The 144,179-nt window shown below is 37.9% G+C and overlaps 2 protein-coding genes across 4 annotated transcripts; both read left to right on the top strand.

Annotated features, from left to right (window-relative positions):
* The first annotated feature begins 31,111 nt into the window (after positions 1-31,111).
* cpeb4b (cytoplasmic polyadenylation element binding protein 4b) lies at positions 31,112-79,190 on the top strand. 3 transcript variants are annotated; one of them, XM_008426957.3, is made up of 11 exons: positions 31,112-31,633; positions 34,048-35,285; positions 52,420-52,510; positions 62,650-62,700; positions 67,083-67,106; positions 68,325-68,495; positions 68,598-68,687; positions 68,998-69,116; positions 69,207-69,321; positions 71,230-71,411; positions 73,805-79,190. In XM_008426957.3, the coding sequence occupies exons 2-11, from the start codon at positions 34,098-34,100 to the stop codon at positions 74,030-74,032; spliced, it is 2,259 nt and encodes a 752-aa protein (XP_008425179.1). In that variant the 5' UTR covers positions 31,112-31,633; positions 34,048-34,097; the 3' UTR covers positions 74,033-79,190. The 3 variants fall into 3 exon arrangements, with proteins under 3 accessions (XP_008425179.1, XP_081471403.1, XP_081471402.1); XM_081615276.1 differs by lacking the exon at positions 67,083-67,106 and having other exon boundaries at positions 31,113-31,633; XM_081615277.1 differs by lacking the exons at positions 62,650-62,700; positions 67,083-67,106.
* Positions 79,191-82,222: 3,032 nt separating this feature from the next.
* On the top strand, positions 82,223-113,205 carry nsg2 (neuronal vesicle trafficking associated 2). Its single transcript, XM_008426954.3, has 5 exons — positions 82,223-82,561; positions 82,794-82,965; positions 93,407-93,517; positions 110,349-110,459; positions 112,779-113,205. Exons 2-5 carry the CDS (start codon positions 82,837-82,839, stop codon positions 112,968-112,970), a joined length of 543 nt encoding a protein of 180 aa, XP_008425176.1. The 5' UTR covers positions 82,223-82,561; positions 82,794-82,836; the 3' UTR covers positions 112,971-113,205.
* The last annotated feature ends 30,974 nt before the right edge of the window (positions 113,206-144,179 follow it).

The following is a 144,179-nucleotide window of genomic DNA, read 5'->3' as shown; positions in this document are numbered from 1 at the left end:
TATATTATGAAGATCTGCCGGTTGGCTACAGGTGGCTATCTGGCAACTCTGACATGAATATGCTTTGAAGTAAATGGGTGGCCACCTTCAGTCCTCCAGAGTGTCCTGAATGTTTTAAATGTGTCCCTGCTCCAACAAAGATCATTTAAATAGCAAGGTTACCTCCGCAGCATGTCATCAGGCTCTGCAGTTGCCTATTGCATGAATCATTCATTTAATCCAGACCTGCTAGAGGAGGAAAAGTTTGATATCTCTAATATAAGCCCTTCTATTGTGTGTGTCTTAAGGGTCTGTAATGTCATATTTTAAATGTGTATTTGCTACGGCACACCTATGTCAAATGCTAGCATTACCTCCTCAGCATGTCTTTAAGTGCTGCAGAAGCCTATTAATCACTCAGTCCTTTAAGTCAGGTGTGTGGCGACAGGGAAACACCAAACATGCATTACAGGACCGGGACTGAGAACCACTGCTCAAACTCCAATAAACTCCCCGTCTAGTTTGCTCCATCCATCTTTCAATCAACTCTGACCAGCTTTCTGTGTTGTTTGTGTCTTCAAGGTCATGTGCAGAGTTGGCTTTCTGCTGCACATATTGTGTTTTGTATTTAATAGTTTCAGTCTGATGTGCTTACAACACCTTCTTCCACAAGTTCACTGTGTTCCCTTCATGGTCTGTGGCTTTTTCTTTTGACTAGCAATGGATTTCTTATTTCCAGTAACGACTAATAAACATCACACTTTTCAGAGTGTTATTTGTAAAAGAATCAGAAATTGTTAGTCCTTCTCTTTCAGCTTCACAGGTGTGTTGTTTGGTTACAAATAGAACTAAAAAATACATTTTAAGTCTGTGAATGTAACTTGAAAAATATCTTAAAAATACTACCTTTAATATTTTTGAATCAAAATGACTTGCTTTAATGATTAATGTTCTCTGCCTCATTTACCCTGGGGCCACCTGCAGCAAAGAGGGCAAAGCATACACACACGCACACACACATGTTTTGCTCGTTCACCCTGAATCACACTCTCTTCTTCCTTCCTCTCTCCCCCTCACTTTGTTTCACAACTTTATCTCATGCAGCTTTCACACACAGACAGATCACTGCTTTCGCAATAAATACCAGAGACATTTCATGCCCACGGATGAGGGGGAATTTTAGGACAGAGATCTAATCTACAGTCATGCAAAATGATGAAATCTCTGTGTAACATCTGACGTGAAACTGGGGAAACCTCGATTTGAGAAAAATCAGAGTTGCGTATGATGGAGTATTTATAATCCTATCTCGTTCCTTCTTTTCTCTTCTATGTCGCCTACATGATTCATAGCCACCCAAAGACTGAGGCGGTGCTGGAGTCAGCAGTAGCAGGTGCAATCTTTGGGTCATGCATTTGCATATGTCCCTCTGCGGCCTCTTTGCAGCTTCTCTCATCTGCTGCGGATACTGCTGCTTATGGCTCATATACACATACAGAAAACAAGAAGGGTGAGATTTGATTTCCCTACTGAAACAGCTCCAGTAAATGATCTGGTTGCACGAAGCCGTTGATCCTTGAACTGCTTGGAGTGAATTGATAAGAGCCAATGGTCAGGTGTGTTCTGATGGATCTGATTTGATCGGGATGAGGCCAGTTTTGGAAGCTAAACAGTGTCAGACAACATTCCTCTGCACCACCAGTTGGACTGTCTCCTGCCTAGCACGCCACATTATCTTCACAGCTCCAACCAGCCATGCATGTGCCTTCACCAGAGCTGGAATGGGAACAGCCCTATCAGCACTTTGCCTTTCCACTCCGCTGTAGTGTGTGTGTCTATGTGAGGGAAGTCAGCGATTGTGGGTCGGCGTGTTAACAAAACAGCGTGCTTCCCCCTCTCTGTGCTCCTCTGTCTTTGTCTCTGCTCCTCTGCTGCCCCGTGAGTGAGTGAGTTTGTTTGTGTCCAGCCAGCAGGGCTGAGAGGGAAAAGCTTCATCAGCTGAATTACTGGAAGTTAGCTGTCTCAGTCAATTAGATCCTGCTGGCTGGGACATAAACACACACACACACATAGAGCCAGAGCTGCAGTCGCCTTTCATGTCCTCTTCTGTCCTGCCATCATGTCGTTCTTCATTTCGTCTCCACTCTTCGTTTACTTAGCTTGTCCTACAGCGCGTCCCTTCTGTCGCGCTGCTAATCCACATACATATGCAGTAAACTGCGTTCCCCATACTGCGTGCATGTTTCGCCCGACGTGCACGCACAAAGACAAGCTCCAGGTAAAATTAGCTTTTGCTCGTCTCAGTGAGCTGCGGCTCGTGACAGAAAAGGCCAAGAAGAGGGAGGGAGATCCTGAGGTCCAGAGATAAGATGCAGCTGCTTTTCACTTTTCCTTCCACTGTAGAAATGCTTGGAGCATCTTCACAAGCCCGGTGTCATCCATGCTATCTCACACATGCACACAATCACCGCTGCAGGTTCCCCCATTAACTGCTGCTCTTCACTTCTTAAATGTGGCTTAAAAAGGCATCATTTAGACTGACACAATGACAAAGGTTACATATATCACCCCAAAGGCCGTCAGGATACAAGGATACTCTTCCAAGCCAGCACAGCCATAACTTTGTTTGCAGCAATATTTGTCATTTTACACGTTGAGAAAAATAACGAACGTCAAATTTACAAGGTTTAACAAACAAATAAACCTTGACCTCAGGAGAGCAGGGACTACAAGCTGGTGCAGTTCTGGCCCAGTTTTTTCGGATGTCTTAGTGGTTCGACACTTTGGGTTTAGAATTGAGTGCAAAACAATATTTAAAGAAAGTTACCCTACAGACACAAAGCACATGGCCAAGAAAAGAAAAAGAAAAGATAAAAAACAATCACCACAACTTGGGTTTCTGATTTGGTCCTCAGATGTCTCCCTTTTTCTTTCTCTCTCTCTTTCGGCCCCCTATTCTACTTACATGTAGCTTTAATAACTACAATGTCAACAAAAACTAATAAATAACGGAGGAAGTAACACCCCCCGATTTGGACATTTCTCTTTAGAACTGAGTTCACTTAGAACAATGTGCTCCCAGGGAAACTGATGTATATTGACAGTCAGAAATTATTTTTAAAAAAATCTACTTTTTAGATTATAACATCCGGGTCATAAAGCAGATAATTGTTGTGGAGATTTTGCAGTAGTTTGAGCATTAAAACCATTATATTATCTTCCCTTATCCTCCACATTTCTTTCAGCTGAAAAGGGAAATCAGCTGGCAGCTGACCGATTTAAAACATTTTTTATTTGAACAAATAAGGCTCAGAACAATTTCTCTTGATACAGAAACTCATTCAGCATTAGTTCAGATCATTTTAGTTAAATATATAGAGCCGTTTCTCAACAAATGTGATTCGAAGGCACTTTGTAAGACACACATAGATTTTTGTTTCATAGCTTTTTTGAAAGTCAGTTTAAATCAATCTGATTCATTTCAGTGCATTACAATCACAGAGCAAATTCATATTTATTTACAACCACCTCAGTTGAATCCAAATGACCTTTCCATACAATCAGTGTATGTTTTGTTTTTCTCAGTTGGTAAAACGTTCTGGAAAAAGGAAGCACATCTGGTTACACGAACTATTTTACCTTGCTGCAATTCTTCCTCCTAAGCAAGCATGTGGTGTCAGGGGAGGAACTGAGATAAAATCCTAAAACTCTGTCACTGTCTAACTCTTTAATTCAGAAAAGAGCCACAGTTAAAAGTTGAAGCATGGACAGGTTTGCTTTCCATAGAAAAGAAAAACATATACAAGCACATAGTTTATTTAGGAGAGTACGAAACATTTTCTATGGGAAGAAGAAGCAAAGAGCGTAAAACATAAGAGCAGCTGAAGGTATGTCGATTGTCCATGAAGAAAACAGAGACAGACAAACAAAAAACACTGAGCCAGGATTCCTCTTCTTATTGGAAAAAATAAATTGCAAACATAAGAGCATAACGCATAACAGCAGCTCTGATTGGAAAATCACACACATTTTTCTGACACATTTGAACGAGGTGTGTCCTTATCGCTAAATGAACTAGAGACAGGTCTAATTCTGGATGTGCTATTAGCTTTTAGGCAATAAAAATGGGAGGCGGTTAAAGATCCACTTAACCTGGTGATGGTTTCTTTTACAAATTGCTGATTTGTTTCCTTTGTTACACAGTTTTTATTCATGCTAGCACAATGTCCAAATGTTTCTGTCGGGATGCCCACACACACAGCTGTGAAGTTTCTAATCGCACCTGGCAGGTGGAGTGTAGCTAAAGCATAACAGCATTAGGCTTGTTCAGGTGGATAATAATTGGCTTGTCACATAGTGTTTGCAGGTGACCATCTGGCTAGTTTCCGATACGACGCCAAGCTTATTATCAGCTGTCAGTGTTGAGCTAACACGCTCAGTGTTGCATTTTTAGCGCAGCGGGAGATCACAGGGTGCGCTTTATTGTGACTAAAAAAAAGGTAAAGCTACGCTGTGAAGAACAAGATAATCATGTGATTTGTGTCTCGAGATTTCCGCCCAACAAAAAGTGCTTTTGTGTTTACACTGCAGGTCAAAGTTTAATCTGGGCGGCTCCTTTGGGGGTTTGTGCTTTAACTGTTAGCTTATGTGTTGAGTCTCAAGGTTTTTGTGATATCATTCTGTATGTGTGTATGTGTATGTCAGATTTGCTGCATCCTTCTCCTCCTTGTAGTAGTGCAGATGTGCCCAAGAGACAAAAACAGGCACAGAGGCTCACATGGAAGAGGTCACATGGGCTCAGCATGTGCTGCTGCTGGAGGCCCCATGAACTGGCTTCAAGCAGCAGTCCTCTCTCTCTGTCTGTGTTCATGCAAACAGCACCGCATGAAGCCTGTGTACAGCTTGTTTGGATGGCCAGGCTTATTGCAAAGAAAAAAAAGTCCACTTCATTCCAAAGATATAAAAGTTGGATTTTTTTTTTTCAAAGGTTCACATATTCTAATAAGCTTGATTTCAATAAAGGAAATATACATTTCATTAAGAATAATGCAGCTAAATAAATCTGGATAATGTTTAGAATATTTTATAATGTCACACTAAAAAAATACAGAAAAAATGAAACATCAATTGTTGGCACTCCTGGTGTAAATACATAATGTATTATGTTAAAAAAATATTAAAGGATTGTTCATGGTAACTGCAGTTTGTGTTAATGGCTGTTAACATCAAAAACGATTCTGAAGTTTGATAAAACCCTTAAAGGAGTAAGGAAGTCTGAAAATGTCAAGACTGATGCACAAGAAAGAGATTAAAACTATAATCTCAAACCGTCAGGTGACCATGGAGTAATTATCAGAATCTGAAGAACAGATGTTTCAATAATCATAATTCAGAAGGGAGCTGACCTGCTGACACGGAGAAAATACTGATGTATTTTTTTATTCAATCAATATTGTTGTTATTGTCTTTTTCTCTTTTTTGCTTTTCCTTACTGAATGCTGGAATTTAATAGAAATTGTTTTCCTTCCACCTTATGAATATTTATTATTAATAAAGTTTGTGGATGTAACGTCTCGAAATGTGTAAGCTAATAAATTAGTTATCAAGCGTGGCATCAGTTTGACTTTAATGATTTATTTTCTGAATTGTACTAAGACAAAAAAAAAAAAAATATTTAAAAAAACAGTCAAACTATTTTTTTATTTTCAGCTTCTCATTGATTAAAATCACCTGCTTTGTCTCTGTCTGCAGGACTTCGCTGCTGTTCACCTGTTTCTGTTGCCTCTGACTCCCTTTGCTCTTTTCAGACTCTATGTACAAAGTTCACAGATGACAGAGGCAGGAAGTTTCAGAGCATCGAGATGAGTGAGGAGAGGAGTTAGAGGCCAAGAGAGGAAGGGAAAAGAGGAGGCAAATGAAAGGACAGAAGGGAAGGTCACATGCTGCAAAAAGGATTCAGTGCACAACACATCTGAGTCAGAGTATACGACCAAGAGCAGAGCTGAGAGAGACAGAAAGAGGTCAGTCAATAAAAGAACACAGTGACTCCTACTTGTGAAGGAGTGTTGTAAGCTGTTATTATGTAGCGCAGCTAGGAAAAACTTTCATGGAAAAGGAGAATACTTGTACATTTGAAGGTTGTTTTTACACCAAAACCTTCATATTTTCAATGATTTAAAGGTGGTACCAAACTGCGGAACAATTCAACTGAGAATTTTCATTAGTTTCAACTGTACCTGCATGTGTTGTGTTGGCTTTTGTTAAATTTCCTTTAGCAGGCCCACTAATGCACCACAACAGGAGTCTTAATCCCAGTCTGAGGACTCGCCACACTATTCATCAGCTCCGCAGTCTAATGAAACCTGATCCAAAGTGACTGATTGGAGCGGAGAACATAGAGATAGAAAGTGATCAAATGCATTAAATGAAAGTGTCAGTAAACCAGTTTTTCTTAGATTAAGGTAATGGAAATACACAAGGCAGGTTTTACATAATGATTTAATTTATGAAGAGAAATGTTTGTTTGTTTGGATCTTTGCTGCCAGACCCAAAGAATCAAGAAATCTCTGAGAGCATTTTGAGTTTATATGGAATCATAAATTATTTTAATAAAAGAAAACCGGGAAATACTAAATAAGTAAAACTTATTTAGTATCTCAATAATGTTGAGATTATTATTGAGGAAATAATCTCAACATTAATGCATTTTTTCAGGAAAACGTTTAAGATAAAAGAGGAAACTAGGAAAGCAATGAAGTAACTTTTTTTTCTTATTCTTTCAATTGTATTGACCACCAATAACATCTGATTACAATGTTTAATTTCAATATTTTTTTTCTTAAAATAATAATTAATTTTACTTGTTAAACTATTTGTTTCTATTTTTATGCAGAAAAGTCAATATATTTTTAAAGTGTTAAGTAATATTTAGAGAAGCTTGACAGTAAAAGATGAAAGCACATGCAACACAACAAATGTGCACAAAACTAATTTTAACAACAGGATAGGAAAACAGTGTAAAACAGACGACCAACGCCAATGTAGATGCAGACCTGCAGCATTTGCGATGGTTGCTATGTAACCAGAGGTAGCGAGCTAGCGTTTCAGTCAGGTCAATCTATGCTCTCGGGAGTCAGATCACTTATCACATCCAACCCACAGTGGCATGTTTTTTCTGTCAAGCTGTGAATTCAAAACCAATTCACTGTGTCTTAGTTCTCTTATGATGCAGAAGTGCAAGGAAAAACATAAGCTTGACTGATTTCTTTTTCCTCATCATTGGATTGGGCCATGCGTTGGCTCACTCTTTTTCCACCATTCGTCTAGATTTCCATGTATGAGATCCAACACTGATGTTGGGGGATAAGGTTTGTCTCTAAATCTCCACTCAAATTTATTAAAAAGAGGTAGAAGTTGTGACTCTGAGATTATTTAAATGTCCAACTGAGAATTCATTTTGTGTAAATTTTAAAATCACAGCAATTCAACAAAAGTGGGGATTTATATTGGATCAGTTACAAAGAGAGACAAATAGTGCCGTAACAACAGCTTTGAACATTTTCACATTTTACCACATTACAGTCAGAAACATACATTTGTTGGGATTTTTTTTTAAAATACACTGAAAATACCCTGAAGTTATTGTGTATAACATGAACTAACATGGAAATGGGATCTCTTGGAGGACATATTAGCTCCTGGAGCTTAATAAGGCAAGCCAAACATGACTGAAAAATGTGTAGTTTCAGCTCGCAGAAAAAAGAAAAGTCGCTGTTACAATATCCTATTGGGTCAACAGGAAATGGATCCAATCGCTGGCGGCTAATGGTGACAAAGAAGCGTGCCATGCTGCACAGCGGTGCCCCAGATATCAGAGCAGGTTAACCACAGGTGTTGCTCCTCAAAGCAACATGTGTGTTATAGAAGCAGGTTAGAAACCTGTGAATCCAACACAGGGTTAAAACAAGACAACTGGAAAAATATTACCATGACAGTTCATGAAGGAGGTGTGACACCTCACTCACATCTAGATCTATTTAAGTACATAAAGACAATACTTTGGATGTACTTTTAGTTGCAAGGGATTATTTTTTGTTCATTCAAGCAAGGATTTACAAATGAGATGGTAATTCATCCTGCTCTGCTTCCCAGATATGCCCCAGAAATTCTTATGATTATGATCCTCATCAAACATTGTTGTTAGGGCCTATAAATGGAGCACCAAACAAAGTATGTCACACATCTGCAAGATGCAACCGCTGAAAATAAGTAAAGAGCAGAGCTATGAGTTTGCTCTATTCTACCCTGAGTAGATAAATTAGTGTTGCAGAACTGAGCTTGTATTTTACTTCCCAGTGGAGCTGTTTGCAGCAGTACAGTCCCTGTACGAGTTGATATATGCAGTATGTAAATAAAGTATTGTGCTGACAAGAATCTCACACTATTGTATAACAAGCTTGTACTGAAAAAGAAACTAAGCACAAGAAGAAACTAAAAAGAAACTAAGTACAAGAAAAAACTAAAAGAAACTAAATACAAGAAGAAACTAAAAAGAAACAAAATACAAGAAGAAACTAAAAAGAAACTAAATACAAGAAGAAACTAAAAAGAAACTAAGCACAAGAAGAACTGATATGTCAAATAATCAGCTGCTAAAATATTTCAGTGTATTTAAATTTTGTGAGAAATATAGCCACTTCAAATCACAGTACTTTTTTTTGTAAAGCCTGTTGGACTCACTGTTTTAGAAAAATAATAATAATTTAATTGAAAACTGGTATTTAAACAGATATCACTGCGTTTCAGCATGCATTCCTTATTTTGCATCTTCAGAAAACATTTTTACGTTTTCATTTTACAAGAAAAGACAACCAGGAACAAAAGTCAATTGGAGGAATGAGACTGAAATGTTACTTTATGGACTCAGCATTTATACTAAAAGTGCACAATCTCTTTTTGCAACAGAAACAAAAATGTGCTGTTCATAAATAACATAAAATACTTCATGATATCAAAGATGCTAAGGTTGACCATACATTATACCAAGAACTGTGTTGTAAAATCTTTTGTACAGGACATTTGGATTGATTTCAGTTATCATTACAGTTAAAAGCAGCAACTGTTTGATAAGAAATGTCTTCAACCCAACTAAAAAACAAGGGTTAAATAAAAGTTTTTGTATTATCTTTGTATTCCCTGAAAAAGATCTGAAATTCGTCCAGGTTATGTAAACCTATGAGCGCTGCAATATGACCTGACACATGCTCTGTCTGACTAATGGATGCCATGTGTTCAACACTTCTACTGTCTTAAAGTAATAGCTTTTTCTCCCACGTCTTCACCAACTACATACAGTATCAACATTCGATGCTGTTATCGCCCACTTATTGTCTTTTAGATCTGAGCTCTTTTCATCTGTCAGCTTTTCTAAGCTGTGTATAATAACATCTATTATTACACAAACACAAGCTAATCATAATCATTGCATTATAGAGGCGGTGAGCCCTTTTAAAAACAGCAACAGAGGTCATTGCAGTCAGCGGTGCATATATACAAGGCTTTATTCTTCTATGTGGTTTTGACAGTGAAGCAGACTTGATTATTTATTTACACACTAAACTCAACCCCAGATTAGGACTGACCTACTTATCTATTTCCCCACCCAGGCTCTGAGTTTCCCTTTACTATCTCCCATCGCGATTCTTTCCTCCGTCCCTCTGGCTTTTTCTTTCCTTTATTTCCCTCTCCTCTCCTCGATAAGCAGCCATTTGCACTTTTGCTGCCTTGACGGGTCGTTGTTCCCACAACACCAAACGTGATACACAAATGAAAATGGAGAAGAGCAGGAAAGGGGAAACTGAGGAGAAGGGTGGACCTCAGAGAGCACGAGTTGGGAAAGAAGAAGAAAGGTGGAAGAGAAGCAAATGCTGCAGGAGAAATGATTAAAATTGGATAATAAACATGTGAGAACAAAATGTTTATCTTAAAGAAGTGATGCTGAAGCGACAGACCCATTTGTTCTTTCTTTCAAGTGATTCATCCATGTCATTAGGGTTCATTTCAAGAATAACGCTGCATCACTTCCTCATGTTGTCATGGTAATGTCATCACCCTATTTTTACCACACAAGGAAATTTTGGCAGCACCAAGACATGCAGGCTCACGCACGAGGAAGAGGATTTAGGAGAAAATAGGAGCGATCGTGACAAATAATGTTACTGTCAAAGAGATGGCGTGGAAGTTTGGTCACTAAATTGTGGCAGAGCAGCAAGAACAAAAAAAAAACACTTTTCTGGTAGCAAGACAAAAGACGATTGATGTCCAGTTGTGATGTTAAGAATGACTGTGCAGTTTTTCTTGCACGTGGATGAATCTTTGTCTATATGCTCCACAGTGCCTTTATTTTTTATGTCTTTATGTATCCAAACTTGCAGACTGGGTCAAAAAAATCTGACAGGGGGCCTGGGAGAGACAAAAACCCTCCATCCTCAGTTCTCACAGTCACATTTATGCGTGCACACAGCATAACACCCAAATGGATCGGAACTGGAGTGGAAGAGCAAGGTCGGTTTCCATTTTTGCTTCAGGGTGCCACGACACCCGCTGCAGAAGATGGCAAAATGGAAAATGGAAGGATCTCTTTCCATAAATGATGAGTTCTACTTGACCCCAATTATAGCAGTATATCAGGTGATGATAAGTTTTTCTTTCGTAGGAAGAAAAATATGGATTTAGACATCTATTCCAGCAGAGGAGAGGACAATTAGCAGAATGAATTGTAATGATTGCACATGTTTCCACAGGGGGACCAGAACAGTGTCTTTGTGTCCTTGTGGATGACACATGTGCATATAAATGGCAGCGCCTCTCAAGTGAATGCACAATGGGATTTGCAAATGCAAAGTTTAAATTGGGATACAGTAACTAAAGTAGTCATGGCTTCTTGAGAAGCGCATGCATAAAATGTAATATTGCAAAGTGAATGATAAGGAAGTATAATGTGCCACGGATTCCAGGTTGCGCCTTGAAGCTTAACTATTAATGCTCTTCCTGAGCCTCTGGTAATCACTATGTACAGATATCTTATGAATGCATCCACAGCGGCGGTTCTTGCATAAGTTGTTCTCCAAGCAGGCCACTTCTTCTGCCTCCTCTCAATTAATAAAAGTGCTGAAAATTATTTGAGATTCTAGGGCAGTCCCACACAAAAACACATGACCTGGTCTCCTTATTTTCAGTAGCATCCAGGGGGAGCAAACTTCCCATTTACTGCATGCATGAAAGCAATAGAAAATATGTTCAGGACGTAACTAATACATAAGATAGATATTTGTTTTTGGTGCTCGCTGCTGCTCCTCGCTCCATTTTAATGCCACCCTGCAACTGCCCATTTCTCTCATGTTAAAAACACACACTGCCCTGTTCATCCTAATAGTTAAGAGCAGTCAGTCTGTATCTTAATACAATCATTGAATGCACTTTCTGACAGCAAATAAATGTGGTCCCATTTATTTGCTGAAAAAAGGTGTGGTGCAGATGACAGTTTATATTATGCAAGCTCATTTGAATATTCAAATGTAAAAAAGCAAGAACCTGGTAGATTGTGTTGATGCTGAAGCGTGCTAGAGGAAATACAGCATATATATAGAATGTTACGCTTATATTTAGGATGTAATCTTTTAATTTTATCAATATGCTACTTCTGAATGGAAGTAATATTAACATTTTGAAGTCAGAATCTGACAGAGAATCCGTGGATGGAAATAAAGATTAGGGAGATAACAGGGAGATCTTCCAAACTCAAATACTCAAAAAGGGGTTCATCACAAAGGATAAATGGTCAGAAATTCAGTGGAAACATGAAAAAAGCTGGTCAGCATTTATTTAAGGGGTTTGATTGCTGTAATGTCAACAAACAACTTTACATTGATTTTTATAATTAATAAAGATGCAGAGAACCTGTTTTAAAAATATGTATAAAGACCCCTTTTTTTAAATAGAAAGAATCAGATTGAAGCGTAAAAGCTGATTTCCCCCAGGGTTGATGACAGAGGAAAGTCTGTGTATTTACAAAAAGGGTTTTTTATTAGGACCATGGAAACCTACACATTATATTCTGAAATCTGTCTAATATGAGAGGCAATAATTCTCTGACAGTCGCAACAGAGAAAAGGCCATTAGGGTCGCTGGCTTCAAAGCAGCTTTACCATTGTGATCATGGATAATCTGCTGTACGTTTAATTGAATTCTGGCCTGTCATATTTAGGTGCCTCATGCGCCACCCAAGTGTTGCTCAGGGGGAAGGTATGATTGTTATCGCACTGCTTAAAAAAAGTCTGAAATACCAGAAATCATTTAAATGAATCCTCCATGGACCAAGAATGTCATCAAATTTTATGATAGGCAGTTCTTACACAGTGAGTTTTACGACACAGAGCTTTGGAGCAGGTGGTTAATCAACTCACTGAGCGACAATCTGGCAAATGAACACCAGAACTGAAATGAAGTTAAATTTTGCAGCGACCACAGGGCAGCAGCTGAAAATGAGCAACAAATGTTACTCAACAACAAGCCAAAAAGTTTACCTTGAATTTATTAGCATTAACTGATGAGATGTTACTGAATGTCAAATCTTCTCTGTCTTTCTATTCCGAATTAGTTAAATTGTGACTTTGTAAAATTGTGTAATATTTGATGGTCAAATCTGACTGCTATCCATTAGAGATGTGACACTAAATGATTACTACTCATATCCCCAGAACATAAAATACTAATTATCCCTTTACACAATGGGCCGGCGTGTAAACACAATCTATTTGAGCATATATTCAGTTTTACGCATTTAAAAACAATTCAACCACCACAATCACAGATTTTAGTTACATCTTTAAAAAACATAAATGCCTCCCATTTTTTTTTTAAAAATGGTGAGAAAATAATTGCTGACAATTATTGTGGAAGCTTTTATATCTGTCCTGCGGCAGCAAAGTGGCAGAAGAAAAAGCACAGGCCAAATAGAAATGTTTGCTTGTGACCTATTTCTTGTTCCAAAAGCAGATTATGCTTCTTAAGAAATTGCGTCTGGAAGTAGGACAAAGAACAAACAGTTGTTTGCTCTTTGGAAGAAAAAGGACACATTTTCCTCATCAGTGGTGGTCTGCACATCATTTCAGGAGTCTGGGGAAAAAAAAATCTAAATACATCCTGATGGTTTGCCATTCAATTATATGCTGGTTTGCAGTCGTCACTTATTGTCCAAAGGATGTGTACGGTGTATGGGTTGCATCCGTTGTGAAGGCGGAAGGAGGATTATTTATATTTCTGATAATAATTAGATAAGAAGAACTCCATGAGTAGCTCCTGGAAACACATTTCTCTTCTGTTGACATCTTCTATTTAATGGGTGAAGTCAAGTTGTATATATTTTTTATTGATTTGGGGCAATTCAATCATTTTCTTTCTCAGAGATAAAAAGGAAAAAGAAGAGATCAACCTCTGATAATTTACAAGAGTAACTGCAATCAAGTGATAAGAAACTAAAGACAGCCATTGTTAGGATTACATTTTAAGCCCTGAGCATTATAGAGAACTGAGTTTTTTGTAGTTGATGTGAATTTCTAATTTAAATTGCTTAATAATAATAAGATTTTTAGAGTTCACAGGTCCAACATTGGTTTTTAAACTACCCCCCCTCTCTGTGTGCCATAAGTCGCAGTGCATCTATATCCCACTCGTGTGTGCGTGTTGTGAGAATCAAGTCGCTTGCTCACAACTTGGCAGAGCTCAGCTTAGACCTTGCTATGCATCTCAATTACTGCAGGCACACTGCAGAATGAGTCAAGAACAGCCGACACTGTGAGGGCATTCAGAGTGATCGCTGGCACCAGGTTTACGTTTCTAAAGGCTAAAGTGTTTGTGGATTAGTGAGTGCAGCAGAGAGAGAGTGGTGGAGAGAAATGTCACTTAGCGTCTGTTCGCTAATCAGATGAACTTCCTGCAGTATGTTTTCTCAGGTTAGAGGACGTACAAATGTGCTGTGTTGTAAAAACAACATATGCACTGACTGACCTGCAGGCTAAGATGTCTTCTCACTGTGACCCCTATGCTGGCTTTGTTGTGGTGCCTTGCATGCATAATGACATTATGAGTAAATTACCTGTCCTAACAAAAAAAAAATAATGGTACAATGACTCAGACGGCTTATTAAAGGCCAAGGTGTGATAATAAGCAGCATGAGCAGCAGATTGTCTATGGGTGGTGAGTGAGTCAGTGGCGAGCAGGCAGCTTCCTGTGCTGTTTTAATGCATCACTTGGGGATGTTGCTGTCGTAACTCACTGCTTTGCTCCAACTCCATGGCCTGGTTGGACATTGTGAGCTGTGTGCTTCAGATTCATCACTCCACCTGTAAAATCCTTCATAGGTTTAATGGGGAACCTTTGATGGTTTCAGTGCCATAGTTTTTGTAAATCTAATCTTTCAGTTAAAAAAGGCAATGTTTTGCAGTAAACGTAATATTTAAGACTTCTGAATATAGTTATATGATGATAAAATAATCTAGCATAGTTACAATCTCAGAAATACAGAAATACTGATATTTAGATTAATATTCAGTATTTGTTTCTGACCTCTCATATAGAATTTTAAAAGCATTTAGCTGGTCTTTTCAAACATGTTGAAGGTTTAATGTTTCTTTATTTGTCTCCCGTGGGAGAAATTTGTGTTGGACAAAACGTACAACAACATAATGTAAAGATAACAAAACAATAACATCAATTGCTAAACTTAACCCTTACAGGCATTTACGTGAAGTAGGTAAAGCCTTCTTTAGGTCAGCATATAAGTCGGTGTCTTGCACAGGACTAATGATTTCCTCCTTGAACACATCGCCAATGACTGGGTCATTACACAACTCTTGCATAACTTGGTAACATGTTGAGGAGTTAACTCAGTAATTTGAATCAGCTGTTAGAGCAGGCACACTTCTAAAACCTCAGCCCTAGCAGACCTGAACTGTCCACCTCTGCTTTGGGAAATGCATCTTTAACTGAAAACCACCCATAAAGATCTGTCCTGATGACTGAATCACAACATCGTGGTTCCACTGGCTGCAGTGAGACATTAGATAGAATCAGTTATTCTTGGAAGAGTGAAGAATTGAATATCTTTTCCAGATTAACCAAAATATGTAATATTCCCTCCAATGGATGAAGAGGCCTAATAAACGTTTTAACCTTATGTTTAAGGGAAAACTTACCCTGCTGATCACCCGACATCTCATGGTGAAGCAGGATTGTGGCAGGATCATGCTATGATAATATTTTTGTTACGTAACGACAGGAAAGTTGGTCAAAGTTGATGTGAATGTGATGGAAATAAATACTGGTCAATTATGGAAGAAAATGTGTTGGAAGTTAAACAAGAGTAGATGGAGGTTCACTTTCCAGCAGGACAATGACCCTTAACTTCCAGCCAGGGCAACAAAGGTCATACAATAAACGACTTGAGCTGTAACTGCTGCAAAATGTGGTTTCAATATAAGTGCACCTCATTTCTGGAAATGATTTCAATACACTCCTTAAGTGCTGTGAATATTTTTCCAAGACACTGTAAGGCAAAACTTGATCACAAAACAGTTACACATATGTCACAAAGTAAGAATAAAACATCCTGATGAGACCAGCATGATTCAGTTAAATAAAACATAGACATGAAAAAAAGCTGACTATGTTGTCTTTGAGGTGGCCGTGGTTGACTTGGCAACCAGATCTATGTGGTGCCGTTGGGATAGAAACAGACTGAGGATTATTGAGATATTTAACTCTTCCAACTATATGTTTGCATAAATGTTCAAAATGTTCCCATTTCTATGTACTCTGCAGAGACTGTAGTCTCAGAAATGTCTGTAAATACATACCACAAAGTACAATTTCTTGTCAAGCTTAAAAAAGAAAAACTACACATTTAAATATAATTCAATCAATCTTTCAGATTTCTGAGTTTTTTCCACTTATTATTTAGTAGAGGCAAAACGGATGGTTTTACTAAAAATCTGAGGGACATTGTACAATGAAAGCCGTCCATCTGTCCATGCTGGTTTCTGTACCTCCTCCTCTGCCTCCTCCGTCTCTTCCTCCTCTTCTTCTCTGCCTGCTAATCATCTGCTTTTTTCTCTCTCTTCCCATCCTCCTCAACACTGTCATCCTCCTCCGCCTCACACTCTCTTTCTCCATGCACCTTGACTCATCACATCATCCTTGTCCTTCTCCATTTGGAGGAGAAGCAGGACCCTGGGCACTCAAGACTGCAGCAAAACGGGGACTGATGGATTTGGTATGTCCTGATAAACAGCCTAGACCAGCATTACTCACCATAAACCAAGAAACGGGTCGATACCTCAGGTTCTTATGGACTTTAGATGTTTAGGTCTGGGGAAGACACCAGACAATTCTCATATACAGAGAGAAATAAACTTAAAGACTGTATTTCACAGTGTGTAGGTGTACATGAGGTAGTATGGGTGAACCTTTACAATGCTGGTGTTCTCTGAGTGAGGAGGCTGTGTCAGTGGGGTCGTAAATCTTTGATGGGGTTTGATTTTACCATCTGTCCACAAGCACTGGCTCAGGAAGGAAAGACCCTCTGGTAGACTGGGTTAATACAAAGAATGACACAGAATGAATTCAGCTTGAACTGCAATATTATGAAATATTCCAATCATACCTTACATATTTAGAATATTATAATACAGGAAAAGTAAGTGCTCTTTCTTTGACTTTGCTCCCAAAAGCTTTATCATCTATGATGTTTGGTAGAAGACCTGGAGGGATTTTTGTGCGCAAAGTAAAAAGGCTTCAAGAATAAATATATTCACAAGGCTATGCAGAATATAGTCACAAAATACATCCACAGTCTCATGCAAAGCTTTCTGCATCCCTGGTCAAACATTTCTATTAAATATGAGCAGCTAACAAATTAAGAAAATCTGGGTTTTTTTAGGTTTTAAAATAACAATCAAATTAAAATATCTTTGTGCATATCACTGCAGTAAATCTGTGCTTCTTGCTTTGGGGATTTTTGCTCATGCGTCATTTAGCCTTCCCAGCTATATGAGTTTCTTGGGCCCTATTAAGATGTGGCATTAACATAAATCTTGTATGATTCAGTAACAAAGGAACAGCTTTACGCATGACTGTTCACACCTAGCATCAAAATCTGTCCTAAACGATCAGATGCATCATGAGTTTCATAGGAATGAACGTGTAGCTGCACAATGGGCTGTCAGACTGTAGTAAGTAAATATACAGTATGTACAGGCAGCAAACTTACAAGTTGCCATAATGGTCAGCGCAGAGCAGATCTATTCTGGGTTTACTTTAGCAGATGGTTACTAAGAGATCATCCTCAACGTTGAGTCGTGATCTGCACTGATTCTTAAAGCTGCAAATGTCTGCAGTATTGGAGGAACACCACAACTAAAATCCAGAACTTAGGCAGCACCATGGAATCAAATGTAAGGTTTCTTTACTTGACAGTGAAATGTATAAGTCAACCATAGAGTGAATTTCTCTGGTTGCATTGAATGTGAAGGTATACAGTCATTCAGTCTGGAAATGGAAAGTCTTTCAGAGAGCTTTTAACATGGATATTGATAAAAAAAACCTTCACTGTGATTTAATTTGCCTCCAGCTGGCACCACCATCCTTAGCCTAACACATTGTTATAGCTGCTAATTTGTAACACGGTTCTTCTGGTGTTTGTGGGTTTATTTATTGTGCAGAAAACCTTAAATGTTGTTTGTTTCAGCCAGGACTGTCATTTGGCCTTCTAACCAACTTTGGTTTCCAAGTGTTTTAGCACTTTTACAGGCTTCAGGCATCCCCCTGGTGAACGCAGCACATTCAGGGTGCAGTGCTTCATTTCCAGTGACATGTGTGGATCCATACTCAATGAATGGTAACCTCTACAATTTGGGCACCTGAAAAAAGGATGTTAATGCACTTTTTCCAACTCCTGGTGGTATTTTCCTCCTGCGGTGGAGGGCAATGGCCTTCTGATGGAAGAAGTTCCTTCTGCTGGTCTCTCTTCTCAGCACCCCGATTGGCTTTTAGTCAGTATTAACCAACATTTCTGCCAACAAACCTATTATTGGCCAAAATGCTAGGACACCAAAGGTTCTTTTGTCTTGTCATTATTTTATTGACTTCCACTTCATGATTCATATCTCATCACCATTTCTTAGAGGTTTGGCTCAACTCTGTCTTCACCACAAACTGTGTGGAACAGTAGTTCTTCTGACAAGACAAGATACTTGAACTACCCCACTTGGGGCAAATACCAAACCCCCTACTGACTGATCATACTGATTACTATGTTTAGACTGAGATTTTAAATATATATGGAGATTTTTTTTTTCCTAGAAATTATCTCAAGACCCTTCTCCATCCATATCAAAAACCTTAACACAGTCATTTTGATTAATTTCATTAACACTAACAAATAGAAGTAAGATCAGGTCAGAAATTGGTCCTTTTGTGTGTCTCAGGAAAGACTGTGTTCAAATTAACATAAAAGACGTTTTGACTGATGTCGTCCATAGTGCATTCTGAGCAGGGCTATCTAGGAGTGATTTCATTAACCTGGATGGGTCAGTGCTTTCTGCATTGACCTTTTCTGACTGTTCTTGTTTTTTTATGCTTAATTTAGGGAGGCTCAGGGTTGGTTCCTCTGATAGAGTTCAGATGTGAGAAGTAGCAGTAAGAAGGGTGAAACTACCTGAATTCAAACCTATACACCAAAATCTACATGCACAATTCATCCTTATGTGACTGCATCATACACCAACCAGATGCTGTTTTCATGAAACTCTGCACCGTTATATCCTCCAAACACAGCGTTTCTGTGTCAGCTCCATCAGTCCACACAAGGCTTGATCCAAACAGGCATCAGGTTTGCCTAGATAATCATCAGCAAACTGCTGGTGGTGCATGTTTAATGGTAATGTCAGGTGATTTATTTCTAGAAATTGTGTCACTTTAGAGGACAAAATATAGTTTTTCTTGTAATAATGAAAAAAATAAAGTTTTTCTGTAAGGTTTTTTCTTTATGTAATATAGAACATGAATTAAATGTATGTATTTATAGAGTATGAACATTGTAAAGTCAAATGTCAAAAACATCACAGTAATGTGCAACATATACATTTATAGAAGTTTAAGAGTTTGTTAAGTTTATCTTCAACTTTCAACTGTTGTTTGAAATATTTCTAAACTCAAAATGTGTTTATCTTTGGTGATGTTTAGCATATCTAAAGAATTTTGCACTGTTTTTCACTGTGTAAAGAAATAAAGTGTACTTTTTCCTCTTCATTTAGTTTAGCTTAATTTGCATCTTCAGAGGGAAGAATCACATATGATGAAAGAAAATGCTGAAGTACTATGGATCTTATGTAGTATTGACTTCTGGGATCAGCGATGTTAATGTGGAAACCATAGTATGATTATGCATGTTTACAAAGAGCACATGCAGCATGCTAATGGGCATTTTTAATGATTTTTACTATATAGCTATGCAAGAATGCACATAAAATTTTCCTTTGCATGGATGCATGTAGGGACGGCCTGTCACACCCTACCCCAACTGTCAGATTACTGTGAACCTCACATGACCGCAGTGGCTGGTGACTGGTTGAGCTCCCAGTGAGTGTGATTATAGCACATTGATCTTGAATGTGTTATACTCCAATCAATGGCTCTAACTACCAGTGGGGCAGATTGTGAATTCTAGAAACTGAGGTCAATAAATGAAACAGATCCTGAGGGTTGCCGAGAGGGTGTGTTCATGAGGGGGTGGTGACGGGTAATTCTCCTGAAGGCCTACGCTTTGTATACTATCACTTCACTGGAAAGGTCACATGGTCTAGCTGCTTGATAGTGATGTTAAACGCAGCTCATCCAGCAATCACCCCCCCACATCAAACAGGATTAGTGAAATCTTGTTAACTGTGGAGACACACAGGACCTTCATATGTAACCTTCTATTGAACCAACTGGGAAAAGATACATTCCTGAGATTTTGCCCGAGTTTATCAGAACAGGAAGCAAAGCAGTAAATCATGTTCTGTAACTTTTGTGGACACATTTAGGAACTCTGCTATCAGAAAACAAGGTACTATATGTGCTTTGTTTTAAATTGGCCTTGGAACTTCCATTTAAAACACAGTTAACCCCTTGAACATTTCACTTTTGGACATACCAAATGCATAAAAAAACTGTATATTATACACGGATTTTATGTGGCGACTAACAAAAAGGATACATAGGTTTATTTACATATTTTGCCAATAAAAAATGGCATGCATTTACATGCAGAAGGTATTTTTCTACCAGTTTTGCACAGGTTTAGGGAAAATTATCAGTTCTTAGCTATAGAAGTACTTTATATGCACCTTCATCATGTAGAGTAACTTTACCACCATCCTCATGGAAACTCTCAGCCCTTACTCTTTCTAGTTCCATTGGCAGAAAAATTTACTTATCAAGTAAATTGTTATAAGTAGACTTATAACAATTTATAAATTGTTATTTATTGTTTTTATAAATAATTTATTGTTTTTAGTGAAATAATCTGCCAATGGAAATAGCACTTTTTCATCAATACCAAGGAATTATTTACTTAAAACAAGCTCCTATAACTTGCTGATAAGCTCTTTTTAAGTTAGTTTTGTCTTAATTCAAGTTCAGTAAGATATATGCATTAGAAACTGGGCACAAAAATACTTGGTAAGATTTTGTATTTTTACTAACACTTGGCAAATCATGACTTTGCCATATGAGACTAAGGCAGAACGGAATGACTGATTCTTCACATGTGGATTCTGCCAAAAATTGCTCAACTCTTAAGATTCAGCCGAAGGGATGGACTCATCAGATTTGGTAGTCGGTGTGTATTTCAACTTGCTGGAGGGAGCACACTTTGACTTCAAGCTGGTAGTCAAAGTGTGCATCCTATTCAGACAGTGTCTGCTTCATCTGCCAGCTGACACACATCGCACTGTATCACAGTGTCCTTGGAGGTACAGCTGTGTCCACTGATAAGACACTCTGGAGCAATACGTCCAAGTTAAAGAGATCTGGATGAGCCGAAAGCACACAAACATACACAGGCACACACACACACACACACACACACACACACACACACACACACACACACACACACACACACACACACACACACACACACACACACACACACAAACACTTCCTTACACTACTTTGACTTGTATTTGAAGGTGATAGTGTAATATAAGCACAAGTAATTGTTCTAAATACCGTATTTTCCGCACTATAAGGCACACCGGATTATAAGGCGCACCTTCAATGAATGGCCTATTTTAAAACTTTTTTCATATATAAGGCGCATAGAATAGACGCTACAGTCGAGGCTGGAGTTACGTTATGCCTCCACTAGATGGAGCTGCACTAAAGCGAATGTCAACAAATCAGTACGACTCTTGTCGTACTGTGAATGAAGAGAGCCTTCCGCGACTAGGCCGGGCGAGGCCGGACGATGGTGACCCTTCTCCGTTCGCGCACAGCATGTTTGTGGAGAACGTGGTGCTAAATGACCTGCAGACGACCTGATTCTAGACGGTCGGTAGACAGATATGTCAAACTTTATTAATAGATTACAAACCAGCATTCTGACAACTATTCCAGCATGCACCGCACGCTTCTTCTTCTACGGGCGAAAATGAAGTCGTCGGCTGCTTACCGTAGTTGCTAAACCTGTTGTGGCTCAATATGGTCCATATATAAGGCGCACCGGATTATAAGGCGCACTGTCGGCTTTTGAGGAAATTGAAGGTTTTTAGGTGCGCCTTATAGTGCGGAATATACGGAAGTAATAATTTCTGTAAAAAAGGACTTTAACCTTTAACATACTCAATTCTAACACACAGAGAAGCGTGAAGACTTGGTCAATGCCTTGATAAACAAGCCACCTTAACCTACATACACATCAAGAACTTTCAGAGCTTAAGAAGGACAGTCAATAATTGATGAGGCCATATGCTGTTTACCTTTATTGGGGTGGGGGAAGAGCAAGTTCAGCTTGACTCAGCAGTTGTCTGTTCTATGCTTTTTCTTTTAGCTTCGGTCAGCAGGCTGAAAGTAAGTGTATGTGAAATTTTACAGACAAGCACAAAAGGATGAGGAGAACCCTGTGGGATGCCAGGCAGAGAGAGCTTACAGTTTTAATCAGGAGAGAAACAACCAGACTAGTTTATGAAATCTTAATTTATGGATCAACTGTATGATCGGTTAACCTGAAAACAGCTCCAGTAGAAGAGGTTTATGAGACAAAAACTGAGGAATATGTTTCCATTTATACTGTTTTTGCGCCATTGAAAACATTTAAAATACCCGTATTGTAATCTCTTCAGGGCTTTTGACTTGAACACCATCCAGTACAAAGACAAATTTTGGTTCCTTTCAAAGTGACATCCAGCCAGGCTCATTAGACGAGCTTGGAGAAGTGCCCAGAAGGTGAATGAAACCATTCTGCCTTTTGAGATACCGCCACCCAATTGATTTCACACAGACACACATGTGCGTATCATTTATTATTATGTTCATCCATAATAAGCACAAGGTTTCACAAAACATCAGTAATTCTTCTCATACTATGCTTGAAAAATGTGGATGAAAAAACGATGCAAACAAGCCTTTTTATATGTCACAAGTACAGTGAATGAGTGTACAAGTACTCCAAATTTGACATCACCATGGCAACTGCAAATTCCCACACCACTGACTGCCACATACGGTAAAATTTGAGAATCATTAAGCAAACGGGAATTAGCTTAAAGAGAGTTATATTTATTTTGTGCACATTCTTAAACCAGATTCATGAAATCAGATTAATAAAATTGGATTGGTCATGACAGGATTAATTAGCTAAATTATGTAGAGGAAAAATAACCTGTTTTGCTTCAGCAGGACTTAAAATATTTCAGAAAAAAATTAGACCATCTGGACAAAAAAATTACACCGGAGCAGAGCAGGATTCTGCATCCTGACGCAAAGAAGTAAATCCATGAAGGAATAGTTGGTGAATGAATTAAGAAGTAGAGTTCTGGGCCGAGTCAAAGCTCAGTTCTTGTTCTCACTGAGATCTTTTGGAGTGACAGGAAGTACATGCAAGAAACTCCTCAAATATCTTTCAGCTGAAAGTGAGGAGTGAGGAAACTTTCCTGAGATTGTGCTGATGGCTACAAAAAGCATTTTATTCCAACCAAATGGAGTAAGATAAGCTATTAGGAGACATGGTTTCCCAACATGTACAATAGATAAACATGAGTTATATTTTTGATGTACCTGTAATGAGATCATTATCTTTTTCAGAAATAAACAGTAATTTAAAAAAAGATTATGTTTTGCAATATCACAATTTCTTTTGAAATAACTGAATATTTAATAAGTTGTCCTGGTTTTTTAAAATGATTTCAGTATTTTCTGTTTTTTTAGAGGCAGGAACCAGCATGAGATTATAAAATAATGATTTTTTTTTTCAATAGGACTTGTAAGATTCATAGCTCCAACTAGAAAACTGTGCATTTTCTTTCAGTAAATGCACTTTCTTTTTTTACTTCATCAAGACAAAGACATTAATTGTGTTTATTTAATTTGTCATTTCCAAGCAAATCTATCCTCAATGCATTTTTGCAATACAAATAGGTCAAATTCACAGCCGGTTAGATAAATGACACTCCTACATTTAAAGAAAGTCAATCCAGTTTATTTAAGTGCAATCCAACAACTGAGTCAGACTTAGATTAAATTATAGAGTCAAATTCTACTCAATTCTGTCACACCCTCTAAAGGTTTTCTGTCGTAGGAAGTCCAGTCAGCAAATAGTTTGCAGCACTGACTCCACCTTTTTCATTAAACAGTTTTCATAAACCTGCGAAGAAGGGCTGCTTCTAAGCTTTTGTAGTAATTCATAAATTACAAGGATATACGATTATAGTTCATAACTGTGTATGCAAAAATATACATCTTGTTATTCGGTATGGGACAACAGGAGTCTCTTCTGATCTGAGAAATGTGCTGCTCAGCAGACTGCGATGCAGATGGTGCTCGTTGAGGATGGTACACTACACCTTGCTTGTAATTTAAAGTGTTAAATGGATTTAAAAAGCCTGTATGAGGATTGCTGGCCTTTTTGGGAATCCCCCCTTTGGAAATTCCCTGCAGATTTAATGCAGGTAAATGCTGTATGTTGTAAGCCATCCCCCTGTTGTTCCACATCCAAGCACCAATGATGTGAAAGGACCAAGTGATCTGTGATAAGGCGTTGGTGTTGCACAATGATGTGGAATGGGTCTATGCATGATGGGTTAGATTCCAGCTGGTATAGACTCATTAATACAGACATTTAGGTGTACATTTGTTGATGTCTTAGGATACTAACTAAATTTTGTAACCAAAAAATGACTTTCTAAATGGAGGGAAATTGTTTAGTTCTTTGCGTTGCTGGATATGCATCAACCCAACACAACATTTACTGGCAAAACCACAAAATGAATGCAGTCTCACACACAAGCAATTTTCCCTGATTTGAGCTGACATTACACTAACTTGCAGTTATTTCCTGGGGGTTTTCTCTAACATTAACTATAAAAACTATTTGCCCATAACCCTCACTTTAATCCTCCATAGTCTTAAGACTTATCTCTTCCTTAAATGATTTAAAGATTTATATCACTATGACTTGCTGTTCACCCCAAAAAGGAGGATGAGTCCTCTTAATTAGACTGTGTAAACAGGTTTATGTCCCCACAACCTAACCACCCACACACACATGCACACACACATCATGGACCCCCAGCTGCTGCTCTCTTGTAATTTATTATCCCTTCGGTACCCAGTGGAGTCATGAAATCAGCCTGGCCATTGCAACACACACACACAGACACACACACACACGCACACACACACACACCCACACACACACACACACACACCCACACACACACACACACCCGCACACCCCCACACACACACATATGGATGGTTGCACACATGCATCCATGTGCTTTTTTCAAACAGTCATCCCGGCCTGCAACCCAGAAAGACCTCTTAGGCTTAATTAGTACAGGGTCCCCAGGGAGAGCACAGCAGTGCAAAATACACTAGACGGATGAAGGATGTGAGATGGTTGAGCTGCTGGAAAGAGCTGAGCAAAACACTAACGAGACACTATGCTTTGTTGTATAGACAAGGGGTGAAGTTGCAGGTTTTTCCTTTCAATTTGAAATAATTGAAATGTTGATTTATGACTGTCACTTTACGGCAGATCAATATGATCCCTCCCCCATCTTTCAACCTCGTTGCCAGAGGTCATTTGCATCCCAGAGAAGCACCCTGAGAGTGTGTCTAAATTGTGTTGTTAGCTACATTTAATATCGCTGAATATTTTATGGAACACAAACGCAGTCTTCAGCAGTTCTTCAGCAGTTCTTCAGCAGTTCTTCAAAACACAGAATATTACACAGTTGAAACTGTGCATTAAATCTGTATATGTTTTTATATCATTTGTGGTGTAAAACATAAAGCCACACCAGGGAACAAGATTATTTTATACACTGCACAGAAAATAACAGTGTTGATATTACAGCTTTATAAGCCTCCAGTAGGTTAATTAGCAACATTTGTGTTAAACTGAAACACACCCATGGATTTATTAGGATATCCTGAACCTGTTTCCTTGTGTGAATACAACAGAAATCAGACACAATGTCAAGGAGAGAACTGAGAATCTAATTGTTCAAAATTAGCATATCAACTGCCAAAGAAGCCACTTTGTGAAGATCCTGGCTGAAGATACTCAGAGAGGATCCTCCTCAGTGAGGAAGAAGTCACTACTTTGAAACAGAAGTAATGACAAATTGCTAATCAACTCAGGTACAAGGACCCCTATATTTGGGGATATGCCTGGTATCTTATGAAACTGACATTTGATAAGTATTTGGACATAATGGATATTGTTGCATTTAAAAGAAGTTTGAAGAAGCTTAAAGGCCTGAGATCATCTTCCTCACCGTGAAGCCTGGGAAATGTCAGGACATGTTTTGGTGCAAGATGGACTGGTCCACCTCAAAAAGTAGATGGCATCAAGAGAAAAAAACAGATGCTGAAAAACTGAAGCAGAATCTCAAAACAACAGTCAGTCAGGACAAATGGGTCTTTCAGGTGGACAATGGACCAAAGCACACAGCTAAAACCTGAAAATCTACAAACCTGTGTCAGTTCTAACAGTTTTGTGGACAGGAATGGGCCAAAATCTCAGAACTATTGTGGGAAACTTCTGGAAGAATGCCCAAAATATGTGAACCAAGTTAAACAGTTTAAACTGCAATTCTAACAAATGCTAAGGATGTATGTGACATAAGAAATCCTTATTTCAAATAATGTATAAAATATCACTCATAAAATGATGTTGTTTATTCTAACTGACCAAAACCTAGAAATGTTTATTCTGGTTTGACGTCAGACAATGAGAAAAGAGGCTTTATACAGTGTATGTACCTCAAAAAGTTTGTTTCAATACAGCATGGAATACATTGAAAGATAACAAATATTTCCATTTAAAGTCACAAGCATCAATTCTTAAATGCTCTGGGCTTTTGTAATCCGTTCCAAAACAAAATATGGTTCAATGCAATCTAATTAGGAAGATAAAATAGTTTTTTGTGTGCAATTCTTCAATCTTTGCTTAATATTTTTATTAAGCAAAATTACAGTTACAAAGATTGGTTGAATCATGATTGGGAATGTTATCAGGACCAAGAAGGGACACATACCCCTGTGATCACAGTGCACTTCTACTTCTGCTCACCCAGTGAACCTGATCTGTTGCAGTCAAACAATTACATTTTTGACCGGAACTTTTCACCTAGAAATCAGTTTGAGCAATCCATGTGCACACTTGCAGTGATAAACACACTTGTGCACACTGGGAGGAATTGCACCATAATTATGCCTAAGGTAGGGGAGATTAATATTTTAATAGATCTAATGTTTTATTCATACTACTGTTCCACTATTGGCTAACGCAATGTGCCTAAAAAAACACAAAACAACCACATTGTGAACACATGGCAGAACTGGCTATTAGCAATTTCACACAGTCAACCAATCCCATATCTCAGAGGCTTTGAACAAAGTAGAATTTTGGGGCAAAGCTGTCGACATCGAGATAAACATCCTTACATACGTATGTATGTATTTAGACATGTAATTTCTCTCTGCTTTTTGGGACTTTTCTATGTCCCAAAAGGCAGAATTTGATTTAAAATAAGTCTGTGACAAACAGAAAGTGACCTTAGCAAGAATAGGGTGTTGTCCTCTAGGTGAGGCCAGTAGGACCGGTTAGTCTGTCCTAGAAATCCATTTGCAGAGCCTAGCACTATGCCTAATCATCCACCCGGCTGTGAGAGGAGTACATTAACCTGTGCAAACAGTGCTGCAAAGCTGGAGCACATTTAGGACTTTCAAACATTACTCCTTCCTCCCGCTGATTCTCATCCTCCAGTGTATGAATAAGATCTCGCTTGAGCAAGTCTGTTTGCGGAGCAGAGGGAAGATTACAAGATGAGGGGAAGGAAATGAAGGTTATAAAGTGACTTTGTTCTGTATAAAAAAATAGAACCAAACAGAAACAAAAGAAGCCAAAAGTCACCATAATATTTTTTAGCCAATAAAAAGAGCAATATATGTGTATATATATATTATACATTTGCACACTAATGCATGAAGATTGTGGGTTCAGGATTTAGGGATTTATTTGTGGAACGTGACTCCAAATTATTCTCGGAAAACATGCATATTTGTGGATTTTTGTCATACTTGACAGATTTGTGTTTAAAATGGGCTTTTATTTATCCTTAGCATGGATGTCATATTATTTGTCGGAATTTCAGTCTTGCTCTTGGACTGCTATTTTAAAACAAAGGCCATGACATGTACAACTTCAATGAAAGCAAAAATGTTTGACCCACACTGCACCCCCTAATAAGTAGATAAATGTTCATTAGCAAGCTGCATCTTGATCACTTGCTTTTTGTAGTCATCAACAAAATCGAAAAATAATTCTGGCTCCACATTTGCCTCCTCTGCTTGGCACAAGTGGGAGAAAATGTCTCAGCTGGTTGATTTTCTGCCACCAACACTGCTTTTAAGCATAGTCCATAAATTTCAAATTGGACTGAGGTTACGGCCATTCCAGACTCTTAATGTTAGCCTGCTTTATTAGCTCCAAACACAGCTTTGATGCGTTTCTGCTCCAAAAGCACAATCTTTATGCTTGACTAATATTTGAGCTTTATGATCAGGTGAGACAAAGATTAAGTTGTTGGGCACAATGGCAAAAATAATGTTTGAAGGAATCAAAGTTAGTTCAAACTAAAAGAAAACCATCTGTGACTCATTCAGTAGTATAAATTCAAAATTGTCTAATAGGCTGAAATGTCCTCCCTCAGTTGATGCTTTTCAAAATTCCCTGAAGTTGTTTATTGTTCAGTCATACAACGCTTAAAGTGAAATGATCCAGAGAAATCATTAGGGAAACTTTATTGGCCCATGATAAGTGTAAGTGAACGTCAAACCAGTCCCGCCTATTTTATATGAATTGATTCTGAAGGAAGTACTATTGTGATTTCAGAATATTCAGCTTTTTGTGTATTTGAATGTACAGGAATGCACAAGCCTGAATAATTTTTGGAAGCTGAGAACTATTATCATCAGACATGTAATCTATTTTTTTAATCGGATTGTTTTAATCGTCTCCCCTCGCCTGCTTCTGACATGCTTAATGATGCAGGACACCACAGATTTTTCTAATTTATCACTCCTTCCCAGCTGGACTTGAAGTGACAGATTTATTAGATAGCCATTTCAACTGCATGTAATACTGCCATTTGAGAGTCGGTCAGACTGACAGAGTCAAAACAGCTTGATGACCTCTGTGATAATGACCAAACAGGAGGGAAGGACATTGAAGAAAGAGGACAGGGAAGCTGATAAAGATATGTGGGGAGTAGTGTGGGTGGATGAAGAAATGTGGTCAGGATTTTCAAACATGAGGAGAGTGGAGTAAGAGAATTGTAGACATTTCTGTTGCAAGATAAATTGTGTTTGTTGATCATTTATTTCACACTGTAAAACAATAGAAATAATAGAATACTGCACATGTTGCAGATTGCAGCGTTCTTTTACATACATAATGAGGCCATTCTTTAACGTCTTACAACATCAGAAAATTGATGATACTCTCATGTCTGCTCTTTAAAGGGGAGATATTACGTAAGATTGACTTTTTGAATTTTATATCATGTTAAAATGTTATTCTCTTATCAATATGAAACATAAAATTTTGCTTTTATTACATGTTTGAGAAATCCTTGAACCTCCTGACAGCCTTCCCTGAATGCTCTCACGAAGCACTGCCTTTTTCCAAAAAGCTCCTCCTTGGAGCTCCAGCTAACCCTCCACTAGCTCGGTAGAGCCGAACAGAACTGAGATAAGCTGCACTAAGTAGTAGAACAGGACCAAGTGTCAGAAATGTGTTTGTAACCCTTAGCCAGACTGATTTATGTCATGTCATCTGTTTTAGATGTGTTTTTGATTAGCCATGATGTGTTGCTTTAAGGCTACTTTCTGTTGTTAGACAGGCTCCACTTGAGAGATTTCATGATTCTACAGGTCTGACAGTAAGCACGGCTGGTAGTGGGTGATGAAATTTAACTTTTTTAGAGCAATCATATGTTCAAATAGGTTGGGTTGGATAACTATTTTTCCTCACCAATTGTGATTATAAGAGCAGTTGTATTGAATTATATTATTTTTTGCCTGACATTAGGATAAATGTAATAATTTGAAACATTTAAGTTTTAAAAACAGCAAAAAACAAAAAAGGGAATTGTTAATGGGGATAATTATGTTTTCATAGCACTGTTTCTATTTGGTTGTCTTTAGTAATCCAACAATAACTGAAACAAGACCTGCAAGGTTACAATACAAAATGTAATTCTAGTGGAGCAAAGTTCCCGTGTGAAAATATAACATCGTGTTTAGTTGCATTGTGTTCATTAGTGATGGTGTTGATTTTATGTTAAATTTTGCACAGATAAGTCCGAAACTAACACATTATCACATGACTTTGCTGATCTGCTTGATCACACCAATTGCTACCATGCTTTCTGTTGCATATCTCATGATAGGTTCTAATGTGTTGCAGTTCTGTGCTCAATATGCAAATCATTTGTAATATTTATTATTTCTGTGAACTTACGCAGATCAACTTATGCTTTATCTAAGTAGTTGATGTGACTTTTTACCCCTAATGAACCCACCACAATTACTGCCTCTCATCTAAAGTGGTGCAAAAACAAAGATGCTAATGCTTATTCTATTCTACAAACTACTTTTGAATGGAAGCTGTTGGAAAACCAGGAAACAAAACAATACACCTTAATCCAGAGCTGTTAGAGGAAAGGGGCTGAATTTGTTTGGCAATACATTAAAAATTATGTATCATTTTCCTTTCTCTTCAAAATTTCACACTATTTTGTGTTGGTATTTATAAAGTTATTCAACTTATATGATCTTATCTTATAAAAAAGGCAGAGAAAAGCAATTTGTATGGCGCTGTGAGAACCATAATGTACAGATGATTATGTTTATAGCGTTGGGCTACAGAAAGAAGATATCTTGAAAGATAAATAAACAATCATGAATGCATTGCATATAAATCCGCGTTATTTAACTTCCATCTTTTACAACAAGGGAGTGTTAGATGAAAGATAAAGCCTGGTTAAAGAGATTCTCATTTTCTTTCCATCCTTCTGAAAGGGAAGTGGGCCGGGGGAACTCATTTTTCTCACGACCTGCTACCGGCCGCATCGTGAAAGGACAGGACCGTGGTGGGTGGGAGGAGTCTTTTTCTGTCTTCCTGACCTCCGTGGGCAGTACATATTGATATTATGGGTGTGTTACTGGTGCATGACTGCTAAAGGATGAAAAAAACTGGGCGAGATCACTGACTGGCCGGTCCAATCGCGTGTCGAGGTGTGCCTCCTTGGAGGCGGAGCCACAGTGGTTTGGGCGGTCCTTGAAGCGGAAGCGTGCCTCGGCTGATCTCTCGCTGTCATTCGGCCACGGTCGGTTCCAGGAGAGAGGGGCAGCCAAGAAACACACACAAGGATCGGCTGGCTCTGTAGAGAAGACAGCAAGCAAAAAATAACCCCAAATCAAACGGACAATGAAACCGATCGAATAAGGCTCAAAAGGGAACCCCGCTCAGCTGCCACATTAACAAAGCTATTCGATGATCGAGTCCAGATCAGAGGCAGCAGATAGAGAGCTGTGTCATTGAGAGGCAGGACACGTCAGGAGAAGGGAGAGAGAGAGAGAGAGAGAGAGAGAGAGAGAGAGAAAAAGCTGACCGACTGCACTGTACGAGTCAGCTATTAAATCGCCTCTGAAAAGCTTTGCCTGCCGCACTCATCGCTTCAAGGACATCTTCTCGCTGTCAGCCCGAAGCAAAGGAGCTCGACAAAAAGGCATCTCCGAGGTCGAAGGGGGTGATCAGAAGGTGAAAATGATTTTTACTCGCCCGCATACACAGCCTGTCCAGCGAGCTAGCATCTGTGCTAACAGCCGTTAATAGCTAGCTTGCTAATGTTAGCAACGGATAAAAAACTTCCCTGGTCACCTTTATAAATTATAACTGGCTGTATGTCAACGACTGTCGCAGGAGTATAAAGACAAAAAAAAAAAGGAAAAATACATATTGTCTGGTTAAATGTGAAACGTTGTTCCCAAACTGAAACTTATCTTCGATTTAATTTGATCATAGTGTCTCCTGCTGACAGCTGTCAAAGCAAGGTCGACTGTTTTATTCCCAAACGTTAAGGCGGTTAAGTTGTCATATTTTAAACATTGTCCGATTGGTTACGTTTGTGTGTTCGTGTCGTTGTCGTGCTGTTTGTAGTTCAAAGCCTGTCAGCTAATTTGCCTTTCTGAAAACCTCCTCCTCCTTCTGCTGAAGGAAGCCTGTTCTCGACACAGCAGTGTTTCTGGTTTTACGGGAGGCTGACTGGAGCTCAGCTGGGCTCTTACAAACTGGCAACGTCACGGGGTTATAATTAGCTAAAGATGGAACGTTGACTTGTTTTTTTCCTCGGTTGTATTAAGGGTCAGCTCATACGATCATGGTTTATTATTATGTGTCCATAATTAAATTTAAAAACCGCTACTATTGATGAGTAATTTATACGTACAGAATACATATAAAATGTATTTAGCACTTGTATAGTAAAATGCCACTTCTAAATCTGTGTGCGACTGCTACAGGGATCCATTAAATAGAACATTTTTGGTAGACTCCCAATTTTTGTAAAACCTTTGACCTGCTGATTTTTCTTTAAAAGTCTAAATATCAATATACCAATTCAGGATCTTGCATCTGGGAGTAGTGTTCCTAGTTTATTAGCCATGATGTCATTACTTAATACTAAATTTTGAAATTCTAGTTTTAACAACCATACCATCTGATGTTATTGAAGTAGTCTTGCAGGAGGAAATAAAATATCCCCTTTATCATTTGTACATGCTGTAAATTTGCACTACTTAACTATCCTTTGCAATATATGCCCTGTTTATTACAAAAACAAAAACAAAGAAAACAATTAGTTTCCACAGCTTAGATTTATATGAGCACTGCATCATCTTGCCATTGTTTGGAACTTTGGCAAAACATGAGATGATATGAGAATAGCATTCAAATAATTTTATAGCCTTTCTGACATTCCTGATCACTAATTATTTATGCTGGAACAAAGTTGACGTCACTTTGGGTGCATGAAAAGGCATTCTCAGGAAAACCAGTTTTTAATAATCTTTTATTACACGGACAAAATTATGACATAGTTGACAACTGACTTTAGCAGTTTAGACAATTATGTCTTCTTAGCTGCCTTTAAATTTACAATAAATACAACCAATATTTCTAAAATTAGTCCTTTTGTGTGTATTTTCTCTGGAGAAAGTAGATTCTTACCTTTACTATTAGCTTTGGAAAAGGGTACCAACATTTCTAAATCTAGTTCCAAAAGCTCAAATGAACAAAACAGAGCCTTCCTGTTATCTGAAGAAAGTTTTGATGCTATGCACAGTCTAATATTGGCTTGATATGTCTTGAAAATTGGAGTAGAGACTCCATCACAACCAGGCTTGGTTTTCCTAATTGGTACAGTTCTAATTACTGTTAGCACTATGAATTTTTCATGTGTTGAGGTACACAAATAACACGTTCACATGTTACTTAACTTTTTCTCAAAATAGCTAATTTTGACACCCTTAGCACAGTAAGACTTGTGCCTCCTGGTAGTACCTACTTCTTATGTATTCAATTATAAGAAAAAAAGACATTGGATATTTGAGTTTCAGACTGATTGACCAATGAACCTGAAAACTGATTGAATCCACTGAACAACACATTAATGTAAGTCGATTTTGGTAGAAAGCGAAGTTTTTATGAAACTGGAAAGATTTATTTATTTATTTTTTTCATTTTTACAGCTCCAAGTGACTTGGGACACTTCTTTTGTGTCGGAAAAGAGATCATATGTCATCATATTTTTGGACACAATAAAGTCAATTCAGAATTTCTGTTTGAGTAATGAGCCAGGAAGCTGAAAGATGTATATATAGACCCCTTTTGAAGCAGGGGAAGCTAACCTCACACCAACTCAGATTTTAATCGATAGCGCAAAATGTTTTAGGCAAGATATTCTTCTCACCATCTTATCTGAAGGAGAAACAATATCCAATATTATATTACTTAAGTTAGGTTGCCACTTCTGTAATTATGAACCCAAAAGCAAAGAAAGAAAACCTTTTATGTGATGATGTGGAACCACCTGGTGGATCCTAGATCCCTTGATCTATTGGGCAATGAAGGACTGAGTGCTAACCTGCATGCCTTTCTGTTTGCTTTATTCACAGTCTGACCAAAGAGATCGCAGAATAGCATTTGTTCTGGGGGGAGAGAACAAATGGGGGATTACGGGTTCGGAGTCCTAGTTCAAAACAACACTGGCAACAAGTCTGCTTTCCCGGTCCGAATCCACCCGCATTTGCAGCCCCAGCACCACCACCAGAATGTGTCTCAGAGCCCCGCTGCTTTCATAAACAGCACTACAGCCACAGGGAATGGCACTACGGGAGGTTCTCCCTGGCTTTTCCCTACCTCTGCCACCCACAACAGTGTGCAAGACGAAATCCTCGGGGGTGCAGAGAAGCCCAAAGCACAGCAGCAACAGGAAATGCAAGAAACTCAAGAAAAACAGCAGCAGTTATCTCCTGGGGGTCACCAGGAGACTGGGAGCGGTGGCGGGATAATTGCAGAACTGGAAAAATCCCGATCAGAGGAAGCCAAGACAGAGAACGGCACGTCAGAGGGCAGCAACGGAAAAGAGAAGCAGCTTCGTCTTGAGTCACCTGTCCTGACTGGATTTGATTATCAGGAGACATCTGGTCTAGGCGGAACAGGCCCGGTACAGTCGAGCACAACCTCGTCATCCCTTACTGGCTTTAACAACTGGTCAGCTGCCATCCCACCTGCACCGTCAACAATCATCAACGAGGACGTCAGCTTTTTTAACCCAGCCTCTGCTAACAACGGGCCTCTGCTGTTCCAGAACTTCTCACACCACGTCAGCCCGGGGTTTGGGGGAAACTTCTCACCCCAGATTGGACCGGCTCCGGCCTTGTCTCAGCACCACCCTGCCCCGCCGCCTCACCCCCATTTCCAGCATCCCCACAACCAACACCAGCAGCACCGACGCTCCCCAGCCTCCCCCCACCCACCGCCACCCTTCTCGCACAGGAATCCGGCTTTCAACCAGTTGCCGCATTTGTCCAACAGCTTGAACAAGCCCCCATCCCCCTGGGGTCCGGCCAGCTACCAGAGCCCCTCTCCATCCCCTGGCTCCTCCACCTCTTGGAGTCCTGGAGGAGGCTACGGAAGTGGAGGCGGTGGCTGGGGAGGATCTCAGGGCCGAGATTATCGTCGTGGGCTTAATGGAGGGATGACTCCCATCAATTCCATCTCTCCACTGAAGAAAACCTTCCCTAACAACCACGTGGCATCCCAGAAGTACCCCAGAAACAGTCCCGCCGGCTTCAACCCAAAGTCGTGGATGGATGATGGAGTAGGTCGTGATAACATTTTCCCTTTTCAGGTCAGTTTTTTTGTGATAATTTCACCAAACGATGTTCTTCTAAGCTACCATTATGTGGCACTGCTGCTATTTTTAGAAATGGGGGGTGGCATGGATTTGCACAATTTGCTTGTTACTGTGTAAAAGCTGTCACTGGACTCTGCACTTTCACAGTTGAATGTCCCTTGTGGTGACTCACATGGATATATCACTGCAGTGGCGTGTGCCACGTTGGTGGAAGGAGGAAGGGGAGGCAGTGCTGGGAGGAGGATGGGTGAGGGGTGCATTTGATTTAGTCAAAAGATGGGGAAGAGGAAATGGAAATGGAAAAGGCAGCTAGGAATGAAGAGACGGAGAACGGCTTCAGTGAAAACGGTCGGAAATTACCAAGATAATCTGAATGAAACCAAATTATCTTCATGAGCCTGCCTGGTTAGTTGCTTCTTTGACGTAAAGGGTTTCTTTCTGTTGTAGTTGTAAACATAATACTTATCCTCAGACAATAAAATGGCCCACATCATTTGGAGGAAGTTAGGATAAGCACGGAGATAGAAATCCACGAGAAATAATATTATTCATCATTACCACCATTAACAGTTGCCGCAGATTTATCGTCTGCACATCCTTCATGAAAAACTCATACCACTGAGTCTTGCAGACTCTGTGGTATTGAGGTCTTGTGACTCTGGAGGCCATGAGTGTAATGTAAATTCATTGTGTGGCTTAAACCAAAAACAGTTCAACAAGATAAGGTGAGCTTTGTGATGTGCTGCTGCATTGTCCTGCTGAAAGTGTCCATCAGAAGATGGATATGGTCAGCAACAATAAGAGTTAAAACAATGCTGTAGTGGTACTAAGTGGCCCAAAATATGATTAGAAATATCCCCTTCATGACGAACACTGACCTGAACTGTTGTTTCAAGGAACGATGCACCCATACTTTTATACTGTTTATGTGAAATTCTGAAACTACTACATGAACATAATATGTTGTGCACTCAGATTTTATTTAACATGTCTGGGTTGGAGCAAATATTTATTTGCGCTTACTGTCATTTTCAAAACCTTTTCTGGGACGTCTTTAGTCTGTTCCTTCATTTACTTGCTCATAGAATATCTGCTGGTCAAATGTTGCTCGGGTCATCATTGGTGAAATATTTTGAGGGTTATGGATCAACTGCTTTGCAAGGCTGTATCTGTATTCTGTCAGTTCCAACTTAAGTCAACTTAGTTTTTAACAACTAAGACGTTCCTAACTATTTTGTTAATTTTTCTCCATTTGCAATCAGTCAATCACAGGGTTCCACAGGTTAAAATGGAAGGACTTTGTTCTGACATGTCTTAACTTGCCTTGCCTGTTTGTGTAGTTACATTGCAAACCTAAATCAACAATCTAACAGTCAGACAGCTACTGTATACAGTAAGTAATCTTTGTTGGTGGGCTTCAGGTTTATGCAACAGTACTTGTTTGGAAACCAAGTTTGACTTTTATAGATAAAATCTTTCTTGTTGTTAAAGCATTTTAGACACATTTTTAGTAAAAAAAAAAAAGCAAAGTATTGGTCTTGTTTGGTTTCATGCAACAGAAGGAAGAAGTTGCTGCTGTATTGCATTACATAATGATTAATATGTTGTCACACTTTAAGTGTGTGCACTTCACTGCAGTAAGGGACATAAATATCAGAGAAAAAGAGAACATCACGACCATCTGTTTGAACTAATTAATACCACTATAAAGTGCAATAATGTTTGTATAGCTGAAATAACTTCTTTTCAACCTCATCACAAGTCTTCTTGTCTAAATCAATATCAAAATACAGAATTAGCATCCTGCTCTGTTTCATCCAAAATATAATTTTACTCAAAGTCATGATTCAGTTTCTTGAATCCTTTTATTGCTGGCATCATTTTCAAAGTACATGCAACACTTTAGCTCGGATAACTCCGGCTAAAGTGTTTATACTTCTTTATTTTTTTATTTATTCATTTATTTATTTTCACATGTTGTTAAGTTACAACCAAAAATGACAATTTATCTTGGACAGAAGTATGTGTTGTATGCACAAAGTAACATACTGGAAGGTGAAGGCAAACGGCACTCAAAACACAATGTGGGAGTATCCTTTAAAACAAGAAATCACCTGATAAGAAAATACACTTATGTCATGAAGTCCTCGGTTAGAGAACATTAGTGAACAAACATCAGGATAAAGACTAAGGAATGCAATCATTTCTGAAAAGATTTTCAGAAGGATTAGGTGATAAAACAGTATTCCCAATCTTTAAACAAGAGATGGAGCAATGTTTCACCCATTTCCTGAAACCAACTGCAACCAAGAAGATATTGCCATCAACCTACATTGGCAAGTTACAGAAATCCACTGACCAGGTGAAAGCAGTGGATTTCTGCTCAGGTGGGATTTTTGGAGTTAAAATACATTCCCTGTGTTTTAACTCCAAATATCTGATAGATAATAGAAAAAAAACCCTGTTGATTAGACTTGTTTTTGGTAGACTTTCAGATGTCTACACAGCAGACTTCTGACAGATGGCTGGTCTGGTCAGGTGAGAAGAAAGTGAACTTCATGGCCTGCATGCAGAAATCTTTTGTGACTAAACACACACTGCACATCCCTCCAAACACACCTAACCCGTCTGACATCAGCATCCTTCGGGTGGATGCTTTTCTTCAGCAGGGCCAGGGGAAGCTGGTCAGACTTGTCAGACTCCACCCATCTGCTTGGAAGATGGGTGGAGCAAAAGACAGATCAATCCTGGTAGAAAATCTGTTGTGAAAAAAAAAGATTTATCTTCTTCTTTTTTTTTTCTTTATTTAACCAGGTAAATCCCATTGAGATCCAGATCTCATTTTCAAGAGGGACCTGGCCTTCTAGCTTGATGACAACCTGCAACATACAGCCAAAGCTATAACAGAATGGTTTTCTCCACATGTTAATCTGCCTCCATCCACATCCATATCTAATTGAGAATCTAATTTAAGATAAAGCTATCCAACAATTTTAAATAGGCCTGACCAGTTTGGTGGTTTTACAAAGTATTCACTCAGGGGTGCTGAATACACAGGCATGCTGCAAAACATGAGAACATTTTTTTATAGCTTTCCTTTCAATTCACAATTAGACACTGCTTTGTGTTGGTCTAACACAAAATCCCAGTAAGGGACTGTGTGACTGTAGCTGCAGCTTGTTGTTATGTGTGGCTGAAAGTAGCATTGTCCTCCTGGCCTCTTGACTCTGTAAGGGCAGATTGGGCATGGGGCTGTGAATGGCTTTTCTGTGTGAAGGAGAGAGTTATGTAAATGCAACCTATTTGACAAAAACAACTAGACAATTTTACAATTAAAATTATCAACAAGTTGCAAGACTTAAAAAAATGGCTTAATCTAAGAAGGTGGCTTGTCGTCGCTGTCTGTTTTGGTCAGATGGTGCAGCAGGTGGTCTGTTGTCCGTATTTGTATTCAGGATTTGTAGACTTGGAACAAAGTGTCCAACAAACTGGTGTTCTCGGATCCCTTGTGGTTCCATACTTAGTTTCAGAATTTTTCTTCATTGTTAGCCGCCATCCTCCCCGGTATGACCCGGAGCAGAGATCTTTGCTGTCTTTTTGGGTGGTAAATTCCCTGAAGTTGATCTTGTCCATCTCTTCCTTCCCCTCTTCGTCTGTATTTTCAGATGACTACCCAATCTCTATTTCTTTTAATATGTTTTGTTGTATACTGAACCCTTTTCATTTTTTCCCAGGCACTGGCACGCTCATGCTTAACTGACCTTCATCTGATAACTTGTACTTTAGGGAAGCAGTAATTAAAAGGGAATCTGATGGCAGTGCTGCTCGGATAACTCTGGCAGTTTCCCAGGCAACGACACATAGGTCACATTTTACTCCTCGGAGGCTTCAAAACACAAATCGTTATTGATTTTCCCAAAAAAATAATATTTACTGTTATTCTTGCCATCAGAACTTTCCTTTGTGGCCCACTGGGAGTTATCTTTGGTTTATTTGTTTACCAGCCTTACACAAATCTAAAGGAAATACTAAGATGGCTGCTACTAGACTTGTTATAAATATTTCAAACTTATTTTGCCAGTATAACTTACCAGGCATTCAGATTTTATTATTAATATTTCCTTTGTTTTTTCTGCACATCAAAACCTCTGATCTCATTATGCAGATTGGCAACAGCTAGATGTAGCTGTGAATGCTTCCTCTGGAGTTTCTATTGTTTGCCAGTAGAAATTATGAAGAATGTTGTTCCAGCTAAATATTAGTACTGCCGGGGTTCATTTATTTTGAATCATTTAGAAAAACAAACTTAATCCCACTAAGCTTTAATCTTGATAGTGATTACCTTTGTGGAAGAATATTTGATGTTAGAATTTTGTTACATAACTCAGTTTCAGAGTGTTTTATTTGTGGGGGCAAATTTATTCTGTTGTAGTGTTAAAGCTGTTACTATAGAAACTATTGCTAAATGACAAACTCCTCATGGTTGTAGTAAGTCATAACTACTAAGTCATATGTTACATTTATACTCATGTCTTAAATAGATTAAATGACTTCAGTTTTTGCTTCTCCCTTTCTTTCTTCTAGATTTATACATTTTATTTCTGATAAACACACGTATAACATTTGCTGATGAATTCAGGCAGAGCTACAAACCATGTTGACAGAGAAGCTCCAGTCAGTCTGCCAGAGACTGGAATAGGACTGTTATCCTTGATTGATTTTAATTCTGGGGATCTTGAATATTTCATTAAAACTCAGGTCTCCCAATATTTATTGTTCTATATAAACACATACACTAACCTTACAGTCTATGTGTTTCTTTTTTTTAAGTTTAATTTAAAAAAATAAAATCAGCCAAAGGTTAGCATGAGTCAAAATGCTGTATTAAAAAATTGTGTATTATTTTTCTTCTTTGTGTTAAGGATCAAAACTGAAATTGGCAATCAGACTACAAGGAAAACTGCTGAACTGTACCTGTTGGAAAACATTTGATCGATGCATAACTACCATATGATATAGGGAAGCACTAAGTTCTGTGGAGAGACAAATATCCCAAAACTGTTGCTCTTTAAACCTGAGAAACTTGCTCCAAAACCGGCTTACTGACTTTAAGTTGAATCTTTTTTGCTTGATTAAAATCCGAGCAAAAAGAGTTAATTTTTTAAAGAATTCTACCTGAAAAACAGGCATTTTAATGGTTCCTAGAAACCCACTATTACTCTTATGGCGCATACGGCATGCTTTTGAGAGGTGTTGAAGTTGGGTAACCTTTAAAAACACGCAAATCACATGTCAGCTTAAAAATACTAATTTAAGTTTGCAATCATATTTAACTTGTTTATGTTAGATATAAGTTGTCAGGTTATTGTTTATAATTCATGTTGGTTTTGCATTTAAATCCAAGTTTAGTTTACTAAAACTCACATAAACCCTGTCATAGCTAATATTTAAAGCAATATCTTAAAAATGAGCATTATGTTATTTTAAAGGTGACAACGTATCTCATAAGTTTAATCAGAATCAGCTTTGGACAATTTATTTTATTCCCTTCAATTTAGTTTCATTTTCAATAAGATCTGAAAAATGAAGTTTTCTTGTTTTATTTTTAAAAACATCCTTTCTGTACATGTTTTTAGTCCAGATTGCAAAATGCAACACAAGCTCCCAGGTTTTAGTAAATTAAACAGGATAACAGTTTGTGAACTGAACGGTCCCCATGAGGAACCGATGTCACACTTTCCCACTGTAAGCTCTCCAACTGCTTCACATACTTCCCATTTTAGCACCGACGCGGCAGATGAGGGATCAACGGCTTTTGCTTTACACTCGTCATTGTTTGGCCTTTCTAAGCTTACTGAAACTACAGTCTCACTCTGCTGCTTGATTGCATGTTTTTAGATCGATAGGTTTTTACAGAGCTGTTTTGGATTGTTCATTTGGAATGTGTTTTCTTTAGAAAATGGAGCTTTATAATGGGTTAACTGCAAGGATCAAACCTCTTTGTTTACCTCATTCATGCCTTGGATTTTTGTACAGTAGTGATGAAAAAAATGAAATGAAAAAAAAAAAGAAAAAAAATGAAAAAAAACACTTTTAAAGTTGTTTGATGCACTGTAGCATGCGGAACGTTTCCCTGCACCACCGAAGCTTTCAAATATTAGCACGGTGTAATACTTAGAATGGGCCTGTATCCAGCTGAGCTGCTGCTAATGCCCTGTTCAACCAGTATGTGCTTTTAACCAAACATTTTAACTTCCATATAGTTTGGTTTAGCTTCTCTTTCATGTTGCTTCTCCCCTGAATCCTCACCTGTTCGACCCGCTGTTGTGTCAGGTGCGCACACTGGGCTGATTTGAACTGAAATTTGGCTTGTGACCAGGTCAAGACCTGCAGGGCTTGAAGGAAAGTGAGCCAGGCCAGGATATTGTCTCAGTAAGCCACCTGCGTTACTGTTGGTTACTGTTCCCCTCTCACTGTTTGTGCAGCCCAGAAACCTTCCAACATATAAAACCTTAATACTCTCTCCTCTGTTCAGTGCATACTCTTTATGTGAATAAAATATATATTTTTGAAAATGACATTGCTTGCCCCTGTGGTATTTAAAAATTTCCCAGGAAACACATCAATTCTTGTATAAATTTTATTGATTTTACACAGTGAGTAGAAAAGTGGGTAAATATAGTTGACTACAGTTCAAAGTTTATTTTTTTTGCTGGATCAAATGCAGAATCAAAAAAAACATTAATATTGTGTAGACGTGTGATGAAATCCGTCTGACCATCATGGCACAATGGGAACAACCATTCAGATGGAAGATGAGTCAGTCAAATAAACCAATAAGGACTGAGCGTGCATATTTCTAAAAAAAAATTGCCAAATCAGAATGGATAAGTTACTATGTAAAATACTCCATTTCAAAGAAATGTAAGGATCAGTGGTGATGATGAGGAACAGGACCTTGAAGACCTTCCTGCTTGTTTTAAATGAACAGTACACATTTGAGGGACAGATGGCAAAGATACTGTAAGCGCAAAGGTCATAAAACAGCACGCTTATAGCTAGCTGATAATTCATGTCCTTTCCATCAGTTACAATTTTTTCTGACTAGTTTGTAGTTGGCATCAGGAGATTTGCTGGACCTGATAATTTAGTAATTGCCAACAATAACACCTAATGGAATCAAAGTTCTTAACAAAAAGCACCAAGCCAACATTTTATAGCGTTTAGGCAAGCTGCATTTTATTTAGCATGAAATCCAGGCAAAATTAATTGAAACATCACCCTTTTTAGTTTAAAAAAAATATTTTTTAAATGGCACATATGAAGCAATGATCATATGTCGGCCATACGTGGCCTTGATAAGAGCATGGAAAGTAGAACACGATTCCTACTGTGAAACATGGTGGTGACAGAATCACGCCATGGGGATGTTTGTATTTAGCAGCGGCACTGAAGTCAGTCAGTGGTTGGAAATATGCAAGCGGTTAAATTCGAGACAATCCTGCCAGAAAGATGTTTTGGCCAAATTAATAAAGAAAAAAAAGTCACTCATTTTAAATTTTTTTTCTGTTTTGAACTTAAATAAACTCTTCAACATGTATCTTGTTGGACATTATTTAGCTAGATAGAAATTAATAGAAATTAGTTTGAATACTTTATACAAACTGAATTTAAATTTGTTACAGAAATGTCCAATGAGATACTAGGTCTGTAAGGTAACGTGTAGGAGGCCTGGATACGTCTTTTTTTTTTTTTTTTTACACATCCTGCATTGATGTACACAACCTGCTGCTTTAGAGCCTCCTAATATATCAGTAACTGAGCTAATTTAATCTGCACCTGCTTCTAGGGTTACTTTCTGTTTGAAAGGGTAAAAAAGGAACCTACTATTTGGCTTCATTTACATTGGTTTCTTTTTGCTGTTGTACTGCACCCAATTTTGGATCCAGTTTCTGTATATGTAACTGTCTCTACAGTTACACCCCAAGTATTACTACAAAGTGTACTTTCCATCTTTTCACTTCTCTATGGTTGTTTTTCCAGAGGGAATTGACTCTAAACAGAACAGAAACCGCAGACAGCTTCACACGCAAAACCTTTGCTATTTTCTTTTCTTTTTCTCTCTTCATCCAAGGTGATTTAGCTCTTCGCCTGCAAATGTTCTTATGCATATATGGTTATTATATGATAGTAACAAATTAAAATGGAAACTAATGGATGTTTGTGAAAAACAAAGTAATTGTGTGATATGTGCTTGCCAAACTACAGAATATTTTGAGCAGCACAATAGCAAGCTTGCAAACGTTATCTGTACCTTGTGTTTCCAACTAACGAGTGGTCTGAGCTGCAGAACTCTGCTCTTTAAAGCCTCATTGTAGCCTCTTCACACCCCTGACAGACGCTTGGAAACAGGAAGAAAGAGCATCTCTCTGCACATGCGTGTCTGTGCTAGACTCCTAATTAGTCCCAAGCCTATGGTTTTCTCCACGTGTTTTGATAAAGGAAGGACGCTAAGCAGAGCCTCGCTCCTATCCGGAGTCAATTAAGGTTGAACTAATCCTAGAGCTGAACAAATACTGCTGTAACTTAGCCACTCCTGTTAAAACTGCCCTAAATTCACTCATGCACACACTATTGAGCTGTTCAGCCAACACTGAGCAATTGGTTGGTTTTGACAGTTGGGGGTATTTTGTGTCATTATGGGTCTTTGAAATATTCGACAAGGAGAAATGGCATCAAAAGCGCAATCTGCTTCCCTTTCCTGCCCTCCTTTCTGTTCTTTTCACAATGCTTTGCTTGCCTTCCCTTTTCATTTTGGTTTCCTTTCTCTTGTTGTTGCCTTTTTATAAGTGACCGGAGGTTAAAATTTCCAACTTAATCTCTGAAGTGATTCAAGCTACTTCTTTACTGTAAAATCCTTGAATCTCATTTAGATCCAGAATTTTCATTCTTCATTACCTGTCAGGTAACAAGCATAAAATGCTTCCTCTTGCATTATATCTATTTGTGCTATGCCACACAATGTAAATCTGATGAAATATTTATACCTGATGTTGCAAAAATTCTTATTGGGGTTTTAATTCCAACCTCTTATTCTTTTTAATTAAACAGAAGCAGCTTTAATGCATTTTAATTCGGAGAACATTTTGCTAGATTTTAACAGGTGCCTGAGTTGTCAGCTGCAATTTTACATGAATAACATGTAAAATTAGCAAGTCTGGACTCTGTGGTGCAGAGGTTTAACTGCTTAGCTTTTCAATAGCTTGAACTGTACCTAAATTCTGAAGGTGTTATGGTAACAAGGTATGCTGGTCTCTTCACGAATATGTCATACTTTACAGTACATATGGGGTGCATTGCAAAAGACCTTATACTTTTTCACAATTCATGACGTCATGACAACAGACTTTGTATTTTATTGGGATTTGATATGATGGAGCACAAATGTTGTGATGCATGCCACAAATGCATACAAGTGTGGCATATATTTGTATTTAACTCTCTTAATTGTTTACTTTAATGAGATCCAATACATTCAGTAGACTTCTGAAGTGTTTTAACTAGTAAATTTAGTGGCTGCATTCACGCCAGTCCTGTTTGGTCTGTTTAGTTGTTTGCTCAGGAAGTCCATTTCTTTTTTGGGGGAGGTGTGATTACACAATCAAACTCTGATGCAGACCAAAAAAAGTGAAGTCTGATCCGCCTAAAAACCTTGATCTGGGTTTGGTTGGAATAAATGCCAAGTGGACTGGAGACCGCTCCAAAGTTTGGAAGCGGATTAAAGAGCAGGGCATTCTGGTTAAATACAACCAAAACCAACACAGAAATCTAATGCTAGTTGTAGAAATGGCTTGTAGTCTTTTGCCAAGAAAAGAGAAATCCTACCACTGCAAAAATCTGAAGCCACTCCACTTGTGTTTACATTTTGTGAAGAAAGAAGTCACACTTAATGTGTTGTTTAGAGGTTTTTGTGTTACAATCTTCAATGGTTCTTGGTACAATGTCACCATGGGCGAAGCGCTTAATGGTTTTTTTTTTTAATGGTTGATTCGATTGACTCACATTGCAGCAGCTGAAAATGCAACAAATGTTACAATCGCGGTCCCCAGTTGAACTGAGTCAACCAGAATATCAGATGTAGTATAAAAGCAGGTATAATAACTTCATAGAAGGTCTGGCTTAAAACCAAAAAAAAGAGAAAAATTTGCCTTTCTAAAATATTTGTATGTGTAGGAATGACTCAGTCAAAATCTGGGAAATAATCCATTTGAGAGTCCATAGCAAATCTTGAAAATTGATGTTTAGATGTTGTGTATTTAATCTGAGTTTAAGAAGTTTCCACCAGCTCTGTAACAAAGAAAATCCAAAAACGAGGTGTGCATTCACTATTATTCTTTTCACATTATATTTATGAGATGCTTTGTGTTGATCTTTCACAGAAACCAAAATACACTTAAATTGTGGTTGTGATGCAGCAAAATGTAAAAAAAAAAAAAAAAAAAAAGAAGCTTGGAATTTTTGGATGATTTTAGGAGATGCAGGTGAAGTCTTCATAAATCCACTATTAATTTACGATCAGCCTCCATCATCTCAGCCTGCATATTAAAATACCAAAATCATTTTGTCCTATCAACATGTTTTTTCTTATGTTATTTTCTTTCAGATCTGTTGGTTATTAATTTCATAATCAGCCATTGTTCTTAACTGATGAGTTATTTTCCAGTACTCTTACAAGTATCATAACATTTTTAAAAAGCAATTTGAGAACTTTCACAGTTGATAAGATTTAACTATCAAAAATAATACAATGTAAATCTACTTCCAGCAAAGCAGTAGGTCAATGTTTTGCCAAACAGCTTATCAATGTATAAACGTTTTTGCAGTGCTGGTAATTTTAAATGTTTTAGGAGCATTGCCCAGGCTTGTAAATTTGCAATAGGGAGTCCACAGGGTTGTAAAAGGAAGTTTAACTTAAGAATTTCTGTATTGTACCGTCAGTGCCTTTTTATTTCAGTCGAAGAAATGACCTAAAAGAACAAGGAGATCCTTTCTTCCCTCCATGTCTCTAAATGTATGAGTGTGTAGGTGGAAGTAGTATAGTGCTTTCACCTAAAAAGAAAAATGTTCCTACATTACAGTAAGGATGATTACAATTAATATTCATCAATGTGTTGATAAACACCAATATATGTGTCCAAAGGTCATTGTTATTTGGCCTGATAAGACACTTCCCACCAACCAGTCATCATAAAAGATAATCCCCTTTTAGTGTGCATTACTTCACCATCATTTTAGGTATTTATATTTTCAGATAGGATGAATTATTCAGTACATCTCAGAGGTACAGTTAGCTCAGCGTAGGATGTATGTTTTAGGTCATGGTGAAAGATTCATAAATTGTAGCATGCGCCTGTTGTCTTGCAGTGTGTAGAAATGAACCCTATCGCACCGTGTTTTTTGCTGATTCATCTTATTAAAAGGCGTGTCATGGCTTTTAGCCTCTGTTTAAATCCCATACCCGGCCACAGATGGTATAGAGTGAGATAGTTTATTGATCCTGCAACACATTTATTTATTTTTTTTTCTGCAGGAAGGGAACAATGCAGCAACAAATGACAAACTACGAGCTAAACTTATGACATTTACTAACTGGGCAATTTCTCATGGACTCACGACACAGACTGCCTTGTAAATTGAGTCTTTCTCATTTCAGATGTGCTCAAATGTATCTGTGCGTGCCCTTCAAGCTGTCATGTATAAACACTTTGCTGGTCAGCTGCCCAGTTGTTGAGATAGAAGACTGCACAGATCTGATGATAAATCACCCTCACCTCACTTCTCTGGGCTGAATTTTACCAGCTGCAGAGCACAGTCCATACTGATTGTACCAAAGCTACAGAATGAATTCAAAACACCCAGGACAAATATAACAACCGCATTATTTCAAATGACGGTGGCCTAGAAATGCTCGAGAATTGCTTCAGCTTCCTTGTATCTGTTTATTGTGGTTTGGGAATTTGGTTTGATTCCAGTTGTAGGGTACTGTTCTTTTGCAGATCTGTATTTAATGTTTGTTTTGTTTGACCTGAAGCAATGGCCCAAGCCTTGCATATGATACTGTGGAGGATATGAGAGAACAGAAGACCCAGTTTGGCTTGTATTCCCGTGCTGATGTTTGTTTTGAGGGAGCGAGTTGTGCGCTGGGTGTGTTCCACCATGTCAGTTCTGTTTTTGCAGGTTCTTTCAGTTAGTGTGAGAAATCTCCTCTTGTACAAATCTAAAAGTTTGGTCACAGCTTGGCAAATTGGGGTGTTTGTTTTTCAGACATTTGTATATTTAAATTTAGCAACACGTGTTGCTAAATTTTCATATCCTTCAAGCTTTTTATCATGTTGTCACATTACAGGGACAAATGTCAGTGAGTTAGAATTTTATGGGAACAGCACAAGGTTGTGCATAATCTTAAAATAGATGGTAAAAGTGTAATGTACTTTTGTATTCAGCCCTATGAATAAATCTCTTAGAACGACCATGTGCTGTAATTACATCTGCAAGAATTTCCAGTGTACGCCTTTGCAGACTTTATTTCCCTCCAGATTTTGAATTTTACACATTCCTTTATGTTGGCTCAGTCAGATTGAAAAAAAACCAGCATTTTTACATTTGCTTTTAATTCTTGCCACAGATTCTTTATTAGATTTGTTGTAGGACTGGAATTTGACTGGGCCATTTTAAAATAAAAATATACTTTAATCTTAACTGTTATATTGTAGCTCTGGCTGTACATTTAGGATATTTGTTCTGCAGGAGGATAAACTTTGTCCCACGTCTGAAGGCTATTGTTGGCTTTGAACTTCTTGTAATATTTCCCTGCATTTAACTACATCTGTCTTTGTATCAATTCTGACCAGGTTTCCTGTCCATCCTAAAGCAAAGCATTCTAACATCATAATGCTGCCACTTCCATGTTTACCTGTGGGGATGGCATACAGTGTGATGTCAAGTATAACAAAGACTGTCCCCTGAATGAGGAAATTCTGACCAGGACAGTTGGACTTGGAGCTTACCGAGCAGCCCCAACTTTAGTGTGCAATATGGTTGCTACATATGTTGAATGTAGTGAAAGCTGCCAGAATAAACAATTTAGATGCAGTTTGTAGCTTGTTAAGCCAGTGGCCAGCATACTGTTGTAAAATATTTATTTGTATTTATTTGTTTATGTTTAAATGCATAAAACGATGAGAAATGCATTATTGGTTAGTATTGCTAATGGCAGTTAGCAATTTGTAAAATTCACTCAACTTGTGGGTGACGTCATTACCAGATCCAAGCTCTGATCAATGAGACAAACTGAATTAGCTCCACACATCGTACTTTCAACTCTTATCATGTTTTCTGTCCCTGCTAGAAAATAACAAATCCTGACAGCATTATTCTTCCACCTTGGTTCACAGTAGGGATTGTATTTCCAGGGATTATTTCCAGAGATACAGTTTCTTTTATGAAAGTTCTCTATTCATTAGAAAAGTGACTACCAAGACTATCATTTGAGTCCTCTGAAATTATTTTAGGAGAACTAGAGTAAATGTGGCAGAATGCATATTCACAACACACGTTTCAAATTTTTACTAATAAAAAATTTGAAAACCATGTATCATTTCCCTTCCATGTTACAGTCATGAGTTTCTTTGTGTTTGTGTGTCACACCAAATCCTAAAAAAACACACTAAAGGATTTTGACTGTAACACTACAAAACTTCGGATGGTGTTAATACTTCTGCAAGGCACTGTAACTACGCTCTTTAACCCGTCAGACACATAAAGTAGCTTCTGAGTTTAGAAGCGGCTCCAAACACCAGGGAGGGGATGAAAAAGTGAGGTGCCTGCCTGGCAGAGCGTGGGTCATGTGGTTCACAGAAGTAGGTCTGTTTTTCTGAACCCTGTAGCATTTAACCCCTGTGGAGTTCATGGTAACAGAGTATGCTATGAGCTTTGCTTTCCACAGTGCCTTCACCCTCAGGCTTTCTTTACTCACATAAGCTGCAGTTCTCCAGGATTTTAACCTGGTTTTTAATAAATGCTAGAAAATCCCAAGACAGTTGCACAGACTCAACTACAGCATTGCAAGTGAAAAGTGGAGCTGTGCATCTATATTACTTATGTTGACTGGTATGTTGGGGTTATTCCTCTTGTGCAAGTTCTGAGCTTTACCAGTCACAGTGGAAGTCTTTGTACAGTGTTGTTATTGTCAAGATTTGTTTCATACTTTCCACTCGTTTTTCTTTCCTTTTTTTTTCCAATCACAAGGCATATAGGCATGACAAAACTGAAACTGTACATGACAATACAATAAAACCCTAAGAAGAAAGTATCATAATATATTTGCTTGTATTCTCAGTGGGTGAGTCAGTGTGTATCCACATTCCTTCCTCTGCATTGTTGGATCAAATATATATGTCTGACATAGATGGCGAAACCAAGAAGTCTTCTGTTTAGGGACACACAATATATTGCCATCAATATTTGTATCAGCTGATAAAAAGCTAATACAAATATCGGCTTTGTACAATACAAATTACAAATATTGCCGATACAATACAAATATTGTATTGGCTTGTTTTGACATATCGGTAGCGGTCCGATAAGTGTCAGGTGATATGACAATGATGGAGTGCAGGATTGTAGCATTTAACCGAAGTAGAGAAGTCATGTAGTTTGTCACTCCTGCACTTTCGAAAGTAGAGGGAAACATGCATAATACATGGTTAAATATAATCTATCAGCCAATATCAATATCGGCCCAAAATGTCCTGACCAGGATTTTAAATTGGTTCACTTGTCCCCATTACTGATGCAAGTCATTTAACATAACAAAATTTCTGAAACCATCTCCTAGTCTGACACTATTTTTTTGTAAAACCAGTCTTCTGTATTTGCCTGAAAACATATTAGCTTAAGGAGCCATGAAATGACACCACATTTAATCTTGTCCTGAATATTGCCCTTTCATTAGTTGCTCCACCTCAGGCTATTTAAGCTAAAGAAGTGCCCATAATGTTCTAAAAATATGTCACTTAAAAGTGAAGGCTTTACGATGTGTTTATAAAGATGCACCTGACTGGATACATACAGGTAATATTTTATGCCCAAAAAACTTGGCTCTTGCTCCTGCTAGCTTCCATTTCATGTGGAGCAGTTTCTTTCTTGTTTTGATGTGACTCTCTGATCATTTCCCACGTTGTCGTCTATAGAAAAAAAGCGTATAGAAAAACTGAGCATTTTGCTTTAAATTGTGTACATTTTTTTGACAGTTTTAAACTGATTTCACTGACCACATCATAGAGCAGGTGACATCAGACAGGATGCAGCAGCAGACCACACTGTCTCCGCTAGCTTGTTGGGGAACCTACAGATAATTTTTTGAGCAAAATCTTTCCTGATTTAGTTACTGTTTTTGCAAGATGTGGACACACAAACAACAATATTTAGTTTTTAAGAAGGTCTCCAGGTCAATGGGTGTGTGGTTAACAGAATAAGGTAGTTTCAAGTTGTTTCCATTTTGACAGTTTTTGACATTCTATAGAGCACAAAAAAAAGAAAAAAATATATATATATTTATTGCTACACCTCATTTAACTTTTTCTTTCTGAACTTTGATTGCTCTGGTTCAGATCAAAAGAAAACACTTATCCTAATGCTGGGTGCTAATCTATACTTTGAGTCTAGTCTTTCAAGTAGCCTGTCAGACTTCATTAAGTTCTGAGTGTCTTAAAACATGTGTTACGTTGCTGTCTGGAGATCCTCCACCATTATTAAAAGTTAGCATGATGAAAATGTCATACTTAGCAAATCATATAGTCATATCTGGATGCATTTCTAATATAATGGTACACAGAGAGTACTTGCAGGCCTTTCAGAGCAGCACTTTGAGGTACTGAAACAGATGAGTGCAGAAAGTAGGTTTTAACTTGACAGTTTTGGGGGAATAAACATCTTTAAGCTTCTTTGAGACTGAAGGTAAAGCCTACGGAGCAACAGCTTGTAGCCAGAGGAGTTGCTGCTTTTTGAAGTCTGGGATCTCTGATGCACAGATGAGAACTATGACAGTATTTAAGGAATTTCTATTTTTGAGGTGACACTCACTGTAGAATGACTGGAAAAATAGTAAAAATAGAAGGAAGGAAGGGATGAAATGTTCAGATATGTGGTGGAGTTGGGATGTTAGACACTTTAGATAAAAACAATAACGTTATGAATGTCAGATATTGGTCTTTGTTTGTTTTTGAAAAGCAGGAAACAAGACGAGTTTGTTAGCGTCGCCGCTTGTCGTCGGCTGCATACTTGGCCGAGGCGGAGTCGAGGCAGAAAGCTTATCAGTGTGCCACTCGCAGTATTTGTTTGTGGACGGGGTCGTGTTTTTCAGCGTGAGAGCATATTTTGTGTATACACATTGTAAGGGTGTGAGAGTGTTTACACATGTTGATGTGTGCATACACAGATATGTGGCGTCGCCGGTATGCCAAGGATGGCCCAGCTGAAGGTGGAGCTGTGGACGTGCTGTTCTCTGGCTTGTTTTTAATGCCATCTCATCAAGCCGGTTCTTTTTTCAAAGCATTTTAGACTCTGAACAGGAGTATTTTTATTAAAATGTAGCAAGTGTTTCAATAAGCAGAATGAAAATGAGCATAAAATAGATTATTGACAAAGGAGTTAAACAACACTCCGTTTTTCAAATATTTAGGTCAATCTCAGAATGATATAATACTTTAGCAAACAGTTGCACATTAATTTATTCTGCTGTTTGTTTTTGAACACTTCAAAGAAAGGTAATCTGTCATATCTTTTGTATTATTCTGATACTTTATGATCTTGCGCAGAGGTGTTCAGCTAGTATTTGAAGCAACGGTTCTCGGATAATATTTTCATGTGCAAATTAGAAACTCTGTCTCCTCCTCTTGCTTTGGTCTCTATGTGTTAATTAGGTCAGTGCTGCATTAAAAGATAAGTCTAATGACTGCTGCTCCACTTTAAACACTGGTTGCCACAATAACAAAAAAGGAGTCTAAACTACATGCCTTCTAAGGGAAGAAAAGAAGTGAAATTTGTCCTTTTTCTCTGTCCCCTGTAGGAACGAACCAGGTCATTTGACAGCTTCAACATGAACACTCTGGAGAACTCCCTGATCGACATCATGAGAGCTGAGCAAGACACCCTGAAAGGTAAACATAACTGAAAATCAAGAAACATGTAGACGAGCAGCAGTTCAATGCTTTTCAACAAGCCTGGTGCACATGGAGCAATCGAACAAAAAATACACATGCTCTTACTTATAACTTAATTAAATGTTTAAAATTTGACATAAACCCCTTTGCATGCTGCGATGTTTGGACAAGCCACAGTTAATTTTGCATTTTATGCATACTTAGAAGTTGGATTTTACAATTTCCTTTTAAAACTACAACAAGACAACACCTGCAGACGCTGGAAGGCTGTTCTCTGAGCGTCCTCAAGCTCAATAACCAACATGACTCAATGCTCGCAGGGTTAAAGTTACAGGTACAACCTGTTAGCAATGCTGGAGGCTTGTACCCTATTAACCAGCAGTACACTTAGTAAAGTACAATTCTATGTGTGAACATGTTAATTAAGTTTGAGTATGTAAAATGGAGAGAAGTCTCACTGTTTTTCCTACTTGCAGCGAGAATGTGATGCAATTCCCAGACACAAGTTATTGCGTCCAAAGCAAACTGAACTTTATTCTTTGATTTTCATCATTTCTAAGCTTCACAACACTTTCTCAACAAATAGCTAGAAAGCTTCTCTTAATCTACAAAGCTGAACATTAAAATTAAATCAGTTATTTTTAATTTTATATTAAATTAATGTGATATCTTAAAAGCAGCAGCCTGTGTTCAATCAATAGGAAAAATATGTTGACTTTTTGTTTGCCATCACATGATCAGTGTTAGTTGATCAAGGTCAACTGATTGTAAAAATCCAAAACTTGATTAATTAATTGCTTCTTTGCAAACGAGCATCTTATTCCATGGTAAAAACAATTTTTTTGTTTTTTGGAGAGAATGTGTAGAACCGACGGTGTGGTCTAAACTGAAATCCATCTTGTTCTTACGTTCTCATTGCAGCCCTATTTTAGATGTCAACAGTTTTATTAAATCATTTTGTCAAACATAAATACCATATTGTTCCAAGTGATTTTGTGTCTTTTGACCAAAATGTGTTTATAGTTTCTGATGCAGCTGTGATATTGCAAATATTTATATTATGATGATTACTGTGATTCAATACATTTTGCATTCCTAATGTTTACAAAAAGCTCTTCTAATAAATCACCACTTTTAAATCACCAGTCCTGAACATTAAGTGGGAATCTTCTAGGGTGCACCGATTGCAGTTTTCTGGCCGTTTGTAAAGTACCGATCTTTTAAAAAGCTTAACCTGCCAATTCTGATTTTGGCTGATACCAATTTTTTTTGGCTGAAATATTTCTCAGTACAGCAAGAAAGTTGTTGAATTAGCAACAGTGGGGTAACTCTTGTTAATTGTAAATGTGCAGACATAACTTGGAGCGCCAGTCTGTCAGCCAGATCTTTCTCACCGGTGAGCAAAAGAGGACAGTGATTGATTCTTAGACTTTGACAAGCTAGATAAGGTCGGTGGATAAGATTGACTTCACATGTAAAAATCGGCCGATCACAGATCTCCCAAAATTAAAGAAATTGGCATCGATAGATTGGCTGGCCGATAAATCGGTGCACCCCTAGAATCTTCCCTCTAAGGGAAGTTAGATTAGCATATTTTCTTTATGCTAATCTATATGCAAAGCATTTCTAGCAAAATTTTGCAGTAATCACAACTGAACTTCACTTGACTAATAGTAAATCACCTTCATGATTCTTGTTGGTTGAGAGGGAGGACCTGTTAGAATTAGTTACACCTTTGACGCAGGCTTTACTTTAGTGTAATCCTTTGAGTGCTGCATGCTGACTAAACCTGTCAACCCCAATGTCTTAGCTGTTAAATAGATTACAAGACATCAACGCCAATAGCAGCCATGTTTTAATTAATCGTTACAGATTGAGTAAAAAAATTGAAATGATGACAAAAATAAATAATTTTAAAAAGTTGTCCCACATGGATATAATAGATTCACTCATTAACTGTTTAACATTGCTGAAGCTGAGTGGTGGTGTTGCTTTTTCTGTTTTTGTTGACATTATGAATGTTTTGTGCTCTCATTTGTTGTTGTTTTTCTTTCATTATTGAATTATTGTGTGTCACATCACGTGACCTGTCTAATTGAACACACTCGTGTATAATAAAGGGTGTGTCCTTCAAACAGGGGGAACAACACGAAAGCAAAACGGTTTGAGTCTCATGATGTCACGTTGAACGCTGTGCCGAAAAGCGATTCTGCTAACAGGTTATGGGCCCAGAATTAATTATGAAACAAGGAAAATGAACAGACGAGAAAAGGACATGGCACACAGCCGCTGGTCAAGACTTATCTTTGATGGAGACGAGAAAAATTACGAACTGTGGGAAACAAAGTTTCTAGGACACCTTCGATTGCAAGGGCTGAAACAGACAATTTTGACAAGCCCCTCTGATGAAGACGATGAAGAGGAAGACGCACAGAAAAACGCCGAGGCTTATGCAGAGCTCATTCAGTTTTTGGATGACAAGAGTCTATCACTAGTCATGCATGACGCGGCAGATGACGGACGTGCGGCGCTTGGAATCCTGCGGGCCCATTACGCCGGCAAAGGAAAGCCCAGAGTGATTAACCTGTATACTGAGCTGACTTCACTGCAGAAATCACCCTGTGAGTCGGTTACCGAGTTCATCATCAGAGCTGAAACCGCGATCACCGCTTTAAGGAGTGCAGGTGAGCAGCTGAGCGACGGACTTCTGATCGCCATGGTTCTGAAAGGACTTCCAGAGACATTCAAGCCATTTGCTGTTTATACTACTCAAAGCGAAGATGGTGATAAATTGACTTTTGCAGAGTTTAAGACTAAACTCAGAAGTTTTGAAGACATTGAAAATATGCGTGGCACAGTATCTGAGGATAACGTGATGAAAGCTAAAGCACATTCTGGCTCCAAATGCGCACCAAGAGGCGTAAATGATCCTGGAGCAGGAAGTTCTGAGATCGTATGTTTTAAATGTGGGATGAAAGGCCACATAAGCAGAACCTGCCAGCGGAAGCAGTGGTGCAGTTACTGTAAGAATAACAGTCACAGCAACGGGACCTGCAGACGGAGAAAACAACGGGACAACGCGCGAAAAGTAGCCGAAGACACGGGCGGCGACAAAGAGTTTGCTTTCCGGGTGAGCGACGCGGACACGCGAGTGGACGGCATCAAGAGGAGAGGTCTGATGGTGGACGCTGGTGCGACATCGCACATAATCACTGACATCAGTAAGTTTCGGAAGTTTGATGAAAGTTTCCAGGCCGAGACGCACTGCGTGGAATTGGCTGATGGATCCAGGTGTTTTGGAGTTGCTAAGCAACGAGGAGACGCGGAAGTGTGTTTGATCGACAGCAGAGGTCGACGTCTTAAAACAGTGCTGAGGAACGCACTGTACATCCCTTCATACCCGCAAGACATCTTCTCAGTGAAAGCTGCAACATCCAGCGGAGCAACGGTGATTTTCAAAGAAGGAAAGAACGTTCTTCTCAGAGACGACACCCAGTTCCCCATTCACGTATGTAACAAACTGTATTACTTGCAAACGATGGACAATGAATGTGGTGATCAGTGTAAAAAATGCTATGACTTACAAAGTTGGCATGAGATTCTTGGACATTGCAATTACAGAGATGTACTGAAGCTAGAAAATGTTGTTCATGGCATGGAAATTAAAGGGAGAGGTGAGCCATATTGTGAAGTCTGCACAAAAGGAAAATTTGTTCAAACTAGGAATAAGGGACCAGATGCAAGAGCTACAGAACCACTAGCAATGGTCCACACAGATTTAGCAGGACCTATAGACCCAATGTCTAAAGGTGGTCACAGATATGCATTATCCTTCACAGATGATTATTCCAGTGCAGTCTTTGTATACTTTTTGAAAAACAAGAGTGACACAGTACAAGCTACTGAAAAGTTTATTGCTGACATGGCCCCACATGGAAAGGTTAAATGCATGAGGTCAGACAATGGTACAGAATTCACAGGAAAAGAGTACCAGTCATTACTGAGCAGAAATGGTATCAGACACGAGACCTCAGCACCATATTCTCCACATCAAAATGGTACGGCAGAACGAAACTGGAGAACTCTATTTGACATGGCTAGATGTATGTTGATCGATGGTGAGTTACCAAAAATGTTATGGCCATATGCAGTTCAGACAGCTGCTGTAGTGCGAAACAGATGTTTTAATAATCGCACAAAGCAAACGCCCTACTTTATGTTGACAGGCAGGAAGCCTAACATTTCTAGGATGCACAAGTTTGGATGTGTTTGTTACACTTATAAACGAGAGAAAGGGAAGCTGGATTCAAGGTGTGAAAAAGGCATTTTTATAGGGTATGACAAGAATAGTCCAGGCTATATGGTCTACTATCCAAACAGCAGGAAAATCCAGAAACACAGGCTTGTGGAATTTGTATCCAAAGAGAAAAATGAGACGGATGTAACTTTGGATGATGATGATGATATGATTAGAATTGGTTCTAGAGCAACCAAAAGTTCAGATGCTGATCCAGTAAATGTTTCTGACCATAAACTGAGGACAGAAGAAGAACCAATAGCGAGTACCAGTCAAACAACAAAACGTGAAGAACCTGAGAGGCGATACCCTGTCAGAGAGAGAAAGAAACCTGGTTATTTAGATGACTATGTATGTGGCATTGATGAAGAGCAGATGGGTAACATTGATTATTGTTACAGACTGATAAGTGGAGTACCTCAAACCTTCCAAGAAGCTGTAACATCTGTGAATGCAAAAGAGTGGGTTACAGCCATGGATGAGGAAATGCAGTCATTAAAGGACAATGTTACTTTTTCCCTGACCAACTTACCTGAGGGTAAAGCTGTAGTGGGGGGTAAATGGGTGTATGCAATCAAAAGGAACAGTGATGGATCAGACAAATACAAGGCTAGATATGTTGCTAAAGGATTCAGTCAAAAGAAAGGTGTGAACTATGATGAAACCTTTTCACCAACTGCTAGCATGACGAGCATCAGAGTGCTGATGCAAAAGGTGGCACAGGAGAACATGTTTGTTCACCAGATGGATGTAAAGACGGCATATTTACATGCCCCAATTGAATGTGAACTTTATATTGAACAACCAGAGGGCTACAAGAAGGAATCCCAAGAAAAAGAGAGACTGGTGTATAAACTGCAAAAATCTCTTTATGGACTTAAACAGTCAGGCAGAAACTGGAACAAAATGCTGCATGACTACCTATGTGAAAACAAATTTGTTCAAAACCCTGCTGATCATTGTGTTTACACAAAGATTACTGATACTGAAACTGTGTTTATCATTATATGGGTCGATGATTTGATTATTGCTGCCAGTGATACGAATATCCTTAGAGATGTAAAAGAGAAACTTGCATCCAAATTTAGGATGAAGGACTTAGGAAAGTTGACACATTTTCTTGGCATTGATTTTGAGAAAGATGCTAACAGTATTAAAATGTCACAATCGAAGTATGTGAGGAAAATACTGGAAAGGTTTGACATGCAGAACTGTAAGCCGCGAACTACCCCTTGTGAGCAGAAACTTAACTATGCTGATAATGCTGAAATAATGAGTGATGCCAGAAAATACAGAGAGGTAGTAGGAAGCTTAATCTATTTGTCAACATGTACAAGACCAGATTTAAGCTATGTAGTAAGTAAACTGGCACAGTACTTTGCAAACCCAACCACAGAGCAGTGGAATACTGTAAAGCATGTTTTCAGGTATCTAAAATGCACACAAGATAAAGAACTATGTTTTAAAAGGGGTGCCTGTGATAACCTTATACATGCATACAGTGATGCAGATTGGGCAGGTGACGCATCAGATCGAAGAAGTACAACAGGTTACTGTATGAGTCTAAATAAAGACGGTCCGTTAGTCTCATGGAAGACTAAAAGACAGCCTACAGTAGCTCTATCTACATGTGAAGCAGAGTACATGGCACTAGCTGCTACTGTACAGGAATGCTTATACTTGAAACAACTGTTGTTCAACATGGATGGTATGGATTACTTAGCTAAGATTTATGAGGACAATCAGGGTACCATATCCTTAGCCAAAAATCCAGTGTATAGACAAAGATGTAAACATATTGATATTAAATATCATTTTGTCAGATCAGTTGTAAATGAAGGAAAAGTCTCTCTAGAGTACTGTCCAACTAATGAAATGGTTGCAGATGTATTAACGAAACCAGCAACAAAGACTAAGTTAAGGAAGTATGAAGTGTTTATGTTTGGTGTATCATGAATGTATTTGGGTTGAAATGTTAAGGGTCAGGAAGTTACCCAAATGTGAGCAAGTGGGGGTGTTGACATTATGAATGTTTTGTGCTCTCATTTGTTGTTGTTTTTCTTTCATTATTGAATTATTGTGTGTCACATCACGTGACCTGTCTAATTGAACACACTCGTGTATAATAAAGGGTGTGTCCTTCAAACAGGGGGAACAACACGAAAGCAAAACGGTTTGAGTCTCATGATGTCACGTTGAACGCTGTGCCGAAAAGCGATTCTGCTAACAGTTTTAATATATGGCATAATTTTAAGCTCTCAACATTTGAAGTGTTTAATGAAGTGCACAAGCCTGCCTCCAGAACCCAAAATTAGCGGTTCTTATCTCTGGCTCAGCAACGGGTTGTGGTTGAGACGGCTCCTTTTTTATGCTTTAGTGGAAGAAATGGGTTGGACAAAAATAGTGGCTAAGCTAACTCTGTTTTTGTTTTAAACTGGGGGACGTTTGGTCATAAATGACTCAAAGTAGCCAGGTTTTGTGTTCTCTTTCTAATCCATCTGAACAGATAAACGTCCTTACAAAAAAGTAAGGACCAGATAAGAAAATTATTTTTTTTATCCCACTGAACACAATAAAATGTCTATAAAGGGCACCACCTTGTGAAACGCATAAAATCAGAGCCACTGCTACAATAACAAGATAATAAAAACGTTGAAATACAGGCTCTCTTCTCATGAATACCTTTTTATTATTTTAGAACTAAACACGCAAAGCTCATGTGCATCCAGTCGTGATTTTGTGTTCTGTTGTCAGAGCTTATAGTAAAAAATATTTTTAATATTAGAAATAAAAGTAAAAAATCCTTATTACCAACAATGTTATGGTATCAGATTTTTGACACAGTTTTATTTGACACTAGCGTTTATTATGTTTATAGTAAATTGAATCACAGCACATTTTTCACCTTAGTCGTCCTAATTGTTTTCTCCCTCATACTCTGGATTGTCAGTTAAATGTACAGTGCACAGTGGTGAAACCACGAAGCACACCATATCGTCTCCCGGACTTATCATCCTTTCATTTGACGTGTAGATCTGGGAAGCAATCAAATTTTACAGTCATAATTTTCATAATTATAGTGCAGTCTTGTACAATAGTATGACAGGTGGAGCTTGAGTAAATTTGCTCTTTTCTTTGTAGAGCTTGAGTAAATTTGCGCTTTTTCCCATGGAGGACAGTTAAGAAAAAACATTATTACAAGAGGTGGTCTTTGAGTGCTCACTTTTTCAATTTGTCACACAAATGCATCCATGTAGAAAGAACACAAAATAAATACAGCAAATCTTGAAATTTCTCATTTGAACTGAACGTGTTCAACAAAAGTGAGCACAACAAAGCAAGGGAAGAGGCGAGACAAAATGTCTACAGAAGAAGTGGCTTTGAATCCCTTCCAGCATTGTTCCGACTGACAGAAAGGGTTCCTCTGTTCGTCCACCGCACATAAACACACCACTGTATTGTGCGAGGTTGTTCATACATGTGTTTTAAAGTGGACTGTTTGTGTGCAGCCAGCAACATGCAAATAAGCTTCACAAAGCAGCCACATTTCAACCCTGCAGACACACTGGGTTATGGTGTACCTGTTTACTCCTCAGAGATTTAAAGTCCGTAATGACAGCCTGGAGCTTTGTTGGACTTTGAGTTTCAGATGGTGCAACTATGTGCACCTTGTGTTTATTACCTGGCTAATTCACATGGGGAGATAAATAGGTAAATTCTGCAGTGAAGAGTCACACTGCAGTCTTTATTTGGTTCGGGTCAGTCCCTACGGTTCTGTCTCCTCTGTTCTGTGAGTTCAGTTCGCAGAGTGTGGAGGAGGGGCCCACAGATTTCCTTGTGACAGGGGCATCGGAATGCACCAATCACCAGGCGGTCTGTACCCACACAACAATGGCTGCACTATTTCAGCTCTTTCATCTCATTATCCTTTCTGGTGCAAGCGGGCCTTGCATAACTTTGAAGATTGTTTGGCATCATAACATGTATTTGTGTGTTTGGGAGGTGGCCCTTGCAAATTGCTCAGTGTAAAAAGTATGGTATGAGGATACAGATTGGAAAATGGAGTTGAATGAGAAGGAGAGAGATGGTTTGTATTTTGTAGCCACAGTATCTAACAAAAAGCCAGTTTGTTGTAATTTCATATATGAAAAATACATAGTGAAACTAAATTCTAAGGTATAAAAGACCTCCGGCACCAAATCCCCGAGGTGGAGGACATTCATTCTGGTGGTGATGGCTCTGGACATTTTTGGGTTTTCTGGTTGACATACCTCTAAAGTGTTGCATGAAGAACTGGAACGGTAGTTGTGAAGTGGCAGACTTCACAACTACCGTTGTGAAGTCTGCCACTTCCTAAAATTTCTTTCTAATTTTAGGAAGAAATTAGTCCTTTTCTTCCTAATTAGGAAGAAAAGGACAGGAGATTGTCTTCCAGCAATTAAGTGATTGCTTAATCTCCGAGGTTGGAAAAGAGGCTCCAACTGACCGTCCAAGCTCTGATTTCAAAAGAGCAATGTAGCTTTTGTCCTGGCATGGAAGAGTGGATGAGATTGTGTCATATCTGGGTTGCTTTTAACTGGTGCCCTGTCCTTGTACACCAAAAACAAAAGCTGAGATGAGTTCTGTTTGTGGTGCTCATGGAAAGTATTTCAAGTAGTAGCATCAATATCTCTCACAGCAAACCCACCACGGACTGGTGAAGAGTTAATGACATTTTCAACTTCAAATAGTAAACCTTTACCAGTTCATGTCAGTGATGGTTCATAAAACACTCATGTGTTAATTGTCTGACTTTTTCTTTTCTTTTTTTTAAGTGTTGCATGTGGTCAGGACAAGGTCTCAGGACCTGAAATGGTCCTTATAAGAAGGCCCAGTAGAAACTGCACTTCCTGTGGTAACTCTTACAGTACAGCCTTCCACAGGAGCTGCTGGTCATTTTCTATACAACCATGATTCAGTCTGCCATGTGCTCATCCATCACTGTGTGGTTTGGCCTACCCATAAAAGAAAAAAAAAAAAAAAACATCAGTCAAGTTGTACATTTATTCCCATTTGTCATTTCCATATGCTAAAAAAAGTGCAGAAATGTTCCATTGGAATTTAACCCGTCAGACGTCCAGAAGAGATGGAATCTTTTTGTCTCTGAGTTCTTGGCTTTTTCTTGCTGAGATGGAAATGTTTGACTGTGGCTGATTATCCACGATAACACTTTAGGAATGTAGACACAACCTTGAAGTGTCTGGATAAAAAACAAAACAAAACATGGTGTGTATCATTGTATTTTTCACTGACTCAAAAAACTTCAAACTTCTAAATTAGAACATCCCAATTTGAAACTGCTCCTCAACTTCCTGAACACTTGATCTGTTATATGTGTAGAGGGTCTCTGAAGTTGTGGACATTGGATTAGGGAAACGTAATTAGCCAATTTTAGCTACAGGGTGAGTCTTATTCAGATAGTGTGATGTGTCTTGACTCTTACCTTTTATCTTGTCATATACTGCAGCAGGTGAGCCTTATCACCTTTTAGTCTGCTTACTAACCAGACTAAAATCTGCGAAGTCATACAGTTTGGATGGCTAAATTATTACACTTTCGTTTCCGGTTATGGTTGCCATTAAAAGAAACAGCCTTTCATTTCTGGAGCCTGCACCATTATCATAAAAGCCAACTTTATAGTTTGTTCTTTACTTTTGGTCCAATCCTAAAGTTTATTTACTTTCGGTTCCAACCTTGGATCTTTAGGAATAATTAGACTGTCTTCTGGAAAGACTTGCACAGAGTTAAAATAGAATAAAGATATTATATGAAACGCATTTTGTTCTGTTTTTCTGTGTAGGTCGTCTGGGGTTCCCTCACCCTGGGGCGGACAACCCTTTGCCCCTTAACGGTATGTATGGCAACCTAAACACATTCCCCAAAAGTCTACTTACCCTGAAATTGAAAGATGAGTCATCAAAAGGATTTTATATGCAAATCACGTCGAGTGGGAAACTTTAAATAAAGTGAAGATGTAATAATCATAATTTTGAGGCAAATGTGTAGTTTTTGTATAACATTTAACCTGCTTATAAGGATTTTAGACAGCAGGACTAAAAAGTTGTCTTTTTTTTCTGAGCTTTTGTTTAACACAATTGGAGGTAGAAACATAGTATTACACCCTGTGTTTGAGAGGGCAGTTGATGGCTGTTGAAAATAAAAACAAAGAATGACCAAGTTGACATTTTAAATGTGTCCTAGCATGTTATATTAGTAGTTAGCATGGTTACCATTCCTGAAATTGTCACCTTTGTGTCTTATTCCCTCCCAACATTTTTAAGTGCAGCATGTCCCAAAAGAGAGGTTCAATGGTCAAGAAATAGAGCAATACTTCTGTACTTTAATTAACCGCCTTATCTAAAGTGACTGAAACTGTTTCCTTTTAAATAGCTGGTTAGTTTGCAATACATGTGAAACACACTGTTAATAGTCAAAATATTTAACTTTGAGTCTAAGAAAGTCCACACCAAAGAGTGTTGTCAGTATGAGATGGTTGCACTTAGCTTGGTGCATTCACTGATCCGAAAAGTGGTGAACTTTTGAAATTCTGACCCACCGATCAAACTGAACATTAGCCGATAACAGTCAAAAGCAAAATTCTTGGTGTGCTTCTAAAGCTTGAGAAAAAATCTTTGGGATCATATTTTAATATTGCTCTGTTTTCTTGCTGGACTTAAATTACATTCAAGAATTTAAGTCCAGCTTAAGTTGGAAATCTTTAGGATGCTGCTTTCCTCCAAAATCTGGTAGCTCACGTCCCTTTGAAACATTGACATAGTCCAGTGGTTCTTAACCTGGGTTCGATCGAACCCCAGGGGTTCGGTGAGTCGGTCTCAGGGGTTCGGCGGAGCCTCTGCCGCGGAGATAAAGACACACCTGTGTAAAGTCGTGATGACGCCCCGCTTTGCCATCACTTGCTGCAAAGGATCACGTTACATTGCTTAGCCAATCAGTGCTGCAGAGGAGCACTGATTGAAGGATTTCCACTCAGCATGGATTTGAGCTTGTGTCTTTCAGCAAAACTCACCGTTTTTACCAAATTCTATAGTCTAAATCTGCTCCTTAGTTGCATCTTTTCGGGGTTGCTACTGCCTCTAGTGGCGTGGGGGTGGTAACACAGCTAATATAATTACATTACTAAATCAGAATACCACAAAGTATTTTGTGTGTCGGGAGGGGAGGGGGGATAAGAAGGGTGGGGGTCGGTGAATGCGCATATAAAACTGCTGCCAGTCTCAACAACAATATTTTAGACTTGATTGGCCCATTAGTTCAACTCCAATCGCTTTCCTACTCAAAGACCATTTAAACATTTTTTCGCCTCTTTTTTCCAACCATATCTCCATCCTGTTAAAATGGAGGCTGATATCGTCTTTCTAATGACGTTTTGCTGATGGGAATCTTTTGTTGTTCTGGAACTCAAGGCAAACTAATCATTTACTTTCTCACTTGCAGAGGAGCTTAGGCTTGAATACTTGTATATACAATTCTTTACCTTCTTGTTTTATTTGTGGCTGCATCTATTACTTTGTTCTTGAATTAGAGAAGGGTGTAAAAAATCTAATGAAACTGAATGATTTTTTTAAAAAAGCAGTGGTTTGATAGATACAGAAGATTTTTTGTGGAAGATGTCCTAGATTTTGCCTGGAATTAGTGAGCTCCTGTGGTGCTTGTGCGTGTGAGCTTGATTGCAAAATAGGATCTTTCTTAGAGATGAGATTTAAACTGTCGGTCATGCAATCTCTTCCTTCATCGCTCTGTGGTTGTTGTGTTTTAACGTCATCTGTACGGGCTTCGACCAGCGGGTAAAACAGGAACTGCCAGTAGTTTCTTGAAAAGCCTGCTGGGTCACATGGTTTGGATCACATGGTCAGGAGCTGTCATGGTGCCCTGAGACAGATGGTGCCAGCGGATAGAGGCTGCACACCAGTCCTGGTTTTCTCTCTCTGCCTCATAAGGATACGCAGATTGCATTCCTCATCCTCTTCCTCCCCCCATCCTCTCTCCCTCCAGTCACTCTCATTTTTGCTCACCCCCACACGGCTTTTTATCAGCTCATTTCTCCATCGCTTCTAATCTATTTTTCTCTCTCACACTCGCATATACACGCACACACAAACACACACGCACACACACATCTTTTTATAGCACTCTCTGCTCTCTTTCAATCTGCTTTACTGCCTCTCAGTATTTTTCTCAGTTTCTGGCTGCCTTTGACCTTCCACAGCAGAGTTAATGTCCATCTGGTTTGGAATGTCCACTGAGGGAGGATTACTGCCGCCGCGTTCCGGCCGCTTCTTCACCCATTCCGGGTTCTTGCAATTGGAGATTGTGTTTGGCTGTTTTTAAACTCTTCTGTTTTTAAATACTCTATATTTCATCCTTATGTTGCCCCAACTGCTTCCACTGCCTCCGCTTGGAAAATTATACACTATGACTCAAAAGACATTACTTTTTTCAAATACAAACTGCTCCGTTCTCAGGCTGGAGCTGCTTGACCAGCCTCACAGAGCATTGTTTTGTTTGACTGAAGCGCTGACGTTAGAGCGCCATCTTTGAATCGTATCAGGTCCCCTGATTGGCTGTGATTAGGCAAAGTGATACGCTTCAGTCTCATTTCTGCTTCTTCCTTATTCTCTGCATGATTAATTCACATCTTCCCTCGCTGTTTCCTGTAATTGTGCACACTTACTTTCTTTTATTACTTTGCAGTGAAGCTCAGTAAAATGGATCAGTTACACAGTGTTTTGCTAAAACTGCTTAACTAATCAAATCTGCAGATTAAAGTCCAAACACGGTTCTTTTCTTGGATACTTCTGTAAGCTGCTCTTTTTGCAGTTACGCTGCATTTCCAGGTTTAGCTTCGGGTGTCTCCAGGGTTACAATGGCCTATTTGGGCCTGATTCAGTCTTTTAACTATACATCCTGTGGGCTTTATTACATTGTGTTTTAATTGCCTCGCTTTTTATGATAATGCCTGTTCTGTATTGAGTACCGATCCTCTCTGGTGAACTGAGATGACCCTTCTTCTCTCAATCTTTCTGCATAAATAAGCACAATGCACACGTCCATCACAATAATTTAGAACATCATCTAAATCTATTCCAGTAATTTGGTTCTAAAGAGTCAAATTCAGGTCAGTACACTCAAAGTGATACAATTCTGACATTTCGGATGACTGTGGCTTGCAGCTAATGGAATTCTGAAATTCAGTTTCTCCGAAAATAAATGTTACACAACATGTACTGTATATGGTTTTAAATCTAAAAATTTCACATTATGACCTCGCCAGTCATGCAGAAGATTGCTGGTTTGACAGTTTTTCAGGTGACTGAAACATGCCACAAGGAGGGGGTAAGTCAGAAAAGGTCACTGCTAAAGAAGCTGGCTGCTTATAGAACTTTACTATAGCTTAATAATGGAAAGTTGAGTGGAAGGAAAAATGATTGGTATGAAGTGCTCGAGCAACAAAGATGGCTGCAGCAGTTTTGAAACAAAAGCCTTTTCAAGAAGACGTTGATGCTTTAAGTGCTAAAACCCACAGGTTTATTTTGGGCTTGGGCTACAACTTTGCATCATTTGTGTTAAACTACAGAATTTGTTGATACTGCCGTGTTAATCTGCTGGTTTCTGTCAACTTTGTTTTATTAAGTCATAATCACTGCAGCCATTTGCTTGTAAATTTGATCGCTTCATGCTTCCCTCTGATGATAAGATTTATGGAGACGCTGATTTCATTTTACTGGCGACGGGAACAATTCTTTCAGTGCTTTTCAGCGCTAGCTCTTTCTGCTGGATTACTGGAATAAATAAATGTTTCAGTAATTCTCTAATTTTGGGAACATGCAAGATTTGATAAAAAAACATCTTCTTGAAAAGGTGTTTGTTTATAATCTGCTGCAGCCATCTTTGTTGCTCGAGCACTTCAAACCAATCATTTTTCCAATAATTGAACATACTGATTCAAAAACCAAATCTATAAAAAAAAAATAAATGCACCCACTCTGTACCTGCTTACATAAATTGATATTTCTGTGAGAAAAGTACTGCAAGCTGATTATGATTCAGCGCTGATTAACAGAATCAAGTGCTAGCAGGCGAGCTAACTGTGGAGCACATTGTCATGAACCACCTGGCACTTTTATTGCTCTGCTTTATTATGCAATATTTACAAACAGCCTCTACTTTGATTTATTTATTTATTATTATTTTTTTCCCTCGTTCCACATGCAGCCAGGAATTATAGCAGGAGACGAGGTAAAACATATTCATAAATCTATAATGTCCATCTGTGGAATACAATGTTTTAACCATTTTAATTTTTTTTTCTATTTAACAAACTGTTTTCTGATTTATTTAATATCGCCTGCATGTTTTTCTTTTCTTTTTAAATTTGATTCCCATGTTTTGAAATAAATTTTTTCATGTGTGTGCAAAATTGTCTAAATGTTGAGTCTCATTATAAACTTGTGAAACTGTGTCTTTTCCTCTCACTAGGCTTCACTCTTTGCATATTTCCTTTCCTCACTTGCGTTTTGCAACATTAAACCAGTGTTGCATTTAGCTGAGAGTTAATGAGGCAGCGAGGTACACAAAGCGTCGTATGTCATTTACCCAATTCTGCGGCGGAAACACACACGTCACACTGTGGAAGTTGAGGCTAACACCCTCGCATAAAGCTTTATAAAGCAGCTCAGGGCAGTTTGGATGGGACGGCTTAGCCTCCACCACGCACATGTTCCACAGTGAAAGTACTCAGACTTTAGAGGACTGCTGTGTTTGTGTGATTAAGCTTGCATGCCTGCTTCGTGGGAAATCATTACAGTTGAGTAACTTCCACAAGAAGAGCACACAACATTTTGGACATTTTTTACTTTACATATTTACATATTTCTTTTAATCTTAATTTTATAAAATGCTTCCTAAACAGCAGCCTCACAGAGTGTTCATACCAGTTAAACTTTTTCCCCATGTTTCAACCACAAACTATTTGAATTTGATGTTATCTACCAGCTAAGTAGATTAATTGGCTGGGAAATCATTTTTGGCATTAAGCTTTTCTTCTGAAAAGTGTAGGTTTGATTATTTTCCCCCCTTAACTCTGATAACCATCAGCCTAGAATCAGCTGAGAATCGGCCTAGAGCTCCATGCTAACTCTGGAGGAGCTGCAGGGTTCCACAGCTATTTTGACAAAACGGCTCTTAGGTTTGCATGCTACAAATTAATTTGTTTTGTTTAGTTTTCGTTAGATCAACAAGTCGATGAAGACATTTTTAGTTATAAAAGATTTAAACATGCCGCAACAAAGAAAAACAGAATCATTCCCTCAGTTTTTGCTTTTTTCTGCACATTTGCCAAATCGAAAATCTATAAAATAGAAGTCATCATCACCATTATGACATAACTTATCTTTACCCTTTTCTTCTCATCTTGGGAATTAAATCTATTCTCCTGACCTTCTTATGTTCTTTTAGGCCACTCCTCACTCTTTCCAATGGAGGACAGTTTCCCTGACGACGAGCGAGCTGACCAGGGTCTCGCGGGCCTCGGCTCCCCACACTGCTTCCCACATCAGAACGGAGAGCGCGTGGAACGCTACTCGCGCAAGGTCTTTGTTGGCGGACTGCCCCCAGACATAGACGAAGGTACAGTCATTAAAATGAAAAACAAAGACTTATTTCTCTCATATCAGAAGCTCTTTGTGTTTGAATTAAATTGATATTTAATCATTTTCCTTTCTGTTTCAGATGAGATAACTGCCAGCTTCAGGCGTTTTGGACACCTGTTTGTGGACTGGCCTCACAAAGCAGAAAGCAAATCCTATTTTCCTCCTAAAGGTATTGAAAATAAGTTAGACTTGTTTGCGTGTTGGTGACATAGCACATAAAAGTTCCAGCCACATGTAATCTGCTTCTTGGTTTCCTCAATACCTGTATTATGTCATCTTCATCCATATGGGTCTGACTTTAGGTAGCACTCTGAATCCCTTTTAGTAGCATCTATAAAGTTTACACCTGTTTAGTAGAGGCTGACCACTTCAGGACATAAAGCACATGCCTGAATTCAGGGATCAGATACACAGTCACAATAATCGGTCTGTTAAACTGAAGTTTCTGTACTTGAATGACCTGCCTGTGTTTGGTGCAGGCTATGCCTTCCTGCTGTTCCAGGACGAAAGCTCGGTGCAGGCCTTGATCGACGCCTGTATCGAGGAGGACGGCAAACTGTACCTCTGTGTTTCCAGCCCTACCATTAAAGACAAGCCAGTTAGTTTAAAGTCACACAGTTTTTCTATTTCTCTTTGTTGTTCTGGCTTTTTTTTTCTTTTGTGAGCTTTTTGTGTGCTTGTGCCTCAGGTCCAGATTCGCCCGTGGAACCTGAACGACAGTGACTTTGTGATGGACGGATCTCAGCCTCTGGACCCGAGAAAAACTATCTTTGTGGGAGGAGTTCCCCGTCCGCTCCGTGCAGGTATCTGTCACTCTGTTCTTCTGGAGGTTAAATTGAAAACAAATGAGTATTTCTAATAAAAACAGTTGAATTTTAGGTACGCACAGTGCATACGGGCTGGACTTATACCTCATTTATGACCCATATTTTGAGCTCTTTAAAATTTTCCTGCTGTTTGTTTCTGATCGCTGCATAAAAATAATACATTACCATTCTGTACTTTTCCTGCCTTGTCCCCATTTGCTTAATACTCCTCTCTGCGGTGTAATCAGACCTGCTGGGTAATAAAGCTACACAGGCATTGACCTACACTGGTGGTATTAAAATCAGCTCTTTTCAACCTGCTGAGCAGTTTAGAATATTGAAATGTATTGTTTCCTAATAACAGTGGTATGTGTATTATTGGTTCAGTCTGCGCTGCTGCTTGCCTTGCTTTAAGCCTCTGTCCGGGTGCTGTAGCAGTGAACAAGGTCATCAACAGCAAATATTTTGTAAACTCCTAAGATGGTTTAAAATAAAAAAAATTGTCATTACCATAATTTTTAGTTTATAAAACAAAGGTTTTTAGTTGAAAATCAGAACAAAATGAAGCGCCCTGCAAAATTTCTTACATTTTGACAATTTTTTATTGGGATTTTACATATTCATGCAACAAAAAGTAGCATCTGATTCTGAATTAGAAGGAAGATTTTTTGCAAATAAAATCTCTAAAGTGAGGGGTGCATTTGTTCTCATCCCTCTTTACTATAAAACCCGTAAATAAAATAAACTTCAGAAATTTCAGTAGTAAATTCATGGAGCAAGATGTGCAAGAAAGTTATGTTTGAAAGAAAGTCATAAAAATCCCATTTGCAGTTTACCATAAGTCTTGCAGGAGATTCAAAGAGTATGTTTTGTTTGGCCCTACTGTCATCAAGATGCTTTTTTAAAAAAAAGATTTTTCTGGCTCTAGTGGCCTTTATTTGATAGTTAATTGACAGGAAAGTGGGTAATGAGAGCAGGGGAAGACATGCAGTAAAGGTGGCCAAGGCCGGGAATCGAACCTGCGACATCCGCGTTGAGGACTAGGGCCTCCATATGTGGGCTGTGCTTAACCCCTGCGCCACCACAGCACACCCATCAAGAGGCTTTTTATGTTCATTCCGATGTATATATGCACATTAACTCAATGATTTTTTATTTTTCTTTGTGGTTTCAATTTAATATTTGTGACGTTCTTCAGCAGATTTTGTAATGAAATACACATTTACATTTCCATGTTCATGGGATGTGGTTGAATGTTCTAGATTAAACTATACATAGTTTAGCTGATGAAGAACCCATCTTTGGAACGGCCCGGTTCCACATCATGGTGCAACGAAGCAGCTAAGATGGAGTAAAACCCGGTTCTGTTTATCAGGAAACCAGCACTGCTCGTCCCCAAGGAACGTGACAGTGGCAGTTTCATGCTGTGGGGATGTTTTTCTTCACCGGGGGCTGGGAAACTGTTCATAGTTAATGGAAAACTGGATGGAGCTAAATATATGGCAGTTCCAGAAAAAAAATAAATAAATAAATAAATAAAAATTTAAAGACTATTGAGCAGGAAACCCCATAAACATCCAGCAGGTGTTATAACTAAATTGTTAGACAGGTCTGGTCACTAAATCTACCTAGTAACCTGGAGCAAGTCCTGAAAACTGATGTTTCTTCCAATCTTACGACTCTCTGTTGGAAAATTACATAAAATCCTAACATTGGAGTTTATGATTGTAATGTAACAAAAAAAAGTAAAAAGAGTGTGTATTCTTTCTCACTGGAATGTAAACTTGGAATGTTTTCACATCAGCAACATGTGTGCCATTTATGCTGGATTTTTGGTGTCCAGTATTTTTCGTGCCGAGTTTCTAATTTTGTTAAAACCACGTTGCTTTCGTTTTTCCTCCTCAGTGGAACTGGCCATGATCATGGACCGCCTGTACGGTGGAGTTTGCTACGCAGGCATCGACACGGACCCAGAGCTGAAGTACCCCAAGGGAGCGGGGCGGGTCGCCTTCTCTAATCAGCAGAGCTACATTGCTGCTATCAGTGCTCGCTTTGTACAGCTGCAGCACGGAGAAATCGATAAACGGGTGAGTGGAAAGAAAAGGGAGCCTCTGTGTTTTTCCACCTCCCTCCTCGAAGCCCCTCTCTTTCTGAAGTCGTCTCCACACCCCAGTCTTACTTCCTGTTCCTTTACCTCAAACTGCACTGCCTTTCTCCTTATGATGAGCAAAAAAAATAGATTTTTGCTGAAAGTAAAATGTGTTTGTTGGAAGAAAGGCAGTAAGCTGGGAGTGCAAAGTCTCAAACTTTGCTCCTACATGAAGAACTATTTGACCTTCTCTTATGAAAGAATTTTTATTCCATGTTTTCTTTTTTCTTTCACTTAAGTAGAAAAGCAGGCGTATTAGCAGCAGTTTAACAAGACTTGCTTTAAGATTTGGAATCAACGATTCAGCTGAATGTCCATAAACTCTAATGAGGCCTAACTTTTTGAGGTTTTAATCAGAGCCATGCATTGCGTAACGCTCTTGTTAAACAGAAGGATCTGCGCTGATCCAAGCTGTAGATATGCTCCAACTGTGAGTCACAAAATTGTGTGTGGGAGCAGTAAATGGGATTCTTGCATCTGGAACAAAGGTGCCGAAATCTCCCCTCCCACTCTGCAGCATCTCTGTAAACACTTTATTTTTACTACTGCAGGTGACATTTCTGCGTGTTAGCCTCGAAACAATAGTACCAATAATGCTTCTTCTGCTGGGAGACAAAACTCTGAACTCTGCTGCTTCTCAGCGTCACCGCTTTGCAGTTTCAGTCACGTGGTTCCCTCATGGTGCAAGCTTATTTATTTGAGGATTCACACTAATATTTGCAGCACTTGTGCACAATTTGCCATAACCCAGTGAATTATGCAAATGTAATCCACTGTTTGCACAAAAAAGTAAGTGAAGATGCCTGAAAATCAACCTGGTGGAACTTCTTTTAGGCTGTTTTTTCACACTTGAGTGATTTTTCAATATCTATCTGCTAATAATGGCACAATGCCAAGTTAGTAAGCTGGTGAAAAGTGAAGTTGACTCTTCCTGGAGTACAATCTGACCTTAAAAAAGGAAAATAAGAGATTTCAGCATTTGGACAACTATCATGAAAATTGACATTTAAATGTGACCTTAAAAAGATCCTCGAGTCTTTAAAAAATGTTCTGTGACCTTTAAAACCGAAATGGAGCCAAACTCTTAAACTAACTGTGAAGTTTTTCTTTACAATTAGTTAACTAGATGTTTCATTAAAAATCCAGGTTTTTCATGCTTCAGAAAACATATCAAATCAAAACATGTTTAAAAAATTTCCCAGCCCCATATGACAGGTACATTTCTAATGAACACTGAACAATTTTTAAGGCTGAAACCTGGTCTAAGCGTTTCCCTTCATATGACTTCTGTCAGCAGATTTTTTTTTTATGATCCAATAACAGTAGGAAGCAGTGATAGTATTCATTCTGTTAGCAAGAAATATGATTGTTGGTTTTGTATAGTTCAGTGATCTGCTGGTTTTTAGTACCAGAATGTTCCACTTGAAATCCCTGTGAAGAGCTGGAAGTAGCAGGTAAATCTGCTTGCAGAAGTCACACTGACCGGATTTTGTCAAATGCTGGTTTGACTTCTCCACAAGGGAAGATTTACAACGTTAAGCAACTCAGGAAGGGATTGTTGGCCAGGTAGGAGGGAACATCTAAAGTAAAGACAACTTTCCATGAGTCTAAAGCAATCTGGAAAAGTCTGGAATAAATTTTTGTAGTTTTCAGTTCTGGTTTCAGGTTTCCCTCTTTTCTATCGTTTTTCCTCACGTTTTCCTTACTTACAATTTCCTTTATTTTCTTCTTTCCTTCATCACTCCTTCCTTCCTTACTTTTTTCTTCCTTCCTTAGTTACTTTCTTACCTAAAACTTACTTACTTTCTTACTTTGCTACTTACTAACTTACTTACTTAAAACTTACTCAGATGGAAAGAAAGTAGCAACTTTCTTTCCTTCTTTCCTGTGTCCTCCTCTCTTCCCTCCCTCCCACTCCTTCACTCTCATTTCTTCAGGCTGAATATTTAAAGCCTTTCTGCTATATAAATACATGCCATGAATTCATAAAACCCACTGAGTGGTAAAACGTATGAAATATTGAAATGAGTAATGTATAGAAAACTATTGTCTACATCACCTAGATCAGTGTTTCTCAACCTGGTCATCACCGCCCCCCTGACCTGCATGTTTTAGGTATTTCCCTTCTGCCACACACCTGAATTGTATCTCTGGGTGATTAACAGTCTTCTGCAGTACTTGATGGTCATGCAATCATTTGAATCAGCTGTTCTGGAATAGAGGCTCATCTAAAACATGCAGAGCAGGGGGGCGGTGAGGACCAGGGTTGAGAAACACTGAACTAGAGTCTTTAGGGAAAAGAAAAAGTCTAATCCTCATCTCTGCATCCAGGTGGAAGTGAAGCCATACGTGCTCGATGACCAGCTGTGCGATGAGTGCCAGGGGACCCGCTGCGGCGGCAAGTTTGCGCCGTTCTTCTGCGCCAACGTCACCTGCCTGCAGTACTACTGCGAGTACTGCTGGGCGGCCATCCACTCCCGCGCCGGCCGCGAGTTCCACAAGCCCCTGGTGAAGGAGGGAGGCGACCGGCCGCGCCACATCTCCTTCCGCTGGAACTGAGCGACGGAGAGGGAGAGGGAGAGGCGACAGAGAAGCAGGGGAAGGAGAGGTAGTGCAGGAGTCGCAAATCATTGTACAAATAAATGCACTTTTCTGTTGCTGGTTCCTTTTTTGCTCTAATTTCACCTAACAGCATTTTGTTTCTGGTTTTATTTAAAGTTAATATATATCAATATTTTGGAGATAGAAAAGAAAAACTGGAATTGTATCCAAATATGTCCATTTAGGGGGAAAAAAAATGTAACATAATTTTATTTTTCTTCTGATTTTTTGAAATATTTTTATTAGTTCTCAAAAGAAGATATATATATAAATATAGGAAAGTTTTGATGTGTGATATGGTACTCTGCTATTCAATTGGCATATTTTTCTAAAAAGAATATTTCCTTTTGATACAAGAGGCCCTTAAAAACACCTTTGATTTGACATTCAGCTGTCTTATATTGTAGCAGAGCTGTTGCCTTTTTCCTTTTGTACAAAGTCTTCACAGCAAATGCTGCTGAAAAAGTGCGTCATTGGCTATTTATTTCTGAGACGTGGGATTAAGTTTGCTATTGCTGCAAGAAGCTCCAGAGCAAATGTGATTAACAAAGGTGTTGCTGAAGAAGAGTGCACTTATTTCTTGTTTTAAAGAGTGAAGACACCGTATATGAGACCCTTTTGTAGTTAACCAAAGCTGAATTCTAATTAACTTTGAAGAACAGAAAGGGCCCGCTGCAGGAAGAAATGGAGTCTTTTCTCTCCCTGTTTGAAAGAAAGAAAAAAAAAAAGAAAAACTCTCTTTACGAGTTCCAAGACCATACAGACATTTTGACGTTACTTGAAAAAAAACCACACAACAAATTTTGGCAACACAGATTTGGGTTTTGATCTCCATTTTTCACATGCAAAAACCAATACCTCAGACTCAGCTGCTAATGTGCCGAATACATTAAGTAGAAGAAGGAAAAACACGGCAAGTAAGCAAGAAAAGAAAAAAACACATTACCACTCTCTGGTGTTAAGCTTCCCTTTGAGCGAGAATCAGAGGGAAGTGATGCAACAGACAGAGAGTGACCTAACAGGCACAGTTTTCTACTCGCTTGCTTCATCACCTCCTTATTTTTGTAATCAAACCCAGGGTTGTGCTAGGGACGGAGTAAAGTATCGTACAGTATACAGTGTAACATGGGAATGTATGGCTAAGGGAGGATAGGGAAGAGGCAGGCGAAGCGATGAATGCAGCCCCGCTTCCCCTTCCTCATGTCCGCTTCTAGCCTCTAGAACAAGACTAGCAGCTAACCGAGAGCGCGGCCTCGTTGTTGGATCCAAACCAGATTATTCAGGACATGAGGTGAAGGTACAGCGCCTTTCAGGAGCATTTCATACCTCTTAATCTTTTTCTACATTTCAGTCACATTACAACCACACATTTCAGTTTATTTTATCTGCTTTTCACGATATACCAACACAACATTATGAAGTGGAAGGAAAAGAATAGTTTACAAATATAAACTGGAAACTGTGGCAGCTTGCTCCATCTCAATCCAGATGGAGAATATCTTTCGACATCAGTTTTTAAATCTTGCCACAGATTCGTCGGCCTGGACTTTGACTGGGCCATTCTGACACGTGATTTGATCCAAACCCTTCCATTATAGCCCTGGCTGTTTGGTTAGGAATGATCTCATATGAGAAGCTTTTCCTCTTAATTTTTTCCATTATTTACCTCCAGCTATCGTCCAGTCTGCTGTGACCACCCTGATACCCACAACATGATGCTGCCTCTACCATGTTTTACCTTGTGGAAGAGATATTCAGGGTGATATGTAGTGTCAGTTTTCCTACATACAGAACTCAGATGGTAGATGAAACCAGAGTTTAGTAGCATTGAATTTCTTTTAGCGGTAGCAGATTGAAAATGGGTGGATACCTGTTATTTATGTACTACTTTGTGCTGGTTTATTAAACAGAATTTCCTAGAAAAACTAAACTGAAATGTAAAAAAGTTTAAGGGGCATGAGTATGCTTGCGCAGCGCCACCTTCTCAGCACCAAACAGAAAGCGCCCGTCTCCGCTGGTTCCCTTAAAACCCATTTGTGCAATTCTCCCAAGTCTTTAATATCAAAAGTGCTCCTTTTGCATCCAAGATTGAAAGCGACGCTCAATGAAGCGTGCAGTTTGCGTTAATCTGCTTTGCACATCATCAGCACGCGTTCGATTCACGGAGGGGGCGGGGGGCGTCCCTCCATCCTTTTTGCTGCCAAGTGAATCCAACTCAGCATCCAGTGTTTTAGAAGCATAAATGAAGATATTCTCTTGCAGTGTGCTCTACTACTACTACAACACAATCGTGACCCACATGCAGTTTTCAGGCCCGTTCGGTTGCACCCAGTGGCTCATGGGAACCAAAGATGGCTGTGCAGTAGTGGGTCATGCTGTAGCTCATTTCCTGTCAGGATTTTTATGTTTTCTCTCATTTCTTTAGAGTTTCTTTTTAATTTCTCTCTCTCTCTCTCTCTCTCTTTATATATATATATATATGCTCATAGATGTACCACTCCGACCCAGTTTTTGTTTCACCGTTAAGCCCTGGTGGACTACAACAAACCAAAGATTGGCCTTGAACACAATGCAGGCGCTGCAGATATATTTAACAGTGAACACCATCTGTGGAAAACCCAACAGGGCTTGCAGACGCACAGAAAAAGACCCCAGCTCAAAGCGGAGGTGGTTCTGTCAGGCACGTGTTTTTTTTTTTTTTTGGTTTTGTTTTTAATCTCAAATACTTCTGCAAGTTTAGAGTGTACATTCCCACAGCAAAGGTGAAAATAATCCTCATTTTCTTTGGTGTTTTCCGTCACTCAGTGGCGATCTTCTAGCCGAGCATTTAAACGTCAGGGAGTTAGAACCGAAACTTGATTTAATAACACACACTAGTGAGAATCCTCATATTGGCGGGGGGTGTCGCTTTGCGCCCCTGCATCAGTTTTGCGGGTGAGCATTTTAGAAGTAAAAAAAAAAAAACACACTTTGTGAAGAATTTGCTGTTTAAATGAGATGAAAAAAAAGATTATTTTATACATGGCCTGCTGATTTTTTGGTACAGTGTTTTCTAGCTAAATTATTTTGTCATGCACATAAAAACATTTATTATGCACTACTTTTCTAAATATTTTTTGTTCCTTTTTTTTGTCTTTTTTTCCAAACAGTCATTTTAGGCACATTTTTCACAAAATGGGGAAACTCCTTTTTGCAATACCTCAATTTTTCACATTGTGAAAGGTAGCTTTTGTACTTTTGTTACTGAGAGATCTGCATATATGGAGATGTTTCATTTTTCGAAAAAAAGGACAAAAAAAAGTTGAGTGCTTTCAATATATATTATTTTCAATTATGCTTTTTATACATTTCCGTGCTGAGGAATCCTTACAACTTTACGAGTGCGCAGTTGTGTTGATGCGACTTCAGATCTGCAGAGGAGAGACCAAAGCGGAAAGCTCTCTTGGTCTTTGTATTTTATTTTCTTTTTTTCTTTTTTATTGGTCATATACCAGATGTTCTCCGGTCGATCTGCTCAATAAAAGCATGGCGGGAACAGAAAAAGAAGAAAATCTTGTAATTTCAAATTGATGTAAATGTCTCCAAACTTGGCTGTACTAGTTGGAGGAAATGGTAACTTCTGTCTTGGTTTCCTCTCCATAGATGGAGCATAACTTATAAAGAGGAGAATGCAAAATCTGGTTCAAGCTTAACGCTGAATCTTGTACCACAAGAATGGATGTTTGGTGTTTTAGATATTTTAATATTTGAAAAAAAAAAATCTATATACATATACATATATATATATTCTTGAACTTGCCAACTAGCACCTATTGTAACCCTTAGCATGCATGACGAAAAAAGAGAAAATGACAAGTACATGAATTAGATATTAAAATTAACTGTTGTGGTGTGCACCAAATGTTTAACTATTACGTTAAGGACACCTCAGCTCTCCCCCCTCAACCCCCTCGTGTCGATTTCCCCCCCGCTTCCCCTTATCCGCAGACCTCTGCAGGGATGCACATGACGGAGAGATAAACATAAAAAATAAAAAAAAAACTTAATCCGATGCGGCAGTGCAGGACTTTGAGCATCCGTGTTTAAAAGACAAAAAAATTACAAAAAGAAAAAAAAAGCAAACAAACAAAAAGAAACACTGTTTTGAAAAGACTTGAGAACTCATCCCCGCCGTGCGTCGCGGTGAGCTTACGTAGACCTATCTGGAGGAAAGGGGAGCTTAAAGACTTGAATGTGGTAAATTGTTGCAAGTTAACTTCAAGTTGTTATGTGCAATACTTCTTTTGAACCTTTTTCCAGAGAAAGACTCTTTGCAATGTAATTCTTTAATGCCATTTTTAATTGCAGACATTTAATTAAAGAAGATGTTAATATGTTTTTCACAGTCATTTTCTACTGTTATTGTAATCCTTTTCATGCTGGTGTTTGTAAAAAAGAAAAGAAATCAAACTATTTGTACTAATATAAATAATTGAAGTTATTTTTAAAACATTAAAGGTTTTTGTGCTCATTTTGCTTATTTTTTTGGTTTATTTTAAGCTACTGTGATTGATTGCATTGTAATTATTAGGTCAACGATGTATTTAGCTGTTTATTGGTATATTTTTAATTGGAATGTATAATTGATTTTTATAATTTTGATCAGATTTTTGTTATATTTTTGAGGTGAAGCTTTTAATATGTTAAAGTGTCTAGTTTTTACTAATTGCTATATTGTGCTCCACAATATATGGTTCACATTTTCTGAAGGAAAATAAATATTTAAATATTTGTCTGTTAATGATGTTACTTAATGGCAAGATTTCAATAGTTTTTAACTGTGTATGGGAAGGTTGTTGTATTTATTAATAGCATTTTTTACTTAAGATATCACCTTAATTTTTATTGTCATTTCACTTTATAAGTTCCTATTTTTGTATTTTCCTTTCTAATTAAGTTATGTAATACGGATATGTCCATATTTCTAGGAGTTGGTCTGTAGAAGTGCTAGTGAAACGAAAAAGAAAAATCTAATGTTATTTAATTGTTTGCAGCCAACTATTTATAACAGTATGCATAATTTTTAAATATTTGTAATGTGAAATGTTGAATGAAATAAATCTTAACTGTGATGAAAGTGTGTGTTATGGTCTGATTATTTATGCTTTGTGTTAGGACTTTCAAGTTGCGTTTTGTTTGCCTATGACATGTTTCCTTGCGTTGAGTTTCCCGTATTTAGCCGAGTATCGATCAGCCTGCGGCTCTGAATGGTACAGGCAGTTCAGGTTGCTTTACCAGCAGCAGCTCTTCTGTTTTACTAACTGTCTCATTTTCCTCTTGATAATAGTCCATAAATTCTGTTATTTGGATTAGAGACGTTTTCTGGCCAGTCAAATGCATCGATGCAGTAGTTAATGAAGCACTTATTGATGTTTTTGTGCAATATGGACAGGTGCCAAGTCCATCTGGAACAGAAAGGCAGCATCTCCAGGAAGCTTGTCAGCCTGGAGAAGCATGAAGTGCTCTAAAATTTCCTGGTGAATTGACTTTAAACAAAGAGGCTGGATAAACCCCAGCAGATGAAACGGCTCCTTAAATCATTAGTGATTGTGGAAAGTTCACAATAAACCACAAGCAGGAGGTTTCTGATCCTAAGATCCAACTTTTTAAAAATTGAATGCAACAATTGTTTTCATCTGAAGTGAACTTTGGACCAATCAGCCACAGCACAGGACTTCTGACATGGAGTCTGGTTCAGACCTTAACATGAGGAAAGTGACGGTTTGTGTGTGCAGACTCCTCCTTGTCAGTCTCCAAACTCTTCAATGAACTTTGGGTCACAACCCTCCTAAAGTTGTTTTCTCTGTTACTGGAGCACCTTATTCTACCACACGTTTTCCTTTCACCCACCTTTCTATTGGCATGTTTAACATATTTTGTGATTTACTCTTTTAAAGAAGGTGTTGATGATTCTCTGGACAATTGTCAAGTCTGTATCAAAATGTGTCTCCTTATTGGTCAAATTTAAATATTTGAGAAACAGACGTTTGGGTTTCTATTGTAACCACCCACATATTTATCAAATTAAAGAAATAAACTGCTTACATGTATGTCTCTCTGTGTGTAGAGACATTTATTAAAAAGTTTAACTTTTTGAATCGAGTTACTTCCTTATAAGCTTCCTTATAGTAGACTAATTTACTGATGAAAAACTTCCCATTTTGTAAATCCCAGGTTTTGCCACCATGCATATAACTATCAGTTTTGTTTTGTAGGCCTCCATACTGATGCCTTCATGCCGTGTGAAGCCTTAAGTCAGACTGACTGTAGGACCCTGTAATTTTATGACTGGTAATAAATGAGTGGAACTGCACTCAAATCATAGAGGAATAATACCTTCTCATTTATTGGCATCCCTGGTAAAGATGTGTAAAAATAAATTGCAGCTACATATTTCACATATGAATCGATGCATACCAAAAGTAATACATGTTAATGAAAAAAAAAAAAATTACTACACCATAAAAGCCGCCACTTGGCAGTGTGCTTCAGCTGCAAAAAAGTTTTCCCCACGATATCATTTTTCAGCCAAACAAATGCTTATTTTCTGCCAGCACAGAGTCTAGATTACTCAGCTTTTATTCACACGGATAAAGTGCTTAGTCCAATTTTTCAAAGAAGGAAATCAATACTCTATTTTTTCAGAGTGAAAAGGCTGTCCTCCTTGTTCAACAATGCCATGTTTCAATTCTCATTCAGACACCTTAAGATGGTTTGCCAGAACATGTTTGCTCTTTTTCACTTCCACAGTTTGATTATTTTTGGAACATTTTGGTCACAAGCAGTACAGAACTGTTTGACGGTATAAAGAACAAAGGGCCTCTTGTTTAGTTGCTGTCAAAGCTGTACCATCCAAGTTATGGAGCTTTGCAGAAGAATTTAGACTTTTCACACACAATACCACCACAGATTTGAACATATGCCATTATATGACTCCATTGCAGCTCAGTTTATATACAAAGAGCTGTTCTCCTGCTGAAAGGTAGATTTTTGGCCCAAGGTTCAGATGTTTGGCTTCCTCTAGTAGGTTTTCTTCCAGAATTGCCCTGCATGTATCTGCATCCAGTTTTTCTGCCCTCGATGGAGAAATGCATCCCCACAACATGTATTGGTGAATATATTTTCTGCTGCCATTGGTAACTCCTCCAGAGTTAGTGTGGGTCTATTTACTGCTTTTCTCATCAATAGTTTCCAAGCCTGACAGTTTGGGAGGTTTGCACTTGAGGTATACTGTTCAGTTTTGGCAGATGATTGAGAAACACTCAATGTCCAAAGTTTGGGACATTATTTTGTTGCTTAACTCTCCTTTAAACATTTCCACAATTTCATTCCTGACCTGTCTGTGGTTTTCATTGATCTTCATGCTGTTCAGTCATGTTCTCTAACAGAAGCCTCTGCAGAACAGATTTATTTATAATTAAATTAAATTAAATTACAAACAGATTGTCTATGGCTTGATTACTTGATTTTACTTTGGGACGTTAGAGGAAAGGGGGCGGGGGGTGAATGCGAAATGCCTGCCATCCAAATTTCAGTTTGGATCTTCATCCTTCTGCTTAATATTTGTGCCCCAATTTGTGTTGGTTTATGGAACACAATGAAATAAACATGAGTTTGTGGTTGTCAGATGTCCAAATAAGGAAAAGTTCAATGTAGTATGAATACTTAAAGCAATGTAACTCAACACATGGTCTGATCTTACGCTTCTTACAGTCTGTAATGCAGTAAAAAGATCGCCAGATGGCAGTGTAGGACAAAAAGTAAAACTGACACAACTCACCTGATGCTGATTGCGTTTGGGTGCCATGAAGACACATTTTAAACATATATAGGCTATATACACATTTATAAACCTATGACTAATTGAAAAATATATATACAGCTAGCATTGTGTGGATTATGAACAGCTGAAGTATTCATGTATGTGAGAAATTTTCAAATAAAAAATCAGGTGGGTTTTTTTTTTCTTAGTTAAAACATTTCTATTTTTATTTCATCATCTGGATTTAAATTAACTCATAATATAATGTTTTCCATATTGTTTTCCAAATGATTCCACCTTCCCAATGTAGAAGCTGGAATTTACGAGGCACAGTCAAATGCAACATTAATTTAGCTTCCACTTTAACCAAACAAACGAGACCGGGGGGATTAAGGAGGCAAAACATCCCTCTAGCGGCCAGCAGCTCCAGCGGTTGGGTGTAGCTCCACGGAGAAGAAGAGGCTGTGCTCGGATTAGGGGGTTGGGCTGCCTTTGCTTGACGGAAAACCCGCTGCCAGACATCCAGCTTGTCCTCGGCGGCGCAGTGTTGCTTTCCCGCAGCATCAGCAGCAGCGACACCGCAGCGCGGCTTCACCTGCTCCCCAGAGCTCCATCCCCTGGTCCGCACTCAGCGCTGCCGCAGACCAGACCAGAGCAGGCGGACGGACAACGACGAACAGCTGGAAGTAAGTGGCATCACTTTTCTTTGCTAAAACGGCGGTGAGAGAATGTATAGTCTGTTTTTCCTCCAAAGCCAAAATCGTGCGTAAAATGTCCGTGTTTTTGCATATTATCGCAAACCCTGAATCATTTCTGCCTTTAAACAAATCCACAAACTGACAATATATCTGCTACTTCTGAACTTATTTCTCTGTGTTTGTTCCGGGGAGCATGAGACGTACTGTTTTTGGTTTTCAGGAGCAGCTCTTGAGGGAAATAAAGGGATACAGCAAAGCTGACGATGGTGAAACTGGGGAGTAATCTTCAGGACAAAGGGGCCAAAGCTGTGAGTGTTGAGGACGGCTTTCAGAATGTGCCCCTCATCACTCCTCTGGATGTTGGCAGCCTCCAGAGCCAAGCACCTGACAAGGTGAGACACGTACAGCCCACCAGCTCTGTGGGTTTTATCTGTGTTTGTGTATGAGGGACAGCAGTGCCGGCCTGAGGTATAAGCAAACTTGGTGACAGGTATGGAACCTCAGGGAAGATGCAAGTTTCTGTTTACAAATAAAGTAGCTGAAACAAATAAAGCAAAAACGCTGTCAGTAGAGGAGATGCGGTGGAGTTTTTCCAATAACTTCAAAGAAAGAAAAAATTCAGTCTTATTCTTCATAGAGGTGTTAAATCTGACTGATAAGGAATAAGATTATCTTAAGTTATGCACTGAAGCATATGTTCCTATCTATATGTTGTGATTTGAGTCAGCTACATGATCTTGGTTGATACATTTAAGAATGAATAGAAAGCAATTTGAGTTTTTGCTTTTGTTGCATTTGCATTCAACAAAGGGGGCGACACTAGAGAAAAGGGGTGTGGAATCTGTTGAACCTTTAAATTACTGGATCTGATTTTACCCAGTCGCTAACATTTGGGGGTGATGCATGCAGTGTGCCAGCTCGATTGTTAGGGAAGATACGCTATAAAGCTTAGCAGAAATTGAGTGTGAAAATAATTGGTTTCATGACGCCCTTTGTTTAAAAAGTATTTATGGAAATAACCATAATCTACAAATGATTTGGGCTCATTAACTGCAAGTACTATTATTTTTTTCTGATTCTAATTGGATTTATTTTGGTTATTCACATTACCTACACATATGTGATTAAAACAGAATGAAGATATACGGATTTGGACGGCTGTAGAAAGTCTGCACATGATTCCTAAAAAATATTAGGAATATTAACAACCACTTCCCCCATTTATTGTCTAAAGGTTCTCCTGTACCTTCGGCCAATAAGAAAATCTGACAAACCAGATCATTCGCCAGGAAAACTTTGTCCACCTTGTTTGTTTAGAAAAAGATCAGTGACTGGAACCAAATATCACTTTTGCAGTGAACACACATGAACATACTGTGAGCTAAATTAAAATCATTCATTTGTGAATCAAATCTGTAAAGCCAGTGTTATATCTTACCCACTAACGTTGTTTATTTTTTAAGAAAACTCAAGAAAAAATATAACATAGTGAACGCCATTGGCTGACACGTTTTTATAGCAAAAATGTTTGAGTTTCATTATGCACTTCACGGAAAAAGAAAAAAAAAATGTTTCTGACCGCAAAAAGGGGGGAAAAATAAAATACAGCCAATAAAAGGACGGTTGCTAACTCTGAGGTGGCTCAACAGGAAGTGGACCTCCAAATGACATTCTGCATGGGATCTCTTATAACTTGGGCCGGCCCAATTTGAGTGTTTATGTCAGGGAAAGCTTTATTGGATGTGCATCTGTCTGTCTGTTTCTGTTGCCATTTAAGTCGATGTTGTTGATCCATGCCATCCTGAAACCCTCTTAACTAGAATAACCCCATCCTCCAAAGTACTTACACACACACCAACACACACGCCTATGATGTTTGATTCATTCACACATTCATTCATCTCAGCTGTCTCCCGGCTGTGTCCTTTGTTTTCCAGCTGAGATTAGGAGACAGATTTGGTGCCAGACAGCTTGTCATTTATCATCCTGACATGCCATAGTAACTCCGCCGCCGCTCGTTAATCCAGTCACCATGGCGGTGGAGGAGAGCCGATTGGTGCATCTATCTGCGGGGCTGGGACAGAGAGCTGTGCTGATTGCACATTATGGAAATGAATGGAACCAAGCAATAGGCAAGCTCATTATCACTTCCAGCACATTTGGAGGCTTTATGTATGAAATGTGTTTCAGTGTTTTGCAACGTTCCGTGCAGCAATCACAGCTCCATTAATTCATTTTTCAGATGCCTAAACCTATATTTTTACCTTTTGTGTACTCATCAATTTATTGAAGAGATTTTTTTTTCCCAACTTGAGAAACTTTGGAAGCCTGGAGGTTGTTTGCACTCCTGAGTCAACACAGCATCTTCGCTATCTTCAGAATGTGAAGTCATCCGCAGCCGGGTGGCTTTAAATAGGAAAAAGCACTGGCATCAGATAAAAAATCTGACGTATTTGTCTGTTGCAGGTTTTTTATTGCTTTAATGTGAGTTCATTCAGTGGGCAGTTGGTGTTTCTTGCTTGTAACTGGGAATAGGGAGTCAATTTTATGTGCATTGTGTTGGACTTCACTGCAGATTTTTAGATGGTTTTCTATATTTTTGATTGGTCGATGCTGGGGCAGCAGAGGAGGGGCTGCCCCGGCAGCCCCTCCAATTGCTCGCGTCTAACAGTGTGCATGCCATTCATGCAGAACCTCCATCAGTGAGCGCACAGACAACAGCTAGTTTAATTTGTGGTACGACACATTTATCAGAAGAATACTTTTCAGTCTTCTTTGGTGCAGGTCTTAGATAATGGCTATGTAATTTCAAATTCTTACCAATAAAGTGATTTAAATTTTATGCTGCAAAGGTATGCAACATCCTAAATATTGAAATAACTGATTCCTGCAGAGAAAACAAACACAATTTATTTCTCATTGTGTAATGTACCTGTCTTAGCCATGAGATTATGAACACAGTCAGTTTCAACTAAATCTTGCTTTTGCAGCTTTTGCAGACCAAAAACCAGTCACCCTTCAAGGATATGGGCTCAGTTTTTCAATGTTTATTGATTTTTAATTTTTTTTACTTTTAGGTTGTTCATTGGTCATCGTGACCCTTTTATTGACTAGAAAAAATGTTTAGGTGTAAATAAATATGTGTTTCGTCAGCATAACAATAACATGAGTGATCCAAAGGAAACATGGATAGTCTGATGGACAAACACAACCTTATTTTTAAAAAAATAAAGAAAATAGTAACAACTGCAGATGTTGACAAATATATCAATAGCATATATAATTTTTCTCATCAATATTTGAAAATAATCAAATTTTTTGCTCTTTATTCAAAATTATTGTTGTTTTTTTTCCAGATTTGTCTGAATTTGAAATATTACGTAAATAACAAAATCAGATGCAAAACAGAATGGATTTTGATGTAAGTCAGTTATTTCGCTAATAAATAATGCCGGATTATTATAACAAACTGTGTGCTTGAGTAACAGGTTTGCCTTGAACATAAAAGTGCATATTTTATGTGCTTGCATAATTTCTATTGATCTGTAACAACACACACACAAAGAAATGCGTAACAAATAGAATATAAAAAAAACAATTTCTACTGAGATCTCTTTGCAGAAAAAGAAGCTCTAAAACCATTTTGCATGCAAAATTGTCACATTTTTAATAAGCTGGACATCTGAAGATAGGTTCTTGGTATTTAAGCGATTCTTTAATCTAACACAATACAGCTGCTGTTACAGCATGCATAAAGTCACTGCACGGTCTGAACCCACATTTATTCTGCTTAGGGAGCCACCGTCTCTTTCCATTTCATAAACCTGTTAAATGACTTGTCCTTCAATGCTCTTACACACTGTCATTTTTACTCACAACAACAATTGCTCGCGTCTAGCAGTGTGCATGTCGGGTGCAGCCTGGTGGACACATGCAAGCGAGTGTGTGAATTGCATGTCGATCATGTCTGCAGCGACCAGTTTGTAAATGGACATCAGTCAAGCTGTCACTCATTTCCCGCTGATTAAATCGGTCCCAGCAGAACCAAGAGCAGCGAAACTGCAGCCATCAGAACCTCAATATGCTGTATAGAAATATTCATGTTGTTGTTTTACTGCATTTTCTTTTCTTTCAAAGATTGCACTTGTTTCCTGCTTGTGAATAAAGTTGCTGACGGATGATGCAGGTATTGCATGCCATTCCCCTGCCTCACAGTAAGAAAGCTGCTGGTCCAGACTCTGCATCCTGATGCATGTTTGTCCTTGCACAGGACACAATGAGAGTTGGAAAGATTATTTGCCTTTAAGTTTCTTATTTGTCAGCAACCTTAATTGTTAGAATTTATGCTGCTGGCAAGGAGAGCATGGATGCAATTCAAGGCAAAAATGAATTAAATCATTTGTAATGTATACAAAGAATACAGAATGATGGCTGAGGTAAGGAGGAATACATAATTTATTTGTTCATGACATGGGCCTGGATTCAAGGTCTTCCACAAAGTCACAGGTTAAGAGACACAAAATAAGTTTTGTTAGGATTCTTCTGCAATTTAAAATGTTGAATTAAATGTCAGAAACTGTTTACTTCCTTTTGTTTTTGATAGGTTTGTTACACTTAAATGTTTCAAATCATTAAACTAATTTTACTGCCAGACAAACATAGCCTGAGAAAATACACAAACAACGACTTAATTTTTCTAAGTAGAAAAAAATCCAAACCAACCTAAGTCAGAAAGAAAAAGTAACTGCAGCTTAAACAAAGTGACTGGTTTTCTCACCGTTGGCTGGAACTAATTTTTGCTAACTTTACATTACTAAAGAGAAATCTTGGTCCTCTTCTTTTCAGAATCCTTTTATTTCACATTGGAGGTATTTTAAAGACGGACAGCTTTTGTTCAGGTCACACCACAGCATTTCAATTGGATTCAAGTTTGGGCTTGAATCCAATTGAAAGTCCTTAAGAGCTGGTCTTCTTGGTGTTCTTCAGACCATTCTTGTTATTCATTAACCATGTGAGCTTGAGAATAAGGTGACAAAGATCAGAAAATCTCCTTTAGTATTCATGGTTCCATCAGTTCCAACACGCTGCAGCAGCAGTGATCAGATCATCCAGATCGTCCCACCACTACATTCAAATGAAGGTTTTATGTTCTGATGCTCCATCTTCCAAAAAAAGACTCTTTTGCCTAATCAGTCCTCAAAATATTTTCTTAGAAGTGTAAAACATCAAGATGTTCTCGTCTCTTACAGCTTTATACCATATAGATGATCTAAAAGGATTTTGTTTTATATATGCTTCATTCATTTTACTGTGCCGAAGTAAAGTAGAAAAGTCTGTTAGTACATTTTGTTTAGTCAATTAGTTGATTAAAAATAATGTGATGGAGTATTTTGGCTTTTTATGCTAACCTCTCAAAGCTTGAACATCAAAGTCACATGTTTTTCTGTATTCAGAAAAAATTGCATTTTCTGTTCTTTCATTCACGCTTTTCTCATAACAACTGTTTTTTTAAAAATCCTACATTAATCCTTATTATGCTTGCTTTTTTTTAAGGAGAATAAAAATATCCAACTCTTCCAGTGTTAAGTGCTTTCCAGCTGTACTTGCTAAAAATGCTGTGTGCTGCTCAGCAGGTTATGCACATGTTTTGGAACAAAGCTGCTAGAGATAACACTGAAGCTGTGACAGAAACCTGGAGCAGTAAACTAAGCAGACTGTGAAATAATAATTAGAAACATGCTTTAGCACTTCATACAGCCAAAAGGAGGACGCTTAATCATTTTTGGAATTGCTTTTCAGTGTTATTTTGGTGTTAAATTCTTAATTTATTTTGACCTTAAACATAAAAAAATTGGAATGTGCTCCTAAAAGTAAATCCTTGGAATAAAAGTCTCAGTATTGCTGAATTCAAGGCGGGTTTTTGGACATAATTTAGGAAATAAACAAATTGATTGTTTATCTGCTTATCTGAGACTGTTGTTTTAAATCTGCCCTCCAAAGCTTACAGGGATGATTTCTGGCTCACATGATCAGTCCTGGACCTCATGTCACCCATTTGGTTCTGAGCAGCTTTACACACACACACACACACACACTGCCTGTGGAGGGCTGCGTTGTAGCTGCGGTTATGTTTTCTCATGGTCGCTCTGTTCTGTGTTTAGATAGTGTGTAACCCAGCTGAGCTGCTTTAAAAGCTGCTCCTACTCCAGGTTTGTGCTGCACTTGTATCCTAGCTGTGCACTTAGAGGCTGATTAATTCCTCTGATACTGGGAGAAGGCAAACTGCTGCTTTTATTTTCCAGATCAAAAAGGCGCACCGTGAGAAGCCAACAGTGCTTCAGGAAGTATTCCTGAACGTTACTAGTCAGATTTAAAAATGTAGAAAACATTTTACACTAAAGAGATGTATAAAGACCTTTAAAATTAATTAACCTGAAGATGTTCTTCCCCATGCATTTCAATCCTCTGTGTAACGTGATGGGCAAAAATAAGGTTCCTTACCCTGTCCTGTTTGTTGAATTATTTTCAGAAGTAATAATTTAAAGCCATTTCTTGATTTTTAAAAATCAATCAACACATGATTGCAAATCCAACATGAGTTTATTTGCCTTCGTGTGGAAATGCATGTACGATTATGAGATCAGGCCTTCTTATCCGTATTTGCTCTGAAACATGACATGTTAATATTTACGTTCTGAGCTCCTATCAAAGAGAAGCAACAACACCAACGTCTGTTTGTAGTTCTAATCAAATAAATATGACAACATGAAAAGAGCGGCTGATTAAACATTAATCATCTTTGATTAAAATATCACTTGATCCTCTTGGAACTTGTTTTGCAGTGCTTCAACAAAGAGAGATTCCATTTTTTCTTATTTATAAAACATGTTGTTTATACCTTTTATTCATAAGGAAACAAAAGAATCCAAGATGCCAAGAAAAAAATAAAAATAAAAAGCTTGTCTGCAGCTGTCTTCCACACTGAACCTTGCCAAAAACCTACACTCCCACAGCTTGCTCTCCAGGGATTACAGATAAAACGGCAATCACTGCTGCTGCAGTTCTGAGGAAGAACAGACTGGAAAGACACACAGAAAGAGGAATTCTGATGGATTTCCTGCAAGAAAGATCAAAACTGAAATAAACATATAAAGATAAAGAGTTTTCTTACAAATGTAAATTGTTCTCATGTTTATTCCACATTCTCTTCTCCACTTATTCAAATACACAATTGAAACGTTCAAGGCGTTTTAAAGGAACATCTAAATATTCTTCATCAGCTCACTGCATTGAAACACAGAAGTAAAAGTATTAATATCCCTTCTGCTTTCACGTATTTTGCTATGTTGCAACCACAAATCTATTTTGTTGCTATTTTATGTGACATGCAGATACAAAGTAGCACATACTTACTGAAAAGAAAAAAGATGCATGGTTTTCAGTTCATTTTTTTTTTTTTTTACAAATAAAAATATGAAAATAACATTTAATTTATATTCAACCTTTTGATACTTTGTAGATCCGTATCTTGCAGATAGTAAATGTCTGTTTAGCTATGCAGATATCCAGGGACTGAAATCTCATCTCATTAGTCTCATCCAATCTTTTGCTAAATGGTTTTAGTCAAATTGCAAACAGGATCTTCATGTTTCTTTCTATAAACTGTGGCTTCATTCTTGCCATTCTTACATAAAGATCATTCAACCTAAATTGCAAATCTATGCACGTCCTCCAGACATTCTAAAGATCTTTTTGGGTTTCCTCAAATATCTCCTTTCCAAGCCTGTCAGTTTAAGTGGGCAGCCCTGTCATCACATTAAAATGACCAATTTGTGCATTTATGTTTTGTGATTCAAGATTCTTGCATGTCTTTGGGTTAAATCATGCCTTTCTAAAACAAATTGAAATGCATCTCCATTTCTTACAGAGAAACATTTAAAGGTCACATGCTTTCAAGGTTTTTAAAATAAACATTACTCATGAAAATTAGATTCTCCAAGGCTGAAGTGTTGCTTGGAGAATCATTAACCTACATTTTCTTGATGTCAGTCTTGCTGGCAGGGGAAAAAAAGAGCAGATAGTCAGCAGCCGTGCAAGAGATGAAAAGACAGGTAGGACAATGATCTGTAACGCAGCCAGTGTAAGGCAGCAACATCAAAAAGGTGCAGCCTGGGAAAATGAGGAGGGAAGCATTGTAGTGATCGTTGTTTGTCAGATATACATAACATTATTGAGCCAGGAAAGTGTGTAAAAATATCAGAAAAAATAACTGAATTTCTAATATTGTTTTCTTGTTTTGAATCCTCACATCTTGACACACCTGATAAATAAGACTGCATGTCTTCATTAATGAGGGTAAGATAGCCTTCTTTTGTCCTGATGTTGTCCACCATCATGGACGAGAGCCACCTTACATCTATGGGTTTGTTTGCTGTTCCTGTGTTTTTTCTAATCCCTCTAAAAATACCCTGCTTTCGTATTTGTGGGCCAGCTTTTCAGGCATTGGTTCGTGTTTCAGAAGGACCCATTTAGGATGAGATTAATGGTTGCAAATTAAAGGTTGCGTTTGGGTGGATTTAACTTCTGTTTAGGAACCAGCTCCAGTATTTCTCTCAAACTGCAGGAATTCTGTGATTCTTGGAATCTGTGTCTTAAATTAAGACACATGTAGACGAAGAAGAAGTAAAGAGACCATAAAGAGCAAATCCTACAGGAGTAATGATACAAGCTAGAGCAAAAAAAACTAAAATAAAGATATATTTAGGAGGCAAAACACGGGGAGTAGCACTAAAACGGTGCAGATACGTTTAATATTTCAAGTTATGTGGCAGTGTAGTTACTGTTCATCTTCCAAAGGTTTTCTTTTATCTACAATCAAATAGAATGTTTTTCTGCAATAAAAACTTAAGTTGAACTTTGGCTCCCTTTGGTACTTGTCTAGTTTAGGCATTGAATGGTTGCGTGGCACTTGAACAAATACTTCTCATCCAAATGAAGGGCTTCAAACTCTAGTTTTGAACATATATTTTATTAAAAGTCTTGGCATAACTTGATGCTACCATGCCTTTATTGGAGTTGTCTGGTTCTCTTCAAAGCCTGTTTATTATTTTGATGAAGTAAATCTAACATTTCATTAGATTTGTTTGGATTTTGTTAGATAAAAATATTACTACACTATATAGACGATTTACTCACCTTGCCCTCTAGATGTTTGAGGCCGAAAGTAAAAATAACCCTTTGAGACTAACTAACTCTGAATTAGTTGTTCTTCTTCAATTAAAATACAGTTTCAAAATCTTTATAAGGCTTTTATATGGGGAAACAAAGTAAAGTATTATGTAAAAATAGCAGTTATGAGGTGTGGCATAACACTAAAGTTATAAAACTCTGAATGTAGATTCCTGCAATGAAGCAGCAGAACAGCATGTTGTTAAAGACGTTTTTTTTCTTTTACAGATTTAAATGAAAACACTTATTCTCCAGTAAAGCTTTCCTAGACTTTATCCAGCTAGTTAATTAATACAGATGTCTTATTATAGCTGTTCATTTAAAATAGATGTAAGAATATTTACAATATCCCATCAGTAGTGTAGCTAAATGTGTATCTATATCTCTATATTGTATATAAACAGCAAAAGCTGAACTAAACCCACAACATACATGTGCTCAGGAATGACCAAATGTAATTAGTAACTTTAAATATGTCTTTTGACTTTGTATGCTGAAAAAAGCTTGTGTTCATGAATTGTTGGTTTTCGGAACAAAGTGGGACCCTTCTAATGAGAGATAGTGGTGCTGGTGGCTAAAGACGCGTGAAAATGAGCTAAAGTTGATTGATAGCCACTTCACCGGGTAATAAGAAACAAAGGGGTCAGACGTGGAGGTGGGGAAAATGTAATGAAACGGCATTAACCCCATTGTGTTTGAAACCTGAAAGCTCTGAGCATTTTGTTGTGAAATGACATCAAGAATGAGAAAGTTGTGATAAAAAATTAGACATTAAAAATGGCAAGCAAGGCATTTGTGCTGCTACACCGACAGCCGCGGGGCTTCTGCGCCTTGGGAGTCCGACGAAACGCGCCGCATTCACCTACTGCAGCTTTCAGCTTTCAGATAACAGCATTGTGGAGCAAAACGAAAGCTTTGTTGTTCAGATAGTGGAGTCGGTTTGTGTGCACAGCAGTTTCTGGCTTTGTCTCAAAGTGACAGTGAGCCGCTTAGCAGCAGCACAATCAGCCACAAGGACACTGAGACATTGGCCTTGTTTTTCTTTTTTTCCTCCACCCCATTTCCCTTTGCTGCGTTCAACATCTCTTACCCCAAATCTTGGGGATTACTATCCAGGGATTGCAAAACAGCAGCTTAAACACTGTGTCCATTTCAGGATTGCAGTGGGGAATTTTCATCATCTATAATAATGATGTTAATTATTGATAAATGTTCCCTGATGTCACATTTCAGTCCTTTCAGTAAATGAAAGAACACACAAGACAAAGAATATTGCACGCATACTCATACTTAAGGGCAAAATTAGAAAGACAAGTCATATTTTATAAGTGTGGACAGAAGTCATAGTGCATACTTTATGCAGACCAGGATTTGAACCCATGACCTTCAGCAGTTTATGTCTTATAGTTGACTCACACTTACTGCTAACTTGTTGTGTTTCATCCAAAGTCAAATGTTTGTGCTGTAGTGATCATATTTAATCCATGTTTTTAATGTGTTGGTTTCTAATAGCAACATTTCTGAGATATGAGGAAGTGTCACTGTACGAAAAGCTTGAGAAAAATGATGTGTGTGTTTAAATTTCCTGTTTTGTTCTTTCTTAAGGTGGTGGTGAAAACTCGGACAGAGTTCCAGACAGAGAAGAAACGGCTGAAGGTTCCCAAGGTGGAGGAGTTTACTATCAGCTTCACCGACGGGGTTTCAGAGAGACTCAAGGTAATAAACATTCAGTTTTATTGTTCTTGTTCTTAAACCTTTGGGATTACAAAAAAATATATAGTGTGTTGTTTTCTCCTACAGCAATCAAACTGTAATAACTGAAATAACTAATAAATAATTAATTGCAGGTCTTTAAGCTACAGATTAAACTATGAAGGTCTATGTACAGATGTTCCACTCAACCAGCTGCAGCCATGTGTCTTTAGGCCAGTCTGATTTAGTTAAATTTGAAATGCAAACTCTTCAAAGAACAGCATTTTTATTCCAATCGAGGAAGAATAATTTGTTTACCAAGAGTTCACCATCTACTATTATAAATTAGACGTGACTGTCTCAACTTTACAAGTTGACTGTGAAGATTATGGCATGAAAATGAGAGGGTTTGTGTTAAACATGGTTTCTTTTTCATGTCACTGTCATGTCACCTAATGTCGACTGTAATAATGAGGTTAATCTTTGATAAATGTTCCCAGATGGCACTTCACTGTGAATCTGTCCTCCCACGATTGTCCTGATTCCTGTTGTTAAAACATTTTAACCTATTTTAGTTGTAGACACCCATAAGAACGTTCTGGTTATCATAGGAAACTTTGCGTTTTAGGTAGAAATAAAGAGTTTTGAAGGAAAGAGGCTTTCAAAGCGGACCTTGCTGCACCTTATGGTCTTGTACTTGCATCTTGAGGCCAATACGGTTAGATATTTATTAGGTAGGTGCATCAAATTATGCTATATTGAAAGAGTGGGTGAAGTGCGATGGTGTCGTAGTCCAGGAGAAAGATATTGTCTTGAGTGAGGAAAGGAACAGTCATGTCATTGTGCTTACTGATGAGTTGATATTTAGTATATCAAGTGTGTATAGAAATGGACTGAACACACAGCCCTGTGGTGCTCCGGTGTTGGTGGTGACAGCTGTACAGAGGAAATTGTGCTTGAGATCATTGAACCAGGTGTGGAGGTTGAAGTGGTTCAGATTCTGGTGCAGCTAAATGTATTAACGCATCATATAAAAAAAAATAAATAAATAAATGTTAGCAAAAATACACACTTCTGTCTTGGTTTCTCTGTACTTATGTGTTTTGCAAATCATATTTTTCTCTGTTTTACATCTCAGTGGAAAAGAGAAACACATGTAACTCCAGCACTGTGTGTGTGTGTGTGTGTGTGTGTGTGTGTGCGCGTGTGCGTGTGTGTGTGTGCGTGAGTGTGGGGGTGTGCGTGTGTGTGTGAATTACACAGTCACTGTTCCACAATGTCTGCATGACCCAAAACACTGTCTGTTAGGTCTTTCTGTCGTCACGGGAGACCAGAGAGATCTCATGTTGTCATGGCAGCAAAAAAAAAAACCTCCCTCCATGGCAACCCCAACAGAGAGCAACGGAGGAATAGTGTGTGAACAGAAATGTGCAAATGTGTAAATGAAAAGTGTAACTCTGATATGAAAGGTGTCTGTTAAAGACGGAGAGGGAACAATTAGAAAGAGGGCATAAGATATGTAGAATGTGCTGGTGGAGGGAAAATGAGGCCGTTTCAGAAATATGCTTCTTTAATTATATCATTGTCTAGTTATTGTAGAATTTAAAAAATATGTATTTTTACTAAAAACTCCCTTTCAGAAAATAAAGGTATGACCACGTTTGAGAAGCCTAGTATGATGTGAGGCGTTGGCATGACTCCTTAGAGCCGTTTTTCTTTTAGAAACATTATAAATGCCTCCATCTGTTTTACTGTTATTGGCCTCAGAGCTATAAGAACAATAATATAAAAACACCAACTCTGAAATAACAGCAGCAGAGCTGCATTACAAAGTAATATTGGTCATAAGACACTAAAGATTGCAATGTGTGACTTCCATGGATCCATTGGACTGGTTGCTATATATTTTGACTTATCTTGTTGTGATGAATGAAGTTTCAATCGACCTTTTCAGGTCAAACCTTTTTTTTCCCAAATGGTGCTTTTTAACCACAAACAGGGTTTGATATGCAAACAGCAGTACATCAAAAAATACCCTAAACTGTTTTTTGTAGACTTGTGAATACAGCATATTTGTGGTTTTAATAAAAAAGGGACTGATTTGAACTAGGATGCATAGCAATAAATATCAAACATCCTTTTTAGGAATTACTAGGTGGACAGTTTTTTGGCCTGTTTTTGAAGTTTATTCTGTTTTGGATAAACTTCCAGTGGAAGATTGCCTAATTCCAACCGTGGATTAGGCCATCTTCTCTGCCTTGTTGCACCACATCCATTTTTGTTTGGCAAAAATGCATTTCAGTCTCTGTGATTTTGTGCGATGTCTCTTAGTTTTTGTTTGCTGAGCTGAACCGTTTGCTTCGCTTGACAGACGGAGCTGATTCTGCAGGCACAGAAACATCCACAAACGTAGTTCACAGAGTGACGCGCGCCCTTCTGTGCAGAGCAAACATTTCCAGTCGAAATGCTTGCATGCACATCTTCTCTCTCTTCAAAGTCTTGCAGATTGTGTTGATGGATGAAGAGCTCAGATTGTGAAATGCTCTTTAATCTGCCCTCCCTCTCCGCCTTGTCTCCCAACACTTCACCCGGCTCCTGTGTCTGTCTTTTCACTTCAGATGTATCTCTGCTGGCAGGACAGCTTCCTGTTTTAATCTTTTTCTGTTTAATTCCCCACTGGAACTGTTACAGTAGACTTTTACTTATAAATGATACGTCATTTTTGCTGACCTTAACCACTTACTATAGCACAATCTTCCATCACAACCTTTAAACCTCTAAAAAATTGGTGTCAAAATATAATAAGAAAGCCATCCAACTTTCTTCTTATCCATTTCACCAGATCCATTCATCCCCAGTTCCTGTTTTTCACAGTAAAACTTCTCCTTATAGCAAGCTGAGCTGTCATTGCTTGAAGAGTCCTTACTCTCCTCCTTTTCATGATCCATAACGGAGGACAGTCCCCTTGATTCGTCCCTTGCCGTCTGTCTCTACTCCTCTCTTCGTCTCTGTCCCTCTTGATACTCCCAGCAGGTAGAAGCTGCTGAGAGCTTCTTTTCTTTTCTCTCTAGGTATTTTTTATTCCATATAAAGCTTTAGAGGAAACAATTTCCCACCTTTTTAAGAATCAAACATTTAAATTGAAAGCTTCTGAATTTCCTGGCGATCAGATCAAACTGAACTTTCAGATTATAGTCTTTCTGAAAGACTATAATGACTAAACGGGTTTTACACGGTTCAAAGCAGATATTTACACAAAGACTGCATAAATCTCACTGTCTAACAATATACATTTATTATTTCAGGTCAGTTTGGATTGACAGAAATATTTCTGTTTGCTAAACACAGAATAATGAGGTTGTCGATTTGTTAACATACTCTGAGAGTACTATGCCTTTAAATCTTTTGGGAAAATGAAGATAATGATATCCTAGCTTTGCAAATGTTGCATTTCATTACATTTAATTTATTCCTTCTCTAATTATTTTCTACATTCATTTAAAACTCATCAGAAAGCTGTAATAAAATCAGAAAATATATAAGGGAGGTATTAATGATCCTCTACAAGTGTAGTTCATACTTGGATATAATTTTCACACGCCTGAAGGTGCCTCATTCATCTCTTAAAACAATCCCTTGGAAGGCATGTGGATGTTCGGGTTCTGCATGTGGTGGGATGCAAGATGTTCGCATCAACCAGAAAACAAAAGCTAATGACTTGTGAAGCTTCTGGCTAAGAGTGTCATCATCCACAGCGAAGTAAGTAGCATTATTTGAAAAGCAATCTTAAAATCAAATTACAGTTTGTAAATGCAAACAAGGAACAAATACGTTTATTTTTTGGAAACATGTCCTATATTCTGAATAAACTAAATTTAAAGTGTTTAGCAATAATGGCCATCAATGGAGGACAATAGATGAAGTTAATGGACTTTACAAAATAAATAGTATCGTGAGCAAAAAGATATTATGAGACAGATGAACAAGAAAGTCCATAGTTTGATTTATTAGTGAGAAAAAAAGGTGTTTCTTTCATGTGAGGTAAATATGTGGCTTCGACAGAGTAATCAACAGTCTCTGTGGCTGACAGTTTACAGGACAATACTATGACAAAACCGCAGTTCATGTATTTTGTCTTTAAAATAAAAATCCTATTTTATTATGAGAAACAATTTACTACTTGATTGATTAAGAAATATCAACATCCATACGCACTGCCTTATATCTCACAATTAATGTAATTAGTTGTAGTTATTTTAGATTATCTCAGTTTTACAACTACATGAAATTTGCAGTTTATTTGTCAATTAGAAAATTAAATGAGTAATAGAAATAACACTCAATGAGTAGAAAGGAGGAAAGAGATCAATTTAATCTAATCTGGATTTTGAGTGGAAATTATAAGCCAGCATGACCTGAATCCGTTGTTGTTTTTCCACCATTGAGCCAACTTAAGCATTTTCTGGCCATATTCTCAGCTCCTGCAGCCTGTGGTTGAGAAAATATTGAGCTATTTTTTTACAGCCCTATTACACACTGTAACCCGCTAACAAATACAGGCAACCGCTGAAACTAAACATCCTACATCAAACGATTAAATAGCAAAATGCTTCTGTGTGGAATATTTGATTGGAATTCACCTCCCAACCTTTGCTGTTTTTTTCCAGACTGCTGACTTTCCCCTGAAGCAAACGTATAAAATTGTGTTTCCGAAGCAGGAAAGCAGCACAGGGTCGGTGCTGCAGGGCAGGGTTTAAAAGATGCAATTGTGGAGGTTTTGTGAAAGGCAGATTATACTTGTACTTTACTCCCATTTCTTTTAACTGTGACCAAAATTCACCATATCTACACACAAACACACACGTGTCTTTCTTAACCTCTCTTTTAAATACCACTTCTTATGGAGTCTTGGCTTTGCAAATGAAAATATTTGTTGCAGAAATTAACCTTACAATGTGAGAAGTGCTGAAACGCATGCACTTGACGTTCATACAAGAACTTACACATTCACCCTTCATTTTAAATCCCTGTTCACCTTTCACTACCAAATGGACACCAGCAGAAGTTAGTGAGGCTTTGCAAGTAGCAGCCATCTTCCAAAACAATTATCCAATTATTACCTTCACTTTTACCTTCAGATAAAAGCTTTTCTGCAGGCTGCCGCCTCCACAAAAGGCCTTCTCTGTTCATCAGGTTGAAGGTAATTACCGCTGTAGGTTGGAAACCGTACACATTTTCCAGTTCCATGTATCGCGCCTGCCTGCTCTCTGCGGATGACTAACAGTGCACTGATTATAGGGAGTGTTCAAAGCCTTCATTGGATTTCAAACACCCACACTGATGCACACATGCGTACTCTCAAATGAACAATAGAGGAAAACAACACCACTAGTATTACTAGGATTCAAATTGTTCAAGCAGAAACTGAACTTTAGGGGATGTTTAAGAACTTCTGAGGATAAGAATAGCTTTCTGTTGGTTCCGTAAGAGAAAAATCATACTTCAAACAACTGAACTTATATGTTCAAAAGCACATATTTCTTATTTGTTTTACTGAATCTGTTTAAGACATAATCCAGAATTTTCTCCAGCAGATACCTAAATGAGAAAAAGATCTCTGAATATTTGAAATATTGGATTTCCTTAACAATTTGGACAAATGTATTTCTTGCATCTTGTTCTTTTAGAATTGAACATAATAATGGGAGGCAAGAGAAGAATGAATAATGTAATAAGAGAAAAGAATGAAGGGAAACAAAATCTGAACTGTTTTGTAGGTGAAGCGACTTGGATTTATGGATAAATGAGGATATTTTACTGATACCAAAGCCAGAAAGTGTGTAAGAAGAAAGTGGAAATGACGGTAACATTGGTTATAATGGTTGTGATGAAACGAGGAGACAGTTGCAGTTGAAAATGTTTTAAATTTTTGAGGTACAAAAGTTCATACATCTGTTGCAGAGGGTAGTGGAAAAGATAAAGAGAAACGGTGTAAGGGAGCTGAATAATCTTACTAAGTCTGGAGATCATGGTATGTGAATTTCCTTCAACAGACTGGATGAGGGAATCATAATAAACAGATTTTGTACTCAAAACGTTTTTTTTTTGTATTTCAACAGGTTAAAATTATAATTACAAATATTTTCAGGGCAAAACATCTTAGGAACATCTCAAATTGAACATGTCATTATGGTCAAGCCATGTTACACATGAAGAATTACTTCAACATTAAGGTAGTTTTTCCTTTACAATATTGTAGTCAAACGTCAAATTTGATTACCTTCACTTCCTCGTCTGATGATCTGTTTACTGCTGTCTGCCACTGAAAGGCGGCAGGAGGAAGGGACACCTGGACGGTGCATTTATTGTCGCATGTAATGGATTTTATTGTTGCATTGGGCTTTTCAGTATCAATTGCTGGTGTCATGCAAAAAAGTAGCAGTCTACCAAAAATGGATCACGCACCATGGGAGATCACACAGCTTGTAAGCTGCATTGTAACTCGCAGTTGTTTTCAGTTTAAAACAGATCCACAAATCTGACGTGGAGGAGTGAAAGTATGTAGGTCATTGTTGAAAGAAAGTCAGAAGAATTCATGTTTTGAAGTTTTCCACAAGCCATTTAGGAGACACAACAAACGTGTGGAGGAATGTGACCTTGTAATATAAAACCAGAAATGCACCTGTTGCCGAACATACAAAACGATATGAATGGCAGAAAATTAGCACTCTGAACAAAATCCCATGATTGAAGCACGGTGATGGCAGCATCATGATTTGAAGTTAGCAGGGACAGGAACCAGTTAGAGGTGATGAGAAAATGGATCGAGCTCAATACTGAAAGTAAATCTATCCCATACTGCATTAGTTTCATGAGTAAATTATCAAAGCTTTATAAACCGTGTTTGCCAATTTTATCCACATAATGTTTTTTTTTCTCCATTTAGGAAGCATATTAGAAATGTATGCATTAATCTTTAATCCAAAACAACATTCAGGAGGGCAAAATGTTCCTGACTGAGAACTGCCAACAATGTAAGTGGAAACATGGAGAACATAAACATGACTTTGGTCATTCAGACTGACAAAACGAAGGAACAGAGTGAGAGGTCATGGCGTTCCCTTTCCTCTGCCTAAATCTTTCACTTTGCTGCTCCTGTTCTGACAAGCTGAGCCATGGGAGCAATTAGGAAACGGGCTGACTGCAGAGGAACGGTCCGACCTGCCACTTCTTACTCCTCTGTTGTTCCCTCTTACTTTAACATTTGTCCTCACAATTGATCCATCCCCTGTAGGTTAGCTCCAAGCTCTGCAGACATCAAATATTTACATTTTTAGGAGAGAACTTGAGATGAGTTTTAAAGCCACAAAGCAAATATTTACAGCCACTTCTTCATTTTCAATTTGGTCATCTGTTAAAACAAAAGATTAGTCAGGAAAAGATGTTTGCTGTTGGCACATTTTACTGTATTTAACTTTGAAGGTTTCACCATTCCTCAATTTAAACTGTGAAAAATATGCAGTTGGGTGTTTTTAACTGCTTACCGTATAATCTAAAAAAGTGCTAAAACTATTTAAAGAAAACTTATGAAACATAGTCCAAGGAAAAACAAGCTTTCTGGTGAAAAGGTGTAAGCACAACTTTAATCTCTGGGCCAGTTATAAAAAGTTTCTCCATCTGACAGAAATAACTCTGTGTAGGTGTGTTGTTGTGTAATTTCCATCAGCTATTCCTTTCTGCAGCTCCACGATTCCTTAATATGTAGCATTTTTTATAACTGTTGCAACTGGTTGGTTTCGTTATATTTGTGCACCATGTTGCAACAACAGGACAGATTTCTCCCACTGGAGACTAAAGACAAAGAGTTGAACCTTCTAGAATTCACTGGCTGTGATTAAAATATTATTAAAAAGAGAAATTATAAATGTCTCAACATATATGCATAAGGATTATAGGTGCATCATATGGAAAACATATAATTGGGATACCATTGCTCAATATTGGGGTTGCAGTATTTATAATTAACCCACATTTTCCTGACTCTTCTCTTGTTTTCCTTCATGACAAGTTTGTCAAATGGATAATGTATAAAAATATACATCATATCTGAGCCTCCAGGGTAGTCGGCGCCTGTCCAGCAGGCATAAATAATAGAAGGATGCTCATTTGTCTGGCAGATCAAAATGTGTTGTTTTTATATTTTCAGTCTCTGATGAGTATCATAATTTAACCACTTAACTACATTCTGATTGTGTCTCCATCAACTGTCTCCAAGTAGAAATATCTGGCTCTTTTTATCACTTCTACTTTTATTTGTCATTTTTCATTCCTAAGCACTTTTCTTTCCTGAAATTATTCTGACTCAGCTATTGGGCTGTCAGTGCTCAGTGGATTAAAGGGCGACTTTCTGAAATGGTTTTCTGAAGGTTTGCTGAAAAAGCAAATGGTGTTAGTGCCAATAGCTGCTTCAAAAATGAGCATAATAAATAATATTGGGGGGAAAAAAGAATGTTAATAACCAAAAGTGACAAGTAGATGTACTGTAGTTGTTGATGACTGCTATATGTAAAGTTCAGAGTCACGGGTAGGGAAAAAAAATCATAGTATGGAAATTTGTATTAAATTTATGATTTATAAGGTACTGAGTATGCATGAAAAGAGAAAATAGTTTGGACTTTCATTCATTTGCTGTAGTCAAAGTGTTTTATGCACCAAAATCTCTTCTCTTTCTTCCTTTTAGGTTAAGAGTAAGTTTTTATGAACCACTTAAGATCTTGGTGTTTAAGAGAAAAGAATGGATTTCTGGGTTTTGTGGATGTTTGACCTTTAATCATTTTGCAACTGTTTGTTGCAAAACGTTTCCTGATTTGTATTTATGTCTCATTTCTTCAGTCCACCTGCTGCTTGTTTACCCCAAGAGCACATTCACCTCCAAGCAGAGACTCATTGTGACATTGTGCATCGCCGCAACCTTTGAAGTTTAGTCTCCATAGAGACCTAGGTTAATTGGGCTACATTAGCATAATTAGCAGCCATCTTCTGCTGAGCATGCACTGTGTTATTGGACCATGCATGTTTTGTGAGCGTGTCCTTTAATGACAAATCTCCCAGCAAAAAACAATGTTGCAGTATTAGAATACATAATGGAGATCGTCCCCACAATTGATCAAAAATAAAGATGAGGAATGAATTCAACTTGACCGAACTTTGTTACATTTTAGAAGAATGGAATTTCTTTTTTTTATTTATTGAAACCTTCAACTAAAGACTATGAGAAACAATTTTGAGATAATCATTCAGAATCAAGAATTGAATTCCTGATTAATTAATCTAGTATTTATTTACTAATGATTAAGCTGAGGAAAAGTAACCCAGAAACAAATGCAGAAGACAAAGGTCCCACTCTAACTCTACTCTAGAACTACAGATTAAAGAGAAGTTTAATCTGTAGTTGTCCTCTCTTTGACTCACTGAGGGGAAAAAAATGTAGAAAAGCCTCAAACTGTGGATGTCCTTTGTAAAACCACCTTCACTATTTTCAATGCTTACATCAAACTACATAATCTACAAAAGCAATCCTCCTGCTCAGTCTTTTTTGACACTAATATTTCATAATTTCTGGGGAATATTTGGGAATATTTTATGGATCTCAGCGAAATGCAACTTTATTTCGGTGATTGTGAAGTCAACCCCTGAGATTATCCATGTATTTTTCACCAGTCTTAAGATTTCATAATTATTTTAGAGTATATTTTGAAATCTAATGACAGCACAGGAGTGTTAATAAAAGTTTTTTTTCTGGTTTCATCTAAAGTCCATTGAGGATAAAAACGGTTCATCTATGGGAACGGTCAGATCTAAGGTGTCTAGGTGCCTTTAGAAAACTTTCATTAGAAAAATCTGACATGCAGTAAAGTATCAAATATAATCCTAACTTTCCTTAAAAATAATTTTTTGGGATTAAATGAAGGCTGTGTAAATCTCCAGGAAAAATAGGCCACATCCCTCTTTTCCTCTGGTGTGCAGAATTTAAATCTCCCTGCGCAGCAACGTGAGCTGCTGGATTTTATTTGACATTGGATCAAATATGTTTTCATTATTTTGAATTGAATTGACTAGTAGATGAGTGTAATCATCAGTTCCTACATGAGTAATGTTCTTTTTACAGATACTAAGAATTTCAAATTCTTCTATTTTGTTATTTAATAATAATCTGTGGAATCTAAAATCCTTACTCTGTCGAAAGCTCGTTCAGATTAAAAAGAAAATCCTGCCACTCTTTCTCTGCTGTCATTGCGAAGTGGTGGGGGATATTCAACCTGAAAACTTCAAGTGCAACTTCTGGATAGGCACAGTCAGAGTGAGGAAGATTATATTTGATCATGCATGAGCAAAATTAGGCTTTTTCAGTTTAGTGATCCAAGCATGCACAGAAGTTAAGGGGTTTCTTGAATCCTAGGGATCTGTTTGCATGAAACAAAACGGTTCTATATTAGGTTAATTCCTTCACACTCAATAAAAAACACATTGTCTTTTGGTGTGAACGGAGTAGCCAGTTGATTTCAGACGAATCTGTGCTCATGTGCTGACCTCGGCTGACCTTACACCCAAGCAGAATCTCGAGTTTCCTCAAGTTGACATTTTAACCAATCCGTGTTTTCATCAGAGACACGATGCGTCTCGACAGTGGAGTGTTTGTACTTTGCTGCCTGACTACTGTAGCCGTGCTTGTGTCAACCGGATAAGCTGTCCTCGAGAGCCCAAATCCCTCTCCAGAGCCTCCTTGACATCCCTCCAGCCTGTCTCAGATACTCGGCTCACAGGCAGCGGTCTCCCACAACACTCTGCTTTGTGACTCGTCTTTGTTTCGGCAGACTGAAAACAAAACAGAAATTCTCTCTTTGCTGAGAATGAAAACCTGAAACACAGGAGAAAAATAAAATCAATAAAGGAGAGAACTGTCAAGGTTCATGCACAGTCTTGGAAAGTCTGAAGAAAACTGATTTTTTTTTTCTTAACGTTTCCAGATCTGGATTAGTAGGGAAAAATGAACTTTAGCAATTTCATTTCCAAGGCTTGATTTCTCATCTTCACTGTTCTAAAGAACAATAATGCTTAACAAATCGTTGATTTGTATTTAAACACAATGCTTTCTCTTTGATTTTAACACTGTTCATGACAGTATTGGGTTTTAACTTACCGTTTCTTAAAAATTCCCCAAAATCTTCTTTATCAGAAAACCTGTAAATCTTGACTGTTTGTACATAAAACCAGCATTTCCACAGTCTTACAAAACAGATAAGTCCTAATTGTAAAGATAATTTTCTCACATAATGCCACCCAGTTGGAGAGCAGAGTTTGCTCATTATAACTTCCTTTTGTCCCTTCCTTTTTTTTTAAACAACTTCAGTGAAGTCATATCCCTTCTGTATTTTCATATTAAGCATCTTATCCAACAGCAGACATCATCATATTTAAAATGAGTGTTTATTACTATGCTAGTTGCTGAACTTAACAGCCTCTGAAATGAAAATCTCTTTGACACAAATTGTACTGCTTTCATTTTGATATTCTATCCACATCTGTCCAATTATGAATGACTATTAACTCCTCAAAACAAGATAATCAAATAGAAATGTGTTAAAATGTTGGTGGAAACTGTTCGTTCTGGGTCTACATTCAATCAATACCACAACTGTTGTCCAGAAAAGGGTGATTGCTGGTGAATTGATATTGAACCTAAATTAGGTCTGATTGCTATAATTACCTTTTAAAAGGACATTGTGCTCATAGTCTGTCTGCTTTTAGATGTTGAGTCAGAGTAACATTCTGGCCTTTGCCTTAACTTGGTCAATCTCATTTAAGCTCTTCAGTTTTGTTTCTGACAATGAAAGGTCTGATTTTATATTGGCTAAACATAAAAGTCCAAACATTTCATTTCACATCCAGCTAATATATACGTAATGCATTCTTATTTTACAAGCATGCAGTGTTTTGCAGAAGTATCCATGTTGCTTGAATGTTTTCACTTTTTACAAAGGTTTTTGTTGAAATTTTGAAATGTGTTATTGTCAATAGGAGGTAAATTTGCGTCAGCATTGTCCTCTAGCTTGCCTTTCTGCCTGTCCACACTTCACAGCTGCAACCAAAAAATGAAGCAATCTCCATTTACCTCTGGATCTCATACTGTCTGCCTTTCTGTTGTTGGTTTATTGTCTTTGTCTCCTGCTCTTTCATATCTCACTTTGCCTTCTCTGTCACTCAGTTTATCAAATAAGTTTCTCTCTACTGTCACACTCCCACCTTTCTTTTTCACCTTTCGCACAGCCGCACACACACACGCACACACACACACACACGCACACGCACACTCTCTTGTTCTGCATCCCCAGAACCAGAACCAGACGAGGAGAAGCAGCATTCAGTTTCTACGCACCACAGATTTGGAACAAACTTCCAGAAAACTGTAAAACAGCTGAAACACTGGGTGCCTTTAAATCTCAACTTAAAACCCACCTGTTTAGAGTTGCTTATGGCTAAATTAGGGTTAGAGTGCGGGTTTTGATGTCTTCCATGTTTTATGTCTTTAATGTTTAATTTTTTTTTTTTTTTTTTTTTTTTTTTTTTTTTTTTTATGTATGGGGAAGAAAGTGAAAAGGGGGGGGGAAACGGTGAAAATTAAAGGGGAATGGAAATGGAATGGAACCAGTTAAAGTCCGCGGAGGGCAACTCCTCTAACTATAAGTTAGTTAAATTCTGTGTGGGACCGGCGTCCTCTGGTAAGGAGTTTTTTTTTATTTTTATTTGTTTTTTAATTTTCTCTCTTTCTCACTGTTTATTTCTGTTTTTGTTTTGGTTGTGTAAAGCGCTTTGAGATGCCTTGCTGCTGAAATGTGCTATACAAATAAAATTTGATTGATTGATTTGATTGATTGTTCCTTGAGAGAATATGAGGAGGTGTTTGCTGCTCCATATGGCCCGTCAGCTTACAGCGGTGAAAGCGTGGGTTGTGCGTTGCGTTCTATCGCACGATGTTATTAAGAAAAAAAGAAAGCCAATCATATGTGAACTGCTGGTGAAAACTGGCTGTGAAAAAAGCCATTTAGAAAATGCCTTTGAACTTTTGATTTATCATGAAGCTGTAAATAATTCAAGCAGAGTGAATTTTGTTGATAACACTCACTAGGATTTATAAAAAAAACTGATTCACACTGAGGTAGTTTAGGGAAAAAAGGCAGGTAGTGAATTAGTCTATAAATCAAGTTATGACTAAAGCTGAAACAAGGAATATATATTAAAAACAAAGAAAATGAGATGCAAAAACTGTTTAAAAGATTTATAGAAAAATGCTGAAATGTGAGTACTTAAAATGCAGTTCATTATTTGACCATAAATTAGCCGTTTTAATGAAAATCTGTAATTAAGATGTCTAATTAAACAAACTGCTCTTTCAGGCCCCTTTAACCAAAAAGGTTAACAGGGTTGTAACTTTTAGAACATAATCCAGGAGAGGAAAGAACAAAATGTATCCATCAACCAGCTGTAACAATATGGTCCAGGCCCAAGTTTCTGACTGAGAAGTACAAAAAAATCCTACGAGTTGTTCATGAGCCAAGGACAGAGAGTATTTACAAATACCTGGAATTAGGAAAACATCTTCCACTTGTTGCATTTTTCAAAGTCTCCAAAGCTCTTTACACCATCATTGATTCATTCATACACACATTCACACACACAGGGGTAATCTACACTGTAGCCACAGTCATCGCCAATGAATGGGAAAAGACTCCACACCTGAAAAAAATAACTAAAACAGCACTTTGGAGTTTGTTAAAAAATTGCTGGAGTTCATTAAAACAAGTCAGTGGCCCACTGGGAGAATACGCTCTGGTCATATGAGACCAGTATCAACCACTGTGGATGTTGTTGCAAACACTGTATTTAGGGTATCGGCATCACCCCAAAAGCACCAAACATTGTAACATTATGAGAGACGTGTTCTTCAGCAGCTGGTGCTGGCAGACTTTTACGTTGTTTCTTGTCTGATTAGTGCACACATTATGTGCTTCCACCTGCATTCAAGACAAGCAAACTGTTATCTGTGATGCTCAGTAAGTAGGTTGTGTTTGTGGCGATGGAGGTGTTGGTGCCGTGAGTGACGGCACCATGGGAAATAGTTTATGATTCTGTTTCCAGGCAGTTTTCCTGTATCTGTTTTTAGTGTTCCCCTGGGTTTTGCTCCTATATATGGTTTCTGCTTGGTGATACTAAATGTGTCCACTCTCTTTGTTTTATCCTGAAGAATAAAACAAGGGGCCTGAAGATTAATGTCATATCGTGCATGGAGAAAATAATCTCTGAGCTGTGCTGATGCTCTGACAACATCCTTAGGTTTACAGCCGAGTTCAGTTGTACCATGAATAATAGAGAAAGGTCACATTTTTTATGGATTTGTGCTCCACATGACCACAGCACCATCAATAGGGAATTTTGAGCAACTATTTAGTACAAGTGGTGAAGTATGTATGAGGTGTTGCTTCGACTGAAGGTGCAGTTAAGATGAACATTGATTTTAATGTTAAAAACAGTCACCGTCTCCCATCTTTAAATGCCATTAAATACTTTGTAAAAAATAAGGGGGTTTTGTTTGTGCTGATTGTATAATATGCTACGTTTTTTTTTTATAAAACAGGTACTGGAATATGATTGAAAAATAATACTCAGAAGGCTGTGGGTGGTCTTGGTATTTGGCCAATATTTGACTATTTGACATAAACACTGCAAATATATAGATGAAGTCAGATTAGGTTTATTCTGTTCTACTTGTACACAGACGTGAATAATCTCCCCAGTCATTTATAACTGGAGGCTTTATTTTATGTGTCTAAGCAAAACACAGACAGTAAACACTTCTGCTGCGTCCTCAGTGATCTGAGAGGCTTTACTATAATCCCTCTTCTTAATAAGACATTTAATTTCCATCACTATCGATCGATTCAAAAGAAGCTGTTGAGCGGGTCTTAATCAGTCACTTCCCGTCTGCTGTAGTTTCAAAAGGCGGGTCACAGTGACTTTAAATGCATCCTTTTAACGTATGGCACTGTGTGATGTGGGGAGATGTAATTTTGCAGGAGTGTCAGAAGCAACCAAGGGTGAGAGCCGTGTCCCTCAGTTGACACCGGGTAACAGTCACTTAGCGTGCATGTCCCTGTCCGCCCTCATAACACTGCTGGAGACTGATGATCTTACTTGTGTAATTGCTCTGACATCTCACTGTGACAGATTGTGTGCAGAGCAGTAATGCGAAATGGCCGCAGCACTAGTCAAGGATGGAAAACAGAACATTAGAAATATCCAGCCATGCATGGAAAATTGGTTTCTTCAGCTGTATTACAACCAAAATCTGAAGTCGCATTTTATTTTTGAGGATAAGAAAAAATGCAATCATAACTCAGTACTGCACACGTACCTACAGCTATCCTTTGAACTTGATTTGCATAATTTTAATTAAATGTTCACTCTAATTTATGAAATCAGGATGGCATGTTGAAAATTTAAAGGGACATTTCCCTTTTTAAAATATAGCCAACAGCAGCGTTATCTTGTCTACCAGGGAAAATAATATTTTACACTGATAGGAGTATCTTATTTTGTGGCATGACAGTCTAGTCAGATTACACACTTCCAATATTTTGGAAATCCACCACCGACCTGTCAAAATAGACAATTTCTTTTATAGTTACCTTCAGTAAAAGCAGCTCAAGTAGGGTAAAGTTCAAATTTGAGGAAGTCAGGCTACATGCAAATGATGTTGTAATTTACAATAATCTATTGCTATAATTGAATATTACTGAAAAGTTACTGGAAATTTCATTTCAGTAGCTAAATTCACAAAATGAAGCACATTTTATAGATCATTTACAAAAATTGTTTTCAAACCTTTAGGATTATTCCACTTACAGCAAATGAAAACGTGGCATTTAAGATTAGACTATTACAGCAAACCATTTAAAAACGTATAGACATGTGGCCTTAAAAGTTATTTAAGCCCATATCTAACAAATAATCCTTGAATGAAGAGATAATATATTGAACATGACTGTATAAATTTGATAAAAAATAAATACATTTCAAGTTATTGCTTCCTTATTTCCTGACTTATTTTTTTGCAGTCTCGAGAGGTACACGAGTGAATCTAATGTCATGTAGTTAAAGTTTTATTATTCAAGTGAGTACAGTAAGGAGCACATCTGTATGTCTGTAAATAGTCTAAACTGGGCTGTTAGAAGTGTACTCCAGGCGTGATTGAAGTGAAAGGAGGGATAAATATGTGAAAAATCACCATATGCAAACTACAAAATACGGCGGTAGAATCTGAGATAGTCTGTTTGTGTTTTCCAAAAGCTTTGCCAACCTTGTTAGAGTGCATGTTTTAAAGGTGGCTGATGCTCATCATGTGGTATCACTGCATATGCAGAGAAATCCTGCAGAAAAATCAAACACAAACAAAATCAAAACAAGAGGATTAAAGAAGATGTAACCTGTCTTCTGATTCACCTCAGTGATTTTATATGTTGTATTTCACTGAACCATGTAGTGTTAATAGAAACAAGGTAGTTTCAAACCGTATCCCATCTTGAGATATCCAGCAGAACACCTGGCCTTCAGGAGCCATTGACCTCAGTCAGCAGCATCTTACCATTTATAATGACAGCATGCAGACACACTCCAGTGCACACACTCCAGACACACTCCAGTGCACACACTCCATTTTTCTAACTGTCTTGCATATACACACCAGATCCGCCGTCCTGCTCTGACAGACACACTGACCATGTGTCTGTTTCCCCTCCAGGTGACCATTCTGATCATCCTGGCCTTGGCCTTCCTCGCCTGCATCGTGTTCCTGGTGGTTTATAAAGCTTTCACTTACGACCACGCCTGCCCAGAAGGATTCATTTATAAGGTAAGAGCTTTGAATGATCTCTCAAATGTTAGGCATTTTGAGGTGAAACATGTAAAGAAAAGGAAAAATAGAAGCAACATCACATGCATGTCAGTGACTTGAGTGCCATGAAATGGAAAGGAGGCAGTTATGTTGCTCAGTTTTAGTTCTGGTTTTTTTTTTGATACATTACTCATTTGATCCACAGGATTTTTTCAATTTTGAAAATAAATTCCTTGGGAAAAAATTGTGCATTGCCCAGATTTCTGTCTTCTTTTTTGGCATGCTGTTGGGGACATTACTGTTCTCAGTATAGCGGTCAACAACGCAGCAGAGAAAGAAAACTATGTCCATTTCATTTGGAGAAGAAAAGCAACAGCAGGGCTTGTTTTACATAAATACAGTGAGGGAAGATCTGCTGTTTACTCACTGCTAATTTGTTAAACGTCAAGGATAAAAACCGTTTTCATATTCTGGTCAGAAACCACCTTCCATCAAGTTCTATTCTTTTTCTCTTCTTCATTGTATAAACTGTAATAAACTGTAATATCATTACTATTGCTCCCCAAAAGTGAAAACTGTACATTTGGACATGAGGACATGACGTATATCAAACACTTGGGTCTAAAAACAAGCTTCCTAGGAAGGTTGCAGAATTATCCAGGCAGACCAAAGGATACATCAAACCAGTGTACATCATCAATAAAACTTACCACAGAATCAAGACACGATGATTTTCTTCTTTGTTGAAGCGTACCTTAAAAGTCACTTAAGCTATGGTAATTTGTCAAGCTGTACTTGTAGCTAGCAGAAGTGTCCCTGAGCAAAGCCCTCAATTCTGTGCCCTTGACTTTCACCATCTTTCCTTTGTCACCTATCTAAATAAAGAAAAAAGGGTGAGTTCAGTCCCTTATGAGAGCAGATAAAAAAACTACTCCTGACCTACTTTTGTATTCAGAGGTTAAGTTACAGGAGGAGACTCATGGTTTCTAGACAACCAGAGACTTTCTTATGACCTGTGTAATCAGGTTTAATTTACTAAACAGCCGCAGACTATTAAATCTGCAGCCAGAAGTTATTATCTATAGCTATAGAAATTGCAGCCCTGTAGCTGCTTTATAATAATCAGCATAAAATGATGGATTTCTATATAGGCTGAGGTGAAAAGAAAATAGCTCTCAGATGCAGCATTGTTCAACAATTTGTTGCAGTAAAAACTGTTATTTTATGGTGTCTGAACGGATGTAGAACCAAGTTACTGAGCCATGGAGGAGGTCACCTTCCAAGTCCTTCAATATATCCTGGCTTTAATGTACAAAACATTACATTTTAGTCCTTTGTTAGATTAAAGCCAGAATATCGAGGGAGAAAGATTGAAGTTTCTCACTAATCCTGACCTCAAATCCAGTAAAGCTGCCATGCGTTTAAAAATAGCAGTTGTTTTCTACATAGATATATCTACAACATTTCCTTAGTGCTTGATTGCATAACATACAGAAACTAACACGACTGTGATTGGGAAGGACCCAGATGCAGAGCAAAACATAGGTTAAAATCAAGCAGCATTATTTAATCAAATAACTTACAAGAACATAAATGACTGTCCAAGAACCCTGAACTAAATGGAAAAAAAAGAGTAAAACCAATGAGGAACTTAAATACTGAGGAGAGACGGAAATGACAAAGCAAACCAGATGAATTGATGAGAGACAGATGGGAACCAGCTGAGGCAGAGTGAAGGCAGAGGGAGTTTGGGGGATGGAAAACTACCTGGAGCAAACTACCAGACTGAGGGAAGCTGATTGATGAACACTGGGGAAAAACTGAGACTTAAAGAAACTGACAATCAGCTCTAATCTAAGAAATCAAAATCCAAATGTACAAAGAACAAAATGCAAGAATAAACTAAGAAACTAAATACAAAGGAATTAAAGCATATGGCAAGACCTTTTGCATAATAATGAATACGGGGGACTGAATAGAATATGGCAAGACCAACAAGGAAATAATCAAAATATAAACACTGAAGGAAATGTGCAGATGAGATGTTAACAGTTCATCTTTCTGTTTGTTTTGGGCTTAGTAGCTGTACACTACATCAACTTTTGTCATATTTATCTTGTAATTTTTCCATATTTATTTCAGCTAGACAAGCAAACGTTTATCCGAGTGCCACCCTAGGCAACCTTAGAGGATTGCCCACCCTTGCACTATAGTAATGGTAAATCTGTTGAAATGACATTGGAACTGATGGAGGAATTGGTCCAAATTAGGTGCAGGGAAGAAATACTTTGATTTAATGCCTAAATATGCTTCTTCTTCTTCTTCTTCTTCTCACAGCATAAGCGGTGCATCCCTGCATCACTTGAGGCCTACTATGCTGCTCAAGATGCCAACTCACGGGGTCGTTTCTACACGGTGATCAGCCACTACAGCATGGCCAAGCAGACCACCTCGCACTCTGTCTCCCCCTGGCTGCCCGGAGGGGCAGCAGGCCACGAAGCTAAACCTCTGAGTGGCGAGGGCCACTGAGTTCGCTGAACCAATGGTTGCCAGATGTGAACAGAATCACATGAACAAAAACTTAATAAAAACAAAATTAAAATGAAGGTAGATTAGTATGCAGAGACACAGACAAGTTGGTAAATATTTAGAACCGTAGACAAAAGAAACAACAAATATAGAGTAAAATCCTGCATGCAGACATTGATTCAGCGTAGATTTTAGGTCATTTTTGGTCATTGCAACAGCAGTGCTTGAACAGAAGCTAACAGAACTTCTTTGTTCTTGAAGGTATTTCCTTTCTCGTCTAAATGAAGTGCTGGGAAGTTCAGTTCCCTTTAAGTTGAGCTCTGTGGACATGCAGGGACATGAACACGCGCTAAGACATAACCTGAACATGTCTGCCCACCTGTATGATCATTTTCATTAGGAATTAACTTTGAGACCCAGTTAAAGTTCATACATGCACATGCTGCCCACTCATTGCTCTTTTTACTCTTTCCTCTAATTTATTACTCTGTTTTATTTTTACTCTAATTTATAAATGTTTTGTAAGTGATTGCCATAAAGCCACCAGTTACAGCGAAATGTCATGTTCCTTTAGTGTAGATTCTCTCTTACTCTTGTTTCTCAAATGTTTTGAAGTATTACTGTTGGCACATATAATTCCTGTTTTCTTTATTTTTTTAAGTTGTATTCAACAAACATTTCTTGTCCACATCTCTGGCTTTGCATTTGAAGAAAATCTCTTCAGCCTATAAGCCACATTCATACCTGCTCCAGTTGAAGATCATTTATGCGTCTATTGTTGATGTTTGATAACTTGTACACTAAAATCATAATTTTCAGTGTTCTGTGCCATAAATCCAGCCATCCCCTAAAGTGTACATACATTTTGCATTGAGCCTAGCTTTGTGTGTATACATCGTAGTAACAGGTTATATTTTCTGATTAGATCTCTGAACATTTTGCCTCTGCTGCAAGGCTTGTAGTTTTCTGAAACATGATGTTAATGTTTTAAAAATGAGGTGTGCTGTACATAACTGTCTCTCGCCAAGACTCTTCTGCTGTGTACTGTTACCTTCATAGATGGGCTTCAACTGCAGCTACATTTTATTTGTGTAACGCTTCTGTTCCCCACAATTTGTGACGTTGGATATGTTGTGAAGAGCACTCCAGTGAGATATTGTGATGTCGTTAGATGTGCTGATACCTGACGTAATTTCTCAGTGTGCAACCTTGTCCCTGCTCTTTGTTTGAATTGAGAATAAAACAAGCTGTGACCTGTGTTGAGCGTCTGTCGGTCCTATTTAATGTTTGCCTCTAATGTAGCTCCAAGGTGATCAGCAGTGGCTGTTTTTTTATTATTTTGCTACATTCAAATTAAATTCCTCCTACGTGTGTTCTTTCCACAATAATGAGGATTTGTGACTGACGCAGAGAGAACAAGGAAAATGTGCGTTTAATGTCTGCTGGATGTTTTATTCATCCACACAATTCTCTGGGAACACAAGATAAGGCCCCTTTTTTGACTTCTTTCTTAATTAGACAGGTGAAGCCATCAGTTTTGTTACCTTCACTGCAGTAAAGCAGCAAGAAACTCAAAAGCTTTTAGAAAGAAAAGCAAATACAGGAAAGACAAATTCCTGATACCATGCTCATTCTCAGTTTAGCATATTTTAAACATCATAAATAGTAGAAGCATGAGCAGTGACTACATGTTTTCTCCATTTTTGTTTGGGCCATAAAATAAACAGCATTTTTTTGTTAAAAGTCCATTTTTATTTGGGGTTAGCTAATATTAAAATTGTCTATGAAAGTGAATTTTTAGTGTTATTTCCTATAAGTAAAGAAAAAGACTCTCACACACATAAACCTTCAATAGAGATATTCTAAACCCTCAAGCTTTCTCCTGCTTTTCAGCAACAGCAAAACGATTCAGTTTTGCCCTTTTTTCCTCTAATATTCACAGCCTAACAACCATGCAGGCGACCAAACAAGCCCGACTCTGTTTCTTGATAAATTGGACAGATGGTTGCTTATGCAGACCTTACAACAACACGCTGACTTGTGATTTGAGGAGGTCAGGTGAAGAAAAACAGCTGGTGATTTCATTTATGCAAAACAAGGTAAATAGCCGTTTTTAGCCCTTCTTTTGATGGAAAGGTTGGCAACACTTAGACTAAAAATATAAATGATGTTACCATCAACATTACTCACCTTTCCTCCAACAGTTTTCAACTCTCCCAGTGACTAAATGCTTGATGAGTATAGTGCTACATTTGCATGATTTCCCTCAATATTTGAACGTATATAAATATTTTCTTGCAAACGTTCGTTTTGCTCCGGAGGAGGACTTTAAAAGTAACACGCACTCCAAACAAGCCACACACATATGGCCATCAGTGTGGTCGACACCTCCATCTCTCTCCTCAGCTGTCTCCCCTGCTGTCAGAGAAAAGGCTGTCTCTCAGCAGTCTGCCCCCCCGAGGGGAAGGAGGAAAAGCAGGGAGGAGGAAAGAGGAGAGAAATAGCAGAAGACACCCACAGGGAATTAGAGGCATGGGGAGGGGGAGCCAGGTAAACGCTGTGGCGGTGGATTCATCAAAGCAACGCTACACCTGCCACATGCGTACGGTTTGTTATTCAGCCCCAGTTTGAGCTTTTATACCTCCACATCAAATGTTCACACTATAAGTGGGGGATGGGTGAACACACAGGGTTTCACCTCAGGGCTGTGATGCACTCCTTTTACTATATCCTGCATCATTTTGGATATGCAGGATACAGTAAAAGGTTTACACACTGAACCAAAGAGAAATGTGGCTTATCTAAAAAGTCTGCTTATCTTTCCGTTTTATTGGTAATTCTTACAACTATAGGTTTGAGATTCCCAGCACTTACAAAATCAATTGTTATATAAATTGTTAACGTTACACTTCAACTTCCATAATAAACAAATGTGTTCAGAGTAAAATGTGAAGAATAAAAACAAGTACAATGACCTAGTTCAACAACAGCCTTAATCTCATGTTTTGTTAAATCTCTTGTTGACTCATTTTCTGTATTCTGTCCATTTTGTCAAGTTTATCTGTTCCATGTCTGCACATCATAGGGAGGAAATCCCTTCAGGAGATTTTTTTCCCCTTAATTCAGTTTTTATAACCAACAAAAATTTTTAATTTTTTTTAGACCACAAAAATTACAAGTCCAGTTGAACAAACATAATTGCAACATTAAGAAATGATGCAGAAAAATGAAAACAGAACCGTGATAATATTTGGTATTATCAAGCTTGAGGCTGGCTCTCTGTGGGCTGTGGCGACTAGGGGGCATCCCTAAAGGAAACCACGCCTGATTTTCTACCGATCTTATTCACACCACAGACAGATGCTATGCTGCAGCAAACAGTAGGAGGCAAAAGATAACAAGTCAGGTTGTGTTTAATTTTTAAGCTTAATAGTTCATGGTCCATTTCTTTGTGATGTGTTGAAATTTTCAGAATTTTTACACAGTTGGATTGAAATATTTCACCTAGAAAAGTGTTAGTTGTTTGGGGACATTTAGGCTCAAACACATTTTCACATCCTTCATTTCCAAAACCTGTGAGGGAGAGTTCCAGCTGCTTCCTTTGTGTTTTCAATCAATCTCAATCCACTTATGGCATCTGGCTGGATACCATAATGACGTTTACAACCCTTAATATATAGTACAATTTTAAAACCAAATTACCAGAGTGTTACCATACACCCAGGAGACAAGATCCGTCTATCCGTTATCTAAACCTGCTTATCCTCCTTGCAGGGCAGCAGGGGGCTGGTGCCTCTCCAGCAGCTACTGGGTGAGTCGGTTACATCCTGGACTGATCACCAGTCGATCCCAGCATGAGACAAGATGGAAAACAATATTGTGTTTGAGAGAACAAAAGGGGATTTTAATGACATTTTGGGTGGAAACTAAAATGGTTAAGAAAGACTGAAAAAGGTGCTTTTTTGATAAATAAATAAAAAAAGTTAAACAAATTTCAAACATTGCAGAATTATCAGGCTAAAATTTGAGCCATCTAAATGTTTTTACAATTTCAAGAAGTGAATAGATTTAATCCAGATTCCTTAAAATTTGTGGAAAATCTCCTGAGCCAAATTCTGTCCATGTTACCAAGAACAACATGGTGGAAATGATTGTTCTGGAAAACTTGCTGTAATTTGTGGTAACCCAAATAATTCAAAGCATCAAACTGGTATAAAATGCTAAAAGATCTTAACAATTTAATGATCATTAAAAAGCAACTTTTTGATTTTACTGACCTCTGATATTAAAATGAGTTTCATAATTCAAGACAATTATAGTGAAAAAAAAGTAAAAGTTAAAAAGTTTTTGTTTATTTTGCTCAAATTTTTGTGTGTAGACATTAGAACCTTTTGTATGCATTTTTTTTGCAAACTTATTTCTTTTTCAGCTTTACCTTAATAATTACTTAATAATTATTGACATTTGTCAGAAACTTTCATATCACAACATCCCTGATGTGAACCATTGAATTAGATCACTTCCTTATAATGGTTAAAAATCATTTCTAAATAATTATAAAGGACTTTGATCGTTGCACAGATCCTGTGTTGCAGATATCAAAACAACAATGGGGATTTCCTCTAATAGCTGCAAAATGAAAATCTAATGAAAAAAATACATCAGCCTTATATTAATTAAACACCATCAGGAACCAGCAGCTCATGTTAAGTTTAAATGTGTTTTTCTGTGACAGCGGGGAGTTACCTTCATTAAATCAGCATATAAATGTTCAACGTTAATGCATCATGCATCTCTAAGTGTGTGGAGCATCACTAACTTCTTTTCTGACCTAGTTTCCTTCTCTCATTTAGAGCAATGTCAGCTAAGTTCATGAACACTTACTGTTGCTCGGCTGCTCCTGCTGGGTTTGGTACATACAATATTCAATACACTGAATACAGTTCAATTATTTACGATAAAATGTCTGGGTTAAAGGATGAAAGCTTCACTCTCTCGGTCACGGTGCAACCGCTACAAACAGAAAAAAAATAATTCTGGCTCATTATTTTAGAAACTTATGGAGACACACGCTTGTAAATAAATGTATCAGTATTATGAATACTTTACTTATCTTGCAACATCTTAATATGAGCAGACAGACAGTAAGCAAAAGGAGACACTACAGCTTTTCTTAAGCAAATAAACAGATGCAGCCGCGGACAAATATGAATGAGACGGAATACGCTTTAAAAATCAAAACACATTTAAAAGCTGCAGTTGCTGCACTTAACCCAGAACCACTGTGACCTTTATGCAGCCTGTCTCACACAGTGCTGCCAGCTCACCAGTCTAACTAAAACCGGGTCGGTGGGTTTAATCCCTCTTTGGATGCCAGTCAGATTTTTAAAGTTAACAAATTGTGAGCTGCAGGCACCAAACTGTATGCTAAAAATAACAAGCAGTACAAACAGATTTATCCATTTTGTGTGTATTAGGTGTGTTCATTCAGTTATTTGTGATTTTCTATGTAGTGAAGCTGGTGGCAGGATGGAATCTGACTTACTTCCATGTTTGGTTCACAGCTCTCAGAAATCAGGAACAGGAAACTCAATGTGATGGAAGCAGCAGCTGAATTATCTCTGGGCAATTCTGCAGTTGAATTTGCCATTATTCCTAAAATGTTGATTGACTTGATTAGAACTTAGTTCATTTAAACTAAAAAGTCAGCATAAACGAATTTCAACATGTGTTGTTAAATTTCTTTGAATTTGGGACATGATGTCCAGATTTTTGGAGATGTTTTAACCTGCTTTACATTTTGGTACAGGTCATATTCCTTGATTCTACAGATCTGGGAGTCATCATGCCTGGGTTTGGCTACCGAACCTGAGCCTAATGTTTAAAAACAGAGAGCTAAATACAAAAGCACGCTCCTTTAGATGATATATTTTCCACATTTTGAGAATTAAAACCTTAAAATCAACACTGGATGCTACTTGAAACGGCAGCGTAACAATCCACCTACAGCATTCTGTTCATCATCATGATGATTTGCTTCTTCAAGATTTGTTTGCAACAAGGACATCTTAGCACTTTAACCAGCTTCACAACTCAATCAAAAATCAATAGAGGAAATCACAGTGACTGCTAGGTCTTTGATAAATCATCTTCCTCAATTCTGGTTTCAATCAAAGCTGATTTATGTTGATTTTCAAGTCAAGTTGGTGTTTTTGCAGCATCTTTTGCCTCAGTGCTTATTAAAGTCAGAAGAGAAGCATCAACTCCAAGACCATGTTCACAACTCTGCTCACCTACCTGCTGCCCTGTTCTTCTTCTCTTTTCTTCTCCATCCCCACTCTAATTATCCTTAAATTGGGCCTTTGTTCACCAGCATATCAGTCTCATTACGCAGACAGACAGAAATGGAGCCTAATCAGAGGCAAAAAGGGACAGAGAGAAATAGGCTGACTGGTTATCTCTCATGCCACACTGCTAAACCTCATACAGCCTGCTAGTCTGGATTTTACCTCACAATTTTGCAAAAATACAGGGAATATTGCATCAGACTAAAAAAAACGACACCATTTTTTTCCAGTAACCATTTCTCCCATTGGTTAGAAAACATGCAGGATGAGTTCAGTGAAAGGTTGATGCCAGAAGGAGATGGAAGAACAAAACATATGGTGCATTACAGATCAAAATGAGGACAGGGTGACTCACTGAAATACAGAGTCAGAAAAAGAAGACTAACAGCAAAACATTTGATTTCTGATCTAAGAAAAATGAGAGAACTATCTTGGTGATGAGGATGTGATGAGAAGGAAGATGATTAGTAAGTTGACTGTGACAACAAGTCACAATGTTGTCTTAAATGTTGGGCCTCTAGTTGGTCAAACAGGCAACAATTAAAAATAAATGCTGCACTACACAGATCAAAGACTAACTAAAAACTAAGACACCTGTTTTATTTTAAATAGTCAATATAAGTATAAGTATAAGTAAATATTAGAAACATTTTTATTGTCATTCATGTAATCTCTCAGCTGTTGACTCTTCAGTTAATCTCATTTCTTTTGCACAATCAAGCATTAATTACTGTTTTGTTTATCAACGGGGTAATAAAATCTGGACTCCATTTTTTGATACTAAAGATCAGCTGCTTTTGTATCAACTTTGCACTTGTGTCAGTTTTTCTAATACACTTTTTAAGTAATGTTGAAAAATGTATAAATGGTTTTAATTACAGCATCACTCAGTGCATGTATGAAGCACAAACACATTAAACATCTGATCAGCCTCACATTGTAGTAAACAATTCAAATCAACATATAAAAATGAAATCCTCTAACACAACTTTCTCCTCTACCAGACGGTCATCAAATATGAAGTTTTCTCTTAAAAAAATCACCAAATAAATGTTCACATTATAACCATAAAATTGAAGCTGGAAACTTTTTTCCACTGTGCTTCATATTGAGGTATGCCTGCATTCAAAATGACTGCGACAAACTGACGACTTGTCCAGGTGACCCCGCTTCTCGCCCGGAACGTTAGCTGGAGATGGGCACCAGCAACCCTCCCGACCCCACTGAGGAACGAGGGTGTAAGAAAATGGATGGATGGATGGATTCAAAATGAAACTTCATCACTCTTCAGCAACTTTCTGCTTTTGTCTTAGCTGCCTCTGTGCTAACGTCTTTGCTAACTGATTTGACTTTAGGTGGTTCAGTGCCTTCAGATGATGTTTATAACATATATTGAATATGCTGGATTGAATTGAAAATGAAAAGGCTGGTCATAAGATAAAAAAATAGCAGAATCTTTGTATCAAATTTAAGAAGAAATGCTGTGGACATGTGGCATGCTACGTATTATTCAATAAATGGAAGATGAATATGAGTTTGAAAGGACGATATTATTGTTTACCTTGCATCATAAATCATAGGTTCTGAAAGGTTTTTACTGCACTCCATTTAACAGTTACTATCATCATGATAAATATGTCAGTAACTGGTCACATGTGAGTTTGCTCATTAGATAAATCGGTTCATCCTGATGCTGCATGACAGGCCTTCTCCATCAAACCTTCCCCTGACGGTGAAAGCAGGAGGGAGCGCCTGCAGATACCTTCTGATTTGCACACAAAGCACACTCAGGACTCTTTGACTGCAGCCTGTCTCTCCTTCTCTCTGTCTGCCTTCCACACAAACACAAATAGAGCAGACACACACACAAAAATATATACCTGCTTGTCTCTCAGCCTTTGAAACTTGTTACTGACTAGATCGATGCTTCAAAAACAAACACATTGAATTGCATTTTTCTCCTGAATCATCAAGGGGCAGAATATGGAAATACTTTGCTTTATTATGACATATTCTGAAATGCTGATGCGATCTATTGTGTTGATTTCATTCTGTTTTTTTATGCAAGAACAAAACATAGATAAAAGAAAGAAGGAATCAGTCTGCATATCGTCCCTGTCCTTCAGTTCTAGTATGAATGGCCAAACGTTCCTGGGCAGGAAGTTTACCACATTTATTCTCTCTCAAATGCTAACGCTTTTCTTGTTGTGTGAAATGTCACAGCATCGAGGACAGACTATCTCATAGAGGTCAGGACATTTTTAGAAACTGATACAGAAAAACAGTCTTACCGACACAAGAGGAAATCTCTTCTCATTACTCTGAAAATGTCAAGAAACTGGAGGATATGCTCACCCAGCTCTCCAGACACACAAGCCATCCTCAGAGGGTTTGGTGGAGTTTTACACTACGACTGTTTAAAAACCATGAATTTCATTGTGAACTACTTCTCCTTTCAATGGCTCTACTCTCATAATTGTGCTCACAAACATCTGAGAACAGACATGAATCTATCTGTTCACTCTGAGCTCTGGAGGGCCACTGATGATCTGAGGTCGTCATTAAGACGGCTTCCACAAGTGGATCCACACGAAACTGCACAGTCTGTGCTGAAGTGTGAAAACTTCAGGAAAAAAGGTTGTTTAAACGTTTATTTTGTTGTGCTTTTATGGGAATATTTTTAAACTTTTTCCTTCATTCTGTCTACTGTGTGGAATTGCCTAATGGTTAAGCAATCTGAAATCCATCACCGCAAAGTTTTAGAATGAATAAGACAGTTTTTATATATTATTTGCAATCATTCCTTAAATTTTTTAAGCTATTTTCTCAGAAATTGAGTGGAAAACAATAGACGGAGTCACACAGCAGACATGGCATTAATCCTAGTAACTAATTAGTGCTCTTCACTCAGCTCATTATTCAGATTAGTGTAAAAAGTTTCCAGTCTGTTTAAGCTCAACAGATTGTATCAAATCGTTAACTTGCAGCTTTCGCTCCTCCTGGATGACGTAGACAATCGCTTGTGTTGTGTTACTGACTTTCCCTCAAACCAAAAGGTGAGGACTGATATCTGTGCTCAACTAGAGTCAATGCTGCTAACGGACACAGGAGGAACCTGGCTGTAACATTCACATAAAGTCTATTATTAAATTGACTTTATGTGACAAAGGTTTCTTGTCCAAACAGAAAATCCTGGATCCTCCTGCCTCAGTCTTGACCATCACCAGGAAAAGTATATAATCTCACACTACTTTTTAAATCACTGCTCTGTTTGTTAAAGAAGAGATTTTGTAATTTTGCTATTGGTCAATAAAAAAACTAATTGGTCTGGGCTGACATATTTCTCTACTAACCACCTGAAAACATGAAAGGTGCAGAATATGTTGGTTCCTTTAAATTGGACACATTTTTTGGTTTTCACAGCTTTTGATGAAAGCATCAGACGAATAAATTGGTTGAGACATTTGGTTCTTTTATGTATTTAATTTCCGTATTTTAACATCTTTTTTTTTCTTTTATGCAATGCTTTTATGGATATGCTTTGTTTTTTCTTTCTGTCTTTCCTTTGATGTCCAGTGAAGCACTTTGGATTGCTTTGTATGAATGGTGCTAAATAAATAAACTTGCATTTCTTTGAAAATTCTGCATCATCTTTGGGACAGGCAGCCTTCATACCAAAATCCACTCATCTTTCAAATATGGTACGTTTCTTATTTTCCTCCACGGTGCTTAAAACTGGTGAAAACGAAGCCTTTTGAGGATTAAGGTTAGGTTGCAGCAGCTGCTTGTCATTTTGTCAAAGAGCCCCTCGAATGAAAATGGAACTGTTCATTGTTCCAGTTGACAGGTCAGCATCTTGACTGGCAGGTCAAACGTGTGTGGATGAGATGTAAACGGTAAAGTGGTTTGCTGTTGTTGGAGAAGATAAAGAAATTTCTTTACCAACATTGTCTGGGTTCAGCTTGGCTCCCAGGACTTTACAACCCATCACCGTGAAGATGAATGGAACGCCGTGGCTCTTCTCCAAGCTGTCCAGGAGGTTCTGATGGGTTCTGTCAAACCCGTGTTTGTGTGATTCAAAAAGCAAAAAATAAGCTTTTCATAAGCCTTCTAATCTGTTTGGCTGTTAAGAGAAGAAATGTAAGGAAAATTCTGCTTCACATCATCTTTATGTTTAACGTCAGCAACCACAGCGTCTTTTTAGAAATGCTAATAAACCTAATCTCCCTTAAAGAACAAAACACAAAGCTGACTGTGTGAATGAAACATTTGAGCAACTTGATTTGTAATGACTTGTTTATGTTTAAGCAATAAAATGCATCCCAGTTTTGAAGCACGCTGCTTACTTTAAGGACTAACAAAATAATGTTAATCTATAAATTTGAGAAATACTCAAATTGTAGGCTCTGATTTAAAATATTTGCCTTTGAAGATTTACTCTGTTAATTTCAATTAACAGAATAAAACTAAATAAATTATTCATGAAATTAATTCACAGGAAACATTTTTGCGGCTGTAATGGGGAAAGACAGCTGGAAACGGTAACTGGCTGGTTCTTGTTTGGTTTGATTTGGATTCCATGTGAGTAACAGGCAGAAAAACAGAATGACAAACAGGCCCAGTTTACCATTTCAGAAAATAAAATCTCACACACACACACACACACACACACACACACACACACACACACACACACACACACACACACACACACACACACACACACACACACACACACACACACACACACACACACACACACACACACACACACACACACACACACGCACACACACACACACACACACACACACACACACACACACGCACACACACACACACACACACACCAACTCTTCCTGCTGAACGCTGAGCTCTTGGAGAGTCTGTTTTTCACACTACAGACTCGGGGTGATGGGAGGAAAACCTCATCATGTGTCCAATAACCACCACTGAAGGACTTCTCAAAATTGAGCCAGATAGCAATTTATCAGAGAGGCATTTATATCAGAGTTAGTTGAAGCTCAGGCTCTGAACCTAAAAGCAGCTTTGTGTTTTTTTAAGAATATACCAAATCCTCTGATATGTTTGCGTCCAAGCAGACATCATTGATCATTACACATTATCATTAAGACTTCTGGGAAAACTTAATGCTCAAAACTTCTTTTAGAGGAGACCGATTTTCAGCTCAATGCATTTCCCATAACCTCATAAAGGCATTCAAGGTTCTTATCAGATAAATTGGTGGTTCCTTTTCAGTGGATGAAGCCAGAGATATTATCTCAATCTGCACTTGAAAACCATAATTAGCCTGAAAGATGAAAACCTTAATAATAAAACCTCTATCTTTCATTCACTGAACTGAAAAGGTATTACAATGCTCGCTGGGTTCGGCCTCCCTAACCTCTGGCACTCGGTGCCTTTGCATCATTTTGCTCTTTTGTTGGAGCTTTCAGTGAAATATCTGTTATCTGTAACATCGGGCTAATGAGAGCTCTGCATCTGAAATGATGCTGTGACATTTCTGGTCTTAAAATGTCAGCTGTGACTTTATGAAACATCACTCAAGAAAAGCCTAAACCTTTCATATTAGTAACAATCAGGGTGGATAAAAGCACGTGATAATGGCTCTACTTCTAGAATAAGAAGAATTGCTCGAAGAAATAAATTATCTCTGATTTTGATTGAGAACTTTGCCCTTCAAAATGTATTTAATTAAGTGAGAAGCAGTTTCATTTGAGGCATTACTGAACCTGTGAAACATTATGAGCCGGTCAGCCATCACTGTAGGTACCGAGGTCAAATGCAGGAGACGTTACTTTCCTCATTCCATATCTGCAGCTGACAGCTTTGCTCAAACAAACACAGTTTTGATTGTCCAAACAAAATGTTTTGTTTGAAACTGAATAAATAATTCAGATTATTTAATAGGAGGTTTTGTGGACTTATCAATTAAACTGAAGCAGATCTATGACTGAACTGACAAGATTCTTCTGGATGTAAACTGGATCTAGTTCTGTTGTAAGTTTCTTTTAGATAATATTTCTTGTAAATTGGAGGCACATAAATAAATTTAATTCAATTAAATTTCTTCTTGTCTTCATATAATTGAGTACCTTGCGATTTTAAACAATTCTATGTTTTGAGAAAACATTTCTTCTGTTCAAATCACTTTTAATTAAATTAAGCTTTTATAAATCCTGCTGTAGCAGGTTTTACAAGGGTAACTGTCTAAAACCTTATTATGCAGGTACTTCTAATCATGGTGGCATATTTCTCATACCACAGACACAGACTGGGTCATTTCTTAGGATAGAAAACTGGCTTTGATTCTTGGCTCAGACTTTTGAACACTGCGCCTCCTTGAGTCATTACAACCTTTACTCACTAATGTTCCACATTAATCAGTACTTTTCTTCATTATAATACTTGGTTCAGAATCAACAAAAAGAAAAATGTTTTATTTTCAATTCTCTAAATTGAAATAATCTATTTTTGGAAACTGCTGAGGCTGTTTTCTGGGACATTATTGTGACAAAGTGGTACAGTTTGTGTTCACCACTTGTCCCTTATTCTTTCTCATTCACTTATTTTTATATTTGGTTATAATAATTAATTCATTGCCATTTTGCTTCACTTACTATCCCGGGTTTGTTTGTGTTGGCATTATGTTGCAGGATCTATCTGTTTAGGTTAAAGTTATTATTTCTGGATTATGGGTTGAAGTTGTTTCAAGGTGTATTTACTTTTCTTTGTGCTCACCATCATTTGTCCTTGTAGATCTGCAGGAGTATGGGAGAGGCCGGCCCAGTATTTCCTGGTTAAATGGCTGGATGATGTCAGTGATTACCTTATTGGGTTCTACCAATTAGAGGGTTTTTCTTTTGTGTATTGTTTGTTTGTTTTCCTTTTAAAAATAACCTTTTGAGTTATCTTGTATTATGTAATTTATTTTGCAGATAACTTCATTATGTAGGAGTTTGTAAATTGATTTGTAGTTTTTTGTGTTTCTCTGTTTAAATGTTTTAATGGCTGTGACCAATCAAGCACAGGTGTGGTGCCAATTTTGTATAAAAACAGTGAGCTTTTGGATGCTGGGAGAGAAGTCTGAGTAAAGACTGAATAAAAAAAAAGTAATTGGAAGAAACTGAAGCGGTGGCTGGTCCTGATTTTCTGCTCACCTCTGATCCTTGAGCCTAAACTACCTTACAATTACACTTTCACATTGTCCTGTAGGTAACACAAAAGCGACACCTGGATGTGTCTTCATCCTGCTAAATGCAATAAATTTAACGCAAAATTAGGAATTCTACAAATTCACTGTATTTTTTTAGAGAACAACAGTTTCTGTTTGTCTGAAACATCAGAGTCCTGCAGACGCATCCAGTGCTGCTGTAATTGTGTAAAACATGTGGGTGTGCTAATTGCAAGCTGCCAAACAACAACCATGTTTAGTCTGTAACTAAACATAGACAACAGCTTAAATTGCCTGTTACTCTCCTGCTGCTTCCTGACGAAGCCACATAATAATCACCCTGAAGGACGCCCACCAACTCTTCTTCACTCGTTGTGCTTCAGTTTCTCTCTCATTTTTCTTGTCTGCAAAGGTTGTCTATTTCTCTTCTTGTTTAGTAATTACTTCTCTTCCACTGATGTTGAAAAAAGCTAAGCTTCTCGTTACACCCATGTTGTCCAGGGATGCAGCCAAGGATCAAACAGGAATGAAGAAAAATGGTGCTGCAATGTCTATTCTCTCCTTAGCAACTCCCCCTGAAAAAGTGATGCTGGTCCTCTTCTTTGATTGTTATCTTTTGATATGGAGTAGATTTGCTCTGTCCGTGTTACCAAGGATCACTATGGATACGGGATGCGGTTCAAATGAACCATGCAGTATAGGTTCATTGTGACACTAGAAATTAAAGATGAATAATCTTAATCTTATTAAAATAGAGTTCTTTGAGGATTAATCTGGCTAAGAAAGCTTTATGCTATCATAACTGATTTGCAAGAATAAATGTAGAAAATCACAGTTTGAAAGGTTATTTTTCAATTTGACAGTTTTTGCTTCATCTTCTTGCCTCTCATGTTTGAACTCTTTCTTTGTTTTCCAACAGAGTCTAAAAATATGTTTTAAATTACATAATGTACGCATATCTAGATATGTTTTTCCATGTCCAACAGGAAAAAAAAGATAAAGAAATTTCAAACTTATTTATATTACATCACTTTACAGCCATCAGTTTATTTAATTTGGATTCACCAAAGTTTATTTTCCTACCACTAAATAAAATTAAATGCCTTTAACTCCCTTTGGGATGTCACTTAATTAGCGATATGAATGGAGAAAGTGGTAAAAATAAAAACTGAAAAAGATTAAATCATAAAAACGATATATCCCAGACTTGGGAAAACTGTTTACTATGTCATTGAAATAATGAGGCACAACTGCAAACCAAGCATCCAAACTGTATTAGTCTGGATACAGTTTGGATCCAGACTAACTGTACCTGGAAAAAACCTGGAAAAAAAGCTGCACTGACCAGATGGATCAAAATTAAACTGGTCTACATACAAAATGTGGGAAAAACTAGCACCACGCATCCTCTTTACCTCACCATGTCTCATTGTAAAACACGGTGGTGGGAGCATCATGCTTTGTTGTCCAAAGCATACTGTGGAAGATAGGTTTTCAGATTCATATTTTAAGACAAAACTTTCAGAGCCATGTGGTGTTTCTGTCATCTTCTACAGTTCAGGCAACATAAAACTAACACGACAAAGTGAATGTATTGGTTTATGTTGTAGCTTCTCCTTCTGACGCCTCTCTTTGGCTGAACAATATTTCAGTGAGATTAAATTTTTCCAGGGTTTTGTTACAACTATCACCACAACTCCTCTAGAAAATTACCTGTTTTACCAGGGCTGCTGTAATTATTTCTTACCTTCCTTTTTCCTTAACATCCCATTTTATACATAAGAAGTACATTCTGTTTTAATGAACATTTTGATATAAAGCGACAGTCGTTTTTTGATTTCTCAGAATAACTATCTAGAAAATCTGGATTCTCCCTCTGCAGTTTAAGGAAGAAGCTTTTGAAGGACTAACCTCTGCTCGCTCTAGCTCTGTATTACTTACTGCTGCAGTTGTTTCTTTTTGCCTCCAGCAATTTTATTCTCTGACCTCATTTGACCTTGATTTCAAATATAAATATAAAAAGCATACAACTAAGATTGTCTTTACACACTCAGACACCATAAGCTGTCTGTGCTTCTGATGCATAAAGATTTTTTATATATGCAATGCATGAAAAGAAAATGATAGTTTTTTGTAAAGCAGAGCTCATCAGAGTGGGGGTGCTTCATCTTCCTCAGGTTTTAGTTTTTTGCATGATCAAGCTTTACTTGAACTGGACTGAACCATGAAAAAACAAGCTGGAGTTGTAACAAACAGATGAGTCTCTGCAGATCAGAGGCGGAGAAATAAGTGTAGATAAGACAGAAACCTATCAAAGTTTGTTATGGTTCAGAGAGAACTCTTCCCACTAAAGGAACAGAAATGAAAACCTTAAAGATAAGAAACTAAAGTTTTAGAAGTTACTTTTCTGATTTGTTACAGTTCAAAGTAGTTTCTCCAGGTGTTGTTACAGCCTGGACAGGACACTGGTCCGTCACGCAGAGACATATTGGACAAACAACCACAGTTTAGTGAGACCAATCAACTGTCATGTGGCTCATAGACCATAGGAATACTTAATAATGTCTCATTAAGATAATCAGAAAGCTGGATGGGAATCAGTGTTTGATTTGTTTTTTGATTTTCAGTAAAAAACACTCTGATAGTATATTATATTTCTGTTTTACTAAAAAGTAACTATTAAACAAAACTCCAAATATCCCTTAACTAGTCTGACCCCTCCAAACTTTTACAGAACCTCACAGATCTTCCTAATTCACCAATTGTTGACTTTTCGTTAGGAAAAGCCAAGTTCAACAGCAGGTCAGCATAACATTTTCATCTCTTCCTGTGCGGTTGCCACATCTTTTTGCTTTCTGAAGGTCTTCACACAGCAAACGGCAAAACATTTTGTGGAGAAAGATTTAGCTTTTAAAAAGGAACATTTAGCTTTTAAATTATCATTATAATTTCTTGCAACTTCTTTCTTTATCTGCACATGTGAGGAGGAGTCGTTGAAGATGAAGAAGACTTTTCCCTGTCTGCATGCCAATCATTTCTACACAGGTTGAGATACATTTTCTTTAACCAAATGTGAAAATAATTCATATTGACGTCTCTTTTCATGTGCATTGTGCTCACAATAAAGTCTATATCATATGAATCATGCCGTTTGCCTCCCTCATCCATATTTTAAATATTTCATACATATAACATGCTTTCTTGCTTTCAATTCCAGATCTGAGCATTTAGTGGAAAGTTTGCACTCTGTGAAGCGCTGGGCAAATAAATATTCTGAACCAGAGGGCCTCGTCCTCTTCATCCCTCACTTGGGCCTCATCCTCTTCATCCCTCACTCTCTCAACATTCATTATTTTCCGTACGCTGTCTCAGATTATGGATTCTCCTCAGAATACCGTAGCCTTCATGTCTGCTGAAATGTGCTCCTTTAAAGAACTGCTTCATTACCTAAATCTGGCTGGAATATTCAGATTATTTAGGTTTATTTTTTCTACTTTCTTATCAATGTTTTAAAATATCTAAGATTAAATACTTTAGGTTGTTTTTTGAAAGGTTTCTCCATTAAAGGAGAACCAGACTGCAACTTGAGTCAGTCTCTATTTTATCATGAACTTGTTTTAATGTGTTCAGAATATAGTAACTAAACACAATAATCACGCTACTACTACATCTTGAAAAGAAATAAGCTGCTATTGTGTGTCCACTTATGCTAACAGTACAGTTAAATTTAAAGATTTGTCATTTACTTACATTTTATTTTGGAATGTGATTCATTTTTAAAAAATGTGGACATATTTTATTGCAGTCAAAGTTATCATGAACATTTTTGAAATGATTTAAAGAAAATTATGTTCCTTATATTGAGTCTTTAAATTTAAATTAATATTGTGGCTGGCTCAGGTAAGCATAGCCTAGCTTAACTGGTTGCTGGGAAATAAATTGAAGCTAATCAAATTTATGTTAACAGCTGTTTTCTGTACACAACTAGATTTATTTTTTTATCTAAAGAAGATGCCAGGTCAACTGGAGAGTTTAGCCGAGGGAACTGAGCGTGTTGGATTTTGTCCCATATTTATAGATCAGATAAAAAGTTGTTTTATTAGCCTATCAGTCATTCTTCTCAACTTTCTGCTTCAGATTTTTTTTTTGTATCTGTGTCAGAACTACCATAAGTAATATCCTTCATGCTGTAGGCGTAGTTGAATGGAGGCGTTTTTGACAAATTTTCGTACCTCTTTTAGCCCCTACTGTTGTTTTAGTCTTGTTGTACCTTCTGTGTTTTACTGTTGTAGTAATGTAATGTTTTACAGCTTCAGATGAATTTTTGCATTGATGCATGGTTTGGATTCGAGAAAAAAATGTCTGACTTTCATGAGTTTCCAGGTTAAATCAAGTTAAAATATTTCATCCATGATTGCCTCTATTATTCACACCCATGGATCCATGTTTTCTGTTGAGCATTAATAATCAAATAAATAATCCCTGTTAAATTAAACATGTTTCTAAAAGATGTGTACACAAACTGTTCCTCCATACAGAAAACCTTTACATATTTCACAATTTGAACAGCCTCGACTTCTTCCACCTGCTGTGTTGGTGTTGTGAGGATGTATTGTCCTGCTGTGAATCATCAGTAATTAGATCTGTAGGCAGAATACAGCAGGATAAACCAACTACATTACCTTCAAGGTTAAGAGACCCGAGGGGTTTGTGGGTTCATAGTCAGTCTGCGCTAAAGTTGATTACTACATCTAAATCCATTCTATTGCTGAGGAGCAGTACGGAGGTCAAAAATGAGAGTCTTCTGCATGCTCGCTGGGACAAAGACAGCCATATTGATCTGCTTAATTAAGAGGAACGATGCAGACGGAATCAGAAATTAGGCAATACTTTTTGCTTTATCAGCTTTCCTCAAAGGCTAACACAGCTGTTCGGCGCTCCACTTTTAGCTAATTACGTCTGTTTTACTATGATCTGGAAATGAGGTCCCTCCCCACCTTAATACAAATATTTTCCAAAACCAACTTTTTCTGCTGTATTTTTAAAGTGAGCTTTTTCTACTACAACAGGCTTAAATTGAAGGCAGCTGGACTTTGGCTCAGTCTTTCCTCCAGACGTTTTGACACCGATCCTGAAGTCGTTATAAATTCTGGAGGCTGACAGCTGAGTTGTGTGCTGCTGTTTTTTAAACAGGAGGATGGGCCTCCATGTGCTGGTTGCCTTCTTAAGTCTACTGTTGAACCTATCAGTTGTTATTGTACTAACTTCAGCTGTAAACTAAAAATGAAAGGGAAAACTAGAAGAATGCACTGTTCTATAAAATTAGGCGAATCAGCTGCTGAGACACAAAATTATGCTGAACCTTGTGTCAGAAAAGTAATTTGGATAAAAAAAAACTTACTGAAATATTTCTTCCCTCCTGTAGCTTTGCTTCTGGCAGTTTTGTGGCAGGAACTATTGACTTTTTGCACATTACATCACATCAAACCATGCTCAGTATCTTCCTGCAGAGCTCTGCCATCATCATTTACCGCTGCCTCAGGATACATGGAGATTAGTGCTATTTCATAGCTTTTGTTTTAGTCGATTAAAACATTAAAGAAAACCAAGCTGACCTTGAAGACACACGTCTCATTATTTTGTAGACAGAGACAAAAACGTGATTTAGTTTCATTATTTCACAATTTTCATGTCAAAATGATAAAAATAAGAATTAGCATCAAGCTGCCTTTGAACAAAAGTTCGTTTCAGTTTCAGCATTTTTATTTGCTGAAAAAAATGCCTCAGATTCTTTGTTGTGTATATTTTCTACCTTATGTTGTTTCGTAAGAAGTGAATTGTCAGTCTCTCTCTCTCAAGGTCAGTGGAGCGAAACAGCTTGTTTTCTCTCTGCATCATCTTGAATTTAAAGATACTTTCTTACTTCCCAAACATTCCCTCACACTCCTAATGAGGGGAATGTACATGAGACTTAAAACACATTGTGATAGGAGTTAGACAATTTTTGTTAGTTAATCCACTTACACGAATATTTGTAACTCTAATATTGCAGGATATTTGTAATGCATCCCAAAATGTTCAACACATAATTTTGGATTTTATAAACATTCATTTTCTGAGAGTTTCACTAATGGGCTGAATAAGAAGCCACAGAAGCAACATTAAAAGTTATAACACATTTCATCATGTGCTAATCTGCGAAATGCAATTTTCGTTGAATTTGTTAAATTCCACTCTCTATGGAAGTTAAAACCTCTCAATCCACCAATAATGAGGAGTCTCTCCACTCTGGATACAGAGTTGCTGACACAAAGCTTCAGACGGATACATGGCTTATGAGTGTGTGACTAATAAAAATTGAGGGATAATCCTTTTCACTGCTTGGGTCTGCAACTGACTGGATTTTGGAGAGAGGAGATGATACACTGCCTTTCATCCCAGAGACACAGGATGATGCGAATGTAGGACAGGGCAAAGGAATAAAGAATGAAGTGTGGGATTTAAATTTTATGTACTTTGTAATGCTAAAAAGCATTTTAAAGAAGGAGCACGGACGTTAAGAGCTGCTCTGTGATGTGTTAAATGAAAAAGTAAAAACATATACCACTCTGGCTTCCTTCCCAAAAGAGTTGAAACAGCACCAGGAAATTCATGTCTTGCTAATTTGGTCCCATCATTGTTCTGGGTGTAACCACAGGAATCTCCCCATGTAGCTAAAACAAACTATAGTTGCTTTTCTAAAAAGGATGAAAAAGATGCATGCACACGTTTAATGTGTTCATCTGGTCAGGGAGACTGTGGGATGTTTCTGTTATTCAGGCAGCAGTTTAGGTGCAAAGTGCATTTGTCATGTTATCAAAAAATAAACCCTGGATTTTATCTAGCAGCAAGCAGAAATGAAGCAGGTGAGAATGTCAATAAAAACACAAGCAGCTACTAGTGAGATGCATGACATAATTATACAATACCTGGAGCATGTCTTATGAAGACATTTTGGCCTTTCTGCATAGATATGCTGTATTCACAGAGCTTCACTTTTTCCACATTTCATGTCTTATTCCAAAATGTATAAAATTCATGTTCAAAACTCAAAATTCTACACACTAATAAACCACTATGTAGTATACTTATTTATTTAAAATATAAAACCAACCAAGACAAATTTACATAAGTATTCCCAGGTCACAATGGTTTCCACTCATCACGTTTGGTATGTTTCTATACTGAAACGGAGTCCTCCTGTGGTAAAATCAGTTATTTGGGCTTGAAATGGAAAGACAGAATTTTTAATAAATATGAAAAAACTAATTTGGAATAGGGTCGCAACATAAGAAAATGTGGATAAAGTAAAGCGTTGTGAATACTTTCTAGATGCAGTGCGTACTTGTTACCTCGATCTGTGACCTGCTAAAGCTGTGTTGACAAAAGGTTGGACTTACCATAGGATGCACATTTTATTGTTGTATGAACATTCAGGAAATGTAAACTTAAATATGAGCCCAAAGTAATCATTGATGTTCACCTTAAAGATTCTTCGCTACTATAGTGTTACCAATAAAATCAGTTTAAAGTGACTAGTACCATGAGCACAAAAGAATGGGTGTTGGTTTGAATATGCGTAATTATATGTCTTTTTGTGATGTACGCTTTAGCAAAACAGAAGTTCATGACGTCACTCCAGGTATAAAATCATGTTTAATTAGTTCTTTCTTTTCAATGTTTCATAAAAGCCTTTCTCTGAGTTTTTCTGGTTCTGTTGGTAGTAAACTATTGAAGTGTTGCCTCAGGGCAGAGGGAGGCATCACTGCTCAGAATGCCTCTGGCTCTGTGGCAGTAAGTCTGCAAGAAAGGGAGTATGCATGGGAGGATATTAGAAACTGGCATGAAGGTTCAAACATAGGGATTTGGGAACCTGCTATGAGTGTGAGGAGAGTAAGAGAAGTTCCTTTGATCAGAGGAAGCCACAAAGACACCCAATAATTAAACTGCATTCAGATAATCCTACAGTGGCAGAGACATTAAAACATTCCCTCTTCCTTATTCTACATGTATGACGCACCTGATGCAGCATCTGCAATATAAAGAAACTTTTCTCTAAAATACCTTTGATTGTTTCATGTAAGTCCAGACAAAGAAAAATCCTGGATAGGATAGGATGTCTGTGTTTTAGTACCAATACAGAATCAAAAAATGAGAACTTCCCTTTTCCCTGGTAAGTAGTAGATGTAAGAAGTCTGCACACCCCCCATTAAAAGACTTGCTTTTGTGATGCAATAGGCAAGACAAAAATAGATCATGTCTGAACTTTTTTCACCATTTCTATGTCAAGATTTGGGATTCTGCAGGGAAAGTCTGAATCTGAAGTTTCTACTTTGTTTATGGATGTGCACACATGAAACCAGGTTATTGCATGACTTTTATTTTAGGTGTATTGCTTTTCATGTTTGACTGTGCAGGCTGAAAGTCACATTAACAGGGGAAAAGTTTTCAACATCTTTTATGGCACATTTTTATATCCACTTGGATTAAATGTTTTTCCGTGACTTTATTTAATTTGGTTGATCTGAAACCCTTTGAGATAAAAATGTATAGATTTAAAAAATTCAACAAGTTACAACAGAATGGCTGAAAATTGACACATACAGATTGTTTTAATGGTACAACATCTACACTCCAATCATTTATATTATCTTGTACTGACATACATCTTAAGGTTTGTGCACTTAGCAGCAAGGAGAGATTTACAACCCTTGAGAGTAAAGGACTCAAGGGTCCTTTACTCCTTTAAAGCATGCTTACATTCATGTTTTAAATGTAAACAGGTTTCAGGTATTGCTAAAAATGCTCTGTTTTAGTGTTTGTTATACATTTATTACAAGAGAGCTCAAAAATACTCAATGATAGGACGACAAACATAGTAAGTATAATATTTTGAGTGGCTCAAATGTCAAGACATAAATACCTGATGATAGCTTTTACAGCAGAAAATGGGCACCAGTTATTAACACAATAGGTAATTAAGCTGTAATTTACCACAACACTGAACTGTTTCATCTGTCAGTGCTGAAACCTTTTTGGATTTATCAAAGAACAGAACAAAGAACAAAACAACAAACTCAGAGGCTGTTTCTGAGATGAAAATACATAATTAAAGGAATGGAGCAGGAAGAGAGAAAATACAATTATTGTCAGAAAATTTCCATCAGTCTTTGAAATGGTGATTAATAATGTGCTGGGTGGTCAACACTTATGCTGAGAAAAAAAAATTGCTAGAAGGCAAACAGATATCTGGCATCAAGTTGCAATTCTATTCATTTCCAAAATGTATTCCTATGTTTATCAAGCCTTGTTGATGTTAGGGCTCCTCAGAGCAGCTGGAAATATGACCCTCTTCATTTTTTACCATATGTTATGATACCATCCATCCATTTTCTATACACCCTTGTCCCTCAGTGGGGTCGGGAGGGTTGCTGGTGCCGATCTCCAGCTAACGTTCTGGGTGAGACGCAGGGTGCATCCTGGACAGGTTCCCAGTCTGTCACAGGGCAACACAGGACAAACAACCATGCACACACACTCACACCTAGGGGCAATTTAGACAGACCAATTAACCTGACAGTCATGATTTTGGACTGTGGGAGGACACTGGAGAAAACCCACGCATGCACAGGGAGAACATGCAAACTCCATGCAGAAAGACCGGGAATCGAACCAGAACCTTCTTGCTGCAAGGCAACAGCTCTACCAACTGCGGCCCTGTTATGATACCTTTACACATAAAGTAGTGTCATCCTTAAAATGCATTTGTTTTAAGAGAAAGAAATCCTACGTTACCCATTTGCAGCATATTTGTTTAAAATGTCTATTAATGCCTTGAAACTGGCATTCAAGCATATTTCATAATCCATCAGAGTTCAGTCTGTTTCTGTCAGATCTGTCTCTGAACAGATTAAATAGTGTTTTTAATCTCTTGTTAATTATTGACTCTGGTTCAGGTCAAATGTAGTCCCCACTTTTTCCGTTTGTCTGAGAACCTCCTGTGTGACTCAGGGCTATTATTAATAATTATTATTAATTATTGGATTGTTGTTGCAATATCCTCTGCTTTCAGCAAACTTTTCTGAGATCATCAAGGACAAACTTTTTCAAATCAGCCAAAGCTACTGAAATTGCATTCTTGGATTTTTTTTCTCTGTAGCTTCCTGGTTCTCATCCAATCACGTCAATCATCTGTTTCTGTGTTGCAGACCCTCCAAATGTCTGAGCAGCAACATCCAGCATTGTCGAGATTTCTAATAAATCGTTTGAAACTTCTTCTTTGTCTTGGCTGAATGTTCGGTGCTAGCTCTTCGCTTTTTAAGACATAAATATTAGAGTCTAGTTTTAACTACAGATTCTGTTTTTTCACAGCAAATGGAATGCTATGTTTCTTTTCAAACATGCATTTGAGAATGTCACAGATAGCAGTTATCGTAGAACACACTCCCTTTCTGCAGCCAGAGAAGAAGGTACGTGGTCAGAGTGTGAATAATCACAGGTCCATACAGTCAACTGACTGGTGCAGTAACAACACAGCAGCCACCTGGAGAAACACGGTGGACGACCCGGGCATGTTCACACAAAGTCCCAACTTATAGCACAACCAACTAACCAGGTCACCTAATTGTGCTATAATCAAGTGATACAGAAAAACTGGAGGGGAAATGAGCATTTTTCCTTCAGCATCTTTGTAGTAAGGAAACTTTCAACTGGGCAGAAAACAGAAATAATGAAGGTAGAAATAAGGTGGCTGCAGCTCAACCCTGTTTTTGATGCATACCTAACCTTATCGTACTTCTAATGACACAAATCTATGTCAAATGATTATGATGCTAAAATGAACAGCCTTGTAGCTGTGAGGCTAAGGAAGTACATTTGTAAATATTAAACCAGATAATGAAACTTTAAATCTGGCAGATACCTCTGAGTGTTTTGTTTTTTAACCCGGGGCAATACATTAATGACAACCCAACCACTTTGTCTTTTATTTGTAAAGATAATAATCTACTCTGTACATTTAGAGGAACCACAATGACACCTAGTGGCTGTTCAGAGTTATGCTGGAATAAGTGTACAGACATTGGTCAGTGTATATCAAATTTTCATTAAAAATATGATGACTTACACACTGATGAAAGATTAGAAAGAGATCCATCAAACATTTTATCTACTGAAATTTTTAAAAAGAAGTTAATCATTTGATTTTTCTTTTAATCTTACAAGATGTAAACTGACTGTAAGTCATTTTACCCCTTTTAAAACCTCTTTTTGTTAAACTTTGGGATTTTTACCTACAGGCATAGACTTACAACGTCAGTCACAGAGTGAATGACATCAGATTAAGTGTTAATCTGATGAATAAACACTTAATCACAGATGGGAGAGATGAGGTAGAGAAGGGTTTCACACAAATATAGTTTTAGAAAGTTTCGAAGGTTGAAAGAAAAATCCTTTTGTTCTATTTTTCTTTCCACATACCCCTGTAGAAATTTGATAACAGCTTTAGTCTGACATTTCAGACTTACTTGTGTGCTAAATTACAGCCTTGCTGCCAACTGTGCCTTCACAATGTCTGCATCCTCCTCCTCATTAAATGCCTTTGCTTTGTGATTTTTCAACATATAATCATGACCTTCACGAAGTAACAAGAAAAACTGAAGAAGAAAAAAATCACAGTATATTTTGCATCAGCTCTCAGGTGAAGAACTACCAACAGCTAATGTTTATGTACTGAAGACAGAAAGACTGACGTGGGAGCATTTCACCACAAGGTGGACATCTTGCAGCAGAAAAATCACATCCTCAAAGCTGAACTTTGGTAAAGTTAATACTTATACTATCAGCTACACATCATTACTCTGCATTTCCCTCCTGAAACACTAAGCCATGGTGCTAACAAGTGTGCTTAAGAGTATGCTCACTGTGTGAAACAGATTTACTTATTATCCAGAATCACTGTGACAGACTAAATATGAATGTTTTATGTGTTTAAAAGATGCAGCAGCTTTCTCTGTGTCTGCATTGTTGGGTCTGGTGTCTCTCCTCTTCCTCTTGACAATCCTCCATCGATTCTCTGAGAGGGAAAGTCAGGCAACGTTTTCAAGGACATTGATTATGTTTTACAGTGTAGGCAGGGAGCCAGTCCTAATGGAAAGGGAATGGAAATACATGTAATATGGCTCGGGGTTGTTTTTTATGCGCTGTGTTGCAGATTTCTCCTTGACTTGGCTATGAAATTAGCATCTCTGTAAAGTTTGTTGCAAAGGTACAGTCCATGCCCATGCATCTTGTGAATCTGCCACAATCACTGAAAAGTCTTTGTTTAAAGTTTTTAATTATCCATGCTCATTTGTTCCATTTCTACGTGTTTTCCCTCCACTCAACTCTGGCTTAAAATGTCTGGATAAACCTTTCTGTGAAAAGCCAGGTTCTCTTTATTTTTGCAATGACGTCCTGTGGTTTGTGTCTAATTCATAGCTCATGTCCCAAACTACCGTCTTCTCAACTGTGACATAAGTTTGTCATTTCTATGTGTCCCCTAAGGCTTTTTTCTGTTTTCCAGCAGCCGAGAGTTATGTGACAGTGATGACATCCAACCAGAGGATGAAACATAAAGAAGAGAAAGAAATCGACAGGTCTTGGAAAAACAGGAGATGCTTTTTTGATGATATTCTAATCTTTTAAGAAACACTTGTGACTTTAGCAGAGATGGCAATTTTAGCTTCAACTTCAAACTAGTAAAATATTTCAGAAAAATATTTCATTTAAATTAATCAACAGGAGAAAAAAAAATGAAAGCCTCCTCAATTCAAGTACACCAATAATTTCAGTAACTGTGTGATGATTTTTATATAAATAAACAAAACACATCAGTTTATAAACAATGTCAACATTCCAAAATGTATAATTAATAACAATAAAGAGCCTGGGAACAGTGATGGGGTTAATCTAAAAATGTCAGGTCAAAAATATATTTGAGTGCTTTTTTTTTTTTTTTTTACTTCAAAAGAGAACGGATGGATTTAAAAAAAGCATCTTCTGTGAAATACAATTTCTAAACTGAAGCAGTAAATATTAATAGTATAGAATTCTCCAATCAGGTTTTAGAGCCATTAAGTTTGTGTTCTCTATTTTTTCTCTTTAAAGAGGTTAGTTACATTTGGTTCTGTCAAACTGAAGGTGTCACAGTTTGACAGGTGTGTGGATGGATCATTGCTGCAAATAGTGTCTTGTTCTCTTTCCATTAGTTCAAACACTCAACCTTGTCTCGCTGTGCTTAACCCCATTTCTTTATTAGATAAAGCAAATAAAGATTTTATTTTTCATGCTATAGGATAATCTCCTTCTTTAGCTGGGTTTTCCCTAAATGTGGCCATTAAAGGATATATTACTGCTGGTAACGTTTTTTTTTTTCTTTAAAACAGAATCTACTCAGTTTTTTTTCTGTTTTTTGTGTCTGATCTGTTTTCTCACACCCCATGTCGGTCGTGGCAGATGGCAGCTCACTCTAATCTAACTTCTGCTGGAGGTTTCTTCATATTGAAAGGGAATTATAATTTCCACTGTTGCCACATGAACGCTCAGTATGAAAGATTGCTGCAAAGTTAATGGCTTGATACAATCAACTGTTCACTGTTTGTTCAGAAGGCAAAGCTGCAAAGTCGCTGTCTTGATGCATTTGGCTCCATAGAAAATGTTTTACCAGTTGGCATAATAAGCCGACATTAACTGCATTATATGATAATTATGATAAAACTGGAATGTGTTTATTCAACTCTTGTCAAATCTGATTGCTTTATAAAATGACTTTTGTTGTTAGCTGTGCCAATTATTGTCATACAAGTGATTTAAAATTATACATATATGTATGTTACTTGTTTCTGTGTTGCCTGGCGATCTGCCCAGGGTGACCCCGCCTCTCGCACGAAACGTTCGCTGGAGATAGGCAGCGAACGGATGTTAGAAAATGGATGGATGGATGGATGGATGGATGGATGGATGGATGGATGGATGGATGGATGGATGGATGGATGGATGGATGGATGGATGGATGGATGGATGGATGGATGGATGGATGGATGGATGTCTTCACTTAAAGACATGTATGGATGTCTGAATATAATATACAGTAAATGTGGTTGAGGTCGATCAAATGGGCTTAAAAACTGACATTTGACTTTTGATGGATGGATGGATGGATGGATGGATGGATGGATGGATGGATGGATGGATGGATGGATGGATGGATGGATGGATGGATGGATGGATGGATGGATGGATGGATGGATGGATGGATGGATGGACTCAGAATAAAAGTGCCATTTTAAATATTTTAAGGCTTTTCGCCCATGGTGCCACTAAATACACAGATATGCCCACTTCTGCTACTCTGTAGAGTTTTATTACTCACAGGTTAAGTGACAGCCCCTCAAAATCCCCAACTGTTTTCCAGTTTGAAACCCAATCTGAAGGTTTATTAGTGCGTCTGTCATAATGGCTCAGGTAGAATTTCCTTGTTGTGTCAGAGACTCAAAGCGACACAATGAGCACAGACCGGCCTGCTGTCTGACTCTCAGTCCATCTCAGTCCCATCTCTGTAAGCAATCTGATATCCCGCCTTGATGCATTTAGCTTGCGACACTAATGTGATATGATGACAGATAGAACAAGGCAAAGAGACATTTCCACAGAGGTTTGCTCATAATAAAGGAGCCCCCTGAATAAAACATGATGTGACAAGAGAACAAGACGTATGATTCATACATTATCTGTCTTCATCAAGCAACACTTTCATCAATATAATTTACCCATTTTCATTTCTTTCCTGTCCCTTTGTGTTTTCTCCTCAACATTCCTTTTTCATGTCCTATTATGTTCCTAATTTGTGAACAAGTGAGGTTTATTTATTTTTCCTATAATCTTTGCAGCCTGACGACTTTGTAACCGGAATCTACAAAACTCTGATTCCAAATTACAACAAATGTGTAAACAATTTCAATGTTTGCTACTGCAAGGCTTTTAATCATGACTGTGGTCTTGTTATTATAAATGAATCCAAGATCATGAAGTGTGTGGGTGTTTTGTAGACTTTTTTTGAAGAGACTCAGCTTCCTGGCTTCATACCTCTCTGGTCCAGGATGTTCCTTGGATTATACACTTCATTAAAACACTTTACAGTCCCTTGGAAAAGCTTTTGTATTTCTTGAAGTTTTGTCCCATTACAAAAACAAATGTTGCAGTATTTATTTTAACGTTTTGGGGTGTAGGCTGACACAAAAAAGGGCGTAGTGGAAAGAAAAAAGGCATGTTTGTACTCTGTGCTTGTGGAATCATTCCAGATTCTAGTCTTCAACTTGGTAGATCTTGAAAATTAGTTTTTGACTCAAACAGTTAAAGTCTGTCCATATTCCTCTTTGAATTGAGGTTTGTGCTTTGAAAAGCCCTGGTTTGTATGTTCAGGGTCGATATTCTCTTGGGAAGTGAACCTAATAGGTTTTATTTCTGTTAGGTTCACAGAAATATATTTTTCTATTTAGCCTCTTTCATCTTCCCAATAATTCTTCTCTTTCCCTACCGAAGAAAAGCATAGCCAAAGCATGATGCTGCCACCACCATACTTGGATGGTGTACTCAGGGTGATTCAAACTGGTTGATGAAAATGTTTAACAGTTGATATTGTTCACAGAGGGGCTGATGTGTCTAGGGTGAATCTGCTTTCAGTCATTTTTATTGTGTTGCATGTACAGTAAAAAAAAAAAATCTATCACTTTATGTTCTTCAACATGCTTTCTCTGTCTCCTACTGTGAACTGGACTTCTTATTGGAAAGCTTTTAAAATTGCTTTTTTCTTGCAAGTTTTCCAGAAAGGCCAGACTTGTGGGGCATCATCACTGAAATAAAATTTAACTAAGAAAATAGCGTATAAAGAGGATTGGAGGCTTATTGACTAATTTTTAAAAGCTGTTATCCAAAATCTAAATAACTCAATGAGCAAAAACACTTACTGCTGTCTAGCAATATTATTTAAAGGTGAGAAGGAGATACCCAAATATTTTCCAGTCATTTATTCCCAGTTTGTTAAGACATATTACAGACTAATCCACGACATGAATTATTAGCTACTGGGGAAGAACAATATTTATGCAGTGGTAAAATCTTTGACATGTGACCTTTCTGAAACGTTCTGTCACTCTAACATAAAATATTAAGTGTTGCAACATAAAAAAGAGGCAAACCACAGGCTTTGAAGGCTAATCCTGGTTGTGTGTGTGAAATAGGATAGGGTTTTTAAGTCCTAATAAGTTCTTAATTGAGTGGAAACACTGTGAGGCCAAGCACACAAACACACACAGGTCAACGGCGGCTTCCCATCACGGTTGAATTATTTCCCCACTAAATTCCTGTTTCTGGGCCCTCATGTGTGTGTGCTACACTTTCTGTGGTCCTCTTTCTGGAGATTTCTGCCAAAGTGAGGAAACATGTGAAATTATTGTTATACAAAGTGAAACATGTAAGGATAATATGACTTGTGATTAAAAACCATTCATGCATATGTTAAAGTTGACTTTAATGGATTTGTAATTGATCATTAAACTACTTTATCTTCATCTTATTTGGACGGGTGTGAAGACGGAAGGTGCCTTGAATTATTGCTTAATTAGGGTGTGCAGAGACCAGGGCCCCGGTCATTAATCAAAACAGTTCTTTGATGATTATAAAAGGTCTGACAGAACAAAAGAATTGGAGAAAAAGCTCCTGTTTTAAAGTTAAGTCAACTTCTTGATGTGATTTAAATATTGGAAACAAATGGCAACTTTTTTTCCAGTTTCAAAAACTGTTTTCTCACAAGTCTAAATAAAAAAAAAAGCTAGATATTTTGAAAAATTATGTGATTAAGAGACATTAAAAGTTATTTTCAGCAAATTTACAATTCAGTTGGGTGTAATTAATCTGTTTCTCTAAATAGGATATGGCTCAAAGGGAGGTCTTGCAAACTACGCTCATAAACAGTTTTTTTTTGTTTTTTTTTAGGAACGGAACATCTTTTCGTGGAAATCTTAAGTAAACAACTCAGCTTCATGAGTCAGACACAAGTTTTCTACACGGCTGACTTAAAATGTAAGCTCTTAAAAAAATTCCCAGAATCAGAAGCATGTTTACTTAGGAAAGTTGGTCACAGTGTTGACAGAGTATTAACATAGCAAATACATAGAAAGAGTTTTCAGTCCTATAGGCACACACAGACCGACAGCATCTGTGCATCCAGCTGCTGGCCGAACCCGCTTGCCTGGCACCGTCCTGCAGGGAAGGGCGGCTTGCTGAGCCTGCACAACATATGCCTAAATGCTTTATGGACCCTTGCCAACACGTACTTACAATTATACAGAGAATTGTTTTGAATTTTTGTGTCAAGCAGATTCTATCTAATTAGAGAATAATTTATGCATGTCACAAATTAAACTTACATTTGGATATTTAGTATACAAAGTAGCAACAGTAGGCATAGAGTTACTGTGGTAGATGGCATTAAATGCGTCATTATCATTTTTGGGTGTATAGCAGGGGTGGGCAACTCCAGGCCTGGCGGGCCGGTCTCCTGCAACTTTTAGATGTATCTCTACTTCAACA

The sequence above is a fragment of the Poecilia reticulata genome, chromosome 14, assembly GCF_904066995.2.
Source record: "Poecilia reticulata chromosome 14, P_reticulata-male-v2, whole genome shotgun sequence".
In the NCBI taxonomy this organism is placed as follows: domain Eukaryota; kingdom Metazoa; phylum Chordata; class Actinopteri; order Cyprinodontiformes; family Poeciliidae; genus Poecilia; species Poecilia reticulata.
This window is presented reverse-complemented; position numbering and strand designations above follow the sequence as displayed.

Coding starts and splice junctions, on each gene's coding strand:
- nsg2 (XM_008426954.3), top strand. CDS start 82,837: ATGGTGAAACTGGGGAGTAATCTTCAGGACAAAGGGGCCAAAGCTGTG. Junction 82,966..93,406: donor AGAGCCAAGCACCTGACAAG/GTGAGACACGTA, acceptor TTCTTTCTTAAG/GTGGTGGTGAAAACTCGGAC. Junction 110,460..112,778: donor CAGAAGGATTCATTTATAAG/GTAAGAGCTTTG, acceptor TTCTTCTCACAG/CATAAGCGGTGCATCCCTGC.
- cpeb4b (XM_008426957.3), top strand. CDS start 34,098: ATGGGGGATTACGGGTTCGGAGTCCTAGTTCAAAACAACACTGGCAAC. Junction 67,107..68,324: donor GAATTATAGCAGGAGACGAG/GTAAAACATATT, acceptor ATGTTCTTTTAG/GCCACTCCTCACTCTTTCCA. Junction 68,496..68,597: donor GCCCCCAGACATAGACGAAG/GTACAGTCATTA, acceptor TTTCTGTTTCAG/ATGAGATAACTGCCAGCTTC.